Raw genomic sequence first — 138,052 nt, forward strand, 5'->3', positions numbered from 1 at the left:
CTCCAAGACACACACTGGTCCTCGCACCCCGCACTCAGTGCCTTCAAACCCCTTCCCCACCGCGGCCCTGGAAGCTGGCGCCCAGGGCCCAGCACCAGCAGGGAGAGAGCTGTCGGGCACCCCGCTTCCGTCCCGGGACAACCGTGCGCCCGCGCCCCAAGCCGGGAGCCCGGGAAGCACCGCTGTCAGAGAGTGCCCGGCCGGACGCGAGCTCCAAGGCGGCGCCCTCGGGGGCGGGGCATCTCTAGGCCCCGCCCCCCAGACGTCAGCCCCGCGGGCGCGGGCGGGGCGGCAGCTGGGTGTGAGTCCCAGTCCCGCGGAGCAGCGGCTGCAGGCGCGCAGCTCGGCTCCGGCTCCCGACGATGCGGCTCACCTAGGATGCTGCGGCGCCTGGTAGTGCCTCTGGCGGTGCTTCTCAGCCTGTGCCCAGGTCCCGGCGCGCACGGTAAGGCTCTGGCTCCCACCGTCCCCAGCCCGCTGGTAAAAGCTCTGTGTCCGTTGAAGAACCGCTTCGCGCTGGCCCCGATACCTCCCTGGTTCTCGGCTGGGGCTCCCAGGCTCTGGCAGGACTCGGGCTCGGGGTTGCCTGCTGTGGCAGTGGGAGAGCCAGGGTCTGATGGGGGTCGGCGCGGGTTGAAAAGTAGGTGCAAGGTCAGCAGCCTCCCCGCCTACCCCCCGCCAAAACTCATCATCCAGCCACTTCTCCCCGAACTATCAATGTAGCTCTGGCTTTTTACCTGCTCTGGTTCAGGCGGTGGGGGCTGCTTGTCGCCCAGGTAATGATTTGGATCCCCTGTGTAGTCTCCTTCCCCTTGGTCCTCCCTTCAGCCTCATTCTGCTCACCTCCCATCTCTCCTCCATCACCCCCGTCTGATGGTCTTTAGTCCTAACTCACTCCCACTGCCACCTGTCTCCCCTCCTCCTACGCCCCTACCTGTTAGGTCAGCTTCCTAACCCAGCCGCTGTCCTGGGAGGTTTCTGTAACTGAGAACAGTCAGTCCCTGAGAGAGAATGAAAAGGCAAGGGAGGTGGAAGGACCAAGTGCAGAGGCACAAGGAGCAGGGACCGAAACCACTTCTAGGTGACGTCAACACACAGAGTAAAACATGTAGTTGGCCATTCATGTGATGGAGAGCCGTGCAAGCAAACCCCAAAGTTCCCTTTCTGCCTAATGCTGGGCAGTCACTGCCCAGACTCAGGGACGGGTGTGCTTTCAGAGCCAGAGAGCTGAGCGGAGAGGTGACAAGGCAGGGGAGGGGCAGAGCTGCGGCCACATGGAGAGACCCTGGGGAGAGGGGAGGCAGCCACGCTTGCCTTGCGCACCCTGCTTCTGCCTGATGGCAAGGCTCCCCCGCTCCCCCCTAGGGAGGGTTCGGTGCATTCTTAGAAGTGAGAGAATCGGTTCAGCGAGGTCGAATCGCTGGCTAGTGCTGGCTTGAGGCTCCTGAGTGATGAGTGTCAGGGGCAAAGGAGAGGGGAGAGTGGACACGGCGTGGGTAGTTACCGTCTTACTGCCTGCTCTTTGTGGGGATGTTCACCCAGGACGATTCTTTCTGGCTGTCCTCACCTCCCCCTGAAGTTGGGCGTCTGGATTACAGGACCAGCCCTTCTAGAAGCTGGGGGATGAGGCTTGGGAGCCCAGGAGACGTGTGAAGAGATCAGACAGATGCCAGCAGGCAGGGTTTCCGGGACTCAGAGAACTCCAGAGGTGGCCTTGTGCTGGGGCCAGGATGGGGACCAGGTGTGGGACAGAGGGCAAGCCTCGGGATGGTGCTGGAGCAGCGCCTGGGATTGGGCAGAGCCAGGAACTGGCTCGACTGAGAGCTCACTGTCGCCCCCTGCCGTTCACACCCGGGTTGACTGCGGCTTCAGGGCAGGGCTCTGAGGATGCAGTCCCAGCTCTGCAGTCAGACACAGCTGCATTCAAGCCCCCTCTGCCCCTCGCTGGCCCCGTTGGCCTTGAACTAGCCAGTTCACCTCTCTGACTCTCCCTCCGCTTTTTCTTTGGTAAAATTGCAGTAATAAATGCCAACCGTTAGGACTATCATTGGTAATTCAAGAAACATCTCAGGAACTTCAGAACACCTGTAGCAAATAGAATCAAGATAAATTTATTTTGGGTGCCTATGAGGGATCCTCAAAAAGTATAAGGAAAGTGTGCATTTTGAAAAAAGCTATGCATGGAAGACAAAAAAAGTTGTGCACCAAAATGAACTTGCCTTTTAGTTCCGTTTTTTTCCATGAACTTTTGGTATTTCATCTTATATAAAGCACCCTCGTGAGGTACTCAGTAACTGGTACCCTGTCCGGGTCCCCCTCCCCTGGGGTGGGGAGCCGGGGCTGTGCTGGCTCGGGTACTGAGGCTCTTCTCCCCAGGGACAGATCTGCCCAGCCCTCCATCGGTGTGGTTTGAAGCAGAATTTTTCCACCACATCCTCCACTGGACACCTGCCCCAAATCAGTCTCACAGCAGCTACTATGAAGTGGAGATCCATAAGTAAGGAAGGGGAAGCGTGGGGGCGGGGCAGGGAGGGAGCAGGGTGGGGGGAGGTCCGGTCTTGCTTGAGCCCTGGCACAGGGTGTGCTGCTGCTTTGTTGTTGAGAGGAGGCGGGAGGGGCTGTGACACACATCCGCGCCCCCCCCCACACACACACACACACTGAGTGCTGCTAGGGTCTCGCTGTGTGCTGTGCAGAGCACCCGGAGCTGGGGGAGAACCAGGGCATCGCCCTTGCCCTCCAGCCTTTTCCATTTGCTGAAGAGCCTCCGCGGCATAGTTAGAAAACAAGAAAACGGGCCGGCGCCGTGGCTTAACAGGCTAATCCTCCGCCTTGCGGCGCCAGCACACTGGGTTCTAGTCCCGTTCGGGGCGCCAGATTCTATCCCGGTTGCCCCTCTTCCAGGCCAGCTCTCTGCTATGGCCTGGGAAGGCAGTGGAGGATGGCCCAAGTCCTTGGGCCCTGCACCCGCATGGGAGACCAGGAGAAGCACCTGGCTCCTGGCTTCGGATCAGCACCATGCACCGGCCACAGCGGCCATTGGAGGGTGAACCAACGGCAAAAGGAAGACCTTTCTCTCTGTCTCTCTCTCTCACTATCCACTCTGCCTGTCAAAAAAAAAAAAAGAAAGAAAGAAAACAAGAAAATGCCACCAGCAGCTGTCGCAGTTGGGAGAAGGGAGGAATGAGGCTGTGAGGGTACCAAAGCGTCCCCAGGCAACTGGGGCTTAAGCCACCCATTTTTCCATCCACAAGTCTTCCAGAACACAGGAGCATGGGTGCAGGGGCCCAGAACCAAGGGAGACCCCCTGCAGTTAGATGCCCTGGTCTAGAGGACACCCCCAATGGGCTGACCCAGCCTCTGCCACCGTGAGAGCTCTCTCCCTGGTGCCTTGATCCCGTCTTCAAGGAGGTAGACCTGCGCACAAGTTCCTCTCCCAGTGCCTACCCTGGTGTCTCCCCAGGTATGGACAGGGGCTCTGGGAGTCCGTCCCCAACTGCAACCTGAGCCTGGTGCCCTCCTGTGATGTCACCTTGGTGACCCTGGACCTGTACAACTGCAGCGGCTACCGGGCCAGAGTCCGGACAGTGGATGGTGGCCGGCACTCCCTCTGGACCAAGACCGAAACCCGCTTTACCAAGGATGATGGTGCTTTTCCGCCCCGGACTAGAACACAGCCCGTGGGGCCCTTTCCAGCCAGAAACTCTGCTTTAGAGCTGTGCTCTCTGCTCCCATAGTGCCCTGTTGTCAGCCAGGCTCCCGGCCAGCCTAGGGCTGCATCAGGACTTTAGGGAAAGTTAGAAGAAAACAGCTCGCGGGGTGTGAGGTTTAAAAGGGAACTGGAGTTGATTATCCTATAGAAGTCCTGGGATTACACAGCTGTAGCTGAGTCACCAGGGCCCCAGGCCTGCGAGCTCCTGGGGTTCGGGGACCGGAAGTGGATCCACAAGCTCTCGGCACAGGGCAGCATGTGCCCCCTCCCCTGAGGGCTGAGCTACTAGGGGTCAGCCGTGTGCAGCAGCAAGGAGCTGCTCGAGAGAAGCTGGGACTCTGTCTCTCCGGAGAGGGAAAGAGAGAGGATGAGCCCCCCGCACGAAGGGACTGGAGCATTCGGCCAGTTGGGGTGGAGCATGTTGTGTCTGGGCTTGCCCTGCAGAGTTAGGGCCCATGGCGGAGGAAGTCACTGGCTTCCACATGCCTGCTCCCGGGCCAGTGCTCAGCCCAGTGCAGCCACACCTCCTAGGGAGTGCATTTAAAACGCACAGTCCCAGGCCCAGCCTGAGACCTGCAGCTTCCTTGAGGGTCTCCAGTGGGCCCAGGGTAGCTGTGTCTTTAACCTGCTTCCCAGGAAGTCCTTTGTTCTGCTGGGTGAAGGATGCGTGGCCTAGGTTTTTGGGGGGAGGGTGCAGCTCTACCCGTAGGCAGAGTGAGGGTGGGCTCCCCAGGCTCTGACGTTGCACCGCCCCTCTGCCCTGCAGTGACTCTGACAGTTGGCAGCGTGAACCTCGAAATGCATGGTAGCTTCATCCTGGGGAAAATCCAGCCGCCCAGGCCCCTGCTGGCCCCTGCAGGCGACACTTACGAACAGGTCTTCCCATGCTTCCGGGAGTACGAGATTGCGATCCGCAAGGCACCGGGAAACTACACGGTATAAGGGTGTCCCGGGGGTGCGCTGACTTTGCTGGCAGAGCAGAGGGGCCCCCGGGGCAGGTGGTCCAGGCAGAGGAGGGAGTTGAAGTGACCTCAGCGCCCAACCTGTGGAGCTCCCTGGGATGGTGGGAGAGGCCCCGCCTGCTGGGCATCACGCACCACGTGAGACACACCGCAGCCATTGCTTCTGCGGGAATATCTGACTCATTTTATAGCCGAGAAATGAAGCTGCGAGAGGCCGTGTGGCTCTCCCAGGGTGCCTCTCTTCCGGGGGATACCTGCAGTCTGCAAAGACCACCGGCCCTGCCCTGCCCAGTGGAACCCAGCCCCTTCTGGGCAGAGCCTCGGCTTCTAGAGCGCTCCCTTCGCTGTCAGTGCACTGGTAGTTCCCTGCGCTGCACTGGGGGTCGCACGTTGTTATCTTGGGAGCAAGGAGGCTGCAGGGGGTGGGCGGCAGTCAGCTCCAGAGGGCCCTTCCCCTCCCCGCCCGCCCTGGTGGTGTTCATGGTCGTTATTGGCATTTCAGTTCACCAACAAGAAGGTCAAACAAGAGAACTTCAGCTTCCCGGTCTCCGGAGAGGAGGGCACGTTCTGCGTCAAAGTGAAGCCGTCCGTGGCCTCCCGCGTGAACAAGGGGATGTGGTCCAAGGAGCAATGCATCGTCCTCAGCAAGCAGTGTGAGTCAGGGGGCCACCGGCCTCAGGGTGGGCAGGGAGATGGGCAAGGCCCTGCGCTGTCCGAGAAGGACCTGTTCAGCACTGTGGGTGCCGGGCACTGCCCCTCACAACCCCCACCCCGACCCACTGCAGCCATCCACTCTCCTGCAACCTATGTGAGAGATCCTGCTGTCCCCATTTCAGAGATGGGGAGACTGAGGCTTGGGTAAGCAGCTTGTGGGTGTCCCATAGGAGACACAGTGGCAGAACCAGGCCCCCCCAGTTCCTTCCTCTTGAACACAGCTGTGCTTCCCAGGGCAGCCCCGCCCCTACCCTGGCCACCCTCCACCAGCTGGGCTAGTTCCTGTTTGTTACAGTGCTGTGCTGGTCTTTCTAAGAGCTGGGGGCACAAGGGCTTCCCCTTATCCTCCCTGCCTCCCAGAGGAAGCAGAGCAGAGCCGGCTCCTTGGCACAGCTGCTGAAGTCAGCACACTCCTCCCGCCTCTCAGAGGGGGGATGTACAACACAGAGGCCGTGGTCCTGCCCACCAGGCGCCTGCAGTCTGGCTGGGCAGACAGAATCCACAGAGGAAGCCATAGCTGGAACTCCAGCCAGCGTGTGTCAGGTGCCCCGGGACTCACGCCAACTGGGAGTGCCCATCCAATGTGGGCAAAGACAAAGTGACCCTTTCTAGATCTACAGTAAGTTTAGGTTTGTGAAGGACCTGGATAGCTCGCTGCTATTTCAATCCCACTGCAGAATGGGTGCCAGCTATGTCAGGCGGCAAAGCCGATTGTACGTTTGTGCGTCACCGGAGAAATGGTTTTGTTCAGATCTCAGCTTTACTGCTTCTAGGCTCTAGGACCCTGGGTGAAAGATGCCACCTCTCCTAGCCCTGGGACCCTAACCTGTAAAAACAGGCTGGGCTGTTCCTGGCTCCGGGGCTGCTGCCAGGGCCGGGTGGCACCAGGGAGCATGGCACATGAGAAACGCTGAGTGATTTATGCCATCGTCAGAGGCCGCTGCTGTCCTTTTCCCCATTGTATAGATGGACCAGCGGAGGTTCAGAGAGGCTCTGCACAGCCCCACAGCTAGGCAGTGGTGAAGCTGGCTGCCCCCAGAACCTCTGAGCCTGCCTGCTGTCTCATCCTGCCACCTCGCTCTGTTTGCTGCCGTGAGCGTTGGGGGCAGTCGGTGTCAAAGAAGGGAGCCCTCGGGACAGGGGTGGGAAGGCCAGGCAGGGATTTCCAGGACCCAGTGCTGTGGCCCGGAGATTGCCTGTGGAGGTGGCCAGGGGCCACTCACTCAAAGTGGCCGAGGAGTCCCTGGGGATTGTCCTTCCATGTCCACGGTGCTGGGTCACAAACGCATTTCTCTGGGCCAGCAGATTTCACCGCGACCAACCTCAGCATCTGCTTTGTCTTCGTCCTGCTGCTCTGCGGAGCCCTGGCCTACTGCCTGGCCCTCCAGCTGTACGTGCGGCGCCGGGGGAAGCTGCCCACCGTTCTGGTGAGTGTCCAGGGAGCCGGGGATCCACTCCCCTCCCCACCGTGCTCGGCCGTGACACTAGCAGCAGTCATCCTCAAAGGCTAGAAGTCAGCATCAAGCATAGGCCGGGGCACGCTGCCTCCTCGGAGCCCAGACAGCACGCATGCCGGTAGTCACCCACCTCAGTGGCCACACGCCCTTCTGGGGGCCCTGTTGTTCTCGCTCGCTGATAACCGGCCACAGACCAGCCCCTGGGCATGAGCTCCCTGAGACAGGCACGGTGATTACTCTCGTGCTCCCAGTGGGGATACTGAGGCATGGAGAGCTTGCAATGGAGCCTGTTTTCCCACTCCCAGTGGGGAGGAGTGTTCCACCAACAGGAAGAACCAAAGGCTGCTGTCAGAGCCGAGGGGAGGCGGGGCAGGACCCCCTGCTCGGCCTGGGGTGTCCTAGTGCAGGGTGCTGACGGGGCTCCAAGCTCAGCAGGCAAGCGCTGAGCCCTGCTTCTCAGGACTGCAGCTGGGCTCTGGCCTGCAGGTCAGGCCACCGCCAAGGTCGCCCACCTCCGCCCCACAAGGAGTGTTGCTGTGGGATTCCAGGGGTTCTGCTGAAGAAGACCTAGCCCAAGCAGGGTGCCAGGGACCCCCAGGAAGCTTAGAACCAGAAGGGGGACTCCAGAGGATCCTAGGGCCTCTAGGAAGAACAAGGAACGAGGCGAAGCCTCCGGAGTTACCCCGAGTAAGAACTCTGGGAAGTGTGGGGCGGAAGAGGCTGGGACCACCTGGCCTAGTTAGGGTCCTCGTCCAGGCCAAGAGGGGCGGTGTTCCCAGCTCCAGATTCCCGGGTAGAAAGATGAGGAAACGGAGGACACACGGCCCTAACAGACTTGGGAGCTATACAGCCCTCCCTGTGTCTGGACGCCCTGTCTGTGTGCTCCTGGGAGATCCCAGGTGATGCAGGGCCTGGCGCTGAGGGGTGGTGGTAACCCCAAAGCAGGGGAGAGTCCCAGTCGGTAAGCAGGAGCAGTAGCTAAAAAGTATGAGGTGCGTGGAGGTGCAGTGGCCAAGCACCTGCCGCGTGCAGAATGCTGGGCAAGAAGCTGACGGACGGCCCCGGCTGCCCAGGGCTTGGTCACGGGTGATAGGAAAACTTCACCAGGCGCAAAGCGGGGAAGGAGACTGCGATGGCAAACGCTGCGAGGCAGCAGAGCTGCGGCTGGTTTTCTGTGCCTTCCGGACCCTCGGCTCACAGAACTGAGCTGTCCGTGAGGGTTTTCCGTCCTCGGGACAAACGCTGCCCAGTTCCCTGCGTCCGCTGCTCAAAGTCCCTGACGGACTGCAGCACGGAGCGGGCACACACAGTAGTCTGCCACGAGCGTGGGTCACTCTCCTTCAGGGTCAGCGTGACTGGACAGCCAGGGGACTGCAGGACAATTGGGTACACATGATAGGTTGGTTCTTTGCTGCTGTGTGACATTGGGCAAGCCATGTAACTTCCCTGCTCTATGAAACAGAGATAATAAAATTCTCTATAGAATTGTTAAGGGGTAAGTTCAGTTGAGCATGTGGATATTGAGCCCCCTCTGTGTGCCACGCTGTGTTCCAAGCACTTTGTGCACTTTAAGCGTGATGTAAGGAGGCAGGTACTGTCGTTATTTCCATCTTACAGATAAAGCAGAGGGGGAGAGTAATTTGGCCAGGGTGATGAAGCTGGAGGGAGGCAGAGCTGGGGTTTGAACCTGTGAGGTCTGGCTCCAGAGCACAGGTCCCTAAACAGCAAGCGGTGTGACAGTAAGGGGGATTCAGCCAGTGACAGGTGCGCTGAGTCGTCATGGATGGAGGAAATGAGGGCACACACGCAAGGGTCGGTCAGTCAGTCAGTCAGCAACCCTCACAGGGGCCTGCTGTGTGCCAAGCAGTGAACAAGCCCGGACAGTTCCTGCTCTCACGGAGTTGGGGTTCTGTTGGAGAGTAGCTGAGGATGCGTATGGAGGGCGGCAGAAAGCAAACCTAGGAAATAGTGCTAGGGACTGAGCGCCAGGAAGAGGTCAGCAGGGCAATGCCCCGAGAGTTCCCGGAGCACGGCTTGGCCAGGCTGCTCAGGACGGGCTCTCTGGGCAGTGACAGCTGAGGCCTACGCCGTGAGTGCTGAGAGGAGAACATTACAGGCAGAAGAGGGGGCATAGCAAAGGCCCTGGGACAGCCCCGGGGGTGGAGTGTTCTGGCACTGGTGTGGCTGGAAGAGTGAAGGGAAAAGGGGTCCACTGACCTCTCTGGGGCGCTCCGCAATGAATGGGGAGCAGGTCCCCAGCTGCTGATTCCGTTCTGGGGAAATTAATTTGGTGTCTGACATCCAGAGTTTACAATATGAAATGGGTAGGATGAGACAGAATAGAACAGAACAGAATCGACAGTTGTGTGTTGTATACACAGGTTATTTTGCTTCACTTATTTCTTCTTTGCATCAGAATTCAAAAAAATCAAAAACCCGCTTCTAGACGGGTCAGGCTTGCTGCTGGTTTTGGAAATCCCTGAGAGCTGTCAGCATTGCTACAGGCCCCCGCTCCACCTGCTCTCCTCCGCCGGCTCCCAGACTGCCAGCTTTTCACCCAGTGTCCCACCCAGGCCTATCTGGCCATGGCTTTAGGAGGAAAGCTTGGTACCAAAGCGCCGTGTGGCCCAGTCTGTGCAGATGACCCCCACCTCACTCACTCCGCCCCCTTGTTCCCCAGGTCTTCCCGAAGCCCAGTCCCTTCAGCCTGGGCAGCCAGCTTCCCTGTCCAGACACCCTAGACACCATCCACCCCCTGGACGCGGAGGCCTTCCTGAAGGTGACCCCAGAACTGAGGAACTCGCGGCTGCATAGCAGCACCGACAGTGGCTTTGGCAGTGCCAAGCCGTCCCTGCAGACTGAAGAGCCCCCATTTCTGCTCCCGGCAGCCCAGCCACAGGAACACGGGCCTCTGGAGAAGGGGGAGCCCCCGGAGCTGCAGGACAGCTGCAGCCATGGGAGCAGTAACAGCACCGACAGTGGAATCTGCTTGCAAGAGCCCAGCCTGAGCCCTGGCACACGGCCCACTTGGGAACAGCCAGAGCGCAGTGCCGGCCAGGGACAAGATGACAGTGGCATTGGCCTAGTCCGGAATTCTGAGGGGCAGCCTGGGGACACACAGGGTGGCTCAGCCTTGGGCCACGTTAGTGCCCCAGGGCCTGAGGGGCCTGAGGAGGAAGACCCAGCCATGATGGCATTTCAGGGCTACCTGAAGCAGACCAGATGCATGGAGGAGAAGGCAACCAAAGCAGGCTGCCTGGAGGAAGAATACCCCTTGACTCCAAATTGCCTTGGCTCTAAGTTCAGGACCTGCCTGGATGCTGAGGCAGGCTGGCCTCTACCAGTCCTGGCAAAGGGTTATTTGAGACAGGATCCTGCAGGAACCACCCTGGCTCCCCCGGAGGCCCCAGCTGCACAGTGGAAGCAGCCAGTGGAGGAATGGCCACTGTCGGCCTTGACCACCTACGGTGACCTGGAAATACCTGACTGGAGTTGCACCCCCGATCGTGCCCCTCTGGATTGTGCCGCAGCCGCAGGCAGTCTCCTGGGCAGCTTTGACTCCGATCTGGTCACCCTGCCACTCATCTCTAGCCTGCATTCAAATGAGTGACCCAGGAGAAAGGGCTGCTTTGGATCCCAGTCCTGCCTGCTCCCCAGCCTGCACCCGAAGGAGGAACCCCAGGGTTCGGCAAAGCCAGTCTGGGCACTGCACAGCAAGCCCGCCCAGGCTAGCCGGGCCCCATAGGGCAGGAGGGGGCAGGGCTGCCCCAGCACCAGGTGCACGGGGCACTGCCTGACTACCGAGCGGGGCACTGCCGAGAAGGGCAGCATAGACCTCCCCGCTTGCAATTCTCATTCCATGCCCACTGGAGCCACGAGGTTTTCTGGGGTTGTGTTGGGGCTGCCAGTGTGTGGTCAGCTCACACCTGACGTGCCACATAGGCCAGCTAAGCATCTGGGCCAGCCGTAGGGCAGGTGCTGAGAGGATGGGAGCTTTCAGGCTTCATTGTGGAGGTCAGTTTTATAGGAAAAACGGGGAGAAAGTGGAGGGGTTTGGCCTCTGGGAAGGTCTGGTGGAGGCGCTCCCCCTTTGGCCGGCCTCCCAGGCGAGGAGGTCGCCCCTGGAAGACTCTAAGAACTCTAAGTCCTAGACATCAGTCAGTTGCTCTCTGTGTCAGGCAGAGCCACCTGGAGAACAGGGTGCTGGCTCAAAGCCTGGACGTCCCTCCGTCCACCCACAGGCGGCCCCCGTAGGGCCAAGCACTCACTCTCTGCACCTGCTGCCCCCCAGCCTGCCGCCCATTCCAGGGACCCTGGGGTGGTTTGTGTTGAGCTGGGCTTAGGGAGCAGCCAGAGTCGGCCCCAGGGACCTTCACTCCCATTTGCTGCTAACGTCCTGCTCCAGACCCAGAGCACAGGCCATGGGCCGGGGGGCCCTGCGCTCAGCGCTCAGCTGTGTGACCTTGGAAGGCCTCTGTTGTCCCATGTGTGGAATAAAGGCTGGCTCCTTGGGCTGGATGTCAGCCAAGCTGGCTTCCTGGGTGCCGTGATCCACCCTGCCAGACCCTGGGCTGGGAGCAAGTGGACTCCGGAACCTGTCTGCCCAGAGCCAGCTCCCATCTCAGGCCATGGGTCAGCCAGTCTAGCAGGAGTGCCCAGCAATGTGCCAGGACAGCTGCAGGTCACGGGGGCCCACCGAGGGGCAGCGCCTTGGCCGTGCCTTCCCACAGTGCCCTGGGAATCTGTCTTCAGACCACGACGGTCCACAGTCCCCAGGCAAAGAGGCTGGGGGGTCACCAGGCCTGCGGCTGCCCTCCGGAACCCTCTCCTGGCCTGCGTTTCTCTGCAGCGTTCTGAAAGCAGAGCGTCTGGCCCAGGGGACCCAGCCGTGACTCCTGCCACGCCACCAAGAACCTCTTAGTCTGACGACTGAACTCTCCCCAGAAACGGACTCCGGGGAAGGTCCCTCGGAAGCTTTATTTATTTATTTTGTTCAGTTATTTATTGATGGAGAAGGAGCCCTGACTCCGCGTTTGACTCACCGCATTTCTAGTTGCGTGACTCGGGACAGTCCCTGTTCCTGTCCGAGTCTCGGTGTCCTCATCTGTGGACCTGGAGCACCGCGCGAACCTGCTGAGTTCCCAGCGACGTGAGGTGCCATGGAGGAAATGCAACGTGCCATAAATGAATGGTGTGTGTGTTTGGTTGCAATAAATTGTGAGGACCGCAGGGATCTCGTGGAACCAGAATTCGGGTGACAGTGGCAGGTGCGGGACGCGGGTGCTGATGATTGGGGCTGACAGCTGAACTCAGATCAGCAGACCTGGGGTCAAGTCCTGCTCTGTGCGTTGCCTTGACCTCATGCTCCCCAGGTTTCTGTTTCCCCGCCTGTAACCAAGAGGAGGTGACAACTCCTTGAGGGAATGACGTGAGGTTTAAATGGGGCCACAATTAGAGAGCTCAACCCAGTGCCAGGCATGTGGCATCCTATGTGTTACTGCCCGTTATTGAGGGAAAGGTATATTTTTTCTTGGTAGCTGGTGAAAATGAAAGGGAGGAGGATGACCTGGGGGGGGGGGGGGAGGTGTGCAAAGGCAGGGGTACAGCTGTTTGTGGTGATGAGTTGGACAGGAGCACCTGTGGGCTGCGCCTTCAAGGAAGACAGCAAGCAGCCCTCCCTGGAGCCATCACCCGCTCCTCGCCTCGGGAGTGCCGAAGCCATCTAGTCTGAACACGGCCCGCTCCTTCCACGAAAAGCCACACGTGGTTTTGAATCACTCCCCAAGCCCAGCCCCGCAGGTGGAACAAACCCAGGCCCCCGCTTGGGTTTCCAGGGTGCTGTCCTCGCTGTCCCAGCCTGGATCCCCGAGGAGGTGCCTGGGACAGCTCATCTCCTCCCCTGCCCCTGTCGTCACCTCTTCCCCTCGGGTGATACAGCCCAGCCGTTCTGGAGAACTGATCCTATCACCTGCAGAGAACTTGATTCAGCTCATACCTCACACTGCAGCCCTGGGCCGCGACTGGAAGTAGAACAGGAGTGGGTGCTTCCTCCTGCAGGTGGGGCGTTGGGAGAGACCCCTGGGTGGGGGTGGATGGAGACGGACCGCGGGCCAGGTAGAATGAGAGGACGGTGGCTTTGGTTGGGGGAGGCAGGAGGAGGAGTCTGACGGCTGGAATGGAGTCGGAACAGGGGATCTGTGTCCTTCGGTGGTGTGGCCAGGAGTGGGGTCCCGTGTGCCCGTGCCTGGAGGCCGCGCTCTGCCCACCCAGCGTGGCCAAGGCCACGGCGGAAGTCCACAGAGTCCTCCCCGCCGTGTGACACTCCCCTGCTGTTCGGGAATTTGGAATAAAGTCCCCGGGGGGTTGCTGGGCTGAGATGCTTCCTTCCAGGGCCGTAGCAGGCTGAGGAAGGTGTGAGTGTGTGTTTCTGTGAGCTAACGGAACTTCCTGTTAGAAAGGAGAGGGGAACCCGGCCAGCCTCGACTGAGGAGGAAATCCTGTTGCACCGTGTTTCCCCAGCTGTGGACATAGCTGAAGTCACGGTGCGTCTTGGAAGCCCAGACCCTGCCGGGGCGTGGGCGTCTGCACCCTGCGTAGGAACAGCCGGGAGAGGGCAGCTGGAGACTCCCCACTGGGCCAGCAGACCAGCGGCCCGGGAGGCAGCTACAGCAGAGTTTATCAAGCCGTGGCCTGGAGGATGCGAGCTGCTGGGAAGGCTGACTCATTTACTTCCTGTAGTGCTCATGGGTTTGAGGGTTTCTTTTGAAGTCAACCCACAATCTTAAAATGAAGTGCATTTTTATTAATGACCCTTAGCACCTTTCCTCACCGTCAGCTCCATCTTGGCTTCAGTTGTCTTCCACCTCCATAGCAGGGCTGGGACGCCACAGGCGCTGTGGAGGAGGACGCCTTGGGCAGGGTGGAGATACGTGGCGAGCCGACGGGTGCACTGAGAAGGGTGTTACTACCCTTGGCGATAAGTGCGGGGCAACAAGCTAGTATTGTATCCCGAGGACGAGGTGAGAGGCATAGACACCACGGAAGAGGCTGTCTCAGTTCTGGCTCTTAAGCAAATACCATAGGCGGAGGGCGTGGACAAGAGACATTTGTTGGTGCTGGCCCTGGAGCCTGGGAAGCCCAGGATCACGGTCCCAGTGACTCTGCTCCCGCTGCAGGCTCTCTTCCTGGCTTGCCATCAGCCGCCACCTTGCTGTGTCTTTGCGCGGTGCAGAGAGAACTCTGGCTTCTCTTCTTCTTATAAGGACATTCGTTCTGTCAAGGGACCCCACCCTCAAGACCTCATCTAAGCCTAGTTACCTCCATCACACTGGGGGGCTCGGGCTTCAGCACAGGACCTGGGGGGTGGGTCACTCCACCCATAAAGAAGCTCATGCAACAGCCGACCAGAGACAATGTTGAGCAGGGGCAGTGGGAGTGGAGAGGAGGGGACAGATGCAAAGGGCATTGTAAAGGAAGTGTGGGACGGCAGGGCGACAGGCTGGAGCGAAAGCCGCAAAAGCAATCAGAGGCGCCAGTCACAGGCAAACCTGCTGAGAACCGTGGCACGGACACAGAAGCGATCTGTAGCCGGGGTCAGGGAGAAGGCTGCCGGCGGTTCTGCCTTCATAATGGCATCATCCAAAGAAGAGGTGTTCGAGCCCTTGGCAAAGCAGGCCAGGCGCTGGGCGAGGGCTGGGGCTGGGGAGCTGTGTACCAGCTCGGCGCTCTCTGACCCACTGCAGAGATGAGTGCATGGCCGTGGGCGTGCGGTGGAGGGCACAGGTCTGGTGAAGATCAGATCTGCAGTGCTAATGTTCACCAGATGACTTCCTGCCTTAAGGGAAAGCGGGCTGCCACCCATTGGGCCCAGGGCATCAGGAGCCGGGCCAGGGTTTGGCCCCTGTCATGCAGACCCCACCGAGGATGCTCATCGGGGCCCCTTAGCCAATCACAGCCCATTATTGACGGTGCAGCTGAGGGTTCCCTGTAGGAAATTATCCAGTCTGCGGAGCTCATGGGTTCTGCCGTGGGCCTGAGCCAGGTGCGTACAGACTGGCATGCGATCAGCAGAGGCCTGGGTGGAAGATGCCTCACCTCTGCCTGCACAGAGCAGGAGGGGGCGGTGGAGGCCTCACCATGGCCCTGGAGAGAACAGGAATACTTTCCAGGATTCTGCAACCTGGCCACCCAACCTTGGCACTCAGCTTCATCCTTGCCTTCCGCACGTCCCCTCTACCTGTCCCCCAGGGCGGTTTCTCCAAGTGTCACCTACATCCGGATCGGGGGGTACTTTGCTTCCTAAGCTTCTACCCAAGGCTCAGAAGGAACACCTGTCCCCAGGAGGGGACATGTTTAGGCCAGCAAGGTGCAGGTGGTTCTGACACACCAATGTGTGAGAGTCCCTTCTTCAGGGAATGGCTCGATAAATTAATGCTTTCTATTAGAACCGCTCCTTCTCGGCCCACTGCTCCCTAAGTGCCATCACCCATACCTCTAAGGGCCATCTGGATGCCAACGACTTTCAAATGGCCAAGCGGGATTTCTCCTCTGAACTCCAGACAGCTGCCTCTTGGGGGCTGTTCCATTTGAATGTCTGATATGCATCCCAAACCAGAGTCCACAGCAGCACACACGGACCTGTCTCTCCCTGAGTCTTCACCTGGGTGAGTGGCACCACCCTTACCCTACTTGTTCAGATCAAAAATCCAGGAGTCATCCCTTCCCAGCCCACGCTGATCCATCAGCTCAGTCCCATCACCTCTACCTTCCAGACGGAGGGTGAGTGCCATTGCTTGTCCCCACTCCCACCACCGTCACCCTGGTCAAGTCCATCAGCATCTCTGCCTTGGACCACTGGAGTCCATTCCTCTGCTCCTTTGGTCTGACCTCTGCACACAGCCAGCCTGACCTGGAGCACAGGGCTGCCTGCGCTCCTCCAGGACAAGAGCAGAAAGCAAATGGCCTGTGGTGGGCACTGAGCTGAGCTTTGCCAGAGAAAGTCAGAGCCCACTCAGAGCCGGATGTGCCAAGGGAGGCTGGAGCGGGAGGTGAGGCAGGAGGCAGTGGCGCATCCGCTGTACGTGCTATGAGGCGGGTGCGCTAGGGTCTGAGGAGTGTGCAGAGGGGCACTTGGTCCAGCTGGAATGTTCCAGGAGGGCTCCTCGATGAGGTCGAGCCCAGAGTTCTGGAAACCTCCTGGCCAGCGCTGCCTTCCTTGGCTCCCTTCACAATCAGCTCTTTGCAGGCCCTGTCTGCAGCGAGTCTCCACTCACCGACTCCACTTCCACTGCTTCTGCTGCACCAACTCCAGTGTTCTATGCAGACAGCGCCCCCTACAGTTGTTCAACCCAGGGGCTGTGCACTTGCCTGCCTCAGTGCACGGGGACCACACTTCCTCCCATGTGCTGGTAGCTGACAGCCCAGAATTCCCCAGTGTCTGGATTCGCGGTCCCTCCGTCGGCGCTGAACCCTCGTTTCTCCCTTTGGATTTTGTCTGAGCATCTCCCACCTGGCCGGTGCTGCTCCCACCCACAGTCATGGAAGCAGGTGGATCCTCCCTCCTGTTGCTATCGGAGTTGGGTGGGGGAGGGTGTTGCCTTCTTCAGCAGCTGTCCGAATACCCCATCTCCATTCCTGCCTCACCACCACTGTGGGTCTGTGTCATCCCTCACCAGGACTGTCTGCCACACCTCCTGGTCACCTCTTTTCCCCCTCCCAGGAATCCTTCCTACAACTCACTCACTTAAGGGTCAAAAACACTGATTTGAGCAGTATGTTCCACCATCCCTGGTCCCCATTGCCTGTAAGACAACACTCAAAGCCTTTGCTTAAGTCAGAGGGTCTGCAGGATGGCCCCTGCCTACTGTCCCACTCTGGATCTCCCCCATCACACCCTCTGCACCCCTCCCCTCTGGCCCCTGGGGCCCCCACCTCTCCCTAACATCCCATACTGCCCCATGCCTCTGAACCTCTGCGTGTGGCTCCTTGTCCCAAAATGCCCCTCCCCACCAAGGCAGCAAAGCCGCTCCGGGCCCTCAGACCCTGCACGTGTTTCTGACATAGAACCCATCACTGCCAGTGTTTCCCTGACCATTGGCCCTGCTGGAGGGAAAGAAAGGGCAAGAGTGACAGATTCCTCTTCGTACCCTCTGCGTCCCTCGTAAGTGTGGGATGCACGTTTGCTGGAGGAATTGAAAAGAGTCAGATACACGATCTATCAGATCAGGCCAAGTGGCGCTCGCAGACTCGGAAACTGACTCGCATTGCTGGTGTTGTAAGATGGGAGCCCACATTTCCAAGGGGGCCAAGAGACAGCAGGTAGAATAGAACAAGCACCATGCAGCGTGATGCGATGGAGGGGACGGAGTCCGACACTCGCTCAGTGACTGCCAGGGCCTGCTTGTTGCTCTGGAGATGCCCCAAGAGCAGACAGGAGGAAGCAATAGCCCCAGGGGGTGGAAAGATGTTGTACTGGCCCTGGGTTCCAGGCACCCCCAGTTCCATTCACCATCCATTCTCTCGGCACGACTGTCCTGTCAGCCCTGGGCCTCGCTCTTCTCTTCCGTCAAACGCAGAGAGCAATCTCCACCGTGATTTCTCTCCTGAGCGCCCTGGGCATCTGGCTCTCCCTGCGTGCACTACATTCAGTATTCATGTTACGTGCGTTCTCGTAGAGCAGAAATTCCTCTCGAGTTGTCTCTGGATCCTTTGCACACAGCAAATGTCTGATGTGTGCTCGGTGCGTGTTTGATGAATAAATGCATACATGAATGAACAGGTGCTCCCATGCTCACGAAGAAAGCTGAGACAGCAATATAATATCCAACACGAGACGGCACGAGTGGTGCTGGCAGCCTGAGGCTACGCACGTCCTTAGGAGACGTTAGGCTGGGCATGAAAGAGCAGGCTGTCCTCAGCTGTGATTTGTGGTTTTATTTTCGGACTTGTCAGCTTAGCTTAGTCATATGATACTATGATTATTCCCTTCACTGCTATCCTTACCTTATAACTCTTGAGTATTGTAGGGTCTCATGGCTACAGACCAAACAGGAAACCTACAGCAAGGGGATGTGGTCAGGGGACAAGACGAAGGGCCGTGAAAATATGCAGCATGCAGTCACTCACTCTCTGGGCAAAACATTCAATGAGCACCTGCCAGGGGTGGGCCCTCTGGGAACCAGAGGCAGCCAGATGTGCAGGCAGACATGATCCATCTCCCTGGCTCAGCTCTGCGGTACACACACACACACACATACACAGGGCTCTCTCCATCTCCCTCCTTGCATGCCCCCGCTCCCCGCCCAAGCTCTGCAGAGTTGAAGGTCCCCGGCTCTGAAATATCCTCACAGCTGGAAGAGGCCTCAGGATCCTCATGTCCAACGGCGGCCTTACAAAAAGGTGCCTTGGAGCCCATAGAGCGTGAGCCCACCAGCTAGAAGGGGAGGAACCGGGATGGGAAGAGGAGAGGCCACTTCCCACACTTTCCACCTGTCTCTCTCCCAGGGCCTCCCCGCTTCTGTATGGGAAGCGTCACCCAAGGCTTGGGGGCAGTGGGGCAGAAAGCTCGGCAGGTGAGAATCCAGGAAGCCAAGAGGCCATCAGGGCCGTGCCTCCGGAGCCGCCCCACCTGTTGTTTTCTTGGCCTGCACTACTCCAGGCAGGCAGAATGTTTTCACTTCTGGTCCCCGAGTGTGAAAATTTATCAGGCCACTGGCTTCCTGTTTTGTACCAGATCTACTCAAATATCACCGCATCTAGATTGGTTTTGATAACTAAGCAGTTTTTACAAATATAATAATGATTTTCCATCTGCTCTCTCTCCGAGTTTCTCATATCCGTGATGCAGAGAGTGGAGCACCAGGGGCTCATCACCAGGCCCCTCTCCTGCCACGGGCAGAGGGCCAAGGTCAGTAGGACCTGTCCAGCCTTGTCGGGGCTTGGATCGCCCCTTGGAAAAAGTCATCACTTGCGCGTGCTCCGTCGCTGGGACCTGATTGTCAGCGCAGGGTGACACGTGCTGGAGCAGGAAGGGGAGACCTGGGATTGGACCAGGATCACGGCAACACGCATGCTGCCTGATGAGACTGGGTTGTTTCTTCAGCATTCTTCCCTGAGGAGTGCGTGCCTCTGGCCAGAGCTGCACAAGATGCCGTAGAGACCGCAGCGGAGGTGTGACATCTGATTCTGCCAGACGGGAGAGCGCAAGGCTGATCTCAAGAGAAACCGGACCCCGCCCCCACACGATCCAGCACAGTCCCTGGCGAATTACAGTAGCTGTGTGAGTGGATGGATGGATGGATGGATGGAAGGAAGGGTGGATGGATGGATGGATGGAAGGATGGAAGGATGGATGTATGGATGGATGCAAAGAAATAATCAAGGATTAACTTTCAGGAGCCAGAGGCTGTAATCAAAGTCAGAAGAACTAGCCCCACAGGTCTTGAAGAAATCTCTTTAGGGAAGTGAGAGATGCGTTGGTGTGAAGAAAGGGCAGAATGTGACAACTTGTCAAGGGGGTATAGGAAATAAAAGCAAGAAGGAGAAGCAGTCAGTGAGAAGCCCCAGAGAGCTCTGTTTTCACGCCAGGGACCCAGGAAGAAGCCAGAGACTGAGTGGAGGGACAAGCTTGGCTTCTTGGGGGCAGCGGATCTCGGGTGAGCTGCTGGCTTGCACTGAGGCTGGCAGTGGACCACAAAGGATTATAAAGCAAGCAGATTCTCGCCTGGCCTCGCGCAGATCATTTCACTGTGCTCTGAGCCTTGTACCCTCAGCTGGGAGCCTGAGCAAGAGAGGTCCCTGCCCTGCGCTGATTGCGGCCGGCAAATGTTAGTGTTTGCCTTCCCAGAGAGAACGACTAGGCCGGTGATGGCCTGTCTTGGGTGTTGGCCGGGTACCTTCAGGATCCAGGCCAGGCTGAGCAGGACCTGGAATCCTAGACCACTGGAGTCCGGAAGGACAGCGGTGGCCACCTTCCTACTGCCACCTCCTAAGCTACGTGGTTCTAAGGACACCTTGTGCCTGCATCTTTGTTTATTGAGCACCCACTATGTGCCAAGTCACACGCTAAGTACTCAGAATACAGTGACTAAAAAGAAAAAAAGATGGGGCCAGTGCTGTGGCATAGCAGGTAAAGCCACTTATGATGCCAGCATCCCAAATGGGCTCTGATTTGAGACCTGGCTGCTCCACTTCCCATACAACTCCCTGCTAATGACCTGGGAAAGCAATGGAAGATGGCCCAAGTGCTTGGGCCCCTGCACCTGCTTTGGAGACCCAGAAGAAGCTCCTGGCTCCTGGCTTTGGATTGTCCCAGCGAACATTTGGGGAGTGAGCCAGCGGATGGAAGATCTCTCTCTTTCTCTCTCTCTCTCTCTCTCTCTCTCTCTCTCTCTCTCTCCTTTTGTAACTCTGCCTTTCAAATAAATAAAAAACAAATCTTAAAAAAAAGAACAGGCCGGTGCCGCGGCTCACTAGGCTAATCCTCCGCCTTGCGGCGCTGGCACCCCGGGTTCTAGTCCCGGTCAGGGCACCGATCCTGTCCCAGTTGCCCCTCTTCCAGGCCAGCTCTCTGCTGTGGCCAGGGAGTACAGTGGAGGATGGCCCAAGTGCTTGGGCCCTGCACCCCATGGGAGCCCAGGAGAAGCACCTGGCTCCTGCCATCGGATCAGCGCGGTGCGCTGGCCGCAGCGCGCCTACCGCGGCGGCCATTGGAGGGTGAACCAACGGCAAAAGGAAGACCTTTCTCTCTGTCTCTCTCTCTCACTGTCCACTCTGCCTGTCAAAAAAAAAAAAAAAATCATTACCCTTAAAAAAAAAGAACAGATAAAAGAACAGATTGTTCTCCTACAAGTGAGAGCCGGAAGGAGGCAATCTTCTGATTTCTAGATGCTAAAAGAGATGCCCAGAGAGGTGGAGTGGCTAGTCCAGAGCCACATAGCATGGCAGGGCAGGGTCAGAACCAGACCCCACTCTACCATTCTATAGCATCCAGACCCCACTCAGCTAAGCCCTAAGGTCAAGCTGCATCTGTGAGGACACAGACTCTGCTCAGGCCCCAGTGCGGCAAAGGCAAGTGGTAGAGCCTTGGGCAAAGCACGCAGCCTCTCACAGCCTCAGTCTCCCCATCTGTAAAGTGGGGCTAAAAACAACACACACATCTCAGAGCTGCTGCAGGATGCTCTGCCCCGGCTCCTCCAGCCACCCGAGCCTCTTCCAGGACCGAGCGGCCTTCTGTGGTCACACGGTCTCCCCACTCGGCAAGCACTCACTGCCGCTTCCCACATGCTCCTGGTCTGGGGATAACTAAAGACCTGGGGTTGCAACCTTGCTCACCCTGGACACTCGGCCTGGTCAGGGAACAGGCCACGTGGAGGAAATCCCACCTTCCACGCCAGGGATCCCACTGTGTGGAGTCACGCCTCGGGGCCTAAGGGAGCCACCGCATGGAGACCAGATGTGGCCCCGAGGGCAGCCCAGGCTAGAGGGCACCCACAGGACTGCTGGCTGGCATGCCTGAGCAGTGGTGGGAGAGGCCCTGGCATGGCCATGGCCACATTCCTAGGCCCCTGCTCCCTAGTCAGCACCGGGAGAAATCTGGGGTCCTGGGGTGAGGCCAGGCCGCAGGCTGAGGGAAGCTGTTCTAGCCAGTGCCTGTCTGCGGAAGTAAGGGAAGCAGGCGGAGGCAGAGGGGCCGGCGAGCGCGTCACAGGGCCCAAAAAGAGGAAGTGGCCCACTCTCAGTTCCCTTCTCAGGGATGGGAAATACCCTCCCTTCTCCCAGCCCTTGGCAATTGTCCCTGCCTCCTCACCGGGACCCCTGAGTCCCGGGCCCTATCCTCCCTTACAGCGACCCCAAGACTGCGGAGTTGGCTTCCAGGGGCCGAGCATGGCCCTGTGGGGACTGCACACCCAGGATCCATGCTGAGCTGAGCAGTAGTATTGTTACTGGGATGGACACCCCGTGGGTCAAAGAAGGGGGCCCAGCACATCAAAGCTGAAATCCAAGAAGAACGCCAAGGGTGATGCACCTCCGCTTTCTCTGTCTCTCCCAAGAAGAGAGCAGGGAAGAGAAGGATCGCAAACCATCCAGGGCTCTTCCTCACTCTTCCTACCCTGGGTCAGAAATGCAGTTAAAGGCCTTGCAACCCAGACGCTTGGTTTGAGCCAGAGCCTGGCTGTGCCGGGAGGATGGCCCAGGCCCTCACAGAAAGGAGAGGGTAAGAGCTGGTGAGGTTCCCTCTTGTTCCTCTACAAGCTGCTGGACCCCACAACCAGACCTCAGGCCAGGGAAGCTAGCAAGATGACTGACAACGTCCCTCCTCCCCCATGGCTGCCCTGGGCTCCTGCACCTGCTGGCCTCGCTGGGACACTGCGGGAGTCAGCAGTACCAGGGTCCTGTTCTCAGGCCCTGTGCCACCTGTAGCTGCCCATGGCCGGCTTTCTGTGTGGAACAGCTTTGAGTGGAGCCCCGCTGCGCTGGCAGGAGGAAGAGGACAGTCACGAGGCACGCCCTTGACCAGCCACCCCACTGCTGCGGCTTCTTGTTTCCCGTGCACTTTATGTGGTCTGTCCACCCTCAGCAGGAGTCTCCACTCGACTCCCACCATTTCTGGTCCACTCTCCACCTCCTAGGGCACATTTGGCCAGGAAATACAGATCACAGTGACATGGAGCCCCCACCCTGCCCCCTTCAACCACCCCTCCCCAGCAGGGGACCTGGTCAACTCCTTTCTAGACTGTTCTCAGTGCTGCCCGTCAGCCTGGGAGCTGACCCGTGTGGGAGACACTGCCATGAGAACAGGCCCAGGTGAGGGGTGGGGTGGGGGCGGGAGGAAGACAGCCGGGTCTTCCTGGTGTCAACTCCATGAAGACAAGTGACGTGGGATGCATGTGAAGAGCTCCCTTCTGGAGTCGGGAGCCCAGTGTCACCAGGACCGCACTGGGTGGGACATGGTGCTCCAGGACCTCTGTAACTCCTGCTGCAGGCTCAGGGCCTCCTGGGCTCCTATCCTGCTCCCCAGGGAAGGGCAGCCTCTTTCCTTGCCAGGTCAGAAGCCTGGTTCTCCCCACACATCTCCCTCTGCAGGCTGGTGGGACACCCAGAGAAGACCCCACATTCCCTATAGTCAGGGCCAGGCTGGACTGAGGATCTATGGCAGGGCGGGGGGCGAGGGGTAGGGAGAGGCAGCCACAGCCCAGGGGAGCCTGGGAAGGGCAGGTGCTGCACCAAAAGCCTCTTGCTACAGAAAAGCAAAATGGAGGGTGAATAAGGAGGAGGCGTAGGGGCAGGCGTAGGCCTAGGGGTCAAGCTGCCACTCGGGATGCCCGCGTCCAGTGTCCCAGTGCCTGGGTTCTGCTCCTGGCTCCATGCTCAACCCCAGCTCCCTGCTAATGCACACTCTGGGAGATAGCAGTTACGGCTCAAGTATTTGGGTCCTTGCCTCCCACGTGGGAGACCTGGCCTGGCCCAGACCCAACCATTGTGGGTATTTGCAAAGTGAATCAGTGAATAGGCACTCTCTCTCTCTGTCTGTCTCTCTCTCTCCCTGTCTCTCAAGTAAATAAAATAAACAAATTTTAAAAATACTTAAAGAACAGCCTGGAAGGATTACTCTAAACCATCTCTTCTGACCAGGTTTGTCCTGAGCAGGAGGGGGGCCAGAGGGAAAATTCCACAGAGCAGCTGGGCGTCCGGAGCAGATGGAGAGAAACCAAGGGGCATGTGGGAGGGGCAGTGTTTGGGTGGGGAAAGCACCCGAGATGTGGGGAAGGGCAGAGCTTGAAGGCCAGGGAGAGAAATGTGTGAGCAGAGGGCTGGCCGGAAGCAGGTGGGGAGCCCGGGCTTAGAAAGTTCAGGAGCTGAAGCCCCAGAGTGAGGTTTCTTGGAGAGCCTGGCCACCTGGAAGCTTCACTTCCAAGCAAAGGAACGGCACAGAAAGTTCTGCTCTGGAAACTTCTAGAACTTCCCAGGAAGGGGAGGCGGGGCATGGATCAGCTGGAAATGCGGCAGCCCCAGTGCTGGAAGCAGATGCAGACAACGTGGCCCGGGCCTTGTCCCTGGGATTGTCACTAGAAGGGAGGTGGGGGTCAAGTAACCTCTTTGGGTCCTGGGTGGTCCTTGGTGCCTGGACCCTTGGAGGACTTTTCTTGGACGTCAGCTTCACGCAGGAGATCTCCAGTTTTCTTCTTCACCTCCCCAGGGCTCCGGAAGCCAGATGCTTCCCCCATCAGACTGGCCCATTGGAGAACCTCATGTAGCCGCCGTCTGGACCACCGATGTGGCCGCTGATGGTGAACGGTGGTCCTGCCTCCAGATCCTTCAGGTTCCTGAGAGAGATCAGCCAATGCCGCTACTGGGGCAGGGAACCCAGCCTCTCCGGGCACCCACCTCCCTGGGCCAGAAGCTGGCGAGGCATTCCCGGCAGGGGACTTTCCCGGTCACTGCCTCACTGCCTGATCTTCCAGGGCAGACCCCACCCCATCTCCCAGCGCCCAGGGGAGCCGGCCTGCCCTGTGGCCAGCAGTGGACGGGAGGACTTGGGCCAGGGGGCCCCCTTACTGAGCGCTGCTCCCCGAGGGCCTGACTTTCTCCAGTTGCTCTGCTCCGCTCCGTGGTGCAGCGGAAGTTGCATTATTCCTGGCCGTCTGCGGCACAGACGGGGAAACGCTGGAGGACAGAGACTACCCCGTCACCTCTGCTCCCTCGGTATGAAGACGCCAACGCTGGCCACAGTAGAGCCTCACGGACTAAAGGACTGGGGGATGGACGGATGGATGGATGAGCAGATGTCCCCTGCCTGAGGGCGAATGTTACGAGAATCCCTGTCTTGGGGTCACACGTGGTCTTGTCCACACTCAGGCTGTTATCCTTGGTCTCTAACTGGATTCTTGGGCCCCTCTCTTATTTGCTTAGGCAAGGGGCAAGGAAGAGAAGCAGTAAGTTCTGGCTTTCTCCATCATAGCTAATCCCCCACCCAGCTCTTCCCTGAATCTACTCACCGGATTTGGTACAAGTTGAAGACAAAATTTGGCCCTAGGATAACAATCCAAAAAGAGAGAGTTAGTGTCCCCAGGGAAAGCCACCCATCCCACTGCTCCCTTCCCCTATCTGGAGGAGGAGGGTGGCTGGCTGGCCTCAGGCTGCTCTGTGGGGGTCCCAACCCCTTTAGGGTCTTCCTAGTCAGGGTCCTGATAGCACCAGGAAGGAGGTAGACCTAGCCTGGAACCCAAAAGAACCAGACCTAGAGCCCAATGTGGTTCCATCACTTTCCAACTCTGTGACTTCAGCCTCCCGTCCCCATCTATAAAACATGGAGGCTGTGACAACTTATTCCTCATGTGGGATTTTAAAGAAAATCCCATTGGGCAAAAGTGCATGGGCACACAGCAGGTGCCCAACAAATACTCGTGGAATAAATGTTATAGTTAATTGCATTTCTCAAAAATGTTTCTTCTTTCTCAGTATCCAGCATGTGTTTGTAGCTTCCCAGGGTTCTAGGAAAATACAGCTCTGTCTGGGAGTTGAGAACGCCACGGGGACTGGCAACAGACTCCCAATATTAGCATCAGCAAGCCCAAGAGCAGGCCCTGGCCTAAGACTGGGGCAAAGATGCATGGGAGCCAGCCTGGGACAACTTGGAGCTTGGACTAGCTAGTACATTCATTGCCCTTGGCCTTGGGGGTCTGCACAGGCCCCTGGGCTGGAAGCTGTCTGCCTGCTGGGCTGGGAGGAGCCCCTATTCATCTCATAAAGGTCCCACTGCTCCACCCCCACCACTGCTCAGCCACTGACTCAAATCTTCAATGGGGGCCACCACCACAGGAAGCTGTTTTGCATCTGCCATGCCCCGCCCAGCCTTGTCAAACTGCTGTGGCGGAGGAGGGGCTGGGCGGAGTTGGGGTGACAGGGTCCCAGGGCTCACTTACCCTCCCAGCAGTAGCCTTGCTGGTACCACTTGGCCAGGCTGTAGCCAAGGATGGACACGAGCAGCAGTGACAGCCCCACACCGAGGATCAGGCCCAAGGTGCTGATGGAGTCTTCACCTGCAGAGACACAGCATCCTTGAGCCACTCGCGGCCCCCTGCACCCACTAGCCTGCACTGTGCTCCCGCCCCATGCCCATCCCAGGGGTTAGCCAAGGGGTTAGTCCACGGTCTTAGTCCTCTGATAGGACGGGCATTGGGCACAGCTGCTAGAGAAGCCTGCATCTCACTCCGGAGTGCTGGGCTCAAGTCCTGACTTTGCTTCCTGCTAACGCACACCCTGGGAGGCAGCAGGTGATGGCTCAAGGATTCGAGTCCCTGCCACCCACATGGGAGACCTAGACTGAGTTCCAAGCTCCTGCTTTTGGCCTGGCCCAGCCCCTGCTGTTGTAGGCATTTGGAGAGTAAACCAGCAGATGGGAGCTCTCTATGTTTCTCCCCATCCCCCCACCCCCGCCACCCCACCTTTCAAGTAAATAAAAATAAGTTCTGTTTTACAAAAAAACAAAAAGTTCTTTTGAAAAAAAAAAAAAGGCCATCTGATAATATTAGGGTACTTTTACAAGTTCATGGAAAATGTAATTAAAAGATAAGTGTGGGGGTTGGGGTTGTGGTGCAGCGGGTTAGACCATCACTTGGAACACCCACATCCCATACCAGAGTCTCTGTCTGTCTGTCTCTCACTCTGCCTTTCAAATAAATAATCTTTTAAAAGATACATTTTGGGCCGGCGCTGTGGCATAGCGGGTAAAGCTGCTATCTATAGCACCAGCATCCCATATGGGCACCGGTTCTAGTCCCGGCTGATCCACTTCCGATGCAGCTCTCTGCTATGACCTGGGAAAGCAGTGAGCCCCTGCACCCACGTGGGAGACCCAGAAGAAGCTCCTGGCTCCTGGCTTGGATCGTCGAAGCTCCAGCTGTTGTGGCCAACTGGGGAGTGAACCAGAGGATTGGAAGACCTCTCTCTCTCTCTGCCTCTCTTTCTCTCTCTGTGTAACTCTGACTTTCAAATAAATCAATAAATATTTTTTAAAAAAATTATTTTATCAGGAAAAATTGAAATCCATGCGTAGCTTTTTCATAGACCATGCATTTTCCATGAGCTTTTTGCAGCCCCTCCCTAGGGTAGTTTGGCCTTGGGAAGAACTTCTGAAGCCACAGGCGTTACTTGGAAAAGCACTGCCTGCTTGGGCAAGAGGCCAGGAAGTCCAACCTCAGCATAGCGGTGTCTCCTCCCTTCGCAAAGCCTGAGCACCCACCCAGCAGGGTGCTAGCCTGGGCTCTTCTCTTACCACTTCTTCCCTTTTGTGGTATGAGCTCTTCGCTAAATTTATACTTTATTTATAAAGCCAAACCAAGGGGTGGGGGATGGGGGTTGGAAACCTCCAGGGAGATGAGAGACCAGAGCAGAAACAGAGGGCGACCAGGCTCCAGGAAGGTGGCAGAAGTGCCAAGGGGCAGCCCAGCTCTGCCGAGGCAGGGAAGGAAGAAGGATGGACCCACTGGTGCCCGGAGTGTGGACAAGATGAGTCCGGTCTCCATGGCCTGGTGTGTCCAGAGGCTCCTGGAGCGCCAGCCCCCGTTATATTTTTTAAGCTATTTCCCAACTCTCCCCACACAAGGCTTTTCCTCCCCTCCACCCTTGGTCTTTCTTTCCATCAAAGCAGCTGAGTTATGCTCTGCCCAGTGAAGAAAAGGCGACAGCCACACGCAGAGAACCGTGGTCAGAGGCCCTAGGAGAAAGTGACAGCAGATTCACCCTCCTTCCCACGCTGGGAGAAAGAGGTGGGAGGGAGGAAGAAAAAGCAGAGGTTCCACAGGTGTCAGCAGGTGCCAGAGAGGGGCCTTGCTCCCTGCTCCGAAGCCCAGGTAGCACTGTGGGTCCGAGAGGTGGGCGGAGCTCCGGTGGGCCCTGGGAGCTGGATGAGAACAGTTGCATGGCATGCCTTGGCGGCTGGAGTCTTCGAGAGTCGCTGTGCCCTGTCACAGTGTGGGAGCAGCCCAATGGCCCCGTCACCATGGGAACCAGTGTCAGGCCATGGACGCCTAGGACCAGGCACTCTGTCCTCACCCCTTAACTCCTCCAGAGAAGGGGGAGCAGGGGCGGGGATCTCCTGCGCTCCTAGAATTAAAATCCTGCCACCTTGACAAACTGAGACTGAAAAGAGACCTGACATTTCCAAAAAGACAAAGATGCCTTTCTTCCACACCTCCTGAGTTTCTCCACTGAGATTTATGCCTGCTGCTAAGACCAGGACAGTGAAGATGGCAAATACCGTGACGGCGTGGGGACAGCCAGCCGTCCACCCAGAGCCCTTCCCTCCCCTGCAGGGAGCTGCCAGCTGGGACGGCCGTGGTGGGGGTGGCGCTGGAAGCCCAGTGCTCAGATTGGAGGAGAGCAGCCTTGGCCATGCTCTGGGCCCAGAGGTGGCCAGGGTTCCATGGTGTCTCCACCAGGACTGGTTGGAATCTGTCCCAGCAGTGCTGTGGAATTACCAGCATATCTCCCTCCCTGAAGCGGCTGTTAGCTAGGGAGAAGCAGATGACACCATCCTGGGCTCTGGGGAGAGCGGCGGACCATCGGCCCCAGCCCTGGAGAACCGCACGGAGGAGAGCCACTGGCCCCGGACCCCAAAAGACAGCAGCGGCTTAGACCGCGGCTGCCATGCCCTGAACGAGTCCCCCAAGGCCATACGTTGCAACTTAGTCGTCAATGTGCCGACATTAAGGGGTGGGGCCTTTAGGAGGCGATGGGGAAGCAGCGGCCGGGCAGGTGGCTGCTGCAATCCTCAGGCGAGAGCTGTCTGTTGGAGGAAAGGAGAGCGAGGAGCGAGGCGTCCGAGGTCACAGGAAGCCATCTCTGCATCTCTGTGGACAGTAAGCCGAGAGCTCAGGTCATCAGGAAATAGTGGGTGGTGCCCGGGGCAGGGGTGGACAGGAGACTTGACACAGCGACTGGCGGCGGCGCTGCTGGTGTATGTGGAAGCTGGGGTTTTGAAGGGTTTCACTAAAATCTGTCTAGGGATAGAAAATGCCAACAGGAAGGCCCTGGCAGGGGACGCACAGGCCCTCCCCAGATGCAACGGTGAAAGAAGAGACGCCACGTTTGCTGCTCTGGTGCCCCTCCACCCCCTACCCCACAGGCCTTTCTGGCTCAGGCAGACCACAGAAGCACCCAGTGAATATATTCTACTCCTCCAGCTTTAAAAAAAAAAGTTTGCACTTTATTTGAAAGGCAGAAAAACAGACAGACAATCACAAAGAGATTTTTTTCCATCCATTGGTTCACTCCCCAAACACCCACTACAGCCAGGGCTGGGCCAGGCTGAAGCCAGAAACTAGAAACTCAGCTTGGGTCTCCCATGCAGGTGGCAGGGACACAAGGACTTGAGTCATCACCTGCTGCCTCCCAGGATGCACCTCGGCAGGAGTGGATCGGAAGGGGCGCAGCCAGCACTTAGCCCAGGCCTCCCAAGCAGCATCTAAGCTGCTCAGCCAAATGCCCACCCCTTCCCCTTCTCCATCTTTCTAGACTACTACTTCAATATCCTTTGCTTAGTCTGCCTTTTTATAGCTTTAGATTTTTGCTATAAAATACTTCTTGCGGGGCTGGCATCATGGCCCTCACCCAACACACCCATTACCTTCAGCTCACGAAGGGACTCAGAGTACCACTGAGTACAGCAGGGGCCACTCACCCACATTACCCAAAGGTAGAAAAGGGGAAGGGATGCACGCGAGACAACCCTGTGACAGCCCCTGTCCCCTGTCCCCTGCTCTCCTGGGATGACTGCTGGGCCGTGCACATGGGCGTTCCTCCTACTGCACGCCTGCTCCCATCCACTGTGGCAGTAGGGACCCAGCATGGACATCCTGCCCACTCCTCGCTGTCACCGTGACAGTGCCCGGCCCCTGCAGGCCTGGTACGCTCAGACCCAGGACTGGAGTTTGGGATAAGGAGCACAGAAGCGTAGCCCAAGGGTCTTCAGCTTTGGTCATTGTTCCAGCCAATAGGCCTGTGGGAACTTGGGATACAAATCCTAGGATACAATGTTGTTTCCCTTTCTTTGACTTTTTAAAAAGATTTATTTATTTATTCAAAAGGCAGAGTTACAGAGAGGCAGAGGCAGAGAGAGAGAAAGAGGGAGAGAGGTCTTCCATCCGCTGATTCACTCCCCAGATGGCCACAATGGTGGGAACTGTGCCAATCCAAAGCCAGGAGCCAGGAGCTTCTTCTGGGTCTCCCACACAGGTGCAGGGGCCCAGTGTTGTAGCCTAGCAGGTAAAGCCACTGCCTGCAGTGTTAGCATATCATATGGGTGCTGGTTCTAGTCTCGGCTGCTCCACTTCCAATCCAGCTCTCTGCTATGGCCTGGGAAAGCAGTAGAAGATGGCCCAAGTGCTTGGGCTCCTGTACCCAAGTGGGAGACCTGGAAGAAGCTCTTGGCTCCTGGCTTTGGATCGGCCCAGCTCTGGCCATTGTGGCCATTTGGGGAGTGAACCAGCGGATGGAAGACCTCTCTCTCTCTCTCTCTCTCTCTCTCTCCCCCTCTCTCTGCCTTTGCCTCTCTGTGACCCTTATGATGGTGAATACAAGTTCCGTCAGAAAGACAACAGATTATCCCAATGAAGTGGAAATGAAATGCGAAATTCAATGAAACGTGAAAAACAAATCAATACCATCAATATGTCAAATAGAGCGTCTGGACCTAAATCATCAGCCGAGCAGACACAGGAGCGCAGCGGCACCTCAAGCAAAACAGAGCCAGGGACACAAAGACCCTGACCTAGGATAAAATATTACTCAAGGAACAAAGGGAAATTTCTAAAAATTACCTTACTCCCTAGAGCCACTTAACTAAAAGTGCTCAGAAGGACAAGGCAAGGAGGTAAGGACTAAAAGCACATCACTATGGAGCTGCACTCAACAGAAGTTGTGACAAGCAGGGGAGAAAAGAGAACAGTCAGAGCTTCATTCCTGGCCGAAAAACAGCAGAGATGAGCGCAGGGGATGGGAAGGAGGAACTCAGAGGGACTAAAGCAACCAGGGAAAAATCTCCCGGCTGAAGCTCCCGGCTCCTGGCTTCAGCCTGGCATAGCGCTGGCCCTGTGGCCATCTGGAGAGTGAACCAATGGATGGAAGATTCTCTCCCTAACTCTGTCTTTCAAAATAAATTTTAAAATCTTTTTAAAAATTAAAGAGCGTGCCAGATTGTAAGGAAATTTGATTCAGAAAACTCAAGAGGATCAGAGAGCCTAGTAAACGTGTTCTGGTTATCGAATTGCTGTTTCTCAACCTCAAGTCCACTCTCTGTACTGGGGCTCTGAACCACTCCAGTTAGGATTCTGCGAAGAACTCCTTGCTGCCCCGGGGAAGCTCTGCCAGTAGGGGGCGGCAGAGGTGACTGCAAGGCTGGCAGAGGAAGGAGGGACTTCTGCCCGATGCTGCCTGTGGCATTCTGCGGATTTCATGATGCTGTCAGCGTCTCCCAAGGCTTCTGTTTTGCTTCCATAGTTTCTTCTGGGAGCACTTGGATCTACTTTTCAGTTTGTCCAAGTTCATAGACCCAGTCTTACTATCCTCTCCCTCGGCCTCAGAAACACAAGCATGAGACTGCCAAGGCCCCTCCTTCAGAGCTCTGAGGTCTCCTCCAGCTCTGTGTTTTGACAGAGTGTCCTCCAGCCCTAGGGCTAGCAGCTGCTTCCCGGAGGGACTGCCTCCGAAATCCTAGTGCTCCCCATCTGGTTGACGACCCTCTACAGTAACAAATGCTCCCTCTTGAAATAACTCCTGCGATTTCTGTTTCCTTACTAGACCCTAAGTTTTCTATTTCTGTCTGGGCAGAAATACAACAATGCCTTGGGCAGGAGGACACCACATAATTTAGGTTGGCCTCAGGCTTCCTCCCAGGACCTTGGTGCCGGGAGTGATGGAACAATGCCTACAAGACTCTAAGAGTAGAAGTGAAATGCCAACAGATTTTACCAAACTGAGATGCTGATCAGATGTCAAGACGACAGGCAGGCGTTCCCAAATAGGGGAGAATCTGAAGACCAGAATGGCCACATGTGCTTCTTGGGCCCGACAGCCATTGGTGGGCGGAGCAGCAGCATGGTGGCTCTGAGGAGGGCGTCCACGGAGCGGGTGCCAGAGCCCGAGCAGAGTGAGGAAGGGGTGGCTGGAGCGGTGTGGTCTGGCAAGCGGGGTCAGAACCTGAATGGGATGGGGAGGCGTCCACAGCAGAGGCTGGGGGGAGGGGGGGTAGCCCAGCAGGAGACCACACAGAGTGAAGAGGGGAGCCCTGATGCGGAGCCCAGCAGAGTGGGGTGGGTGGCAGCGCACATAGGACACTGACTGCATACAGGCGGTTAATCAAATAAGTAAACAGACTAAGAATGTTGGAAGCCAGATTTCATACCTTTGGGAAAAGGAGTTACAAATACAAAAAGAGAAACAAGACAGGGCTGGCGCTGTGAAGCAGTAGGTTAATCCTTCGCCTGCAGTGCCGGCATCCCATATGGGCTCCGGTTCATGTCCTGACTGCTCCTCTTCTGATCCAGCTCTCTGCTGTGGTCTGGGAAAGCAGTAGAAGATGGTCCAAGTCCTTGGGCCCCTGCACCTGCATGGGAGATTCGGAAGAAGCTCCTGGCTCCTGGCTTTGGATTGGTGCAGCTCCAGTCATTGCAGCCTTTGGGGGAGTGAACCAGCGGAAGGAAGATCTCTCTTTCTCTCTGTCTCTCCCTCTCTGTCTGTAGCTCTACCTCTCAAAATAAATAAATACAAATCTTCAAAAAAAAGAAGCTTGGTGCACAATGGAATATTTATATAGTTCTAAATTCTTCTACACAAACTATTAATTACAGAGAAAAACTTTGTGGAGGGGAAGCCTGGCAAACCTCAACTTAATCAAGAGATCCAGGTGCCCAATAGCAATGAGAGTCACAGAAACGAGGTGCAGCCTCAGAGGGCCAGAGCAGAACTCAGCATCCCTTCTGGAATATTCCTGCTGAAGAAGCATAGCCTGAGCTTCCTCGTGAACTGGCATCACGCAAACCCCGGCTGGGCGGCCAGCTTACACGACACCTGCCCACCATCTTCTAGTGTAAAATCATGCAAGTCAAGAGAAGCCTGTGGAAATGTTCACGCTGAAGCAGACTAAAAGCAAGTGGCAGTGGGGCAGGCGTGCAGCCTCACGGATAAGACAGCCACGCCCCGCCTCAGAGAGCCTGGGCTCAGTTCCCCACTCCGGCTCCTGCCGCCAGCTTCCTGCCAACAAGCGGCTTCAGCGGCAGTGATGAGCGCTCAAGTAATTGGGTTCCTGCCAGGCACATGGGAGACCCGGCTGGAGCTCTTGGCTCCCAGCTCTGGTCCTGGTCCAGCCAAGCTGTTCTGGGCACTTGGAAAATGAACCAGTGATGGCAGAGGGCTCTCCCTCTCTTTGTCTCTCCCCCTCTCAAATAAATAAATAAATAAAATTAAATACAACTTGGGACTTTGAACTGGATCCTTTGGCTACAAAAACCACTACTGGGGCAACTGACAACACTCGAATAATCTAAGGATTAGATAGAAGCAGTGTGGTGAGGGGCCGGCGCTGTGGCATAGCAGGCTAAGGCTCCACTAAGGCACCAGCAGCCCATATGGACCCAGGTTTGAGTCCTGGCTGCTCCTCTTCTGATCCCGCTGTCTGCTATGGCCTGGGAAAGCAGTAGAAGATGGCCCAAGTCCTTGGGCCCTGCACCCTTGTGGAAGACCAGGAAGAAGCTTCTGGCTCCTGGCTTCAGATCAGCCCAGCTCCGGCCATTACAGACATCTGGGGAGTGCACCAGTGGATGGAAGACCTTTCTCTGTCTCTCTCTCTCTGTCTTCTACCTCTCAAATAAATAAAATATTTAGAAAAAAAAAGAAGTAGAGTGTTGACATTCATGTTCTGATTTTGGTCACTGTATCATGGTGACGTAGGGAAATGTCACTGCAGGAACACATTCTAGAGGATTCAGCTGTGACGGGGCATCAGGTCAGGGACTTACAGCCAAATCATTCCCGAAAAAAATGGCTTTGGTTGTGTTTTATATGCTCCCAACTTTCTTTAGTTTGGAATAATTCCAAAATAAAAATAATGTTTACATGTAGATGACTCTATTTGCTGGGTTATAAAATCTCCAAAAACATTGTATTTAAAAAGAAAAGTGTAAGTGAACATAGTAAAAAAAAATTTCTGGGAGATGGACTGTGTAGTGGTGGGAAAGAGATTTAAAAAAAAAAAGGTTTTTTTTTAATTTATTTGACAGGTAGAGTTAGACAGTGAGAGAGAGAAACAGAGAAAGGTCTTCCTTCCATTGGTTCACCCCCCAAATGGCCACTACAGCCAGAGCTACGCCAATCCGAAGCTAGGAGCCAGGTGCTTCCTCCTGGTCTCCCATGTGGGTGCAAGGCCCAAGCACTTGGGCCATCCTCCACTGCACTCCCGGGCCACAGCAGAGAGCTGGACTGGAAGAGGAGCAACCAGGACAGAATCCGGCGCCACAACCAGGACTAGAACCCAGCACCCATATGGGATGCTGGTGCCGTAGGTGGAGGATTAACCAAGTGAGCCACGTTGCCAGCCCTTTATTTTTATTTTATATCTTCCTGCATGGGTTAAATCTTACTACCAGGTACGTGGATTACTGTAATTTTTTTTAACAAGACTTTTATGGAAAGTGGGATTATATGCTATTTTTGTTTACCTGATTTTTCTTCATGCACTAATAAATAACATTAAACACTTGCATGAATGCACATGATTTTCTCTGTTCTCTCTGTGATTAGGCTAAAAGGCAAACCAGGACCAGCTGTCATCAATGAAGGCAGGTTTTGAACAATCGTGATGACAGGAAGTCTTTCTGTGGTGTTTGGATTTGGGCATTGTAAGTTAAAGACACACGTGAGGGACCGTCTGGGGCTGCCACCCAGTAGAATGCACAGAGTCCAGGGCAGGCAGCTTGGGCCCACACGTCACCCCGGGGGATGTATTTGAAAATCTCCCTCCCCGTTTGGGTCGAAGTCCCTTGACAAACATTTCCCAGACGTGAACTCCACAAGATAGCAAACTTCAAGAGAATTTGAAGTTCCTAAAACCTCTGTGTGTCTCCTTCCCTGTTGCTTTGCACCCTGCCTGCTTGGTCTGGTCAGGCAGCTTGTTCTGTTGTTGTTGTTATTGTGACTTCCTGATAATGTTCTTGTAAAACCTGGAAAGTCAAGGGCAGGGCCCACAGCTAGTCAAACACGGACTGGCTACACAGACTTGGGTTGTCAATGATCTCTTGATAAGAGATGAACAGACAAGTGTCTCCCTTGAAGCTACTTCAAGAAGCAAGTTTCAAAAGGTACTTCTGAGGAAAGTGTCCGAGTTGCAGAATCCTGTCAGGCAGCCCGAAATCTCCCTGCCAGAAATGCTGGGAGCCCTCGGCAGCGTAGACCAGAGCTCCAGGGGGCGGGGACTGGGCTACACAGACATGACTGTGAACCCCAGCGTTGCCATTTATGCACAGGGCATCCGTGAGCAAGATACTCTCTCCGAGACTCCGTTCATTTAAGTGGGAACTTTAGATAATGAAAGTACCTGCCACCTGGGGTCACTGCACCTGTGTTTGAAATAGAGCATGTCTACCACAAGGAGCTTGCTTTATAAGTATTAGGCGTCACTGATTTCTTTTCTAAAAATCTTCACTGTCTCTGTCTATGCTCCCAACCTCATGGGCAGAATTATAGGTTAAAGTAAGAAGGAACTAGGTACTCTCTGTGTGCACCGAGACATTTATCACAGGAGTGACGGGTAGGAAGAGGGACCAAGACCACCACCCCAAGACCAGAGCTGTTGGTGGAGCTGCCCCTGGGACGTGTGTTCACCAAGCTGCCAGACAGGAAGGCCCTGCTGTGATTATGAACACCAGCAGTGAGCAGTTTTCTGGAACGTACACAACTCTTCCCCTGGTTGCACATGGACTCTAAGGAGAGCTTCAAGCCCCTTCCCCACATCCTCTCTCACTCTGTGCTCCAGAGAACAGCCATTCTTAGCAGCAGCAGTGTTTATAGGGCTCTTCCCACAAGCTGAGCCGTATGCTAGCCCTGGGGAGGAGCCCCGCACTCACAGGACTTGTTCCGTGGGGAGGGCCATTGGGCAATCATCACCCTAGTGGGCTGTTGCTCTGTGAAGCACTAGGGCTAGAATGTGATCAGCGCAGGGGACCTGTGGGACAGGCTCCCTGTGTCCGACACCCAGCAAGCCCTAAGCATGCTGGGAGCCAGAAGAGCAGCACAGAAGAGCATTTCAGGCAAGGAAAACAACCCGTGGGAGGAGAGGAGAGGGGGAGACCGGGGCGAGAACAATTGGAAAGGTTGGTGTGAGACTAGAGCGTATGAGAGTACTTCAAAAAGTCTGCAGGAGAAATGGAATTGGAAGATGACTGTCCGGTGCAAAGAACGACCTTCATGCCTAGTTTCTACATCATCTACATTTCCCATGAGCTTCTTAAAGACCCCTCATGTGGTGGTGGGGCTCGGGGGCGTGAGAAGAGGCAGAGGAGATAAACAGGGCCTTGTACACCATGTGAAGGATTTGGGGTTTTATTGTTAGAGCAGGGAACCCACTGGAGCGTTTCAGCAGAGTAATGTTATGATCAGGCACGCTCTTTCTAAAAACCACTCTGGCTGCGTGTGTTGAATAAATCAGAGCATGAGACATCAACCGGCAGGAACGAATTGAGCACATTACACAACCGAACAGTAAGGGGTGAAAGTCTCAAAAGTCTGACTTTCGACATTGGATATCATGAACAGAAGATTCACAAGGACGTGGAAGATTTGAATAATACTGTAATACTAACATACCTAATAGAACACCATAATCAGGAACAAAGAACTACACGTTCTCCCCAGATGTCCAAAGAACATCATGTGCTAGGCCGTTGAGCAAACCTCAGTAAAGTCCCAGGGACAGGGCAGGCGTTCAGCCTGGCAGCTAAGACGCCCGCATCCCACCTTGGACCCCTGGGTTCAACGCCCAGCTCTGCTTCCTGACGCCCCTGGGCTGCAGCCGTGGCTCAGGGCCCCGGGTGCCTGCCACCCACCTGGAGACCTGCACTCAGTCCCTGGATCCCAGGGCCGACTCCGGGCCCAACCCAAGGCTGCTGCAGGGAAAGAGAACCAGTGAAAAGTCTACTCTCACCCTACTTCTCAAGTAGAATTTTTTTTTTTTTTTCAAAAAATAACAAAGTATATCTTCTGACCACAGGATAATGAAATTAGAAATCAATAACCAAAAAGTTGAAAAACTCACAAATACGTGAAAATGAAACAGCACACTACTATGACCTATAACTAATGGTCAAAGAATACATTAAAATATTAATTTAAAAATGCATTGATATGAATGGAAATAAAGGCACAATCTACCAAAACTTATTGGGTGAAGCTAAAGTGCCAATCAGAGGGAAATGTGTACCTGTGAATGCTTCGTGAGGAAAGAAAGATCTCTAATCTTCCACTTGAGCACACTAGAAAAAAGGATAAAGCAAGCCTAGAGAAAGCAGGAGGAAAGAAGGACTAAGGACTGGAGTGGAAACTAGTGAAAGAGAGAAATAAGAACAATAGACAATAATTACTGAAACTAAAACTTGACTCTGAAAACACTCATACAGTTGAAAAGATTTTATCTAGATTAACCAAGAAAAAGAGGAGAACACTCAGCTTACTAGAATCAGGAATGAAAGGGGGGACATTACTACCAACTTTACAGAAATAAGGAGTATAAACAAGAGCTAGGAGCACGTTTACACCAACAAAATAAATAACATAGATGAAGGGGGCAGATCGCTAGGGACACAGACACCAAACTACCAAGCCTGACTCAAGCAGAGACAGGTGATCTGAGTAGACACTGGGAGTGTGTGCAGGACGGGGAGAATACCAACGCCAGCCGCTTCAGCCACGGGCTCACCGCGACTTGACACATGTCCCCGTGCAGGCGCCCAAGCAGGGCAACCCCGGGTTTGGATAGTGCTGGGCTGAGCAAGAGGCGCCGAGGAAGTAGAGAGGCACTAGGTGTGGGATCGGAGGTCCCACCTGCCCAGGGTCCACGGGCCAAGGGTGAACCTTGTATGGCGGGAACGGCAGCATCTGCTTCATGGGAATGTGGTGTGGATGACATGACAGGCGTGAAAACCTTGGCAAAGAGAAAAAAACCCTGAGACATGTGCAGTGGTCAAAGCATCCATGGGGGGTTAAGATGCCCACATTGGAGTGCCCGGGCTCCACTCCAGCCACACACAAGTCCAGCTTCCTGCTGGTGCACACTTTGGGAGGCAGCCGATGAAAGCTCGCATCCTTGGGTCCCTTCTGCCCACGGGGGAGACCTGGATTAAGTTCCCAGCTCTTGGTCTTCAGCCTGGTCGGCATTCAGAGTATTGGGACCATTCTATGCACACGCTCAGTATAAAGCATGAGTCGGGGCAGGCATTCGGCACAGCAGGTGGGACGGCCGTATCCCACATCAGAGTGCCTCAGTGGGCACCCCAGCTCTACTGGCTCCAGCTTCCTGTTAACACAGACCCCGTGAGGCAGTGGAGGATGGCCCAGTAGCTTGGTCCCTGGGAGAACTGGCCGGAGGTCCCAGCTCTCAGCTTCAGCCTGGCCCAGTCCTGCTGGTGCAGGCACCTGGGGAGTGAACCAGCAGATAGATGCTCGCGCTCTCTCTCGCGCTCTCTCTCTCTCTCAATAAATAAGTAAATATTTAAAAATTCAGCCCTTCTGCCCCGCCCCCAGCTGCACCCTGCCTCCCTGTCTCCAGAAGACACCCAGCCCGCGCTGCCCACCCTCAGCCTTCCCCAGCTGCTCATGGTGCCGGGACCCCAAGACAGGAGAGAGTCAGGAGCAGAGGAGAACGGGGAGCTGTTGAGGGCAGGACTGGGCCCTTGGAGGAAGCAGGGAGACTGTGCCCAGGCTGTCTCGCCATGGAGTTACTAAGTGTTAAGTGGCAGGCCCCCTACCTGACTGTCTATTGATGAGTCTGCTCTCTTGTTCTATGGAAGCCTCCAAAATTGCATGCGACAGGGCCTGCCCAGGCTCTCCCCTGAGATCAGCCCCACAGCCGGCACCCCAGGCCTCCCAGCCTCAGCCCGGACTCCAGCCTGGGCAGCCCCGTTGGTGGCCAGCCTCCGCCAGGGCAGCCAGGCAGGTTCCCGGCGCTGGGCCTTGGTTGATGGCGTTGTCCTGCCTGTCCTTTCCCTAACTCTCTGGCCTGGTGCATTCCTTTTCTCCCTGTAAGGCCCACAGCAAACATAGCCTCCTCCAGCTGGGAGCCAGGGGTCTGCTCCAAGACCCCCCATGGGGGCCAGAGACCACATAGTGCCAAGCCCTAAACACACAGTTGTTCCTGTAGTATGCATATACCAGGGGTCAAGTCTGATTAACAGCTGGGCATAGTCAGGGCCAGTGCTATAGCCTAGCGAGTTAAGCTGCCGCCTGCGACACCAGCATCCCATATGGGCACCAGATTCATGTCCCAGCTGCTCTACTCCTAATCCAGCTCCCTGCTAACGTGCCTACAAAAGCAGCAGCAGATGGCCCAAGCACTTGAGCCCCTGCCACTCACATGGGAGACCTGGGAGAAGCTCCTGGCTGCTGGCCCCTGGCTTTGGCCTGGCCCAGCCCTGGTCATTGCAGCCATCTGGGGAGTGAACCAGCAGATGGAAGACTTCTCTCTCTGTCTCTCCCATTCTCTCTGTAACTCTGACCTTCAAATGAATAAATAAAACTTCTAAAAAATTTTAAAATGAGCACAATAAAAGGTAAACAATAATAATAAATAGATTAAATGATAATATAGTAATAAAATAAGAATAGAAAATAAATACCAATAATAAAACTGCCAGAATCACCACTCTTGTGTTTTGGGGCCATTATTAAGTAAAATAAGGGTTAACTGTTGCCAAGCTGTGACACCACAGCAGAGGATCTGATAACGACAAGGTGGACAAGGTGACAAGGCGGCCAGTGACTAATGAGGGCTGGGGGTACCATACAGGGCATTGATACACTGAACCAGGGGATGCCTCATGCCCTGGGCAGGACCGACAGGGACAGTCCAAGATCTCACCCCGCCACTCAGAACAGCATGCAATTTAAAACTCATGAATTGCTTATTTCTGGAATTTTCCATCTGCTATCTTCAGGCCACAATTGACCGTCACTCAAACAGCAGAAAGTGAAACTGTGATAACGGGGGCTGACAGCAGGAGGCCTTCCCCAAGGCCCAGACAGAGTCAGCACTCCCTTCTGGGTCTCCCCGCAGCAGTCGGCATGTCCCCGCCTGTCCATCATTGCACACACGCACCAAAACCCTGCCCGGCACTGCAGGTTCCAGGGTTCGCCTCCCTGCCCAGGCTGCGGCTCCTCCAGAGCCCACCAGCTTGGACCCCGCTCTCCCAGGTGCAGGAGGCTGTCTGTAGTGTGTAAGGGTGACCCTGGAGAGTGATGACGGGTGCCTGGCCTTGGCCAGGGGCTTGGGGTGGGGCTATGATACAGAGCAGGCAGGCAGCAGAATTTGGTGCTCAGTTGGATGTGTGAGTTAAGGAACCAATGAATGGCGCTAGTGCTGTGGACAATGATAGAGAGAGTAGTTTTGGTGCCCCACTGGTCATGGCTCTCACAGCCTTGGCAACCTTCCTTGAGTTCTCCTCCAAGGGCCTGAAAAACCATTCCTGGAGCCCAGGCGCCCCCTAGTGGTTAAAACAGCACCTGCCCAAGAACTAGAGGCAATGGCAGGCCTGTTCCACGGGCCTCCTTCCTGCAGGGTTGCTTGACCCCTGCCCCGCACAGCAAGGTGTGTCTCAGGGTCTCATTCACTGGGAGGCTCAAGTCCTGTGATTCCTGTCGTCCCTGTCCTGGAGGGCTATCAGCGCTCCTCCTGACCACGGTCCCAAGGACCCCATCCCAGGCCCTGTTCCCCTAATGGTGGCGTGGTCTCCACCCCTGCTCTGATGTTCCTGCCCATGCCATCCAAGGCTGGCCTGGCACCCCCGAGTGGGCGCTCAGGTCTCCTGGAGAACCCGCCCCACCCTGGGTGGCTGTACTCCGAGTCACCACCCCAGCCTCGGGTTGGGGACAGCACTCTGTCCGACCCGTGTCTAGACATACTTGAATGTGTGTCCTAGACCTACTTGAATGTGAGGCCTGCTGGGGCTGTGCCTCCTGCTGGGGTCCCTCACCTCCTTGTGGACACCTCACGGTTTCCCACCATCTCCCCGGGAGCCTCAGAGCCCCCTGCTCTCAACAATTCCTTCATCCCCTCTTCTTCCTACCATTTCACATCTGCCTACAGAACACCAGCCTAACAACCACCTCTTCTAGGAAGCCCTCCTTGAGTATTTATCAAACAACCATCTACTGTTGTTTCGCCATACCAGCCAGGCGTGTGAAATGGAGCTACAGCCCCGGACCTCCAGCAGGGGAGCCGGCAGGACAGAGCCGCTCTTCCAGCAGGAGGCAACACACAGGAAACACACAGGGACCCACACGAGGGACGCACAGGTGGCGGGGGCAGCATCAAGGTTGCATTCCTGGGGCCAGTGCTGAGGCATAGCAGATAAAGCTACAGCCTGCAATGCCAGCATCCCATATGGGCGCTGGTTCAAGTCCCGGCTGCTCTACTTCTGACCCAGTTCCCTGCTAACACTCTTGGGAAAGCAGTAGAAGGTGGCCCAAGTGCTCGGGCCCCTGCACCCACGTGGGAGACCCAGAAGAAGCTCCTGGCTCCTGGATTTGAATCGGCTCAGCTCCAGCCGTTGCGGCCATTTGGGGAATGAACCAGTAGATGGAAGACCTCTCTCTCTCTCTCTCTCCCTCCTCCTCCCCATCTCTCTCCCTCCTCCTCCCCATCTCTCCCCCTGCCCCCCATCACTCTACCTGCCAAATAAATAAGTCATTAAAAAGATGGAGGGAGAGGAGGAGGAGGGGGAGGAGGAAGAAGAGGGAGAGGCAAGGTCTTTACTGGAAGATGGTGTTTGGGGGGGCTTCGCCTTGGGGGGCTGGGCAGCAGGGGCTGAAAGCAAAGGCAGGAGGGGGCTGGTGGCTGGGGAGAAACTGGGGGAGCTGAGATCCTTCAGGAGGCAAAGAGCGGGTGTGGTGAACCCAGGGGAAGGTGTGAGAGCACGCATGGAGGACAAGCCACTGCACACTGGGGTTTACGATGCTGAGAGGCAGTGTTTGTAGAATAACACGCAAAGAGCTTAAAAATAAGTAGTGACGTTCATCTTCAGTTCACCCAAGCCTGTAATGTGATACCTGGCCACGGGCAGGGCAACCGCAGGCAGAAGATTAAACTCCACAGGCCCTGTGACCTCGCCCTGGCGGGGTCAGTGTTACAGCCAAGTAGCTGTCCGACCTAATTAGAACAAGTGTGTGGCTGTCTGAGCCCCGGTGGCGGGTGGGGGAGGGGCTGTCGGAGCAGCCCGGGGAGCAAGGTCCTGGAGCAGGGGGAGCCGCCCTCCCGGGCACACCCTCAGGACTGCCCTGAAGCCCCCAGGCTGGCCCCTCTCTCTGCTGAGATCCCATCTCCGGGCAGGACTTGCCCCCAGGCCAGGCAGGTGGAGACCCGGAAGGGGCAGGGAGGCTGGGTGTGGGCGCAGCCCGGGTCTGCAGCGGCTACAACGCTGGCAAAGCAGGAGGGAAAGTCGGCATTCAAGGCCGCTTGGAACAGGGACCACACAAGAAAGCCCTTGCAGGAACAAGACAAAACTCGGATCTCAGGAAACTCGGCCAGTGGGTCCCTCGTCGTTGAAGTGTGGGGTGGCCAGACTCGCCCAGGCCAGGGGCTCCTCCCCACAGCCTCAATCCCATCCCCTGGGCACCCGCTTGGGGCAGTATTAGGCTGTACGAGAGGTTGGGGCGAGGTGGGGGGCGTTGGAAGATTCGTGAGACCCCCTGGACTGAGGCCGCGGGGAAAGCGGCCGCCTTTGCTGCCAAGGGACCTGAGCGCCCTCCCTCCCCGGGGGCAGTGAGCAGCCTGGCGAGAGCCACCTCGTGTGCCTCAGGGTCGAGTAAGAGGAAGCAGGAAACGCGTTGGCACTGACCCCAGCGTTAACAGGCACTGGGGCTCCGCCACCAAGGTAGGCAGCGTGGTGAAGCTTCCGCTGTCCTGGGGCCCGTCAGGGTCCCCTAAGCTGGGTAGGTCTTCAATTATTATTTTAAAAGATATATTTACTTGGCCGGCGCCGCGGCTCACTAGGTTAATCCTCCGCCTTGCGGCGCCGGCACACCGGGTTCTAGTCCTGGTCGGGGCACCGATCCTGTCCTGGTTGCCCCTCTTCCAGGACAGCTCTCTGCTGTGGCCAGGGAGTGCAGTGGAGGATGGCCCAAGTGCTTGGGCCCTGCACCCCATGGGAGACCAGGAGGAAGCACCTGGCTCCTGCCATCGGATCAGCGCAGTGCGCCGGCCGCAGTGCGCTACCGCGGCTGCCATTGGAGGGTGAACCAACGGCAAAAAGAAGACGTTTCTCTCTGTCTCTCACTGTCCACTCTACCTGTCAAAAATTTAAAAAAAAAAAAAGATATATTTACTTATTTTAAAGGCAGGGTAACAGAGAGAGAGAGAGAGAATCTTCCGCCCACTGGTTTATCCCAAATGACAGCATGCCCAGGCTAAAGCCAGGAGCCAGGAACTCCATCTGGTCTCCCATGTAGGTGACAGGGTTCCAAGCACTTGGGCTGTCGGGTGCTGCTTTCCCAGGTGCATTGTCAGGGAGCTGGAGGGGAAGTGGAGCAGCGGGGCCTGGAACCAGAGCTCTGGCATGAGATGCTGTGGGTAGGTCCTCTGATGAGGCTGCACCGGCTTTTGTGCCTCATCTAGCAAAGCAGGCGTCTGAACCCCTGCAGTGCCGTTGGGAACCCCCAGATCTGGGACGCTGGGGAGGTTCCTGCCTCTGCTGGATAAACGTGTACAGATGCGCAGGTCCCACCCAGGGCTGCAGGGCGCGCTGGGGATCAGAGGCAGGGAAAGTCAGAGCTCAAGCAAGCTGTGCACCTACTTGTTCTGTTTTATCTCAGATGAGCATTTTATCTCAGCCGCCTGCTGGGAGCAGTGGAGGGGCAGGCCCACCTGCGTGGGCCGGCTGGGAGCAGGAGTGTCTGGGTGTGGGGCTGGGTGGGGCCAGGAGGCCATCGACCTGACCCGATTCCCACACTCCGGGGGCTCTCACACCGCATCCATGCACTAATCTCTTCCCCGGGGGCCTGCCCAGAACGGAGTCCCTGGACTCTCCTGCAGCCCTGCTTTGCTCTGGCCAATGTGAGAAGTGCACGTGGCTTCCTAGGCTGCCGTGGAGGGCAGGATGGTGTGCAGGCAGCCTGGGAAGCGTCAGTGGTGGGAACTGGGAGGTGCATATATTTTTGTAGTAATAATCAAAATGATTCCAGGGTGTGGCCGGACCCTTCCTCGGGTTATCTTCTTCCTGGCATCAGTGTTTCAGGGAAGCCAGCAGTCACCAGGCTACCAGGTACACAAGCCAGATAAGAAGTAGGAGGGGCGGGGGAAGGCTCCGCCTGCGCCCTGGGAAAGGCCCCTGGATGCCCCTAGCCTGCACGGGGCTACCCTGGGAGAATGCTAGGGGCCCCGTGCCTGGCCCTACCTCTGCCCTGGCCTGAAGGATGCTCACTTACTCTCTCACTTGGAGCTAGGACGCTTGTGTCCTCTGCCTCCCCTACCCCGCTATGTTCTTCTGCAGACATGTGTGCGTGTTGCTGACTGTGCCAGAGTCAGGCTGAGTCCCAGGAGCCTCCACGAGGAGCTGTGGCTCTTGCACTATGAGTTGACTTCACAAAAGCCCCGCTCCCTGCTCAGGGAGTTCCCGCTTCTGCAGCCCGCAGCCGGCTGTTGACGTGCAAGTGACAGACCCGCTCAGCCACCCACGGCCGTGGCCAGGTTCATTTCCCCCTCTGAGCTGGAAGGTCCTTGACTTCCCCATCCAACAGCCTTCCAATTTTGTTGTGTCCCCGACAGAAGCAGGTGGGGAGAGGCAGCCCAGAGCTAATGCACCCAGCCAGGCACCCCCTTTGGCTCACAGCAGCCTTGGGTGCAGGCCGGCCTGGCTCTGGGGCCCCCTCCCCGCAGAAGCCAAGGTCATAGGTGCTGACCAATCTCTTCCCGATGCCCAGCTGAGGGTCTGCAGGCTCGTGCCTCTGGCTCCTTTGGTTTTGCTGTTGAGAACCAGGCATGTGGGTGGGAGGGGGGAGGGGGAACACAGGCTTCAGCCCCCTCCCAGCCTCCCTGCACGTGGCCAGCCTGCCACACCCCAGCCCTTGACCTCCGTGTCCACGACTCTGAGCTTCTGCCACTTCGTCACCTCCCTCTTTCTCCTCTGTCTGTGATCTCACTCTCCTGTCTTCTCTTTCGGCTGTTTTCTACCCCTCTCCCTGCCTCCAGTCCTCTTTGTCACTCTCTCATCTCCCTCTCTTTCTGGATCTTCATTTTGGCTCCCTCAGCTTGCCTATCCATAGCGCCCTGCCCTTCCAAGGAGACATTTTCAAATGGGAGAAAAGATAGCCACCATGTTCCCGCCGATGTCACAGCCCTGCCCCCATACACATAGATCCCCAAATCCTGCCGGAGGTTCAAGATGGTGGCTCCCGTGCCCTCCCCAGAGTCCTTACTGGGGGTGCACACTCTGCAGGTGCACACCTCAGAGCAGAGCAGCCCAGGAATCCCACCGCAGAGCCGACCAGATCAGGCCAGAAGGAAGCACCAGGGCCCTTCAACGGGTTCACGGACAATCGGGTGAAAAGATAAGTGTATCTGGGTGACAGAAACGTTTGAAATCCCCACACGCCAAAGGTCTCAGAACGTCCACAGGGATGCATACTCTGAAAACGCTCTGCATGGTTTCAGGAAACTTCTGCACTAAAATAAACTTCTCGTGAGCAGCATTTGTCAGGAACTTTCTGGGGTCTCCTCCTATTCCCGAACGAAAGCCCTTCCCTGCAGCCAAACCCCAGCCCTGCCCAGCCTCGGGCTGTGGGCCTCCCACACCTTCCTGCACCCCACCCACCTCCTCCTCTGCCTAGCTCGGCTCTGACGGCTCTGGTGACAGCAAGGGTGTTCCCGGCCGAAGTGGGGTTTCCCAGTGGAGCATGGGGGGTGGGGGTCAGGAGGGGGCCTGAACCGAGGATCGGGCCCAGAGGAGAAGGCAGACAACAGGTGCCTGATCCTTGGGGTTTCCCCAGAGTGAACACAGCGAGTGGCCAGGGTACACTCCCCGGGACAAGGCACCAGGGAGCTGGCTAGGAGCAGGAGCTCTGGCTAGAAGACACTGTGACCGCTCCGTCTGCCCCTCTGTGTCCTTCGAGAGCAGGTATCACGTGCCACACACCAGCCAGAGTCTGCAGAGGCCGTGTGAGAGGGCCCGCGGCACCCAGGGTTCTCCTGACCCCCGACACCCCTGCTCCGTGCAGGCTCTCCAGCTTCCTCCGCACCCCGCCCGGTCCTTGCTGACCACCTGGGTCAATCCAGTAGTCCCACTCTGTGCCGGGTCACAGAGGACAGGGAGTCACCCTGGATCTCCCACCCAGCCTTCTCAGGTCTGACTCCTGCCTGAGGTCCCCTCGCCTGGGCTCCAGCCCAGCTTCTCTCACTGGCCGCCCACCTGCCTCCTGCTGTCTCTCTACCCCAGGCTCCATTCCACACAGCTGCCTGCCGGCTGCTCTTGCAAAACAAACAAAAACCAGTCATCCTCCTACTTCTGCAACCGGCTCCTAGGGCCTGGTTCCCAAACTTCTTTGATCCCTGCTGATCATTCTTAGCTGTTAGCACACATCTCTAATGACTGCGTGTTTGTTTATGTATAGATTGTGTGGACGGGCACTGCCATCATTAGCCAATGTAGGAGTGTATCATACGCCTTTACGAATTACTCATATCAGATTTGAATCTATACCTTGATAACCTGGATTTCTCTCTGCCAACTCCTTTCAATGATGATTAGGTTGTTAGGATTTTCAACCGGAGATAGAAAGAAATGAAAAGCCCACTCTGAGAGTAGGGGGCAGCAGGCTCGCCGCCGTCTTACTGTTTGCTTGTGCCTGCATCGCTGGCCATCTCCCAGTGCCTTTTCTTGCTAAGGCCCCTTGTTCATTCCGCGAGGACCCACTAGCTAAGCTCGCGGATCCATCCCCCACTGACACGGGGAATGGCGTCGTGATATGCTGACGCGGGATGGAGGACCCTCTGACCCTGGCTGTGGGTCTCCCTGTGCCCTGCCTCCCCTGGACCCTGCAGGCCCTGTGCGGGCACCTGGCACAGGGGCTAACTGCGGCACCAGGGCCGGCCCCTGCATTCAGTAGTAGAAAAGTTTAATGCTGTCTGTACCTGTAGTTAGGGGATACAGGGAGGTTCCGGTATGTTTTCCTGCCTCGCAGTGGGTCATCTTGCATGATCCCTGTGTGTGGAGGCTGCTGGTCTGTATGAAAGGTCTGATTCCAGATGCATCCAAGTCCCTCAGAAGATGTGTCATAACCCAGCCACCCCACTTCTGGGAATACATAGCCAAAGGAAATCCAAGAGACACCTTGTTGTCCCAATAGCTGTGACATGGGCTCAGCCTGGGTGTCCGTCGGCAGCTGAATGGATGAGGCCAGTGAGGGCTGCGTACACAAGGGGACATCATCCAGTCATGAGGAGACTGATGTCCCACGTCTGCAGCAAGAAGAGTGGAACTAGAGGACATTGTGTCAAGGGCTACGTCAGACGCGGGAGCGCAAACGCTGAGTGCTCTCTTCCCTGTGTGGAGCCACGGAAAGCTCTGAACTTGGACTCCTGGAGCCTGGGAAGCGTGGTGGGGGGGAGAGGGCGGAGGCTGGAGACCAGGGACCAGAATGCACTGGGAGGGAAGCACTGGGTGCAGGTGCCGTGCAGCAAAGTCCTTCCTGGACGACCAGAGCTCAGTCTCCAGCGAGAAAGACGGAAATGCCAGTTGCCCTGCTTCTGTCAGCACACGTTGTATGCACGTAATAAAGTGTCACAGGGCACCCTCTAAGAATGTACAATTACAAAGGGTGGGGCCGGCCCTCGGCCTAGCAGTTAAGATTCCCGCCTCCCACGGCAGAGTGCTTGATTTTGAGTCCGGCTTCCTGCTAACGCAGACCCTGGGGGGCAGGGGTGATGGCTCACGTGACTGGGCTCCTGCCACCCACGTAGGGGACCTGGGTGAGTTCCCAGCTCCCGGCTTCAGCCCAGCCCAGCCCTGGTTGTTGAGGACACTGGGGAGTGAACCAGAGGGTGGAACAAAATAAACAACTAAATAAAGCAAACAAATAAGTAAAACAAATAAAAAGGAAGAGAGAGAAAGAGAGAAGGAGAGAGGGAGGGAGGGAGGGAGGCGAGAGGGAGGAAAAGACGTCTTCTGTCTCCCACTCGGGGCCACATAGGATTCCTTTCCCCAGGACTGGCACAAGGCCGGACTAGCGAGGGTGCCCAGGAAGCGTCTGTGGCATGGCCTGCAGCTCCCTAAGCACATGCAGCCTCCTCTCTGGTCCAGGGACGCTGTTCTCCCTGCAGCCTCCCCACGTCTCGCTAAAGCACAGCTCAGAAGCCACCTCCTGGGGAGGCCGCACCGCCCGCAGCTCTATGCCCAATTGGTCTGTGCGTCCTCAGAGCCCAGCCCACTGAGCGGTTCTCACAGGGCAGGGCTAAGGCCCGGGGACTTCAGCTTTGAGACTTGCTCCTCTGCAGGCAGCCTTGGCCACAGGCAGGGGAGTGAAAGAGGGACAAGGGAGTGTGGGGGCACCCAGGATGGTTCTGGAGAGGAAATTGACCTCAAAAGCAGGGGGCCAGGAGCTTCCACCACTGGGCGGCGTCTGCACGCCACACCCCAGGCAACCCCGACGCCAGTGGCCTCTTCCCAAGCTTCACTCGTGGCCAAAAGCACTCAGTCGAGCCCGACTGAGGCACCAGCCTCATCAATAAATCATCCTCCGTGGGGTTTGCCAAGGCCTGGACACAGACCATCTAAAAGCACTCTCGCTTCCAACGGGGTCAACCCAATGAGCTCAGCCGGTAATGCTTCGCCATCGACTCCATCGCCCGTAAAGAAACCTGAGTCATCTCCAGCTCCTGCCGCGGCCAGGCCCTAGGGCGCTGCGTCAGCAGCATCTCCACACTCCAGCGGCCCGGCCGTCTGCCCACAGCTTGTGTGCTGGATCTGCCGGCCAAGCGCAGCTTTGTGGTGTCGGCGGGGAGCCTAAGACGCAGATGCACAGTGATTGGGGCAAGGTTGGGCATAGCCTGTGGCACAGGGCACAGAGAGTAGAAAGTCCGAGCACATTTCCCTTCCTTTTCTCCTCCTCCATCCCTGGGGGTCAGGCTCCCATCAGATCTCCTCCAGGTTTCACCCAGAAACTCCACTGCCCCACCACCACTGGCCGCCCTCCCGAGCGCTCCCCACGCTGCAGCTGCCGACACCCACCTCTGTAGTGGGGCTGTGGCTTGTTTGTTTTTTTTTTTTTTTTTAAGATTTATTTTATTGGCCGGCGCCGTGGCTTAACAGGCTAATCCTCCGCCTTGCGGCGCCAGCACCCCGGGTTCTAGTCCCGGTTGGGGCACCAGATTCTATCCCGGTTGCCCCTCTTCCAGGCCAGCTCTCTGCTATGGCCCGGGAAGGCAGTGGAGGATGGCCCAAGTCCTTGGGCCCTGCACCCGCATGGGAGACCAGGAGAAGCACCTGGCTCCTGGCTTCGGATCAGCACAATGCGCCGGCCACAGCGGCCATTGGAGGGTGAACCAACGGCAAAAGGAAGACCTTTCTCTCTGTCTCTCTCTCTCACTATCCATTCTGCCTGTCAAAAAAAAAAAAAAAAAGATTTATTTTATTTATTTGAAAGGCAGAGTTATAGAGAGGGAGAAATAGGCAGAGAAAGAGAGAGAGAGAGAATCTTCCCATCTGCTGGTTCACTACCCACATGGCCGCCACAGCCAGGGCTGGGCCAGGCCAGAGCCAGGAGCCTGGGCCTCCATTCAGGCCTCCTACATGGGAGGCAGGGGTCCGAGCAAGCATTTGTCCGTGTTCTGCCGCTTTCAAGGTCATTAGCAGGGAGCTGGATCAGACGTGGAGCAGGCAGAACTGGAACCGACGCTCAAAGGGGACGCCAGTGGGTCAGCCTGCTGGGCTGTCCTGCCAGCCTCAGGAGCTGTGCTTAGAACAAAACTTGTTCAGCCATATTTGAGCACTTTTTATGGGCTGGGCACGGTGCTGGACTCTCCCAGGGAGCGCGGCCCAGGGGCCCCGTGGACGCTGAGAGACTGCGTTAGCTCCATTGCTGCCGTGGCTGGAGCACACCGCCAGAAAGTAACGGCCAGTGCGGTGTTGCTGGGAGGCGGCAGCTGTAAGAGGTCGTAAAGGCTGAGCAGAAGGATTAGGGCCGTTATCTCAAGAATGCATTCCTTGTAGAAGGTGCTTCCTTCAGAAGGAGAGATAGGAGAACCTGTCTCGCTCTCCTTCTCTCCCTCTCTCCTTCTCTCTCTCTCCCTTCTTCTTTCTCCCTTCTTCTTTCTCTTTCTCTCTCTCTCCTTCTCTCTCTCTCTCTCCCTCCCTCCCTCCTTCCACCTTGGGGTGATGCAGCACAAAGGCCCTCACCAGATGCCAGACCCCTCTACCTTGGTCTTCCCGGCTCCCAGAACCCTGAGCCCCCCATTTCTGCTCAGTAGACTTCACCCACTCTCAGGTGTCCTATTATGACAGCACAAAATGGACTGATTGTCTTGAGGCTGGCACTGGGACACGCTCACCTCCACACAACCCTTGCCTGCCTCCGTCCGTCCACACCCGGAACCACCTTGAGCAAATGGACAAGCAGCTGAGACCCGCCCCCAGCATAAAGAGACTGCCTGAGCCGGTGACAGAAATAAACAGGGAACAGGCAGGAAGTGTGGCTTGACCACCTGCAGACATACGGAGCCTTGGCTCCAGCAGAGAGAGGGCAGTGGGTGGGAGGGTTGCTCCATCCTCCACACCGCTCTTTGGGTGAGACCACCAACCCCAAGGAGATGGGCTGCTGCCCGGGCACAAGGGCCATGTCACCTCCTCCCTCCTTAACAGCTCCTACACCCCCTCCCCAACACACACACACACACACATACACGGCACACGCCTGCTGGATCAGAGGCAGGGAACGTGAGACTGAATTTAGAAGTCAAACAGAACTCAACAGGTGACTCTGCTGCCGTAAACATAGTCTCGACCCAGGACGTAAAGCCTGGTGTGCGCAGGCGGCCCAGGCTTTGGCTGCCCTGGCTGTCGAGGAAGGGGCAGGGCAGAGCTGCAGGGACGGGGAAAGTGGAGCCGCACAGAGGAGAATGAGACACAGCCCCCACGCTGGCACGGCCCTCGCCTCCCCCAAGGCTGCAGGAACAACACACTGCAAACAGGGCCGCGAACAGCAGAGATGAGTGGTCTCACTGTTCGCCAGAAGCCTGAAACCAGTGTTGAGGGCGCCATGCTTCCCCCAGAACCCACCTGCAGGGAAGATCTGCCTCCATTCAATTTGTGTCACTCTAACAGAATGCCTGCAAATGGGGGATTGGCAAACAATAGTTGGGGATGTAGAAATGTTTATTTATTTGAAAGACGGACAGAGAGAGAGAGAGAGAGAGAGAGAGAGAGAGAGAGAGACTCCCCACTCATTGGTTTACTTTCCAAACATCCACAACAACCAGGCCAAAGCTAGGAGCTGGGAACTCAGTTTGAGCAGCAGGCACCCAAGTTTGTGAGCCATCACCTGCTGCCTCCCAGGGCACACTTCAGCAGGAAGCTGGAATTAGGAGTGGAGCCAGGACTCAAACCCGGGCACTGTGATATGGGATGCAGGTATCTCAAGGGATGTCTTAAACCACTGCCCTAGGAAGATGGTTTGTGCCATGGTTTTGGAGGCTGGAAAGTCCAGAGCGTGGCCCTGGCACCTGGCATGGCCCACGAGCCACACTGCCACGCAGTGGAAGGACAAGCAACTTCTCCTTATCTGGAGCCCATTCTTGTGCTAACTTACCCACTCCCCCAGGGCCCTGCCTCTCACCACCACCACAGCTGCACTGAGGCAAGGCTGGGCCTCTGGCAGAGAAGCAGTCAGTGTGGGCCAAGCACACAGCTGGACAAAACTCCCCTGTGGCTCTGAGACGGCCCAGCCCTGCCCAGAGCAGGAGGGGGCCACCTCAGGCCCTTCTCAGTTTCCCTTAGTCACGGATCTGAAAGAAGCCAGTGTCTGACATGGACAGTGTAGGTGAGCCAAACCCTCAGGCCATACTGTGTGGCGGAGCAGGTAAAGCTGTTGTCTGCAGTGCCGGAATCCTATGTGGTCACCAGTTCCAGTCCCGGCTGCTCCACTTCCGATCCAGCTCTCTGCTATGGCCTGGGAAAGCAGTGGAAGATGGCCCAAGTCCTTGGGCCCCTGCACCCATGTGGGAGACCCGGAAGAAGCTCCTGGCTCCTGGCTTCAGATAAGGCCCAGCTTTGGCCATTGCAGCTATCTGGGGAATGAACCAGCGGATGGAAGACCTCTCTGTCTGGAACTCTGCCTAGAAAGGAAGGAAAGAAGGAAGGAAGGAAGGAAGGAAGGAAGGAAGGAAGGAAGGAAGGAAGGAAGGAAGGAAGGAAACAGAACAACAGAGAACAAGTGATGTGTGCAGACGACTCGGCTCTCGGTCATCAGAATAGCCGTGTGCAAGGGGGTGATTCATGATCTGGGGACTGAAATGTTCCTGTTCATTTCGCTGACAATGTTCACGTGGCACTGACCATGTGCCAGGCACTGTGGCCAGCACTTTACAGGTGCCACGTCACTCAACCCTCATAAGCGCCCGAGGGGGAAGTGAGGCACAGAGAGGTCACTCACGGGCCCAGGGCGACACAGCTGGCCGGTGACAGTCGTCACAGCCAAGACCGAAAGATGCGCAGGAAGATGTCCCACATGCCAGGGGACTTCAAAAAGTTCATGGGAAACGGAATTAAAAGATGAATTTATTTTTGGTGCAAAAAAAAAAAAAAAGGAAAGCCATGCATTTGAGGGGTCTTTAAAAAGCCTGTGGCTGCTGCGTGTTCTGCATGGGCTAGACAGGGGTTTCAACCGCAGAGTGCAGCGGCAAGGAGGGAGCCCCAGCAGGCCCGGCCCAGCACCCCACGAGGAGAGATTCTGTAACCACCCCGACCCCAGCACGGGGTGGGCCCGGAGGCTGTCGAGTGGAGCCTCAAATAGCCACACCAAACAAGGGCTGGGAAGGGGCCGGCTTTGCTGCAGCCCATAAGGCTGTGCTGGGGACGCCCGCATCCCACATTCTAGTGCCTGGGTTCAAGCCCTGGCTCCACTCCCTATTCCGGCTTCCTGCTAACATGCTCCCTGGGAGGCAGCAGTGATGGCTCAAGAACTTGGGTCCCTGCCACCCACATGGGAGACCCGGATGGAGTTCCAGGCACACGGCTTTAGCTTGGCCTGGCTCCGACTCTTGAAGGCATTTGCAGAGTCGGCCAATGGATGGGAGACTTCTGTCTGTCTGTTTCTGTCTCTCTCTTTCAAGGAAGTTATATAAACTTTAAATTAAAGAACCGAAAAAAAGAACTGAGAATCCTAAACTTGGGCTGGAGGCCCAGGCCCGCTGTGGGCTGGGCGCCAGCCTTTTTCTTATGACCCCCGGCGGGCTGGGCAGCTGCTCCCTTCCACACCTGTGTGACCTCAGCTGGGGCTGGCAGTGATTGACAGAATGGCAGGGCATGCTCAGTCCTGAGAAGCCACAAGCAGCAAAAAGCATGAACACGTGGCCCTCGCTCCGTGTGCCAGGCCCTCATGTCCGCGGGCAGAAGTCAGGTCTCCTTATTCGGTGCTCAAAGCCGCCATCCGATGCCTGGGATCCAGGACCGTGGAGCTGTGGGAGGCCAGGGCTTTTCTGCTACAAGGCACACACGTGGATCATGTGTGGACAGATGCGTGGATCATGCAGAGGACCTGTGTACGGCACTCTTGGGGCCTCTGCAAAGTCCCTCCGGCTGAAGATAAAGGGGTCTGGACGCAGGAACTGAGATCCATCCTTCTCATAGTCTGGGGGCAAGGACAGCCCAAGAGTCTCCTGCTGAGCTGGGTGCCCCTCAACATCCCCGCACGGCACACACTTCACACACACCGTGCCGCAGACCCCTGGCATGGCTGGCGCAGGCTCAGCCAGCTCCTGCATGCACCTTTCTCTACAGAGTATCTTTCAAGGGGCTTGGACCAAAGGCTCTGATGCTGAAACTGTCCTCAGACTCCTAAGATCCAAAAGGAAGAAGTTTAGGTTCTTGCTGGCTGGGAGCAACCTGGGGTTTTATCCGTGTCGAGCTCCGGTGTCTGAATTCAGCTTGCTCCAGAAATAACAGCCTCTACCCCACCCCTGCGCGTGGGAAGAGATCTGGAACAGCGTGTCTCTGACTGCAAGGTGCATGCCAGTCAGCTGGGGCCCCTGCCACGCTGACTGCCGCTGGGGCGGGGTGAGCGCTGGGACTCGGCTTTTCCAACAGGCTCCCGGGTGGTGTTGACGCTGTCTGTTCCAGGACACCGCTTGAGCAGGAGGAGTGAGGGGCCCTGTGTCTTCAGAGGCTCTGCAGGGGAAGAAGCGCGGGGCGGAGGCAGGCTGGGCACCTCAAGGCAGGAGCGGCCGGCTTTTCTCCCACCACCCTGTCTGAGGGCATCCCAGAACATACTTGTTGCCTGGGTGGATGGATGGGCAGGCGGGTGACTGCTTGCTGATATGCACATCAAATGCACAATCAGAAACAGCTAGCAATTAATACAGAGCCCTGTAAGTTATGTATCTAGGTGAAAATGTCCCAGGGGGAAAAACTGAAGGAAAAAAAAGGACAGAGGGAGGCGGGAGAAGGGTGGCAGATGACAGAGTCCCCGAGGTCCCCTGGAGTTTTCCTTTTATCTCAACTGGAACGTCTTTTAACGGCTGGGTCCTCTCTCCCCTGGCAGACTATGAGGTATGTATGCACAGCTGGCACAAGAATGGGCTCTAACAGTCACTCAGTGAACACACGGCCTGTGAGATGCACAGGGATAACAGCTCCGCTCACCGAGTGTCTTTTAAGTGGCAGACACAACACGTGGATTATCTCGTTCAGTGTTCATAACAACCTTATGAGGTCAGTACTATTAAATGAGGTCAGTACTCTGTAGACGAGGAAGGCAGGGTTCAGGAGGACTAACTAAAACACCCCAGTCATGCAGCTAATTGGGGGTTGAGACGAGGGCACAGGGCCCCAGGCTGTTGGAGCCCATGCTCTTGACCAAAGGTGACCCAGGTTGTGTGAGGACTAAAGTTCAGACGTTCTACAGCACTCTTTCAGGAAAGGAATGCCAAAAAAGGAAACTTATACAAAACTTACACAAAAATACAACTGCATGAATAAAAAAGGGTTCTTCAAGAAGTTCTTGGGAAAATGATATTAAAAGTTTATTTTGGTGCAAAACATTTATGAGATGCATGCACAGATTTTTTATAATACACATAGACTGGTTAAGGGCCTCGAGTTGCTAGGAGCCTCCCCAGAGCCTCGGGAGGGGTCATGCCAGGGAGGGGCTTTGAAGCTGCCTCTGACCTTGACACAGGCCAAGGGAAGGGAGAAGGAGGAGGAGACATTGCTGGGGAAAGAGAGAGAGAAAAGGAAGGAAAAGCAGGAGGGAGCTACGAGAGACCTGAGGCTGCCGCCCAGTGATGCAGTTTCACACCTGGCACCTGCGAGCTGCAGGCCACCTCCCCGCGGCGGCAGGCGTCACAGCGGCCCTGCCCAGACCTGCCCACATGCCTCCTTCTCAGGCCTCCCCCCAGGCTCAAGACCCAGCCTGGAGCTGGGGCCCTAGTTAGAGCCAGGAGGGCTGAGTCACCACACCCTCCCCCCCAAGCCGTGCCCAGCAGCCTTCCAGCCCAGGCAGCTACCTCGTGCCTGGCTCACCTGAGCACCAGGTGAGGCATTGCAAACCCCTGGAACCAAAGCAAGGGAAGGCCTGCTCCAGGGTGGCCCACTCACCTCTCCCCACCCCACCTCCCTTTCAGGGATGGCTCTGCCTGGATCTTCACAGCCCAGCACCTGAAACCACCTGTTCACAGGTCCCAGGCTCTCGTCTGCCTGAAACAAAGGCCGCTGCTCTAGAGTGGGCAGGGGCTTGGGGCCGTGTTGGCTCAAGAGGCCCTTGGAGGTCAGCCTCAAGTCCCTGCTGCTCGTGTGCCCAAGGCCATGTGGCTCACTGAGATCTGATCACCCGGGTCATCCCAAACCACATACCCAGGGCTTTCAGACATTGCTCACATGGCTGGCGGCGAGAGGCGACCCCAGTGCCACCCCAGCTCTGCCAAACACTGCTTCGTCTCCATGGACTATGGACCTCACAGGATTGTGAATAAAGAGGTGCCAGCCGGAACCATGTGCCCCACGGAGGGGCTCCTGGGAGGGGCACAGCTGGGAGGGGCTAGGATTTGCTCAGAAGCCCATTAACTGCCCTCCATAGAACACGAGAAGGTACCCAAGTCCTTTCCAACTCTATGGGCCCTGCTTCCAAGGTTTCCCCCTGCATACGCCCCAGCCAGGGAATCAGAAGTGACCCCATAGAGGAGAGGAGGCCTGGGCCATCGCTGCAGCACCACGGGGATCTTCACGGAGGTTAAGCCTGAGACCCTCGGGCAGGATGCTGGCTGTGGTCCTCTGCCTGTTAGCCCTGCACTGACAGTTCCACTCCTGGGAAAGAGATCATAGCTCACCTCCTCTTCCTCCCCCTGTGCCTCCTCCTCCTCCCCCTTCTAGATTTATTGGAAAAGTAGAGTTACAGAGAGAGAGAGAGAGAGAGAGAGATGAGAGATGAGAGAGGAGATGTTTGGTCCACTCCCCAAACAGCCACCATGGCAGGGGACCAGACCAGACCAAAGCCAGGAGCCTGAAACTCCATCGAGGTCTCCCGCGTGGGTGGCAGGGGCCCAAACACTTGAGCCATCTTCCTCTGCCTTTCCAAGCATTAGGTGCAGGAGCAGAAGCGGAGCACCTGGGACTTGAACCCATGCTCTGATATGGGATGCCTGGGTTGCAGGCAGTGGTTTAACCCGCTGTGCCACACGCTGGCTCCAATCCCGCCTTCTTAAGGGAAGAGGCTGCCTTCTCTGTGCACTTCCCAGGCTTGCTGCTCCGCGTGTGGCAGGCATCCCCTCCTACTCAGCAGAAAATTCCCTCAGCCCAGCCCCTGGGCCCCTCCACTTTGCACACAGCTCCAAACCAAAGCACCCACACAGACAGAAGTCGAGAGAGGAGAGAGGGAGAGAGAACTCAGCTCTGACATCACCCTCAGCCAACGCCCAGCTGGGTGGAAGCCATTCAGGCGGGAAGGCTTTTATGACATCTCAGGTGTGTCACCTGTTCTGAGGCCGAAGGGCTCCAGGAGCTGGTGAATGACTCCAGGTGTGGGTCCTGCCCCTAAGACGGGTGTCGGGTTACAAGACGCATAATCATTCCAGTTTGGCAACTTCACCTGTGGGGTTGATTTCATAGACCTGCCCGCAGTCCCCAAATCACTCACTCCTGGAATACAGCGGTGGGAGGTGGCCGGCTTGGCTGGCGAGGGGGACAGGGATGCTGGCCCTGAGGGACCAAGGCCTGCCCTGCACTTGGGCCTCCTCCAACCGGTGCTGACCGGGATTTCTGACCTGCCGGCCCTGGTCCTGAACCCCTCCTCCCACCCTGGGTCACAGATCTGGGCTCCAGGCTGCAGAGGACATTGCAAGATCACAAGATCACAGAGTCAGCATGGTGAGTGTGGGGGCCTTGGCTCCCAAGACTGGGGGTGGGGAGTGGGGGTGGGAGGGTCCCCCCATACAGAGCTCCTCAAGCAGTCCAAGAGGCCATCAGCTGAAATTCTGTAACACCTTGCAGGTTCAAAAAAGGGGTCACAAGCAAATCACCCCCATACCCAGCCCTTTACATGGCCTGTGCCCACCTGCCCTGCTCTCTCCCGCCACTGGCAGTGGCCGCCTTGGACCCGTGCACCAAGGGAGCTGCGGCCTGAGGCCAGGGCTGACCTTTCTCACCGTTGCCTGCCTGCTAGGTGCTCTCTGGCCCAGTGCCTAGCAGTCTGGCTGGAGACTGGCACTGTTTTGCCAAGGGCAGGGGCTCTTTGGACACCCCAGTGGCTCTCTGCCTCCCCTGGGAAACTGACTCCTTTACTTTGTAAAGGAAATGGTGCAGAGATCCCTCCACACAAGCCCGGTGTCTGTGGCCACTACCTGGTCTCTTCCCTCCTCGGAGCACCCAGGGCATCTCCGCTGCCTTAGGGCCAAGAGAACCCCACCCCCACCCCCGTCCACGGAGGACAGCAGGGCCAGCCGGGAACAGGCAGCAGCTGGGTCCAGAGATAGGCCCCATCCTCTCTCCCATCCTTGGCCAGGATGCAGCACCCAAGTGAAAGGGGAGGGGAAGAGACGGGAGGGGGAGCGGCTGCCCCGCTGCAGGGCCCCTGGGTGACCAGGTGAGCATCTCCCAACTCCCAGCCCCAGTGTTTCCCTTCACTCTTAGCACAGGCTGGCAAAGCACTGGCTCCAGGGCTGGGGGCAGGAAGCGGAGGGGCTTTGCCTGATTTACCTGGGCAGCGAGCCAGGACCAAAGCCCCAGCTTCCTGCTTCCCCGTCCAAGGCGGCACGGGGAGACAGCCTGTGTGCAGGGCAGCTGCGTCCCCGGGTTCTGGGCAGGTGAGGAGCTGCTGCAGGCTCTCTGAGCACACTGGGGCACCGCCTGGAGAGTGGCAGAGACAGGAGGAGCCTCCAGGGCGGATCACCTGAGCCCTAACTGCAGAACCGAAAGGGCAGGAGGCCAGCTCCCGCCTTAGTTGGGCGTTTGAGGTGTTTGTCCCTGGACACACATGGGCTCCCTCTGCAAAATGGGCAGAATAAGGCCCAAGGCACTGCAGGTGCGCACACAGGGTCGGTGGGGAGGCTGAGAGGGCAGGAGTGGTGCTGTGAACCAGGAAGCCCTGAACACACGTAAGAACCACGGGCTGAGAGGCAGCCTCTCTGGGAAACTGTGGCTGCGCAGGCGACCCTGAGCCTCTGCGCTCCAGGAAGGGAGGGTAGGTGGTGGCCCACAGGCTGCAGGGCTCAGGACTGGGGTTCCAGGGTGGGACAGAGGAGGCTTCTGGTGCCTGAACTACCATAAACCAGCTGTGCCCAATGACTCTGTGAGATCACTCGCACGAGCCCAGGACCACCACAGCTCCCAGCCCCGGGAGAGGACTGCCACCTTGCACTCCTCGAGCCTCCCCTCCCAGCCTCTCCAACACTCACAGGCCCCTCCTGGGGACAGCAGGGCAGAGTCCCTGCAGAGTGTTGTTAACAAGGCTTCTTCCCGGCACCATTCAGCTGGGAGTGCTGGAGCTGGGGACACAGCCAGGACAGAGAGCAGAGTTCCGTCTGTCCTGGAAGGGAAGGTGTCCCGGATGGCTCCTCTGTAGCCAAGGCCTGGGGAGAAGTCAGACATCCTATAACTGACCATCCTAGCCTTGACCTCTTCCCACCCCCGAGGCTACAAACACTCCTCAAGCCACAGCACAGGGGCATTAGTTAGCACCTGGTCTATCCAACCCTTCCAGCCACTCTGCTGAGAGCTCCCTAAGGCCCCTCCTTTCCTTGGCAGCCTGGTGCAGACCCAGCGGGCTGGCTGGGCTGCGCTGGGGCTCAGGAGTGAGGCAGCCAGGACCCGGGAGCACGTGCAGGGCCCTCCGCAGACTGAGCCCTGCTGGTGTCATCCTGGGTCAGGGGACAAACTGAAAGTCAGGCAGAGGCAAGACCCTAGTGGGCAAGAGAGCAGAGAGGCCGCTCTCCTGCCTGCTCTGCCAGGACCCTCCCTGCCTGGCTGAAGGGACCTCATGTCGCTGTGACCCCCAAAAGAAGCTGCAGGCAGCCAGGTACCTGCCACTGGCCAGCCTCTAAGTGAAAGGAGGGCCCACCCTGGAGGCACTGAGAAAGGAGAGTGTGACAAGGACAATGGGGAGGGGTCACAGCTACCCTTGGAGCAGAGGGGAGTCTCTCTAATGTGCTTGGGAAGTTGTCCCAGAAGAGAAAGTGTTTGCATGAGTTCTTGAGGTTGAGCTGACTTGCTCCAGTCAGAGGGAACTGCGTGCAGACAGCATGACAGTGTGGCAGTGTGGGGACAAGGGCCCAGGGCACACAGGTGTCACAGGCTGAGGTCCGGCCCCCCATGGAGCTCAGGTTCAGGGTCCCCACTGCACCCTGGAGGTCAGTGGAGCCCAGATGGGGAACTTGGTGCAGCCACCCCACCCCCAAAGCAGTCCAGCTCCGCTCATCCATTCCACGAAAGGGCAGTGGGCCTCACACGTGCTGGGCGCTAGACACATGATTGCTGGGGAGAGAAAGACCTGGCTCCTGCTCTCACAGAGCTCAGAGGCTAGAGGTCCGCAGGGTCAGGGTAGACATTCACCAGATGATCCCACAGACTCGTGGTGGCCCACGACAGAGGCCATGCTAAGGTGCAACAGGACCCCGGGCCTGAGGGCTGTATAGGAGCCAGGGGTGCAGGGGGAGCAAAGGAGAAGCAGCACACACTCCTGTCCCTGGGCTCTTCCCTCCTGGCCTGTGCCTGGTGCGGCCTGGAGAAGGGGGCGAGGAGTCAGGCCTCCTGCGTGTCCCAGGCCCCTCTCCTCCCCTGTGCCTCCCTTCAGCACACCCGCAGCAGAGCCCTGCGCTTGCCAGCCTAGCCCCTGGGGTTGCCTAAGAGATCTGGGGCACTGAACATGGCAAGTAAAGAGAGACCAGTCCAGGCAGGGAGATGAGAAGAAAAACAGACCTAAAACAGGGCTCAGGGACCCCAGACAGCAGCTCCCCAGAGTCCCGGGAACAGCCCAGGACAGCAGGCAGCAAGACTGACCTCAAGCTGAAGACACAAGTTTCCCAAGCACCTGTTGCGCCCTCCGCCCTCCCTCCTGCTCAGATAAAAACGTCAGCCCCAGTAAAACACTCCAGGTCCCCAAGCAGTGGTTCCCCAAGGCAGTGGACTCCCCCGGCATGAAAGGTGCAGGGTGCCACTGTGGTCATTAAACCTGCTGCCATCTGACAGTGAGCTTCTTGGCAACAGGGCAGATGGCGTCTCTGTGGTTTAGCTCAGGGCCTGGATGCAGCAGGCCCTTGGTAAATCTGTGAAGCTCCCATCACTGGATGGCAGATAAGTGATCAGAGCCTGAATCCCCTTCTACCAGCTTCTGATCTCTCTGACACTGGAAACAAAGTTCAGGTTCAACTGGAAACATACCAGACTAGACCAGCGATGTAACCAGGGTGTCTGGGGGTGAGGAGGGACAGGCCCCAGCCTGCCCGGACACCCAAGTAGGAGGGAAGAGGTGGGGAGGGCAGAGCCCAGGTGGCAATCCCCAGGGATGTGTTCAGCTCCATGTCCCCACCTGCCACTCCTGTCAACTTTCCCGATTACGAGAAATTTGCAAACAAGACTCAAAACCACAACCCCTGCCCCTCGCGCCCGGGACACCCATCGTCCAGCTTCCTGGCATAATCTACACGCAACCGGAAACCCTCCTCAGGCGGCAGACAAAAGGAACACTCACGGAAGAGGTGACAGAGTGAGCCGGCACCTGTCCAGGGGTGGCCGCGTGTCTTCCGTCACAAAATCTCTCGCACATCGGACTGGCTGGGCTTTGCCGCTGGCATGCTTTAGGCACTCCCTGCTGTCTCAGTTGCTTCTTCTATAATACTCATTTGTTCATTCATTCACTCACTCCTGTGTTGCCTGAGCCTCTACTACGTGCTGGGTACTAGCAAGACGCTGTTGGGAGATTCAGAGAAGAGTGTGCAGAATCCAGGCCCTCTGATCCGGGTACTGCCTGGGTGGAGCAGGAGCAGGCTAAGCCGCTGCCCCTTCCACGGGCAGATCAGGCACGCATCCACCTGAGGATGCCAGCCACTGGCCGGGGACCATCTGGGAATGCATGGCCACTGCCCAGGGAGGACCTCCCCTGACAACAAGGAGCCCCTGGGAGGCTTAGAGAGCACGAGCCACAGCGGTGGCGTCTCGTCTTCAGCCTAAGCATCGAGTGCCACATGGCTGGGGAAGCTCCGCCCCAACCTGACACAGGGTGTTCTCCAGTCTACCGACGAGGAAATCAAGGCACAGACAGGTTAGTGACTTGACAAAGGCCCCTCTCCGGAGTTCCTGCCAACCCCCCAAGAGGTGGACCCCCAACCACCGGCACCTGCAGAAACAGGACGCCCCACTTCCCTCCTGGAGGCCCGTGGCTCCTACCCAAGTATGCAGGGAGTGAAGACTGCGGTACAGCTGTTTGTGCCAGGAGACCCGTCCGCCGCTAACTACCGAAGCTCGCAGAGGGGGAAGCCGCGCCAGGTCAAAGGAAAACCAATGGGCAGAACCATCTCAGGCGTCATGATCTCAAGAGCTCCGCGGCTCACACCCAGTGCTGCTCAGGGGAGAAGCCCAAGTCAGTGCGAGACGGTGGAGGTCAGACAAGTGACTTACAGAGAGAAACTTATATGAACGGACCGGGCCTGGGGCAGACGTGAAGTCCCAGAAGAGCTCTTCAGGATCACAGACCCCAAGGAGAGACCCTCTGAGGCCTGCAAGGGGTGTGGCTCCCCCACTCTGCCCTCCTACTATCTGCTGTAGAAGCCAAGCCCGGAAAAGACCAGAGATGCCTGTTGGCAAGGCCTGCGGCCCCGCCTACTTCTGCCCGGTCTCTCCCCTGGCAGGCCCTGGCTCCCCCACCCCCACCCCTCAGAATCCCCCCAGGAGCCCTTGCTGGCTCTGCCCTTGTCTCTGCAGCAACCTGCAGCCCCCTGGCTTCTGCACACACATCGTCTGTTTCCAGGAAGCGCTGGCTGCTGGAAGCCGTGTACCCTGTGGCAGGGGAAGGCTTGGCCATGACTTGCCGCATGCGTCCTCGGGACGACCACACGGATTGGAAAGGAAGTGCTTGTCCTTGTCCTTAGAGCGCCTTTGCGTCTCTAACCTGCGTGTGCTCCCTCCCTGCAGGGAGCCTTCACAGAGGCGCCAGAACGTCCCTGTAGGTCCCCTTACTGCCCTGGTCACCCTCCCCAGAGGCACTTAGTTCACTCTCTTCCCACCCTGAAGTCAGGCCCTTCGGCCTGAGAAATCCCAGAAATAGCTAGCATTTGTTCCATTCACACCAGGTCCTCTCCAAGCTCCTGCCCATTAATAATGAATCATTTCTGAGCATCCTCTATGACAAGCCCTGACCAGGTTCTATTTTAATGTTACTATTATTAATTATTAATAAAAATAGTAGAATAGATGCTGCATGGGCACGAGGGTTTTGCCTCTTGCTCCTCACTGGATGATAGATGATTATTATTAATTATCATTATTACACAGCTAGTGCACTCCCACTGTGCACCGGGCAGTGTGCTATGTGCTATGCGTGTTTTAGGGAATCACGAGGAGTCTCTCTCTCTCCTTCACACACACACACCACGCTGAGGTACCCTGTGGATAAATCACTTGCCCACAGCATCTGCCTGGTGAGCAACAGAAGTGGGCTTCGGACTCAGAGTACAGGATCCAAGGCTTGTCCTCCGCAAAGCGCAGCCTCTTCTGGCCAAGGGCAGCCCAGCCAGGAAGGCCTTCCGGGAGCCCTCACAGTGGTCTGGGAGTGGGCAGGGAAGCGGTGAGAGCCCTCACTTTGGGTTATGCAACAGCACAGCAATGCGTACAGAGACGTCTCGCAAGCAGCACGGAGGCTGAGCTCAGAGCTCACGGGGCAGACATGGAGGCCTCACTTTGCCAGGAAAGCGGCCGCAGCAGCCACAGCAGGTGCCCAGAGGCCAGCTGTCGCCGGAGCACCCAGAACAAGTGAGACTGCTCCACCCTGTCCTCGTACGGAGCCACAATGCAGGCCCTCCTTGAACGCTGGGTGGAGTTTGGGGTGCCCAGAGTGGAGGGGACTCATTTCCACTTCCACTTACCAATCCCCCCACTATGCTTCAAGCACCGAGCACGGCACGCCACGTCCATCATTGTGTTTGGCCCTCACCAACAACCCTAAGACGTAGATTGCATCCTAGAAAAAATTCATCAACTTGCCCAGCACCACCTGCCTGGGAAGGAACTGAACTGGTCTGGGGCCACTGTGCCTGCTTAGGGGGAGCAAGACCAGAGGACAGCCCCCTTCTGACCAGAGCAGCTGAGACTCCCAGAACCACAAAGACAAACCAAGATGGCAGTGGGCCAGACGGGTGCCAGCAGCCTTGAAGAGGTGTGTTGTCCCTAGCAGGTGCAGCATCTCGCAGCCTTTCTCACTCTTGTCCTGTGAAGTTCATTTTCTCACACCCACGTTCCAGAGGATGAGGCCGGGTCCAGGAGACGTTGCTGGTTTACCCAAGGTTGCTCAGCAGGTCAGGAGAGGAGCCAGACCCTCTAACCCCAAGATCCTCCTTCCCTGCCGGCTAAAAGACAGTCTAGGGCATTGTAACATTGTTCCAGAGACAGGGGTGATTCCGAGGAATTCTTTTGTGAATTTCAGACCACAGCCTGGGTGGCAGCTCTTTGGCTCAGGTAAGTGGCAGTGCTTCAAGACCCCTTCTAAGCTTCAGTAGGATCCAGGGGTCTGCACCAGGCTGGAAGCCTGACCCCTGCGGTCTGACCCCTGCTGGTTCTTCCAGGTCCCCAACAATCACTGGCCAAGCACCGCCCTCAGGGGCACAAAGGCAGAGTCACCTTTCCCTCCCCTCCATTCAGATCCCACCGGGAGGGGAGGGTGAGCTCAGATGGGCCCACCACCCTAGGGCACAAGGAAAGCTGGACAAAGTAGAGCTGCTGAAAAGTCAGACAGGCGGGAGAGATTGGCCTGCTTCCCCTGAGAGGGACTTGCAAGTGCTCTGGCTCCCTGCAGTGTCCCCCGGAGCAAGGCCCTCCAACGGGGAGCCAGGGGGTCTGCAGAACTAGCACCGCACCTGCCCTGCACCTTGCCCTGCCATGTGATCTGTACCTCAGCTCCTCCATTTGTGAACCTGGCATTACCTGTCACCCTCCCTTTGGGCCGTACAGAAACACAAAGCTTGAACCTTCAGTGCTGGGAGCTGAACAGCAGGCTGGCAGCAGGATAATGGCAGCCACCTGACACCGCCTGTCCGCCCCAGGCCCTGCCCTAGAGCCATTATATGCTGGGATGGGGGCCGGGTTCTGGGCTCAGATTGCCAGCAGGTCAGCACCTATGTGGCTTAGAACAAGGCAAAATGAATTCTAATGTAGCAGCCGAGACTGAGGTTAGAGCTAAAGAAAAATGCGCCGTGTGCAAGGACGCCTCCACCGAAGACAGAGTGTGCAGGACGCCTCCCGCCTGACCCACATGTGAGAGCTTGGGGTCCACCTGTATGTGCCCCAGGCTGCCCTGGGGGTGGTCCTGCCTGGAGACAGGTCTGGAACCTTCCATGTGCTCTGGGCTACTGCCCACAGCCAGGCTCCCCTAGGAAACAGACACCAGTGCACCCCTCCGCTTCTGCTCTCATCACCTTACCTGTCATGGCTGAGGCTCTCCTTGCCAACCAGGTGAATGCATCCAACTGCCTGTCTCAGCTTCCGGGGGGTGGTCACAGCTGCTCACAGGTGGGGTGAGAGCAGTGGGAGACCCCTTCACAGGAGCACGGAGCCAGCCGAGGCTGAGACCCACTGCCGATCCGACTGTGAGCAGCCCTGGGTCCCTTGGCTCGCCCAGGGAGCTCTCCCCACCCCCTCCCCTGGGTTTCTCTCCCCACCAGCGCCAGCAACCTGGCTGCCACCTGCCAGAGCCTCAAGGGACCTGTTATCCACCTCCTAGCAACAGCAGCATCTCGGCCTCTGGGTTTTCCTCCCAGGAGACCCCGGGAAGTGCGGGCCTCGGCCCCCATGGGATCCTGGAGCTGGCATAGATGGCAGCAGGGCCAGAAAGCCCCCTTGGCTGTGCCCCTACTTTTCTCCCGGCTCCACCCCTACTGCCTTCTTCCAAAGTCGGCCTTGCATGGAGGAGGAGAGGCAAGGCCCAGGGCAGGCTGCCTGGCAAGGAAAGCAGAGAGAGGGGGTGGGTCTCTTCCTCAGCCCATGGCAGCCGGTGCAGCTCCTGCCCACTGCCTTGTGAGGGTGTTAACCCTTGCATCTGCTTCCCACTACCCAGAGGGCCCTCGTGATTAACAGAGGTTGTGAGGTGTGCTGGAGGCTGGCGGAGAACTCCTCCTTCCTAGACTGGTTGAACAGACTAGCACCAGGCTAGTCCATGCCCCATTTGCAAACAAGAGCTGACTGGGTGCGGCTCCGCCATCTCTGAGCTCGACGGGAAGCAGGCCCCTGAGACGTCTGCCTGCCATTCAGAGCGGAGCAGAGCTCAACCAGCTGCTTCTCTGGGGGGGTTGCGGGTCCCTGGAGGAGCACCCGGTGAGAGAGTTACAAACCTGAAGGGAGAGAGGGTACAGGGTGCTGGTTCCAGTAAAGCCCCCCCTGGGTGCCACGTCCTCTTGCTGAAATGCCCCAGGAGGGGGGTGGGTCTCCTGCCCGGTCCATGGATGGTTTTGCAAAGCCCGAGCTGCTCAGAGGCGCCCGTGCCTTCCCACCGGGCACAGCCATCTCTGCGTGTTGGGCACAGGCTAATTACATGCAACAAGGCCCTGTTGGAGGGGAGTGGTGAGTCAAAGGACCCAGCCCCACATAGTGGCGGTTAGCCAAGGAGTTCCTAAGACGGGGAGCAGCCCACTGAGACGGGGAGCAGCCCACTGAGACGGGGAGCAGCCCACTGGGCCCAGCAGCTTGGCCAGACACTGATTAACTCTGATGCCGTCTAGGGTTGGAGTCTTGGTTTGGGGGTAACTTTTTAGGGTTCTGAGAATTGAGGCAGTATTTATGACCAAAGGGCATTGTTCGCTTTATTAGGGCAGCTAGCACAGTGCTGCTCGGCCTGCACGTTGGGGTCCTGCTTTAACGTCTTTCTGCTGCCGATGATGGCTAAGAAGCCAGGAGGGAGAAGTCTGAGCCAATCACACAACAGCATACACACACACTTCTCCATGCCCCCTTGGCACCCACTCCCTCTGGCCTGGGCCCTCCTGGGCCCCAGGAGCTGGGCATCCCCACCCTGCCCCCGCACGGACTGCAGGCAGCAGGGCTTCCGTCCCAGGTGAGCTGCAGGTGGGGCGCAGGCTAGACCCGTGCGTCAGGGCTCTGCGGCAGACTGAATCAGCAGAGCCCACAGCCGCCCAGCCAGCAGTGCAGACGCAAACAGCAGGGCCCACGTCTGGGCTTGCACTTGCTGGGCTGGGCTGCCGCGCTTGTGGCCAGGGGCTGAGTTCAATCTGGGGATAAACAAAGATGTCACCAGCAAAGCAGGAGGCAGCTGATGGTCTTTGGTGGCCTCTCCATGTCCCCTTTCCCCCATCAATGCCAGGGCAAGACCCTCTCCCTCTCTGGCCTCAGTCTTCTCATCTGAAAATGGGCAGTTGCCTGGGGTGGTCTCAGGAGACCAGGGCAGGGACCTATCCTGGCAATGGGGGCCATTGAACCTGGCCCAGGGCCCCGCACCTCCCAGCCCCATTCTTCCCTTTCCCAGGACTGGCGGGAGGGAGGAAGAGAAAACCATTATGTTCTTAGAATTGTATCCACAAAGTACATGGAGCCTGGCCTGCATCTGGGCTGAGAGAGGACAGAGCTGCCCTAAGTCCCTGTTCCTGTCCTACAAGAACATCATTGACACGGAAGGACCCAGTGTTCTTGCACAGGCCTGAATGATACCTCTGCCCTGCCCACTAGCCCGACACCCATGACCTTCAGCCGCTCGCCTTCCTTGACCTCTGTGTGTCCAACACGTTTGTGCAGAAGCTTCACGAGAAGTCAAAGAAAAAGCCACTGAAAGGGAGCACTGAGGGCAGAACTGGGTGAGGACGACTGACCTCCTCAGGCCTCTCGGCACGCCCAGAGATGGTGGTGGTGAGGTTCGCTTATTTATGTATTTATGGGGAGAGACAGAGAGAGAGAGGTCTTCCATCTACTGGTTCACTCCCCAACAGCCAGGGCTGGGCCAGGCCAAAGCCAGCAGCCGGGAACTCCAGCCTGGTCTTGCATGCGGTGCCTCCTCAGGCGCGTTGTCTGGAAGGATGCTGGTTAGGAAGCAGAGTGGCCGGTACTCAGCCGCTCCAATACGGGATTCCAGCCTCCCGGCGGTGGCTTCACCGGCCGTAGGACGAAGCCCGCCCAGGCATGGCGCTTGTGTTTTCTGTTTGAATCTGGGGTGCACAGCAGTGGGTGACTCATAGCCTTTGATTCATTACTTTTCTTTATTCTCGAGGCAGACAGACAGACAGAAAGACAGACAGAGACTTCCTGTCTGCTCCTTCACTCCCCAGACGCCCACAATAGCTGAAGCAAGACCAACTGGGATCTCTCTTTTTAAAAATTTCAATTTTAATTTTTTTTTATTTTAATTTTTAATTAGTTTTTAACAGATTCAATGTGCTTTGTAGAAGCAATTCTTTTTTCCCCCAGAAAATTTTTATTTAAGAAATACAAACTTCATGCTTTCTATAAACACAACTTCAGGAATATAGTGATTCTACCCACCATACCCACACTACCACCCCTCTTCCTCCTCCCTCTCCTATTCCCATTTTTATTTTTCACTAAGATCTATTTTCAATTAACTTTATAGACGTACAATGACCTCTACACTAAGTAAATAGTTCAACAAATAGTATGGAAAAAAAAAAAAAAAAAACTGTTCCTCAACAGTCGAGACAAGTTCAAAGTCATTGCATCTTGAAGTATTAATTTCACTTCTATAGATTACTTTTAGGTGCTCCATTAGTTCTCACAGATCAGGGAGAACACATGGTATTTGTCCTTTTGAGACTGGCTTATTTCACTCAGTACGTTTTCCAGTTGTATCCATTTTGTTGCAAATGACAGGATTTCATTTTTTTAACATTTTTTAACCACTGTTAAAAAAAATGTAGTATTCCATGGTATATATGTATATATATATATATATATATATATCCCATAATTTCTTTATCCAGTCTTCAGTTGACAGGCATTTATGATGATTTTATATCTTAGCTGTTGTGAATTGAGCTGCAATAAACATGGGGGTACAGATAACTCTTTCATATGCTGATTTCATTTGCCTTGGGTAAATTTCCAGGAGTGGGATGGCTGGGTCATTATAGTAAGTCTATATTCAGATTTCTGAGGTATCTCTATACCATCTTACACAGTGGCTATACCAGTTTACATTCCTACCAATAGTGGATTAGGATACCTTTTTCCCCACATTCTTGCCAGCATTTGTTGTTTATTGATTTCTGTATGAAAGCCATTCTAACTGGGGTGAGGTAAAACTTCATTGTGGTTTTGATTTGCATTTCCCTGAAAGCTAATGACCCTGAGCATTTTTTCATGTATCTGTTGGCATTTGCTTTTCCTCTTTTGAAAAACACCTGTTTAAGTCCTTTGCCCATTTCTTTTTTTAAAATAAGTTATTTATTTACTTGAAAGTCAGAGTTACACAGAGAGAAGGAAAGGCAGGGAGAGAGAGAGGTCTTCCATCTGCTGGTTCACTCCCCAATTGACTGCAAAAGCTGGAGCTGCACTGATCCAAAGCCAGGAGCCAGGAGCTTCTTCTGGGTCTCCTATGCAGATGCAGGGGCTCGAGGACTTGGGGCCATCTTCCATTGATTTCCCAGGCCATAGTAGAGAGCTGGATTGGAAATAGAGCAGCCAGGACTCAAACCGGTGCCCATATGGGATGTTGGCACTAGAGGCAACAGCCTTATCCACTATGCCACAGCGCCAGCCTCTTTTGCCCATTTCTTAACTGGGTTGTTTTGTTGTTGAGTTTCTTTATATATTCTGGTTATTAGTCCTTTATCAACTGCATAGTTTGCAAATAATTTCTCTTTTTCTGTAGGTTGCCTCTTTGCTGAGGGTTTCTTTGGCAGTGCAGAGGCTTCTCTGTTTGATGTGATCCCATTTGTCCATTTTGTCTTTGATTGCCTGTGCCTCTGGGGTCTTTTCCAAGAACTCTTTGCCTATGCCGATGTCTTGCAGGGTTTTTCCAATGTTCTCTAATAATCTGGTGGTATCGGGTCGTAGATTTAAGTCTTTGATCCATTTTGAGTGGATTTTTGTGCAAGGTGTAAGGTAGGGTCTTGCTTCATACTTCTGCATGTGGAGATCCAGTTTTCCCAGCACCAGTTTTTCAAGAGACTGTCCTGCTCCAGAGAATGATTTTAGCTCCTTTGTCAAAGATAAGTTGGCTATAGATGTGTGGGTTGATTTCTGGCATTTCTATTCTGTTCCATTGATCTCTCCATCTGTTTTTGTACAAGTACCAGGATGTTTTGATTATAGTTGCCCTGTAGTATGTCTTGAAATCTGGTATTGTGGTGCTTCCAGCTTTGTTTTTGTTGTATAAGATGTCTTTAGTTATTCAGGATCTCCTGTTTCCATTGAATTTCAGCATCATTTTTTCTATATCTAAAAAGAATGTCCTGGGCCGGCGCCATGGCTCACTTGGTTAATCTTCCACCTACGGCACAAGCATCCCATATGGGCACCAGGTTCTAGTCCTGGTTGTTCCTCTTCCAGGCCAGCTCTCTGCTGTGGCCCAGGAAGGCAGTGGAGGATGACCCAAGCACTTGGGCCCTGCACCACATGGGAGACCAGGAAGAAGCACCTGGCTCCTGGCTTTGAATCGGCACAGCGCGCTGGCCATAACAGCCATTTGGGGGGTGAACCAATGGAAGGAAGACCTTTCTCTCTGTCTCTCTCTCTCTCTCTGTCTATAACTCTACCTGTCAAATAAAAAAAAGAATGTCCTTAGCATTTTGATTGGTATCATATTGAATCTGTAAATTTTTTTGGTAGTATGCACATTTTGATGATATTAATTCTTCCAAGCTGTGAACATGGAAGATTTTTCCATTTTTTGTGTCTTCTTCTATTCCTTTCTTTAATGTTTTGTAATTCTCATCGTAGAAATCTTTGACATCCTTGGTTAAATTTATTCCAAGATATTTGATTTTTTGTAGCTATTGTGAAAGGGATTGACCTTAGAAATTTTTTGTCAGCCATGGCATTGTCTGTGTAAACAAAGCTACTGACTTTTGTGTATTGATTTTATATCCTGCCACTTTATTGGAACTCTTCTATGAGTTCCAATAGTCTATAAGTGGAGATTTTTGGTTCCCCTATATATAGAATCATATCATCTGCAAATAGGGATAATTTGACTGCCTTCTTCCCAATTTATATCCCTTTGATTTCTTTTTCTGCTGGGGTCCTGAGTTGTACCCGTCCACACCCTCCACATAGGTCACAGTGACCCTCTAATTTGCATGGAGTTCCCTCTGCCGTTCTCTCCTTAACTCTTCCCTGAGGCTTATAGATATAATTCTAAGAACACATTGATATCCCCTCCCTCCCTCCCACTCAACTGGAATCTCAATCCTGTCTCCACATGGTTAGCAAGGACCCAATGACCTGAGCCACCATTGCTGTCTCCCAGGGTCTGTATCAGCAGGAAGCTGGAGCCAGAGGCAGGAAGCAAACCCAGGCGCTCTGATATGGAACACTGGCATCTTAGTCACTAGGCCAAATGCCCACCACTGATTCATGACATTTTTCACTCTTGGTCCATATCAGGACCATTGTAAGTTGCAAGCTGGTTAGTTGGTTTTAGCAATGTAGTAAGCTTCCATCAGCCCACCATCCCCAAGAAAAGCTAGAATTTAGTAACCTACCTCCAGCCAAGAGATCCCTTGATCTCACACATCCATCCCTGCCAGGGCCAGTGGACAAGTCTCTTTTATTTATTAATTCAACAGATACTGACCGTATGTCTTGGATAGGCTAGGAACTACTCTAGAAGCCACCCGCCAAGGTAAACTTCATCCCAAATGCCATGATCATCATTCCCTTGCTTTTTCATGAGATTCTGTGCTATATGTAGTCTTTGGGAACTTAACATTTTCCCCAGATACTCAACTGCTAATGCCATCCTACTGTCTTGTGTCTCTGTAGTTCGTTTGCCTTGACTACAGCTCGACATTCCACGGTGTGACTGCAGCACAGTCAGCTTCATGAAGGCTGACCCGAGACTGAGTCCTAAGCCCGAGACCTGTCCACTTCCTCTTTCAGCTCATGTGTGCTTATTCAAAACTCACCACTCACATGCACTCAGAAGACATCAGGGGTGCAGTGACTAACAGGAGAGTCACAGGGCCCACCATTCTGCTGACAGTCGTGACGGGTTTACGTTTTCTCCCTCTCTTGCTTGCAAACAGGAATGGAATGTTTTCCACAACCATGACTCAGTGGGTCGCAACTGGGAACAAGCGAGGGGTCACCACCATCGGTGCTGAATCATTGAGGTTCCAGAGTGGGGAATCCAGGGCCCAGAAAGTGCAGGCTCTAAGCCTCCTTTGTTGCTTTGTGCCTCAGCTTCCAGCACAATTCCAGGCCCATCAAAGGGGTACAATATTTGTTGAATATCTTGCTAACTTCAACTAACATTGGCACATGTGGGGTTACTGCATGGGGTGCATTTTGCCTAGTGGTTAGGACCCCACCTGAAACACCTGCACCCCACATTGGGGTGCCTGGCTCCACACCCAGTTCCAACTTCTTTGCTGGGCAGCAGCAGGTGATGACTCAAGTAGTTGAGTCCCTGCTGCAAGTAGACCTGGACTGAGTTCCCAGCTCCTGGCTTGGGCCTGGCCCAGTTGTTGTGAGCATTTGGGGAGTGAACCAGCAGATAGGAATTCTTTCTCTTTGTCTCTGTCTGCCTCTGCCTCTCAAATAAACAAAATAAAAATATTTTAAAGGTCATAGGAAAATGGATTTTCAAGATAAGTTTATTTTGGTGCACAAAATTCTGAAATCCATGTGTCGTTGTTATATAAAATGAATTTGCATGAGCTTTTCAAAGACTCCTCATAGGCACGGATTTCAAAAAAATTTTTGCACCAAAAGAAACATGCGTTGTTTTCCATGAACTTTTGGAAGCACCCTGATGCACACAAGTAGACGTGGTAAGAAGGATGACTGGTGGATGCTCTGAGTGCCCACCCCACCCTGGTCCCCTCCAACTTTCTGTGACTCAGCAGACAACCCACACAGCTTAGCAGACACCCCAAGAGTGCCCAATCATTGTCTCCCAAACACCTATGGAATCTTTCTTTTTCTATATTTATTTATCTATTTTATGTGAAAGCTAGAGAGACCAACAAAGAGTGATCCTCCCTCTGCTGGTTCACTCCTGAAATGCCAGCGACAGCCAGGGTCGGACCAGGCTGAGGCCAGGAGCCCAGAATTCAATCTGGGTCTCCTACATGGGTGAAAGGAACCCAAGTACTTGAGCCACTCCCTGCTTCCTCCCAGGGTATGCATTAGCAGGCAGCTGGATTGGACGCAGAGGAGCGGGGATTCGAACCAGGCACTCTTAATATGACACGCAGGCATCCAAAGTGGTGTCAAACACCACCCTGTTTGGAATCTCTCTGCCACCTGTCCACTCAGTTCCTCCAGGACCCCAGCTTCTTCCTGCTTGTTTGGCTTCTTCTTGTCATGCAAGGCCCAGCTCCGGTGTCACCTCCCCAGAGTGGCCCTGACCACCCTGACCCCTCCCCTCCACTCTCCCCACTCTGAGTCTGCCCCCGGGGAGCTGTCTCCTCTCACCCTGTTTACTCTCTGCGTAGCACCCATGCCTCTCTGGTTTCGATTTCTAGTTTAGCTGCTTGTGGCCTGTCCCCTCCCCATACCCTCACCCTTCTCTGGAATGCAACCCTCAACTGTCGTGGGGTAGAGGTGTTCTAGCCTGCCACAATGGTTTCTTATTTGTTTTCGAATCCATAGCTCCTGGAGCATTGTCTGGGACAATGTCACCACTGTATGGTTCCTTAGTTTAGTAACGATTTAACTTGACTTGACTTGACTTGACTACCGCTTGACTACCAGATGGTTACAGTGATCCTTTTTACCACTGACCTGACTGAATTAGGTGAAAGGACTTGATAAACGGCTGCCTCCTAACTGTGTAAGTCATGCTGGCTTGGCCATTACCTGAACGTGCAGTGCAAGGTCCAGTGTGTCCTCATCCGCAGCCCGGAGGTGGTCCCCTCTGTCCAGCCCTGGTGATGACGGCTGGGGGTGAACCTCGCGCAGTGCAGAGCCCAGGGTCCAGTTCAGTTCATTTGAATGCTTAGCAGGTAGAAACCCGATGCTCAACTCCGAGGATACAAAGGCACTAAGAAGAAAGAAGGACTAGAAATGAGGCTGCTGACATGAGCAGAGCTGTGAAAAAGACCTGAGCCAGGGAGCAGGCACTGTGGCGTAGCAGATAAAGACACTGCCTGCAGTGCCAGCATCCTGTATGGGCGCTGGTTTGAGTCCTGGCTGATCCACTTCCAATCCAGCTCTCTGCTATGGCCTGGGAAAGCAGTAGAAGATGGCCCAAGTGCTTGGGCCCCTGCACCCACATGGAAGACCTGAAAGAAGCTCCTGGCTCCTGGCTCCGGATCGGTGCAGCTCCGACTGTTGTAGCCATCTGGGGAGTGAACCAGCGGATGGGAGACCTCTCTCCCTCTATGCCAGACCCTGCAGACACACAGAAGATGCAAGGACAGCAGGGAGGGAGCACTCTGGGGAGCACTGGCTCTTTCCACTTTCCCTGGAGCCCTTAGGAGCAGGTGCGAGTTCCCTGCTTTCCAGAGGGTGCACCTGAAAGCTCAGAGGTTGAGGATCTCACCCAAAGGCACACAGTTAGCAGGACACAGAGCCCGTATCCCAGTCCAGCAGGCTCCAGCACCTGGCCAGACCTACTGTGAGCGTCCCCAGCAGACCGACTGGGGCCAGGGAAGAGAGGAAGGGGCACGTCCTCCTCCTACCAACTGCTGGGTCCACCGTGCTTAGTCATGCAGCAGGCAGCACCCAGGGACCCCCCCCCCAACCTGGAGTACCCGCCCAGTGGTTAGCAGAGGCCCTCTCACTCTGGGTGAGACTGGAAAACTTCCCACCAAGCAAAGTACAGGGTCGTGCGGCCCCTCCAGCCCCCGCCCAGGCCGTCCTGTCCTCAGCACAACCGGGCAGGCAAGTCCCTGGCTGCAGCCCTGCACGGTGAGCGGAGTGCAGGCACGCCAGAGCCTGGGCTAGCCCGGGAAAGGGGAGGAGCAGAGTTTCCTGGGAGGCACAGAGAGTGAGGGAAGGGTTCAGAAGCTGTGGACGTGGGTAGCTTCCTCCTTTAACCTTTGCCTGGCAGGAAAGGGGCTGTGCGTGTGAGCAGCTCCTGCAGGCGATCTGTGTGCCTGTGTGTGCCAGGCAGGGGTGTGAGAAGTCCAAGAAGTGCCTCTGTGTGCATTTGTGCTCAAGTGTCATGGCGGCCCAGCACCGCTCTCCCAGAAACATCGTCTTGTTCTGGCAGCTTCTTGGTGGTGCTTTTGCTTGTCTGTTTTATTGGTATAACGTGCATTGAGTAAAGCAGTCATATCTGAAGCACACCGCTCAGTGAGTGCCTGCACATACAAACACCCACAGTTCATGTAAAGTGGACGCTGTCCAGTATCCCAGAGGGCTCCATCCCATATTGGCCCCACCTCCCCGAGCAGTAACCACTGTTCCAACGTAACCTTAACTTTGCCTCTTAAAGTTCACAAACAGAATCATACGGAGCATCCTTTTCTGTGTCTAGTTTCTTTTCTTCCTTGTATCTATAGATTCATCCACACTATTGCATTTAGCATTGGTTTGTTCTTGTCTATAGATGAATTCTATTCAATTGTAAAGTATACCACGTTTGTTTCTGTACTGCACCAGTGACTGGCAGCTTTTCCAATGCTCAGCTATTTGAATAAGACTATCCTGCGGATCCGTGTACAGATCTCATATCAGACACATGTACTCATTCCTCATGGTTACATCTTGGTGCAGGATTCCTGGGTCATGGGATCACAGAGTAGTCACATGCTTGCCATTAGCAGAGTCCGTCGAACCACTCCCCAAGGTCTCTGCTGATTTCCATTCCAGCACCGAGGTCTGAGCGTCCCCGTGGCTTCACACCTGCACCAGCGCCTGCTATTGTTGGCGTCTCTAACTGTGGGCGTTCTGCTGTCTGTGCAGAGCTTTCCGCTGCGGCTGATGAGTATGCAATTGAGCATCTTCTGGCCAGCAGTAGCCACTTTGCATCCGCCTTTGTGAAGTGTCCAGGTAGTCACAGAAATACAATATCTGTAAAAACAGACAACCCTGGCGCCGCCCATGTTTATCTCAGACACATTCGCAGCTTTCATCAAATTTGTGTGGTGTTGGTTCATTGTGGTTTTGTTTGTTTGTTTTTGTTTTGTTTTGTTTTTGACAAGCAGAGTTAGACAGTGAGAGAGACAGAGATAAAGGTCTTCCTTCCACTGGTTCATCCCCCAAATAGCCGCTATGGCCAGTGCTGTATCGATCCGAAGCCAGGAGCCAGGTGCTTCCTCCTAGTCTCCCTCGTGGGTGCAGGGCCCAAGCACTTGGGCCATCCTCCACTGCATTCCCGGGCCACAGCAGAGAGCTGGCCTGGAAGAGGAGCAACCAGGACAGAACCGGCGCCCCGACCGGGACTAGAACCCGGAGTACCAGTGCCGCAGGCAGAGGATTAGCCTAGTGAGCCACAGCGCCGGCCTGGGCTCATTGTCTTAAGACACTTGAACTTTCTCCAGAAATAGGCATTACGATGACTTGGAGTTCCATCAGCTGTAAGGATGGCCACATCTAAGTGTTCACGTGCAGGCTGTCAGACAGACTGAATTGACTTCCACGAGAATCGTTTCAAAAGTTAACTTCCTTACAGGGCTAACATGGGGCACTTACTCTGACTCTGGTTCATAGTGTTTTTCATTATGTGCTGTGAATTTTGGCTCGTTTTAAAAACTGTCCCCTTTAGTTCCATTCTGGCCTGGTCATCCCTGCAACATTGTTTAAAAATCCCAAGCACTTTCTCCTTTATGATATCTGAGCCCCTGTGACCTATTCTCTGGATCACAATCCTTGTAAATAGTAATAAATGTTAGCACTGTGTGTCCAAAAAAAATAGACAATTTGACAAAAAACAGACAACCGAGCAGAATCATCTTGCGAAACCAGCAACACACACAACCCAGCCACCAGCTGTCTCCACAATGGCTAACTACAGTTGCCACAATTAGTGAACTAGCCAGACCAAGTCACATGGGTACCCGAGTGGATGTTTCATTTTGCACCAATTATTTAGATTTCGGACACACTCCTGACTTAGATTCCGCGGGATAAAGGGAATGCAAATGAGAGCCAGGAACCGCTAGCTCCAGCCCGAGAAGTGTGCTCACTCAACTCACCGTCTCTCCTTCCGTTACAGGATCCCGCCAGCGACCAACCCCTGAATGGCATCGGTAAGCTCAGGTCTGGCCTCCCATCATCCGCCTCAGCCTCCGAGCTGCGGTTACTCCATGGTCACTACACCGCTCTTGGGCGCCCCCATCACCACCACCAAAGTCGAAATGCTTAATGCTGTGGGTGCCATCCATCGATCTGTCCACCCATCCATCCATCCATCCATCCATCACTCCACAAACAAATACTAAGTCACTGAAAAGCCTGGGGTTCGTTCTAGAGGTAGGAGGCCCACTCTAGGGAAGCAGAACAAGCAAACCTAAAATTCCGAGAGCAATGATTCTCCCACTGAATCATTCAGCTATTCGTGGTCTTCTTCGTTCCATAAAACCGCGAGTGCCTGCAACACGCCAGGCCCAGGGCTGGATGCTGGGCGAGGGCAGTGGGAGAGATAGCCAAAGCCTCTGCCACCAAGGAGTTCACAGTCTGGCCACACTCAAGGAGCCATGGACAAAGGCATTGTTGCTGGGAGGAAAGAAAACAGCAGCGCTTTCCTGACTTGCAGGGGAAAAATAAGTTAGTATGATTATCTCATATTTAAGGGCTTGTTCCCTCCCCTTTTCTAAACCATTGATACCCACTCCTGATAGCTCTCTGGGTCAGCAGAACACATGAGCAAGGAACAAACTAATAGGAACAGATCCGTGAGAAAATGACAGCACCTGCTTCCTCTCCCAGCTTATATATAGCTAAGTCCAGGGTCCCAAGTTAACACTGATCACAAACATCCTTCCTGGCAAGTGGCATAGCACCTGGTTTGAACTCCGGATCCAGTATGTCGATAGATCGTGATGTCTCCAAAGAACACCAGGCTTCCCAGCGCTTCACCGTCTGAGAGCTCCCAAGCCAGAAAACCAGCCAAACGTGCAGCCAAATGCCCAAATGCAACCAAAGATCCAGGCTACCCAAGTGGTCAGGGAGGGTGCGTGGATCCGGCCCCGGCAATGAGGAAACAACCACCGAACACGGGAGGGGTGAGGGCCTCGGCGTGGCCGGGAAGAGCCCCTGCTCTCCAGACACAGGGCTGAGAGTGAAGTCAGGACCAGGGACGAGCCTGCCTGCGAGGGCTCAGGCGGGCCAGTGAGGCCCGGCAGCTGGATCCGCTTGGCTGCGCACGTGAGGCCAACTCCCGGAGAGAAGTGCAAGCCACGTGTGGGAGGCACAGGAAGCCTTCGCAGGGGGAGATGCCAGGGCAGGAGCAGTGTTTTGGGAAGCTCTGTCTAGCAGCAGTGGGCAGGACAGGCTGGAGGAAGGAGCGACGGTGGGCGGGCAGGCTGTTCATAGCTCAGTGGGTTCCGAACTTGAAGTTGGTAGGAAGCCCCTTCCCTTTCCACTGAGGATCCCTGGGGCCATGGGCACTGGGTCCCAGACACAGAGTCTCATGGCTCCCCATGGCTCATTTACTCTCAAAAACAAACCAACTCCAAAGCTGGGTGCTCACCAAGTAAGGCACGCACTCATGGAGGAACAAAGCCTCGTGGAGGCGGCGGCAGAGGAGAGAAGATGGCTCTGAAGGCGGCTGCTGGAGCTCTGAAAACAGGACCAGCCTGCGTCCCTGACAAGCAACGCTGGGCCAGGTCCCGCAGTCCACAGCCAGCACCACGTGCAGGCGTGCCCGGCGCCTGGCCTCCGGCTCTGAGGAAGACGCATTTCCCAAGCTTGCCTTTGCCAGGAGATGCATTCCTATCAGCATAGGTGCTCAGGAGAACAGAGTCCAGGCAATGCATTCGCTCACTCGGCGGCTATTTGTTGAGTGTCTGCAAGGAGCCGGGCCAGCCGTTGTAGGCAGCAGGGACCCCGCAGGGAACGAAACAGGTGGAAGTCCTATCGTCACGTCACGGAGTCTTCATTTTAGGAGAGGTGGGGGAGACAGCAAATACACAAAAGGTGTAAGACAGAGTGTGCTGCAGGCGGTCAGTGCTTTGGGGAAGAAAGAAAGCAGACCAGGAAATGTTGGATTGCATTGACTGGTGTATCTCTAAGACGACACTGAAGGGAGACTTGAGGGAGGCCAGGGACCAGAGAGCCGGCCTGTGGCTTTCCAGGGTCACTCCTTCTCCCACCTCCCTGGAGAAGTCCCCACAGCACCTCTGGAAAAAACCTTGCCCTGCCACTCACCAAGAACTCATCCGGCAAGGCTTCCCCCCGCCCCTTCGTCTTGGAGAGCCGTGTGAAATGGACACGTCGTCATTCTGACCTCCGCTTTAGGTTCCTCCCTGGTTCCCTAATCCCACTCTTGTGTCCTGGGAGTCGTCACTCATCATCCGATCATTTCTCTCCACCTTTGGCCCCAAAACTCCCGATGACTCCTCACGGCACCCGGGATAAAACCCACAGCCCTCAGTGCACTCTTCCAGTGTCTCCACCCATAGCCAGCCACGCACCTGCCCACATGCAGGCACCGCCTTCTGTTCATACTCGTGCTTCCACAGGTGCTAGTGCTGGTCCAGCCCCACTGCCCCTGCCGCTCCCCATCTCTCCCTACGTTAAATGTTTTCCCATCTGCCCTCGGTGGGTCTGTGTGTCAACACGCATCATCTTCCCCTGGGGGCCAGGCATCTGTGTCCCTGTTTACCTCTCCTGCCTGCCCCAGAGTATAGTCTCCTTAAAGACAGAGATCACGCTGGAGACCAGCTGTTGTGGGGCCCAGTTGGAGACGGATAGACTCATTTCCAAGTGTTTTTTAAGCCTCTGATACTGTGCCGGACACCCCTCCCCCCTGGAGCTCATAGTTGAATCAGACAGAAGTCAAGAAAACCAAATGAAAACATAATGAGCAGGTACCTGCCCAAGCACATGCCTAAGAGGCTCAGACCTCTCCCAGGGCAGGTGCAGGTCCCACTGCACAGGGCCAGCCATCCCCTGACGGGCTAAGGCAGACAAACAGGAGATGGCCTGGGCTGCAGGCTCCTCTGAGGGCACATGTGAAAGCTAAGCTAAGTCCCGTCTGCAGGACCAGCGTCCCCCAGAACCACGGCCCCGGCACTCCTGCTGCAGGCGGCAGGGAGCGAGGCCACGGGCCCGGCCTGCACAGGCACCGAGCGCTGACCACTGCCCCTTCCCTCTGACCCTTGTCTTCCTGCAGATGCTGCTCCCCTGCGCAAGCCCCGCACCTCGCTGGAGAACTTCAAAAGGGTGGGGGTCCCCATCATCGCGGCCCTGCTGAGCCTGGCAACCATCATCATTCTGGCTGTCCTCAGTAAGTGGCAGCCCCCACCCATAGCCACCTTCAGCTCCCACCCGCACAGGCGTGAGCGGGTGATCTGCCCGACGCCTTGCAGGAAAATCTTGTCCCTACCCCTGCTTTGAACGAAGCCTTCTTCTAAGAACAAGAGGGGGAGACAGTCCCAGCCCCGGCGCCCCCAGATGGCTTCTATCCCAGTTGAGTTCTGCAGGGAGAGCTGTACACCCAGTACAAACCCACACAGGCAATGGCGGGGCCACGCCCCCTGCCCCCTCCTCCCACCGCCTGGAGCATTTCTGCTTACAAGCAGGGCACCCGAGAAGCCCACCCTCAGCCTCCCCCTGCCAGCTCCCACACTCGGGAACTGGGTTCGCTGCTCAGAGCAGTTGCGGACCACAACTTCCCAGGCACTGGGGACCCAACCAAGAATCAGGGCACCTGGGACAGGGAGCCTGGCTCTGCCACTTGCTACAGCGGGACCACGAGCAAGTCCCTCCATCCCTCCTAACCTCAGCCTATGAGATGCCCTGCCTCCCTCAGAGCAGTCTCCTGAGCCCTGGAGGCCCAGGAAGGGTGACCATCAGGGACAGGGCTGGGACAGCCTCTCCACTGAGCAGGTGCATTTCTGTCTCAACTGGCAGCAGGGGAAACATGGACCCACAACCCAAACCCTGTCCGAGTCCCTGGGAGCCCTGGCTGCACATGAGATGCAATTAACCCCACATCACTTCCTGGCCTGGGCTGGTCCACACCGAGGATGGTTTGCCATGGGGTCGTGTTCAGAGCTTGCACTGCAGAGAGAGAGGGAGAGAGGGAGAGAGGGAGAGGCCATGGTGGTGCAGGGGAAGCCAGGCAGGCACAAAGGCAGAATTCAGCGCTGGACCCTCCCTGCCCTCCCAAATTCTGCAATCAAAGGTGGTCCCCCAGTCCTCCCTCCTGGGCTAGGTCCCTCCCGTCTTTTGGCTTCTGGGGTCTTGACTGGCAAGCCCCTCTCTCGGCTTTCTCCCTGGAGGCTGTGGTGACCCTGCCTTCCCCTGGGCTCCTAACAGTGACCCAGATTCCAACGATGTAGGAAAAATCCACCCCCTGCTGTTCTCCCTTGTGTCCCATGGCCTGGGCACACGGGAGCCAGCAGGTCACAGCTGGAGTCCTGGCTGGGTCATACAAGCACTGTGTGGCCTTGGGAGGGAATGCTGCCTCTTTCCTCCCCTTTCCCTGGTGTGAGATAATTGTGACACCTGCCACCTAAGGCGCTTGTGCGCGTGCCCGAGGAGCTGTGTGGGAAGCTCCTAGTGCGGTGATAACTGAGGCCCTGCTTAGATTTGGAGCAGCCTGCCTGGAGAAGGGGGCACCAGGCCGAGGGAGAGTCGGCCAGGGAGGAGGGCTCCTTCTCGCCAGTGGGGTTCGGCTGTGCATCCTCACCAAGCAAAAGGAGTTAAATGTCCACTAAACGCCTGAGGAGTTTCAAACCCTCAGTGCATCCCCATGGGGCAAAGAGCTTTGAATCTGAAGGCAGCAGTGCATGTTCAGGACGGCAGGCAGAAAACCACACAAGACACAACCCAGCCTCCTATGGGTGTTTCCACGCCGGGTTAGAAGACCCAACTCTAGAACTGTGCTTACTCATACGAGACGCTTGCGCGACGCCCAGCTCTCTGCGTGTTCCCAGGAGGCAGCGTATCATCCCATTGTGCTGATGAGGAAACTGAGGGCTAGGAAGGGGAAGGGATTGATGTAAAGTTGCACAACTGGTGCAGAGCCAGGACTCGGAACCCGGGTATGGGACTCCAGGACCCTGTTCTGGCTCCTCCTCCCTTAGCTGAGGGCCCTGAGCCAGCATTTGGGGGTCAGAGGATCGTAGAGCCTGTTCCTAAATTTACCCCCGACACACACACACACACACACACACACGCTCTCTTGATTCCTCAGCCATCTTGCAGGCCTGGGGCTGGGGTTCTTACCCCCACTTTGCCCACACGGCAGCTACAGCCTGCACCCAGTGTTCCTGCTGCTGACAGGCAGGATGGAGCCTGGAACCCATGCCTGGCACTGCTCTCAGGGCAACAGAGCCTCCCCCCCGCCAGAGGTGGCCGGCTTGACCCTCTGTGCCCCTCCCTGCTCTTGTCTTGCAGTCAAGGTGATTCTGGATAAATACTACTTCTTCTGCGGGCACCCCCTGCGCTTCATCCCCTTGGGACAAGTGTGTGACGGCCAGGCAAACTGTGCCATGGGAGAGGACGAGGAGCAGTGCGTCAAGGTCTTCCCTGAGCGACCCTCTGTGGCAGGTGAGTCTAGGGGCTGAAGGACTCCGGGAGCAGGCAGGAAGCTGTCCCGGGCACCCAGGCCCATTGCATAGCCTCTGACCACTGACCTGTGGGTTTCCACCCCGTCACTAGGATTCTTTTTTTATTATGATTTATGTGTTTGTTTATTTGAAAGGCAGAGTTACAGAAAGAAAGGGAGAGAGACAGAGAGAGAGAGAGAGGTCTTCCATCCACTGGTTCACTCCCCAAATGATCCCAACAGCTGGACTAGGCGAGGCTGAATCCCAGAGCCTGGAGCTCCATCCAGGTCTCCTACACAGGTAGCAGGGGCCCAAGTACTTGGGCCATCCATATAGGTGCCTGTTCCAGTCTTGGCTGCTCCACTTCTGATCCAGCTCCCTGCTAATGTGCCTGGGAAAGCAGCGGAAGGTGGCGCACATGCTTCGGCCCCTGCACCCACATAGAAAACCCAGACGAAGTTCTCCTGGCTCCTGGCTTCAGCCTGACCTAGTCCTGGCCATTGCAGCCATTTGGGGAATAAATCAGTGGATGGATCTCTCTCTCTCCCTTTCAAACAAAACAATTTTTTAAAAACATTTATTTTATTTATTTGAAAGGCAGTTACAGAGAGAGGTAGAGACTAAGACAGAGAGAGGTCTTCCATCCACTGGTTCACTCCCCAAGTGGCCACAATAACCAGAGATGGGCCAAGCCAAAGTTAGGAACCAAGAGCTTCATCCGGGTCTCCCACATGGACCAGGGGCCCAAGCACTTGGGCCATCCTCCACTGCTTTCAAAGGCGCATCAGCAGAGAGCTGGGTTGGAAGTGGAACAGCCGGGACGGCGCCTATATGGGATGCCAGCACTGCAGGCTGGGGCTTTAACCTGCTGCACCACAGTGCCAGTCCCCAGAATAAATTTTAACAAAACAAAACCAATGCCTATAAGAGAAAAAAGAGCACTATTCATCATCGTGCCAGGGCAACGGGTCAAAATGGAACCTGACCCCAGGACATTTGCTCATCCTAGCTAACATCTAAACAAGGCTCAGATGAAGCCACATACAGGAACTGCCACTGATGTTGAAGGCGTTGGGTTGGGTGCGCTTGGACCAGGGTCCCGATGAGCTGGACGGGAGCTGGATGACCCCTCGTTGACCCTCATTCCTCCCTCCTAGTCCGCCTCTCCAAGGACCGATCCAGCCTGCAGGTGCTGAACCTGGCCACGGGGAACTGGGCCTCTGTCTGCTTCGACAGCTTCTCGCCAGCTCTGGCAAAGGCAGCCTGCAGGAAGATGGGCTACAGCAGGTACCCACCCAAGCCCCCAGAGCTGACGCCTCGCCCCGAGAGCCCCCTCGTCTTCATGCCCTTCCTCCCCTCCGCCTGCTTTCTCTCTCTCCTCCTTTCCTAAAGATACAGGTGTCACCTAGGACTGTTTGGAGTCCCAGCACGTTTGCTCACCAGCAATGTGAAGTCACGTGAGCGCCAATTGCCTCAATATGTAATCAAGTGAGGTGATGCCAACCACACAGGATGATGGAGGGGCCGAGGGAGACTGCACGCGGCCCCGACACATAGATACACACACACTCACACACATGCACACACACTCACACACACTCATGTGTGTGTATACATGCTAACACACACGCTGACAACACACACTCACACATTCACAATATGTGCTCACACATATGCTCACATGGTCCGTCACACACGTACACACACGTGCTCACATGCATGATTTTTTTTTTATTTTTGACAGGCAGAGTGGACAGTGAGAGACAGAGAGAAAGGTCTTCCTTTTGCTGTTGGTTCACATATGTGCTCACATGCATGCTCACACATGCTCATACACACATTCACATATGTGCTCACACACAGTGCTCACCTGATTGGTCACACACATGTTCACACACATACTCACACATGCTCACATGCTCTCACACATGTGCTCACACAATGCTCTGCTCACATGATCAGTTCACACATGCTCACACACATGTTCATACACACACATTCACACACTCACACATGTGTGCTCACATGCTTGTTCTTACACATGTGCTCACACACACACATAGCTCCTTTGCAGTCCTCTCTCTCCCTCTATTCCTCAGGCCTTTGTCCTGACTTTGCAGACGGCCGTGCGTGCCCACTAACACAGAAGCCCAGCTTAACCTCCTGGGAATCCCATTGGCTAAAACGCAGTGGACGCGAGCCTGGGTTCACCGGGACCCCTCCACAGCTATCCCCGTGCTCACAGCAGTCCCACGTGGGGAGTAGACGCGCGGGGGTGTAATTATGGAAAGGGTAATTAGCATTTTACAGAGATGATTACATCCAGTTGACCTCGGCACAGAACCGAGAAGTTAGTGCTTACTACATCTGTTCCCTAATGGGCTCCGAGCGGACAAGGAAGCTGCGTGGGCAGCAGCTGGAGGGAGAAGCCTGGAGCGGGGCCCAAGACCCTGAATTCCTTTGCACTGTGCCTGCTCCCGGCTGGGGTAATTCCGTCTTCTCTCTGGCCAGTGAGTGAGGCGGTCACAGTCACGCCCAGGGCCTGCCTGCAGAGGGTGGGACAGAGCCTGTGAGTTCCAGAGCACAGTGGCAGGCCCCAGACTCCTTCAGGATTCCAGAAACTGGGCCCAGCCACTAGGCAGAAACAATGAGCACTAGGGGCAGACATCACCAATCCATTGCAGACCTCTCCTGGCTGGGGGATCCCTAGGCAACCTCAGCCTGCTGTGCTGGGTGCAGCTGATGCAGCCTCAAGGCCCCTGTTTCAACCAATGCTCCTGGCAGCCATCATAAATCACCCACCCGGCCCCACCCCACCCCACCCCCAGCCCTCTCTGCTGAGTGTTCAGGCTCCCTGGCTCTCTACCCTCCCTGGGGCAGAAAGGCCACCCTGCCCCTTCCTCCTGGAGGAGAGAGTGGGCTGCTCTCTGCGAGAGCAGGCTCCCGGATGTCTGTCCCCCAGGGGCCCACTAAAGCACCCAGGCCACTGCCCCCCTGCTTTCTGCACATCAAACTTCCTCCGAGTTCTTCATCAGTGCGCTTTGCTGGGAGCGGCCACTTCCTCCTCCTTTTTTTTTTTTTTTTTTTTTTTGACAGGCAGAGTGGATAGTGAGAGAGAGAGAGAGAGAAAGGTCTTCCTTTTTGCCGTTGGTTCACCCTCCAATGGCCGCCGTGGCCCGTGAACTGCGCTGATCTGATGGCAGGAGCCAGGTGCTTCTCCTGGTCTCCCCTGGGGTGCAGGGCCCAAGCACTTGGGCCATCCTCCACTGCACTCTCTGGCCACAGCAGAGAGCTGTCCTGGAAGAGGAGCAACCGGGACAGAATCCAGCGCCCTGCCCGGGACTAGAACCTGGTGTGCCGGCGCCGCAAGGCAGAGGATTAGCCTAGTGAGTCACGGCGCCGGCCCACTTCCTCCTTCTGAGGCCCGGCTTTCTTCACCTTCCTCCCCGCGGACTGGAGGCCACAGGTTGGCTCAAGGTGGGTTCTTACGGAGGGGAGCCAAGGCTGGGAGGAGCAGCGTGACCTCCTGAGCTCACATGTCAGACCGGTGTGAAAGCCATGACAAAAGTCTCTTACATCAGAGCTTGGTCCTCCCAGGCCCAGCACCTGGGCCCACCCAGGCAGTGCCGCTCAGAGGCACGGGCTGACCCCAGCCCTCCACGAAGAGCTTGGACAAGTTGCCAGGGTGGGGGGACTGGTGGAATATTTGGAAGAGGGAGATGCCATAAAGGTTCAGAGAGATGGAATTAATCAGGAAAGCCTTCCTGGAGGAGGAAGATTTAAACCAAAGATCTGAAAGAAGGCAACCTTGGATCAGTGAGAGGACAAGGGAGGGTGGTCCAGGTGAGGGATTCCCATGAAGACTGATCCAGGCTGGTCCCGTCTCCGAGGGAGCCATGCTTGTGCCCTCACTGTCAAAGCCAGACTGTATGCCTCGTTTGGAGCACAGACCATCCAGCTCAACTTCCCTCTTGGATAAGGGAGCCCGCCTGGGCCCCTGCATCTCCTTGTTCCCCCTTGTGTGAACCGAAGGGATCGCTGGGACATTGGAAATAGGGTCAGAGCCGGAAGTTAGGAAAGATCGCTAGCATTTTTCCAGGGCTCTGGGGTCTGGGCTTGGAGTCCTCAGGAAAGCAGGGCCGTGCCCATGCTGCACCTGCACTGAGTGCTGGGAGCCAAGGGGAAGTCCCTTGCTGTACAGCACAGCAGGCCCCTACCGCGCTGGCCAAGATCACCTGCCCTGCCCTGCCGCTCCCTCGGCCAGCCTGTCACCCTCTCCTGGGAGAGCCCCTCCCATCTCACTCCTGCCCGCCCACAGCTCCCCTTCTCTCCTGACAGGACCAGCAACCCCACGTTCAGAGCTGTGAAGATTGGCCCAGGCCAGCAGCTGGATGTTGTTGAAATCACACAAAACAGCCAGGAGCTGCAGGTGCAGAACTCAAGCAGGTGAGGGAGAGGTCACAAGGTGACCTGGAGCAGCCTGGCAGCAGGGGAGTGCACGCCCGTCAACAGGAGGAGCACCCAGGCAGGCCGACCAGTACGCACCTTGGCGGCCCACTTCTGCAAGGTGCCCTGGGGAGGAATGGATGAAGTGCCCATACCTTCATCCAAACATAAACCGGAGTGTTTGGGCCACTGCCTTAGGTTCCCTGATACACCCTCAACAGGCAAGATTCCACGGTCCCAGCCCAGAGCGAGACCTCCCCACAGGCCCAGCACTCCAAGCCGGAGACCCCATGGCCCATTCACACGCCCTGCCCCCATGCAATAGGACGCAGCCTTGAGACAGGATCTGCCACACGGCAGTGAGCTGGCTCCAAGGCGATGCGGCCCAGGGCTGCTCAATCAGCACAGCGCAAATCCTGAAGAGGACGGGGTGGACAGCACGACGATCGTGCACCTGGAATCCCATCCAAATCCCGCCCTCCCTCTGGGAAAGCCGGCACACTGTCCCAGGCTCTGCTCTCCTCTCGCTCAGGCTGCCACGTACCCAGGGGGCTTCAAAGCAGGCAGGGCCCAGCGCATAGTAGGTGCTCAGCAAGGAGTGGTGTGTTGAATCCAGTCCAACTCAACTGAGCATTGGTGCAATTTCTACCCAGTCCCCATTGGTGTCAGGATCTGGGTTTCCCAGGTGCAGGGACTCAACACTGCCAGAGGCCCCCTCTCCCAGCCCAGGCAGGAGCCAAATCCCTAGGGAGCGCCCTGTCTCTCTCTCTCTCTCTCTCTCTCTCTCTCTCTCTCTCTCTCTTGCAGGCCATGTCTCTCAGGCTCCCTGGTCTCCCTGACCTGCCTTGGTGAGTATGCCCTGTGTCTGAAGGTTTGGGGCTGCAGCCAGCAACAAGCAGTCGAGGGAACCTCCTCCTCTTCCTGAACCTCTCAGACCCCACGCTTTGCTCTGTCTTGCTCCGACCTTACGTCTGCAGTCATGGGTTTGTAGGTCCCTGCTCCTTCAGGGGGCGGATGGCATCAGGGTGCTTCCTCCATCGGCGCACAGCCCCAGGCCCTGAGCAGAGGAAGCTGGGAGGGCAAGAGGGGCCTCCACCCACTCGGCCAGCCCTGCTCAGAGCACACAGCCTCCTTGGTCGCCATAAGTTCAGGTGCTGAGAGCAACTCATCCACGTGGGTTGAGCAGTTTCTCACCCAGCAGTTGCCCACATATGAAGCAGGTGCACCATTAAGGAGCCTGACTCTACCTTGCCAACAGAGGGCGCCCAAGGGCCTTTGAGGGAGGGCCAGGCACTGCAGAGCAGCTGGCTTAACAGGGGTGGTATCCGAGAAGCCCCTACCCAGAGCAGTGCCTGTCACAGAGGAAAGGGTAGCAGCTCTACCCCCGCCCCCAGGAACGATCCCCGTGGCAGGGGTGAGGACTGGGGAGGCAGGGTGGGGCTGGAGGTCGGGGAAGACAGGATGTCAGGTTGACAGCCTCCCTTAGCAGGGGGAAGGAACTTGGGGAAAGGTGGGTTTGGGATGGGAAAACCCAGTTTCTAGAACTTTCCTTCCACTTCCGGGCCCCAAGGCAGCTCGTGGGCGTGTGTTTACTGCTACTCCGTGGGAGCGGCTGGGGACACTCCGCCTGGGCAGGGCTTTCATAGTTCTGCTGTTTGGCTCGAAGGTCATGAATTCCCGGCACACTGGGTGCGTCCGTGTTCACAGCCTAAGCTCCTCAACAATCCAAAGCCCCAAAGAGGAGAGAGGGAGGCTCGGGGAAAACCTGCGGTCTCCCCAGAAATGATTCAGAATCGGCCTGGTGCTCCCCGGCCAGGAGCCCTCGTGGGAAGCGGCCCCACCCCTTCAGGGCCTCACCTCCTGCTTTCCTCTCCTCCCTGCTGCCCCAGCCTGTGGGCAGAGCCCCAAGGCCCCTCGTGTGGTGGGCGGGCAGCAGGCCTCGGTGGATTCCTGGCCTTGGCAGGTCAGCATCCAGTACAAGAAGCAGCATGTCTGCGGAGGGAGCATCCTAGACCCCCACTGGATCCTCACGGCAGCCCACTGCTTCAGGTAAGACCTGGCTACAAGGTCACCCAAGGTCAAGGTCACAGAGGTGGTGACCCAGAGCCTGGAGCCTGGTCTCCTGGATTGTTTTCCAATCTGCTCCCCCGACCCCTGCCAACTGCATGCTCTCTCGGAGACCACCGCCAGGGGGTGGCCACTCCAGCAAGACCCTGGCCTTGGCACCCTTCGTTAGGAAGCAGGGCCCTGGTCACCCAGCTTGACCACTGTGCAGTGGGAAGCCATCAGACGCTCACCCCCGTGTCATTCACTCCCTCCTGCCAGTCTTCCAGGAAGCAGTGGCAGGGTCTGGAGCCACTGCCGCTCCCCCTCAGGTAAAAGGTTCCTTGAGCAGGTTTCATGAGGAAAAAGAACCAAGTCCTCCCCTGGAATCTGACGCCGCCCCTGCCCCACCGTCGTGTCACACCCGGCACCGACGTCATGGCACAGCCAGAACCACAGCCCTGGGCAGAGCCTCCCGAGGCTTGGCTCAGGCCCGAGCCCAGCGGTGTCTGTTCCCAGGAAGCACCTCGACCTGTACAGCTGGAAGGTGCGGGCTGGCTCAGAGAAAGTGGACGACTCCCCGTCCCTGCCTGTGGCTAAGATCTTCGTCTCCGAGTACAACAGCACGTACCCCAAGGAGAAGGACATCGCCCTGGTGAAGCTGCGGTTCCCGCTCACCTTCTCAGGTGAGAGCGGGGATCCAAGCCCGGCGGCTCAGCTCCAGGCACCCCTTGGCCTTGGGCTCACCACTCCTCCCCCACCGCCCAGACCATACCAGCCTGGCGTCACCCCTGCCCCCAGCTGTCAGCCGATGCCTCACACTGCCCCCTGCTGGAGATTTTCCCAAGGTCCCTTTTCTCCCTTTGGGGCCCCTCTGGTGAGAATCACAGATTCACTCCATCTTGGAACTGTGAGGGTCCTCTTTAAAAAGACCATCTAGTCCATTCCCTACCCCCGACCAGTGCCCAAGAGCCTGTGCAGCACCACTGCCTGCTCTGCTCCAAAAGCAGGGAGCTCGTTATCTTTGAAAAACGAATTTCTTTTTTACTTTTTTTAAATGAGGTATCCTCTTAAAAACTTTTTTTTTCTGTTCATTTTATTTGAAAACCAGTTTGCTCTCCAAATGCCTGCAGCAACCAGGGCCAGGCTAACCTGAAGCCAGGAGCCCACAACTCAACCCGGGCCTCCCCCATGGGTGGCAGGGACCCAAGTACTTGAGCTGTCACCTGCTGTCTCCCAGGGGGTACCTTAGCAGGAAACTGGACTGGAAGTGGAAGAACCTAGACCGGAAGTGGGCACGCCAATGTGGGATGTGGATGTTCCAAATGGCATCTTAACCACTGCACCACAGATCCTCCCCAGAATCCTCCCCAGAACATATTGCTCTTTTTTTTTTTTTGCATTTATTTATTTATTTGAAAGAGTTATACAGAGAGAGAGAGAAAGAGAGCGAGAGAGAGAGGTCTTCCATCTGCTGGTTCACTCCCCAGTTGGCCATAAAGGCCGGAGCTGCACAAATCCAAACCCAGGAGCCAGGAGTTTCTTCTGGGTCTCCCACGTGGGTGTAGGGGCCCAAGGACTTGGACCATCTTCCACTGCTTTCCCAGGCCATAGCAGAGAGCTGTATTGGAAGTAGAGCAGCCGGGATTCGAACCGGCGTCAGTATGGGATGCCAGCGCTGCAGGTGGTGGCTTTACCAACTACACCAGGGCGCCGGCCCCAAATCCATTACTCTTAAGACATCCTGCAAATCCTTGAATAGCTCTGTTAGCTTCCCCGTGGTTACACTGCGTAGTATTAAGGTGGGCGTTTCCCACTGTGGGTTCTATGGGACAATGGTCCCTTGGGGAAGAGAGGTTCCACTGGCAAATCACTTTGGGAAACACTTCCAAGCTGCAGCTCCCCTCTTGGAGTGCAGTAGCATACTTAAAGTGTGAAATGCCTTTCAAAAGCATCTTTTGCCGGCGCCGTGGCTCAACAAGCTAATCCTCTGCCTAGCGGCGCTGGCACACCGGGTTCTAGTCCAGGTCAGGGAGCCGGATTCTGTCCCGGTTGCCCCTCTTCCAGGCCAGCTCTCTGCTAGGGCCCGGGAGTGCAGTAGAGGATAGCCCAAGTGCTTGGGCCCTGCACCCCAGGGGAGACCAGGAGAAGCACCTGGCTCCTGCCTTCGGATCAGCGCAGTGTGCCGGCCGCAGCGCACTGGCCACGGCGGCCATTGGAGGGTGAACCAACGGCAAAAAGGAAAACCTTTCTCTCTGTCTCTCTCTCACTGTCCACTCTGTCTGTCAAAAAAAAAAAAAAAGCATCTGTTTGCTCGTGTTTACCCCATGCTTGCCGACCTTATCTGACCCCCGAGTCCTTTTTTCACGCCACCCGGTTGACATCCCACAGAACAGTGGTGTAGAAGCACAAGTGTGGACTTTTCCAGGGCATAGGTACCCGGCTCTCCTGAACCCTGGCCCTGGTTCTGGATTTGTGCCTGGGATTTGCTTTCATCAGGTATGGTAAGGCGACCAACACAGGGACACCTACCTTTAAAGGAGAGTTTCTTATTTGCAGTTCCTGAGAGAGGGGACGTCCTACACCACACCTGGACACGGGGTGGTGGCACGCAGTCACTCAGTCGTTACTGAGGTTTCCATGGAGAGGTGTGGGCAAGGCAGCCTGCGAGTATGAGCGAGCTTGGGGTTGCGCAGTGTGAAGAGCTGTCTGGGCTCTGGAGGTTGGTCTCCAGTTGTCCAGTCCCCAGCTCTGGGATGGTTTAGGGCAGGGGAAAGATTGACTTAGTGGGTGGGGTTCCAGACGGGGGTAGTTAGGCATATGGGCTTTGCACTGGTCAGTTTACACATTAAAGGCATTCCCAGGGCAGGTGCTTGCTACCTCCAGGACTTAACCAACCCAGTCCCTCCCAGACCAACGAGATCCCCACAATGTCAAAGCACAGTAACATACTGAAAACAAAGCTGTCATTAACACGGGGCCTCTCTCCTCTCTGCTCCTTGCAGACACAGTCAGGCCCATCTGCCTACCCTTCTTCGATGAGGAGCTCCCTCCAGCCACCCCGCTCTGGGTCGTGGGCTGGGGCTTTACAGAAGAGGGTGGAGGTAAGTCCTGGGCTCAGGGCCACAGGGCAGGGGATGCCCTTGGAAGAGGCAGTGGGAAAATGCATCCTGGAGGACCAAGCTCCAAGGTGCCAGGCCCAAGGCAGGGTGTTCTGGCAACCCAGAGAATGAAGTCAGGCTGGGGGTGAAGGGCAAGAACGGGACTGTGAGTGCATTTTCAATCTCCCAGGGAAGATGTCCGACACGTTGCTGCAGGCGTCCGTCCAGGTCATTGACCACACACGGTGCAATGCAGAAGATGCATACCAGGGTGAAGTCACCGAGACGATGTTGTGTGCGGGCATTCCGGGAGGTGGCGTGGACACTTGCCAGGTGGGGCCTCCAAGAGTCATGGGGAGTTCTGTGGGTAGGGAAGTAGGTCCAAGAGAGACGGAAAGGCCCAGAGGCTGAATGCCCCATGTGGGTCCTTGCGTACAATGGGCACTCAATGTGTGATGAAGGCAGAGAGAGATGAAGGGAGGGGAGGAAAGAATAGAGTCAGGTAAAGATCTAAGTATGGGAGGATGGATGGGTGGGTGGATGGATGGGTAGATAGATGGATGGGTGGATGGATAGGTGGGTGGATGGGTGGATGAGTGAATGGATAGATGGATGGGTAGGTGGTTGGATAGGTGGATGGAGGGATGGATGGGTGAGTGGGTGGATGGATGTGTGGGTAGGTGAATGGATAGATGGATGGATGGGTGGTTGGATAGGTGGGTGAATTGGTAGATGGGTGAATGGATGGATGGATGGATGGATGGATGGTTGGATAGGTGGGGTGGGTGCATGGTGGGTCTGTAGATGAGTGCCGATAAATAGAAAGACTTCAAGTGTCTAGTTCACACACAAAGATGACAAGACACTAGAAAACCCATCTCACACTGGATGAACCCTGGTGCATGTCCCCTCTCCACCTCACCAGCTGTCAGAACTGCTTAGCAATCCCCTGCATTTTTTCTCACTACCCCTCCCCACTTCCAGAGGAGTGCTGCCACCCCCATATCCAAATATCCAATTCCTTCATCCAAGAGGCATCTCTTGTGTGCCACAAACATGGTGCGCCTGCCCTAGGGAAGCTCATGGCTGGGAGGGTGGGTTGCACGGAAACAGGCTCTCGTGCTGCAGTGTTAACAGGTTTGGAGGAAACCAGTCAGACGGGCGCCAAGTACGAGCACTTTCCTCTATGTGATGTTTTCTTGTCTATTTGCTTGTCTGTTATTTCTGTCTTCCATTCTGTTAAAGATCTTTGGTTTTCTCATTAATTGAATCCCAATTGCCTAGAATAGTCCCTGGCACAGAAGAGGTACTCTGGAAGTGGGTAACTGAACTGGAGAACTCCTCTGTTAGACAAGGATAACCAGACTCCTGCAGGGCGCCGGGAGCCTCCGATGAGCTGGCGTGGGCTGTGGATCTCTGTGAGGGCTGACAGCACGCCCCAGCCAGCCTGACCTCACACAGGCTCCCGGAAAGTGGAGTGTTCCAGGTGTAGGCCCAGCGTGAGTGCAGGCAGCGAGGGAGCACAGAGGAACCATGGGCTGGTTCAGGATGCGGGGAGGAGAGCCCCAGCCCCTGGCCTGCCTCCACCAGCAGCCCCTGGTCTGGCCTCTCACAGGGCGACAGCGGTGGGCCCCTGATGTACCATGCTGGCCAGTGGCAGGTTGTGGGCATCGTGAGCTGGGGCCATGGCTGCGGGGGCCCGAGCACCCCAGGAGTGTACACCAAGGTTGCCGCCTATCTTGACTGGATCTACAATGTCAGGAAGGTGAGTGTCGCCCCCCCACCCCTTCCTCCACCCTGCGGCTGCCAAGGTGTCCTTTAGCGTGATGTCAGTGTCTCTGAGGTGGTTTCACATGCAAATCCCTGTCCCTCCCAGCAAGCAAGCCGTAGGAGAGTCCCCTACTAAAGGCAGAAATTCCACAGGGCACAGATTCCTGCCTGGAGCTCTATCCCGGCCGATTTTCTGCTAGAGTGAGACTCTCAGGACCTTCCCAGAGAGAAGATTCTGGGGTCTTCCTGGCCCCTTGAGGGGAGAGGGAAGCAAAGGCCGCCCGAGAAGAAAGAACACTCCTCAGTGGTCACCGCGCAGTCCCGTTTCCCGTCACCTTACACACTCTCTGTCACCCTCTCTCACCGCAGTCTGAGCTGTGACGCTGCCCCCCCGCTGCGGTGCTGGGAACTGCTTCTGTCTCCCCGACATACATGGGGATCCCGCAGAAGACAGACACAGCGGGAAGAGCCGGGTGGGACTCGCCTCGCTGCCACCTCAGCATTGCTTGGAGCAGCGCAGGGCCTCTGTGCCCGTGAGAGACCTCCAGAGCCCGGAGACAGCAGAAGGGAGATGGCCCACCTCCACCTGAGCTGCCAGCATCCCAGGGAGACAGGCAGCCCGCTGAACCGGCCAGCCTGGGGGCCACGGGCTCAGAGATGTCGCTGGACGGCAGCAGAACTTTCCACCGCACCGACTCACGTTTCCCCAGAGTGAGAGTCGGGACGGAGAGGGGCTGAGCCAGCCTCTGCCTCTCCACTCAGCCCCACGCCCCCCGGAGCAAGGCACAACGCACTGGCCCACTGTCGCCGTGCCTACTGTTGCCGCCTGCGAGACAGCCGCTTGTGTCTCTGTGGCACTATTATTAAACGGCTGTTGAAATGGTCGACGTGGAATGGCTGGGCTGCTGCGGAGGAAAAGGTCCTGGAGAAGGGATCGCTTCTCACAATCAAGGCCGGAGACACGAAGCAGCCTCCTTCCCACAGGGCCCCTCCAGGCCTCTGCCTCCCCCTGCAGGCAGAGAAGTTCCTGACTGGCTGGAAGGAGGTCTTGCCTGCAGAGAGCCTCCAGGGTGAAGAAGGGGAAGGGGAAGGAGCCGGGTCACCTCCAGGTCTGCGGTAGTCCCTAGGCTGAGGACAGAAGCACGAAGGGGTCTCTGCACGCAGAACTGAGCTACGTGGATGTCTCTGACAGCTCTGTGGGACCCCCTCCCTACCCATAGTTGAGTCAGATTCTAGATAAAATCTGCTCATTAATGCTTTATGGGTTCCTGGCCCAGCCCTGGCTGTTGTGAGCATCTGGGGAGTGAACCAGCAATGGAAGATATCTCTCTCTCTTCCCACCCCTGTCACTCTACCTTTCAAATCAATAAACAAAGAAACTGTCAGTCGAAACTAAGATGTTCTTCTAGGAACAATAAACCAAAATCTTGGGTTGCCCTGGGGACAGAGACCTGTAGGCTGAGATCAAAACTAAACCCGAAGTGGCTGGCTCTGTGGTGCAGTGGGTTAAAGCCATGGCCTGCAGTGCCGGCATCCCATATGGGCAATGGTTCAAGTCCTGGCTGCTCCACTTCCCATCTATCTCCCTGCTAATGGCCTAGGAAATCAGCAGAGGATGGCCTGAGAGCTTGGGCCCCTGCACCGGTGTAGCAGACTGGATGAAGCTCCTGGCTCGGCTTCAGCTTGGCCCAGCCCTGGCTGTTGCAGCCATTGGAGAAGTGAACCAGTGGATGGAAGATCTCTATCTCTCTATCTCTATCTCTATCTCTATCTCTATCATCTCTATCTCCTTCTCTCTCTCTCTCTCTCTCTCTCTCTGTAACTCTGCCTTTCAAATAAGTAAATCTTCAAAGAAGAAACTAAACCTGGGCCCCCTGCAGGCAAGGGTGTGGAGCCTGGGACTCCCACGTGGAGCAGAGACGGCTGAAGGGGGCTAATGTGTCCCAGCACAGACCCTCTGGAGGAAAGCATCTCCAATGCAGGATCCCAGCATTCCCAAAGATCCTCCTGATGTGAGTTCACATCAGGGTCAGAGAAGATGCCAAAAAGGAAACCTGGTGGGAATCGTGGGAAACTGCTGACTCAGGACTTCCGGTATGGAATGATCAGGTAAGAACACTCACGGAGTATCTCCTCGTGCCAGACACTGTCTAAGTGTTTCGTCATGTGCTGGTGCATTTAACACTCACACAGGCCCGAGAGAGAGGTACTCTCTCAGCTCATTTATGGATAAGGCACACTGAGATTCAATACCTTGCCCGAGGTTACAACCTTGTGAGTTGAACCTGAGGTCTGACTACAGAATCTGTGCCATGAGCCACCCCACTGCAGGGCCTCCAACATGATCATTCACAAAGTATTTAAATAGATTTTAAAATGGGTACTATTTCCACAATTTTAAAATTACTTGTGTGGTGAAATGCAAGTCACCATCCTCGCCATTTCACGCGTGGGGTCCAGTGCCACCAAGCACTCGCCCACTGTGCAGCCACTGGCGACATCCACCTCCAGAACTGGTCACCTTGTGGAACTGAAACTCTGCACCCGTTCAACACCTCCTGCTTTCCACTCCTTCCAAGTCTTGCAGCCACCATTCTGCTTTCTCTCTCTACAAGTTTGACTTCTCCAGGTACTTCCTCTAAGGGAAAACCATACAATATTTGTCTTCTGTGCCTGGCTTCTTTTCCTTAGCACTGTATCTTCAAGGTTCACCCCTGTTGTAGCATTGCCAGGCTGAACAGCAATGCATTGTTTATGTCACACTTTTGCTTGCCCAATCGTCTGTCAAGTGACATTTGAGTTGCTTTCATCTCCTGGCTGCTGTTGAATAATGCTACTATGAACTTGAGAGTACAAAAATATCTTTAAGACTTTGCTTTCAATTCTTTTGGATATATGCCCAGGAGTGCAATTGCTAGATCATATGGTAGGTTTATTTAATTTTTTGAGGAACCACACTGTTTTCCATAGAGGCTGCACAATTTATATTCCTATCAACAGTTCCAGTCTCCCCACATCCTCACCAACACTTGCTATTTCTATTTAAAAATTGATATATTGGGAGGAGGAGACTGGTGGTGTGGTACAGTGGGTTAAGTCACTGCCTGCAATGCGTACATCCCATTTGAGCACCAGTTCGAGTCCTGGCTGCCCCTCTTCTGATCCAGCTCCTTGCTGATGTGCCTGGGAAAGCAGTGGAATATGGATGGCCTGAGTACTTGGGCCCCTGCACCCCCATGGGAGATCCAAGCAGAGTTCCAGGCTCCTGGCTTCAGCTTGATGCAACTCCAGTCATTGTGACCATTTGGGAAGTGAACCAATGGATGAATGAGCATTCTGCCTCTCTGTCTCTCTGTCTCTCCCTCTCTCTATATATAAAACTCTGTCTTTCAAATAAATAAATAAACCTTTTTAATTGATGTTTTAATAATTAATCAAAATGACAAGTATATTTGAAAAATCAAATATAGTTATTAGAAGTAAAAACTTACATTATTAAAATGAAAAACCAAGTGGATGGGATAAATAGCTTTAAAGACACAAATTAAGAGAGATGAATAAGCTGGAAAATGGAAAAATTTACTAAGTTTATAGCAGAGAGAAGAGGAGGTAACTTTGAGCAATCAAGGCCAAATGTTGAAGTCTAATATATCCAGAGTCCCAGAGGGGGATAGAGACAATGCCCAAACAGCAGAGAATATCCCAGAACCAATCCACAGGTTCAGCAGACACCCATACAACCACGGCGGAAAAGTTAGGACAAATCCACACCTGGTTATGTTATAGTGAAGCTTCAGAACACCGAGGATGGAAAGAGACTTGAAAACAGCCGGAGAGAAAGCCAGGTCCACCACAATACCACGTTAGACGGACAGCAGACTTTCCCACAGCAACACAGGAGCTGGAAGGCAGTGGAACTGTTGACCATATCAACAGACAATAAATGTTGTGTGCTGACATTGTGGCACAGAAGGTTAAGCCTGTAATGCCAGCATCCCATTTGAGCAGCTACTCTGCTTCCAATCCAGTGCCCTGCTCATGCACCTGGGGAAACAGTGGAAGATAGCCCAAATACTTAAGCCCCAGTCATCCATTTGGGAGACCTGGATGGAGTTCCAGGATCTAGCTTCAGCCTTGCCCATCCCTGGCCATTGTGGTCATTTGGGGAGTAAATTAACAGATGGAAGATCTTTCTGTCTGTAACTCTGTCTTTCAAATAAATAAGTCTTAAAATTATTTTTAAAAAGATAACAGCAGTCAATCAAGAATTGCGAACCCTACAAAACTGTGCTTCAAAAATAAAGATTTTTCAGGAAAACAAAAACTGAAAGTTTACCACCAACAAATATCCTCTGGGAGCATCTAAATACTTCAGGAAGAAGGAAAATGATCCTCAAGGGAAAAACATGTGCCTGAGTCACAGAGTCAACGTGTGTGTAGACGATGGCACCAAGCACGTGAGAATTCAGAAGTACATGAAAACACATGTTGTGAGGAAACTATGCATGGATCTCAGATGTGCTTGCCCCGAAACAGACTTAGCTCTCCCTTCTCTGTTTCCACAGAACTCTTAGAGGGTGCTTGTGTGTAAAACCAAATCCTCAACACTTAAATAGATACCAGAACCCTTTTATAAAACCGACCACGCGCCAGTCCGTGAAGCCTCAATCTACTTCAAGAGTGTGGACCCCAGACGTCCAATTTCCACGAAGCCTGGCCTGAGTGCTCTGACTCCACTCACCTTCCTGGCTGCCTGCTCCGAGGCAACCCAGCTCCAGCCCCTCCCATTCCCACCACTGAAAAGCCCTGGCCAGCTCTGTCACCTCCTGTCCTAACATCACCACTGGTGTCCTCCTCCTCCCCTGGTGCCAGGACCAGGCTTTGGCTCGGTGGCCTTCATCACACACCCTCCGTGGCAAGAGCTCCAGTGGCTCCAGGCCCCAGAACCCATACTGTTCTGAGAGAGCTCAGGCTCCCCAGGGCTGCCTGGAGCAAAGGTATGATTGTCCAGGTTGTAAGTGGAAGGCAGCAGCCAGCAGGTCGATTGCTCGACCTTGCTCCCCAGGACAGAGGAGTCAGAGAAGTGCCGATCCCCAGGGACGGCCTTGTGCTTTAGCAGTGGGCTGTGCTGTGATGGAGCCGCGCTCAGCCAGTATCTCAGCTCCTCGAGGTGCTGTCTCCCAGTCCCGCCCACAGCCCTCCCCCCCCCCCCCCCCCCCCGCTTCCTCCTGCTTCCCTGGGACTGACCCCCTCCCCCACCCCAGACAGAGGAAGCCAGCCTGGGAGGAGACACTCAGATTAGGTTCTCACTGTATTGCCAAACTACAAGGCAATAGCAAATCACTTTCAGCCTACAAAATACATATGTGATTTAACAAATGCTCATAGAGGCAGGCGTGTGGCACCCTTAACCAGAGGGCCTGGTTTTCAGCTACTCTGCTTCCACGTCAGGGCCCCGTCAGTGTGCCCCTGGGGGCTCAGATGCCGGCTCAAGCACCTGGGTCCGTGGCACCCACGTGGTAGACAAAGAGGGGGGTCCCAGGCTCTGGCTTCTGCCCGACCCAGCTCTGGCTCTTGTAGGTATTGGCTACCAGCCAATGGAAGATCTCTCCCTCTCCTCCCTCTCTGTCATTCTGTTGCTCTGCCTTTCAAATAAATAAAACTTAAAAAAACATATAAATAGGTTAAAATTAAAGCACTTCTAAATAATAAGTCAGTGAAGAAGCTATAAAGAAAAATGTACTAAAATTGAATGATAATAATGTGGATGCTATGGTCCCATCCAGACAGACACCCGCGCAGCCACATGCATGGCATGATTTCAGGACTGGGTTGTGGGCAGGCCTGCCTTGGCGTGCTGTCCTCAGCACAGGTGATTTTGCCAGGAAAGCCAGCAGGGAGCGGGCAGAGGCTCTCGCTGCGCTGCTGGAGGAGAGCATGCGAGAGCAGGTTGGCGCAGAGGCACAATGCCCTCCCTGGTTTATTTTTTATGTTATTTTTTTTAAGAGGTGGAGAGAAAGAGCTCCCATCCTGTGGGTCACTCTCCAAAGGCCTTCGACAGCCTGTGCTGACCTGGGGCCAGAGCCAGGAGCTGGGAATACAGCTCGGGTCACCCACTGGGTGGCGGGAATCCAACTGCCTGAACCATCCAGGAGCCGGGAATGAGACCTGGGCGCGCCTGTGTGCTGTGTGGGCATCTTGGTTGGATCTTAACCACCAGGCCAGATGCTCACCCCAGACTCTCCCCTACTTCATAAGAAAGGAAGGGGACAGATCCCAGAGAGGCAAGTCCTCGCCAGGGTGACCCTGCCTCCCCAATTCCGGTCCACAGCCATCCTCATGACAAGGTACCTCTAACCTCATCTAAACACCAGGACTGTTGGGGGGGGGGGGGGCAAGGGGAGAACTTTAATGAGTGCCGCCATAGTGTGTGCAAGTGTCCTGGGGCAGCAATATCTGAAACAGAGTGGAAGACTAAATAGACACATCCCCAAGCCAGGGAGGCGACTCTAGCAGGAGGGAGCAGCAAGGACCACGGCCCAGACTTGAAGGGGCTCCACGAGGAACGGGGAAAGTGTCGGGTGAGAGAGAAGGCCGCATGGGAAGATGGGAGGAGAGATGTAAAGTGAAGCAGCCCGGCTTTAGATGCAAACAAACCTCGACTTAAAATCGTGTGTGTGTGTATGCATGTGTGCATGTGTGTACACAAGCGTGTGTGTGTACATGAGTGTGTGTGCATCTGTGTGTGTACGCACGCATTACAAAAATGTTACACATTTCAAGCATTCTGACGCAGAGATCTGAAGTCACCACTCCGTTCTGACCCGTCACCCTCCTCGGAGACCGCTGCTGAGCTATAGGAGCACTGAACGCCTCTTGGCCTCCGTTTCCTCTTCTCTAAGTTGGGGCTGATAATAACGGTTCCCACCCCGTGCCTGCCGCGAAGCCTGGGTGACAGCGGAGCAGGCAGGAAGCACCTGCGGGCGCTCGGTTCCTGTGTGCGGCCCCTCAGCACGGTCGCCATGCAGCCGGCCAGCAATGGGCTGCCTCCCTGCCTGCTTCACTGAATCAGGGCTGGGGCACATCGGCCACGGGAGGGACTCACGATCCAGGGATTCTATAGCAGGCTAATTTTTAAATTGATCATTTTTTTAAAAAGATTTATTTTTATTTGAAAGGCAGAGTTACAGAGAGGCAGAGGCAGAGAGGGGCACGTCTTCCATCTGCTGGTTCACTCCCCAGATGGCTGCAATGGCCGGAGCTGCACTGATCTGAAGCAGGAGCTTCTTCCAGGTCTCCCATGCAGGTGCAAGGGCTCAAGGACTTGGACATCTTCCACTGCTATCCCAGGCGCATTAGCAGGGAGCTGGCTCAGAAGTGGAGCCACCAACATCCGTGTGGGATGCCGGCACTGCAGGCAGCGGCTTTACCGCTATGCCACAGCGCCGGCCCCTAGGGGACATCTGTAAGCTGTCTCTGTGCTTTGGTTTTATCCAGGATAAAATGGGGATCATTGAAGGGACCTTCCAAGGTGGCATGGGATGTGATGTGAGGCTGATGAGCCCCTCCGGGAATTTAACCCTTCCTCTGCAGAGTCGTTGCTCCCAGAAGACTTCATACTTATTGTCTGGGTCACCTTGTAGATGAGAAGAGCAGAGGCCAGGGAAACCCCGGCTTTCCCACCCTCCTGCCCGCCGTGCTCAGGGCAAGAACTGGGTTTGGGTCAGGGACTCAGGTCCATAGCTTCAGGCTGGCGCTTCTCAAACATGCACACAAATCACCGGAGACCTGGCTACAAAGCAAGCTCTCTGTCTGTCCACTAGGGGAGGGGCCTGAATTCTTTTTCCAGGTAGAGTTAGACAGTGAGAGAGAGACACACACACACACAGAGAGAGAGAGTTATAGACAGTGAGAGAGAGACAGAGAGAAAGGTCTTCCTTCTGTCGGTTCACCCCCACATGGCCACCATGGCCGGCGCTTCGCCAATCCGAAGCCAGGAGCCAGGTGCTTCCTCCTGATCTCCCATACAGGTGCAGGGCCCAAGCACTTGGGCCATCCTCCACAGCAGAGAGCTGGACTGGAAGAGGAGCAACCGGGACAGAATCTGGCACCCAGACCGGGACTAGAACCTGGGGTGCCGGCATTGCAGGCAGAGGATTAGCCTAGTGAGCCGCAGCGCCGGCCGAAATTCTGCATTTCTGATGAGGTCTCAGCTGAGACTCACTCTTCCAGTCTGTGATGTGTGTGTGCATCTGTGTGTGTGTCTGTGTGTGTGTCTCTGTGTGTATCTGTGTGTGTGTGCAGCCAGGGCCCAAGACTCTTGAGGCTCCCATGACTCGCTGGGAAGCCACGTGATGCAGCTCTGCCTTGCACCCACCAGGCAGCTGACTTCCGCATCCGCTCTGTTCCCAAGGGGCTGCCCTCTCTTGGGGTGGGCCAGGCGCCTCTCAAGGGACCCAGGTCCCTGAGGACTCCACCTATTCAAGGAGATTAGCAAAGGTCTAGGGCCCCTCCCCCCTAGAGAACAGACCCAGCCCCTGATCCCATGGGGTTTATATTCTAGTTAGAGGAGGTGCACAACAAACAAGGGAGCACATATTCGCCTGGTGGAGATGGGTGCATTTTAAAAAAATTCATTTATATGAAAGGCAGAGTCACAAAGAAACAGAGGCAGAGAAAGAGAGAGAGAGAGAGATCTTCCATCCACTGGTTCACTCCCCACGTGGCCACAATAGCTGGAGCTGAGCCCATCTGAAGCCAGGAGCTCCTGGTCCCCAACGTGGGTGCAGGGGCCCAAGCACTTGGCTTCTACTGCTTTCCCAGGCACATTAGCAGGGAGCTGGATCTGAAGTGGAGCAGCCAGGACTCAAATCAGTGCCCATACAGGATGCTGGCACTGCAGGTGGCGGCTTTACTCACTATGCCACGGCACCAGCCTAGAGATGAGTGGTTTGAAGAAAACACAGCCAGAGAAGGAGAAAGTAGCCGACTGGGTGGAGGACATTGTTGCAGATAAGGTGACCAAGGAAATCTCCAAGGAGATGGCATTGGGGCCGACTGAAACAGGAAAATGAATCCTGTGGCTCTGTAGCAGAGCACGCCAGTAGGGGACAGCACGTGCAAAGGTCCTGAGACAGAAGGAGACTGATGCTCGGAGGAGCAAGCAGGAGAGTAATGAGGCCGCAGTGCCATGAGCCAGCAGGAGAGTAGCAGAGAAAAACAACACCAACGAGGTGGTGGGTGCCTGCCGGGCCACCGTGGGGCACGTGTTCCCGCTCCCAGGCAGGTCATGCTTCAGACGCACGCAGACTGAAGCTCAGAAAAGGTGCGCGTCCCCTCATCACAGATGGCAAGAAACAAAACTAGAACCGCCCCTCAGTTAGCCCCAGATGAGAACCTCCAAAGCCCTTATTATTAAACATAACTTTTTATTTCATCCAAGGCAAAGCGAAATACAATTCTACAATGCAAAACACGTTGTAGAGGCAAGACCGTCTGATCACCTCCCTGCCGTGCGTGAACACAAGTCAGTGCTGGGTGTGTGCTCCTCTGGGCCCCCCCCCCCCCGAGGCCCCCAAGGCCACTGCTGCAGCCTCTGATCTACAGTTATAGAGGGAAACTGATATGGGTGTTGTTGTCATCCAAGCCTGAGGCATATACCATGCATAAGATAGCCAGAAGCACTGCGGATCAGGGCGAGGGGGGCGCGGGAGGGCCAGGCAGGGACTCCAACTTGGCACAAAGCAAATTGAAGCAAGCGGCAGGCTTCTCCCGAGCAGCCCTTCCTCCTGGCGCACCCTCCCGCCAGCCCTCCCACCAGAGCCATCTGCAATAATGAGATGGAGTCCGGGAGTGATGGGGTCAGGAGCATGGCTGGTCTTCCTCTTGGTCCTCTTGTCCGCTCTCAGCTTGCAGATCCCCAACAGCCACGCTCAGGAGGGGAGAGAAGGCTCCTGAGAAGACCAGTCTTGCCCATCATGCACCACCCACCCGCTCCACACACCTGCACCGCCTGTACGGGCACGCACTTCCACATGCACACGCCACCCCCTCACCCCCTCCCTGAACCACCTGAGCCCCACAGGCCGCCCCCGCCCCACCCCCGGGCCTCTCTGGCATCACAAGTTCACGCTGGCTGCCTTCTGCTCAGTTCCAACACCAGGGGAAACTGAGGTCTGGAGTGCCAGGGTCCCATTTTGAGGTCAAGGATGGGGTGCTCAGAGCAGTGTCTTTGGGTCCTTGACGTCACCATCAGCGCAGGTGCGTGCATCTGCCATCAACTTGGTGAACACGGTCCCGCAACAACCTCCATCAGAGACGTGCAGGCACGGAGGCCCTGCTTGGGAAGACGGCTCTGCCCACGTATGTCCTGCCACCAGGCCACGTCCGTGTTTCTCCGTGGGCATCCCGCTGGCTTCTAACACTGTCAGTCCCCCCTCACTGAGTGCATGTAGCGTCTCCTCGGACAGTCCCAGGCACCTCTGCTGAGAACCAGCCAACAGAGCCACGGACAAGAAGCTGGAAGCGTCAGGGTCAAGGTCTCCAATGGTACAAAGACTAAGTAACTCCACGGGGGAGTGGCGGTGAGCGGGAGCCAAGGGCTGGGACACAGAGATGTGGTCAGGACAGACTTGGAGCAATCCCACCACTCCTAAACCTGCCTTCCAGACTCCTTTCCAAGCCTCACAACAGCCCTGTGAGGTAGGTAAGTATGATTCCGCCCATCTGATGGTGGGTTCCATGACCCACCTCTAAGCCAGCAGGAGACCCGGGAGAGGGGAGGGAGGATGCTACCCAGGTGCACGCCGCTGCCTCATCAAACATCGGCATTGGACGGGAGAAGGGAGGTTCACACGAAGGCAGCCAGAAGTCTTCTGAGTGGTCGACAGCTCTGGTCTGCCTGTTCCCAAAGCCGAGAACATCTGATCCCCCTCCCCAGGACGGGTTCTGGGTGGAGAAGGACGGGAGTGGCAGGGGCAGAGCATCAGGGGAGCCTGTAAGCGGCGAGCGAGGGCGAGGGGCCCAGACCACAGCCGTGAGCACCCCGCAGATGTGGCTGTGCCCCCGTCTCTCTGCACCTGCACCCTCAGGGGAGCGTGCAGTGCTTCCTGGCAGAGAGCGCCATGAGGGGTCCCTACATCCTCTGCAAAAGGGACCTGGGGGACATGGGGCCAGGAATGCAATCAGGGGAGAGGGATAGGAGCACGTGGGGGAGACCCCTGTTATCACATCTACCATCTCCGCCCCACAGGGACTCACACAGAGGGACCCACCAGGTGGCCCCAATTCCAACACCACCCTGGAAGCACCTGGCAGATGTCTCCATCTCAGTTGCCGGCCAACGGGTTGCAGGTGACACAACCCCAGCTTCGCGCCCCCGCCACGTGACCCTGGGGGTGGGGTGCGGTGATGCCAGGACCCACGGGCTGCAGGCAGAGACGAGTAAGAGCTGGACTTGGGGAGCTAAGGCACAGTCTAGCCCCATATACAGGGGTGTGCAAACTGGTTCTGAAAGTGCAGAGGGCACATGTGGGCAGCCTCTCCCTGCTCCCCCACCTCAGGTGGGAGACGGGGTGGCCCAGCTGAGCAGGAAGCATCTGGAAAAGCCAAGGGCCCTCATCCAAACAAGAGGGTCCCTGAGACACAGGCAAGCCCTTGACCCCGGGCTGGCGGACGAACAGCCCTGGGGACAGGGGAGAAGCAGTGACAGGGGCACAGGTGGAGCAAGCCAGCGGGACGGCAGGTCCCAGGGTGTGACCCCACAAGCAAGGTGACAGCACCTGCCATCTGGGGGCAGGGGAGGAGGGGGGAGAACAGGGCTCTGGAGTGCCCAGGTGGCGATGGTCCTGCCATGCCAAGGACAGGGCTGCCAGCAGTGGGGCTGGGGTGGGCATTGCTCCCGGGGCTCCGGTCCCCTCTGCACGTCCCTTAGTAAGCAGAGGGCAGAGACCAGGTTAAATAGAGGCCCAGACAAGCAGGGTTTAGAAACCGGAGCAGGAAGTGGGACAGGGAGCTGGGATGAGGCAGACGGGCACCCTCGAGCGGGGGATGGCGAGGGGGGAACTCTGCACTTGAGGGACTGAGGGGAACAGGGATGGCCCACAGCCAAGGCTGGCCTCTCACTGCGGCCCCAACTCCAGCAGCCCCCCCCCCCGCACCGCCCACTCCCACCACCCAAAGGGTCAGTCCTCCAGATGGGGGTCTCCCCCAGGCCCAGCTCCTGGGTCGCCTTCACTGTTCCCCCCAGTCCCTCTTGACGAGAAATCAGGAGGAAAACCAAGGTCCAGGGAGACAGAAGGAGACCTCTTCTCCCCAGGTGTCGGGGAGGGCCAGCCCATCCATCCAGGCCCAACCCCTCCTTCCCCTCTGCCGTGGCCGGCCGCTGTCCCTGGGTGGCCTGGCTGGCCGCTGTCCCTGGGTGCCTTGGCTGGGAAGCAGGCGGGGCGGGCCAGGCACATCCGGCGCCTCCCTGCCTAGAAAGTCTACAATTGGAGGCAAGCAGCAGGTGTCTCAGGCACGTGGGTTCTACAGACGGGCGGGGCTCGAGGATTAGTCTCATCACCGGAAGCCGTGGCTCTCTGCAGCTGCCCGGCCTGCCACACTGCTCACACTTTCGTGGGCGGTTTCTCCTCGGCCTTGGAGCCGGGCAGCCCATTCTCCGTATTGTCATTCCCGGAGGAGCTCACGAGACACTCCTTCCTGGAGAGGGAGAGACGGGGGATGCTGTGAGTAGGGATGCCACGGCCCCCTGCATGCAACCCTGCGCCCTCTCCTCTCCTCCTGCCATCCACCAAGCAAGAGACCGAGCGGCTAAGGGATCTGTAGCTCCATTTGCCCATCTATAAAATAGGTGCATCCACGGGGCCTTCATAGCGGGCTTGGGGCAAGGAGCAGAAGCACTAGGAAGGCTGCCTGGCCCACAGAGGATTCTCACGGACCAGGCCTGGGTGTCTCCACACAGCCAGAGGCCTGGGGCCAGGCCGTGTGCTGAGGACACAGGGATGTCCCCCCCCCCCCCCCCCCCCCGCTCCCTGAACTGTCTGTGGCCACAAGTGAGACAGCAAGGGCCATAGAGGGACAGCGCAGGCAGGGGTTCAGGCTCAAGGGTGGCAGGTCTGGGCGGAGGCAGCAGGAAAGAGGTGGTCAGATGGGGGAGACACTTCCGGCGAGCCACGCCACCCTCAGTGCTCTGAGCTGGTCCTGCCCCGACCCTGGTTTGTCCTGGCGGTGCCCAGGCTGGGTGGACAGAGCTCATGGAAAACATCCCTGACCATTCCCCGTCCGCAGGCTTACCCCAGGCCTGCCCGCCCCAGCCCCCTGCCCACGGTGGCCAGACCCTCCCTTCTGGAGCTCCATGACTGTGACGGGGCCTGGGGGCCCTGGCCCGCCCCCCACCTCCCGCAGGCAGAAGGGAAGCCCATCTCAGCCTGCACCTCCAGCTCCCTAAGGCTCGCTCTCAACCCCTGGTGGGCTTTTCAGGTCTCCCAGGGTGCCTCCATCTGAACACCCTCCCCTCCACTCTCCCAGCCCACCACAAACACCCACGTGGCCAGAAAGTGCCCCTGGAAGTCTGCCCACCTCCGCACCCCGGGGCTGTGTCTCAGCGGCCCTGTCTCTGCACGGCCCTCGACCTTGCATTGCCTTTCTCTGCACTCAACCTCATCTCGGAAGGCAGGATTCTCTACAGCACCCCAGAGGGAGGAATGAATGAATGAACAAACTCTCAATCAGCTCAGTGAGCAGGATGTGGTGGCGATGGTTTAAGCTTTGACGCCAGATAGGTTGGAGTTCAGATCCCAGCTCCATCACTAGCTGTGTGGCCGTGGGCAAGTCACTTAACCTCACCGAGCCTCTGCTCAGCTGTCCAAGAAACCTGGCAGGCGCTGTGTGCGAATGCCTGGGGGCGGGCCTGACCCACGGCAGGTGCGCAGTGGACACCGGCAAGCGCACCCAGTGCAAACTGTTAGCCTTGCTTTGGGGGGCTCCAATGGGTCACTGTGGGTTTTCTAAGTGCCTTTAGGCCATATGCTGAAAAACTCGTTCTCCATGTTTGCTTGCCATCGCTGGAAAGACTGGTTCTTAAAAACAGGGCCTGTTATAGCTGCATACCTCTGGCTCCTCCCTACCCCCACCCCGGATACAGCAGAACGTTGTAAGGTAACAATAGCCCTCCCGCCTGCAGCTTCCCTCCCCTCTGCCAACAGGGCAGAGTGGTGCTCCCTTCTCTCTGGCTTCCCGTGACTGTCGCCCTCTCCAACGAGAGGCCTGCCTCCTCTCACCTGTCCTGCTCAGAGAGCATCTTTGGATGTCTTCTCCCTGCTCTGGATTTACAAGATGCACCACCTGCTACCTTGGGCCCTGCCAGACCCTGTTCCAGAAATGCCAGGCCTTGGGCTTACCCCTCTGCCCCTCCCCCTCCGCCCTCTCCCCTCCCACGTGAATGTTCAGGGCTTCACATCAAAGGCTCCCATCTCCCTGGAAGGGTCCCCAGCTCCGAGCTGCACGTAGAATTTTGTCCTTTGGTAGGGCTTTGGGTTGAGTGATACAAATGGAAAGAAAGAAGCTCACGGATGGGAAGGGAGCCAGTGGGAGGGGGAGGAGCTAGAGGATTGCACACCTGTGCTCACCGGATTGTCTGATTGACTGATTAACGGTTTCAATAAATTCATATGGGAGGGGGAGGAAGTGGGAGGGGGCTAGAACTCAGGGACTGGCCAGAGAGTGCTGTGATTAGGAAGGGGGAGGAGGAGCGGGGGTGGTGTGAGGGGAAGAAGGGGACTGCAGGCTGACAGAGGAGGTAGAACCAGGCAGGGTGGAGGGAGATGGGAGTTGGTGGGAGGAGACTGGTGGGGAGGGGAGGGAAGGGAGGAGAGGGGGGCTGGTGGGAGGGGGATGGTGGGGGAGGAGATGGGGGCTGGTGGGAGGGGGGATGGCAGGGGAGGGAAAGGAGGGGAGAAGAGAGAAACTGGTGGGAGGGGGGCAGCAGGGGAGGGAGGGGAGGAGACAGGGGCTGGCGGGAGGGGATGACAGGGGCAGGGGGAGGAGATGGGGTGGGGGAGGCAGGGGGGAGGAGGGGAGGAGATGGGGGCTGGTGGGGAGGGGAGGGAAGAGAGGAGATGGGGGCTGGTGGGGGGAACGGTGGGGGGGCTCACTTCTTCTCCTGGGTCTTCTTGATGATGAAGGCGATGAACTTCTTGAGCAGCAGGATGAAGACGAGGAGCCCGATGACCCCCCCCACGACGGCCAGGATGATGAGCGTCACGGTGTTGTCCACTTCCTCCACTGCAGGGCACGGCGGGAGGGGCAGGGTCACCGGGGCCCAGCCCCTGACAGGCCAGCCAGCAGCTGTGCACCCTCCACAGCCTGGGCCCCAGCCCTCCCCAGGCCTGCGGCAGGAAGCAGGGGAGGCAGGAACGCGGCACCCACCAGGCTAAGGCCCCACCCTCAGAGGCCCTCTCCCCCTCCGCCTCTGCACCCGTGTCCTCCCGCACACACCCAAGACTGCCACAAACCAGAACCAGGTCCCGCAACACCCAGGTTTGAGTCAGGACCCCAGCCCCAAGTGCCGGGTGAGAATTTCATTCTTCTTCCTAAGTCTCTCTGCCCACGGAGGAAAGATGAAGCTGTCTCCACGGCGTCTCATAGGTGATGGGAAAACTTCAGAGTCGGGTTGTCTGGATTTTAACCGTCACTAACTCAGGTAGCACTGGGCAGGTCCCGACACCGTGCAGCCTCGACTTCCCCATCTGAAACCTGACCTCCCTCCCTCCTTCCTCCCAGACCTGCTGCACCCACTGTCTCCCCAGTCCCACTGAGAGCACCTTGGGCCTTCCAACAGAGCGGCTCAAGGCCCCTGGACTCCTCCCTGGCTCCTCTCTTCTTCTCAAGCCTCTTACCCAGCCCACCTGGGAATCCTGACGGAGAATCCTAACTTCAGAAAAACTTCAGGGAGCAGGCGATTTGGCCTAGCAATTAAGACGTCTGTGTCACCAGCTGGAGTTCCTGGGTTCAAGTCCCAGCCCCACTCCAGGCTCCGGCTTTCTGCTACCATGCACCCTGGAAGGTAGCGGTGATGGCTCCAGTTGGACCCCTGGCACCCACGTGGGAGACTCGAATTGAATTCCCAGCCCCTGGCTACAGTCCCAGCCCAGCTCCAGGTACTGGGGATTGGACCAGTGAACAGCAGCCCTCTCTTTTTGTGTCTCTCTCTCTCTTGCTCTCCATTTTTTAAAAGATTTATTTCATTTCTTTAAAAGGCAGAGTGATAGAGAAGGTGAGAGAGAGAGAGAGAGAGAGATCTTCCACTTGTCAGTTCACTGCCCAAATGGCTGCAACAGCCAGGGCTGAGCCAGGCTGAAGCCAGGAGCCCGGAGCTCCACCCGGCTTCCCAGGCGAGTAGCAGGGCTCTGAGCACAGGAGCCATCTTCTGCTGCCTTCCCAGGCACATGAGCAGGAAGCTGGACCAGAAGAGGAGCAGCCAGGATATGAACCAGCGCTCTGCTTCAACATGGGATGCTGGTGCTGCAAGTAGCAGCTGACCTACTGCACCACAACACTGCCATAAAGTTTTTGGTTTCTGTTTTAGTTCCAGAATCCAATCAACCACAGCCACCCTGGCCCGCACCTGGGTGTCTGCCGTGACTGGAGAGCCATTTTCCATGTGCTTCCCTCCCCCTCGGAGTCCTTCAGTGGCTCCATGTCACTCACACGTGCAGAGCCCCACACAATCTGGCTCAGTCTGAGCCACTTCTTAATACTAGTCCTACCCCAGCCACCCTCACACCTCACAATCTTGGGGCAGATTCTTCTCTTTGAGAATCTGCCCCAGGGCCTTTGCACAGGACCTGCCATCCCAAAGGCAGCTTCCCAGCTTCTTCTCTTGCCTTCTTCAAAGGTCACAACTTCACCTTTGTCCAGGGAGGCCTTGCCAAGCCACCCCACTAACGCCCCATCTCCCTCCCCTGCTCCATTTGTTTCTCCGTAACACTAATCATGCCTCATGTCTGGTATAGTTCTCTTCTTGCTGTTTTATGGTCTGTCTTTCCAGGTCGGGGGAAGTCAGCACATGCAGGAGAGCAGGAAGGTGCCCTCGGCACCCTGGACCAGGGCCATGCGGGGCCGGTCCCCGGCACGTGTGTGCTGCTGACTTCTACGGATGAACACCTACAACCACGGAGTGGGAGGCTCCTCCCAGGGACTGTGCACAAAGCAGAGGCGCTGAGGGAAAGGAGACCACCAGCGCCCTACATGTCAGTTCTTGTCCCTCCTACAGGGCCGGGCACAAAGCAGGGTGGCAGGAGCCCAGACAGGGAGCAGAGGGGCCACCACACATAGAGCTGATTCAGGAGAAGTTGCCCCGCTGGCCTCTGGCCCTGCCCTTGGCACAGGCAAAGCTTCTCTCTCTGCAGGTGCGCCCCATTGCCCAGCAGGTGTGAAGGCCCAGGGGCACACGAGGCCTCGGACTGGGGTTCCCGCCCAGGTTTCCCTCCCTTCCCCTCTGCTCCCTCACTTCCCGGGGCTTTGCAAGGCCCCGCCCAGCTTCTCCAGCACTGGCCAAGCAGACTGGAACCCCTCACAGCAGGACAGACATCTGGAGGGGCGGGCAGCGTGTCTGATTCCACCCCTGCTGTCTCTGCCTCGACTGACCGGTGGGCCTGTCCTGCTCTGGCCCTGCTGCAGTCCCCACTGTACCTGTCTCCCACCCCTCGCGTCATTCCTAGAACTTTCTAGCACAATCCCTGGCCTTCAACCCACCTTTGCTAACAGAAGCCACAGGAGTAGCAATGACCGCCATCGAGAGAGACAGGGAGCTTTGCTAGTCACAAAACACATCCAGGTGGCTTCCTAACCCTCGCAGCCACCCCAGGGGATTGCAGCCATGTTCCCATTTCAGCAGTGGGGTAAGCGTTCACACGGAATGCTAGCGTCCAGGTGCAACGGCAGTAATTCGTGATAGTGCAAAGAGAAGGAGAAGCAGCCACGGGTGCACCTGCCCCGGCCCAGCCCCTGGCCTACGTTTATCGACGACTTGGAGGAAGATGGTGGCCTGGTGCTCGAGGTCCTTCTCCTTGGGGTTCTTCACGTGGCAGGTGTACTTGCCCGTGTCGCTGAACTCCAGGCTCCGCAGCAGGATGGAGATGTTGTTCATCTTCTCCTTGGTGGTGCCCTCCAGGGAGACACGGTCGTTGTCCCGCAGCTTCACCTTGGGGTCTGACTTCTCATTCTTCACAATCCCTTCGATGAGCTGAGGGGGAGGGGCGAGCAGGGCAGAGAAGATGCCCCACAAAAGACTCAGGGTGACTTCATCCCGGTCTCCCGGCACCGCCCTTGTCCACGTGCAGGAAGCACCTGCCGGCCCAGGTGCTCCTCCCACCTGCAGGCTGCAGGGAACCTGAACTTGGCACATTTCACTCTCGGGCCATTTCCTTTTTTAAAATTTTTTTTAATTTTTTTTTTTGACAGACAGAGTAGACAGTGAGAGAGAGAGAGAGAGAGAGAAAGTCTTCCTTTTCCATTGGTTCACCCCCCAAATGGCCGCTACGGTTGGCACGCTGTGGCCGGCGCACCACGCTGATCCAAAGCCAGGAGCCCGGTGCTTCCTTTGGTCTCCCATGCGGGTGCAGGGCCCAAGCACTTGGGCCATCCTCCACTGCCTTCCCGGGCCACAGCAGAGAGCTGGACTGGAAGAGGAGCAACCGGGACAGAACTGGCACCCCAATCGGGACTAGAACCCAGGGTGTCAGCGCCACAGGCGGGGGATTAGCCAAGTGAGCCACGGCACTGGCTGGCCATTTCCTTTTGTGAGATGTTCCTGAAACGTGGAGACCCCACTGCTGTCTTTCTGTGAGCCTTTTACATCAGGACAGCTGGGTCACTCCCACGGCTCTGAGGTCAGCGTTTAGTGATGCCCAGGGGCAGCCGCTGTGGCTCCCTGACCAGGGCCCCAGTACCACCTGCTGGCCCGCCCATCCCCCACACACCCGCCCCTGTCAGGGCAGACCTGCCCTCCACCACCAGCTCTCCTCCTGGCCCCTAGCCCCCAGCACTTGCCCCATCAGGACCCTCCCCAAGACTTCCAAAGGCCTTTCTCGCTGGCGTTTGTGAAATTAGACTACTAATTTTGACCTAAGCATCCCGATTTCCAGGGACTGCTTAGGACCCTAGGACTCCAGCCAAGAATCCCAACAGATCCCAAATCCCCACAAGACGATCCAAGCACCCCTCCCACTCTGGCCGGTCCTGACTCTGGAGAAAAGGGGGCAGGAGGCGTGGCCCTCACCGCGGGGAGGCAGCTGGTGGGGGCGGGCCGCCCTGTCCTCCTTACCTTCTTGTAGGTGTCACTGGTGTTGTAGGACCACCAGAAGCGGAGGTTCTCAAAGCCAAAGCAGCTGGAGAAGGTGCAAGGCAGCAGGATCTCCGTGCCGTTGACGGCGTAAATGGTGGTGGCCTTCCCCACGGACACCTCCAGTGACAGGGCCACGGGCAGCAGGAGGAGACCTGTGCCGGGGCGCAGCTTCCCTTAGTAAGGCCACCAGGACCCCCACGCCGGAGCTCCAGATGGGGAAGATCGCCGGCGAGTGTGGCACTCGGCACGACCACCAGGGGGCACCCCAGCCCAAGGAAAGCGGTCCCCTCACCTGCAGGCTCACCCCACAACGTGCGCGGGGCTCCCCGCTGTCCAAGTGGGAACCTCCCGGAAGGTTTGCGGGATTTGTGCACTGGGGAAGCCGGCAACTGCAAGGCCCCGCAAAGTGACGAACAGCCGCAGCATCCCCGCACTGCCCGGGAGCCCCTGGCCGAGGGGGCCTGGAGGCTCCTGCGCGGCTCCGGAGAGCCCCATCGCGTGGGCCTGGGTGGTCCATGTGAGTCCGACGCCCTCTGGACACCCAGCGGGACCCCGAGAGCAGAAGGAAGTCGGCGCCGCGGTGGAATTGGGCTCGGCGGGGAGGCGGGTGGGCAGAGGGTCTCAGGAGGCGACGTCTGCACCGGGCCCCCAACCACTCCCCCCCACCACCACCACCACCACCACCCCGCACGCGTGCAGGGGCGGGCCCGGAAGGCGCCGGCCCGCAGCCCGGGAAGCCGCTGCCACGGCGCCCCTTGTCCGGGAACGTCCAGAGCTCCCGCGTGCTCTCCCAGGCACGGCAGCACGCGGCGCTTCCACCCACGGCTCCCAGGCCCTCCTCGTGTCCTGCAGACGCCTCAAGGAAACCCCAGTCTATGAAGGTCATTGGCCGGCGGGGCTGAGGGACGACCTCTCCTTGCTCGCCCACTTGCCCTGCTCTGGCCTTCTGTTGTCTAACTGAATTCCCTAGTGACCCAAGTATGACCCATGCCACCGGCGACCATCACAGCAATAACTCTATTGGTTGAGCATTTACTATATGCCAGGCCTAGCTCACCCTCACATCTGTCCTGTAAGCCCGCACTGTTATAGCTCCATACTGTGGATGGAACAACTGAGCCCAGAGAAGTTAGGTCAACCAGAGACTTTTCCAGCACCCGGTAGTCCCAAAGCAAGAAAATATCGCCCCTCCCCCTTACATCCTAAAATAGCCAGATTTGTCCAGCAGGGCTCTGGTGAGTGCCAGGATGGGATTTCAGAGAGCCCTCCCATGCCCCGGGAACTGTTTGTTCTACGGGCTGGTTTTCAAGCCTGCATCAAAATCCAGAGGGCAGCACGGCCTCTCCAGCCGGGGCCCAGGGCAGCAGTCCCCTGGGGCTGCTGGGGCCCAGGGCTGGCGCGGTGGAGTAGCTGGTTAAGCCTGCCTCCTGCGGTGCCAGCATCTCACATGGGCGCTGGTTCGAGTCCTGGCTGCTCCACTTCCGATCCAGCCCCCTGCTAATGTGCCTGGGAAAGCAGCAGAGAATGGCCCAAGTGCTTGGGCCCCTACACCCACATGGGACACTCAGAAGAAACTTTGGGTTCCTGGCTTTGGATGGTCTCAGCTCTGGCCATTGCAGCCATTTGGGGAGTGAACCAGCAGATGGAAGACTATGCTTGGACAGCTTGGGCACGGGATAGCCCAGGGGCCTGCCACCCACATCACGTCTCACCTGTGAGGCTGTGCTAGGGGCGAGAAGTGAGCGATGGCAGGTGCTGACCCATGGTGGCCTTGGCAGGCTGCTCCGGCAGGATGCTGAGCCAGGAGAGGACTGGTCAGCAGGTGCAAGGTGGCCCCGCTCTGCCCGCTGGCCTCTAGAAAGCCAGAAGTGCCCCATCCAGCAAGTCCCTCCCCAGCCAGGGCAAGGATGGCTGGAAAACACAAGAGCTTCTGTGGTGGGCACCCTGCGGGCGGAGGAGGGCGGTGTTGGGAAGGGGGGGAGGGGCCAGGGCTGTGCCACCGCAGGTCCGCCTGTAAGCAGGGCGCCCCTCCCTTCCCTTAATGACCAGTGTCAGCCCAGAATGTCTGCAGGCCACTCCTGCAATGATTTATCTTCTCCCGGCCCTGTGATGTAGCTTGGGTCACTTCCCTGTGGCTACTTCCCTGGAGTAAAGGACTTTCCTTGTGTTGTCCTAAACTTAACTCCTTAGAAAGCCAAGGAGTACAGGTGTGTGTGTTCATGTGGGTGTGTGCACATATGTGCCTTGCATGTGTGTGTGCATGTGTGCGTGCACATTGCAGCCTGTGTGTGCTCATGCGTGTGTGTGCACATTGCAGCCTGTGTGTGCTCATGTGTGTGTTCATGTGTGTGTGCACATTGCAGCCTGTGTGTGCTCATGTGTGTGTTCATACATGTGTGTGCACATTGCAACATGTGTGTGCTCATGTGTGTGGTCATGTGTGTGCACATTGCAACATGTGTGTGCTCGTGTGTGCTCATGTGTGTGCGCATTGCAGCCTGTGTGTGCTCATGTGTGTGTTCATGTGTGTGCACATTGCAGCCTGTGTGTGCTCATGTGTGTGTTCACGTGTGTGTACACATTGCAGCCTTGTGTGCTCGTGTGTGTGCATGTGTGTGCACATTGCAGCCTGTGTGTGCCCATGTGTGTGTTCATGCGTGTGCGTGCACATTGCAGCCTGTGTGTGCCCATGTGTGTGTCCATGTGTGTGTGTGCACATTGCAACATGTGTGTGCATGTGTGTCTGTGCATGTGTGCACATTGCAGTCTGGGAGCGGGGGCTCTTCCTGGCACCGTGGAGTTGACGCACAGGTCCTCCTGGTCACCATCATGTGGACTTCTAAGCCCCAAATTGTTGCCTTTGCTCACTCAGCGGCCCTGATCACTTAGCCACTCTCACAGCAGCAGTTTCCTGGGCCGTTCTCTGAAGTCCTCAGGCCCCTGCTATCCTCACTGGGTGCTGGGGCTTATCTGAGGATTCACTCAGGATTCCCAAGTATCCATCACATGCAAACGTCGCTATTCCACATTCATACCTGCAGCCATCTGATGGCACCCAGGCAAACATTCCATCACCTTCCCACACACAGGGATCAGTCTCTCTCTCTCTCTCTCTCTCTCTCTCTCTCTGTCACACACACACACACACACACACACCAGGGCGGGGGAGGCTGCCCATCCCCCATGAGCTCGCACCTGGCTTCAGCGCCCAGCCTCAGCATTGTGGCCCCCAGGGAGGCAGAGAGGCTCCAAGGCTCCAAGTTAGAGCTGGGAGACGGAAAGTGGGCCGAGGCCGGCAGGACTGGACCCCTCCTGGGGTGCAGGCCCAGGAGGCTGTGGGAGGCAGGGCTGGGCCATGCTGGGCCCCTGAGCCCAGCGACAGAGGAAAGATTTCAGCTCCCTCTCCCTAGGCAACCCGCCTGCTTCCTGCCAGCCCCCAGGAGCTTTGCCAGATAGCAGCGTGCCCCTGAGACAGCACTGCCTGCTCAAGGAAGCCAGCTTTACAAACAAGGCCAAGCAGCGTGCCTGGGGCTCCCGCAGACCACAGAGCAGGTGTGCCGGCATGGCCTGACCGTGGCTTATGCGGCCATCCCAGTGCCCCTGGAGGGCCCGCCCCAGGGCCGGGTGGGTGGCTCCCTGTGCCTGAGTCTGCGCAGCACCCTCATCCTCATCCCACCAGGAGGTGGCCGGTCCCAAGTGCTGGGGGCCTTCTCTCTTGGGTGTCCCCATGGGCCTGCACCTCCCGCAAATTCAGAAAGAAAATGAACCATCATCTCCAGACTTCAACGCGGGCTCTCCCTCTGCTTCTCCCCGTCCCTCTCCTCTTCTCCAGGAACTCCTCTTCCTCTGAGTGGGACACCCTCCCCTTAATTGCATCCTCATTAAACAAGCTCTTAATAAATACACACCAAGGGAAAGAGGGTTGTGCAACACAGCACTCTTACAAGTGGTAATTAAACATGGAGCACAGCAATTAAGCAAATCAGGGAACAACGCAGGGGTGGGCAGGACAGCTCCACTGCCAGAGCCATGCTTAGGAAGAGCCTGGAACCCACAGCAGCCTCAGAGGCGACGACACAGCCTTGAAAACTGCTCCTTCATCTAAGAAAAGGGTATCTCGTTGGGTTATCAAAAATCACATTGGGAGACTGGCACTACAGCGTAGCAGGTTAAGCTGTTGCCCGTGATGCCAGCATCCCATACGGCTGCCAGTTTGAGTCCCAGCTGCTCCACTTCCAATCCAGCTCCCTGCAAAGGCACCTGAGAAAGCAGCGGAAGATGGCCCAAGTGCTTAGGCCCCTGCACCCATGTGGGAAACCCCGATGAAGCTCCCAGCTCCTGGCTTCAGCCTGGCCCAGCTCTGGCCATTGCAGCTATTTGAGGAATGAACCAGTGGATGGAAGAGCTCTCTGCCTCTCCCTTTCTCTCTGTAACTCTGACCTTTTTTTTAACAGGCAGAGTTAGACAGTGAGAGAGAGAGACAGAGAGCAAGGTCTTCCTTCTGTTGGTTCACCCCCCTAAATGGCCGCCAAGGCCGGCGTGCTGTGCTGATCCCAAGGCAGGAGCCAGGTGCTTCCTCCTGGTCTCCCATGGGGTGCAGGGCTCAAGCACCTGGGCCATCCTCCACTGCCTTCCTGGGCCACAGCAGAGAGCTGGACTGGAAGAGCAGCAACCGGGACAGAACCGGCGCCCCCACTGGGACTAGAACCCAGGGTGCCAGCGCCGCAGGTGGAGGATTAGCCTAGTGAGCCGTGGCACCAGCAATGTAACTCTGACTTTCAAATAAACATTCTCCCCAAAAAATTGCATTGGGCTCAGTCTGTGAGATATGAGGAGAGGGACGGGGGGCTGGGGATTTCCTGCTGTCCACAGTCTCCACAGCCATGAAAGCAGCAGCTCCGGGGGCCCCCAAGCCTTCATGCATCCGTGCTGTGGCCCAGAAAACCTCACCCCTTCTCCTGCCCTGAACTTAAATCCTGCTGACCTTGCCCCTCACCATCCTTGGATCAGCTAGGAGGCAGCTTGGTGCACCCGAGCCCAAGAGGCCTGCATTCCGTCCCACCTGACCCCCACTTTAACCATGCACCCCTGGGAGAGCCACTGTCCCTCTCAGGACCACAGCCCCCTCTCCTTAGCAGCACTCTGGGCTTTAGTTTCCAAAGCCCCTGCGCACCCTAAGGCCCCCAGAGAACATCTCCAGGCATCTCCACACCTGCCCATGGGCTCACAGCGAGGATGTGATCTGTGACCCAAGCTCAGAGCAAGGCCCAAGGACACCCCAGTCCCTCTGCAGCCCAGTGGGGCCAGCTCTGTGGCTGCAGAACTCCCACCTACAAGTGGCTCTGCTCTCTCCTGGGCTCCCAGAGGGCGGCTCAGGGATTCATTCTGATGGGCCCCCTGGTCTGCCCCACTGAACGGTCCTTGCAGGAGGCAGGAGCTTGCCCCTGGAGAAATGGATCAAGACTCTGGCCACAGTCCCCCTACACACAGAGGCACACAGACACAGTTTTCAGGGCCCTCTCCGTTGCCCACAGAGGCCTAGAACATTCTATGAATAGTTTAACAGCCCAGGGACTGGTGGCAGCAGGAGGCAGGCAAGCTCAGAACTGGAATGACTGTATGACCCTGAATTCCTAGGCGACCTCTTGCCCCTGGCACGGCCAGATGTGGGGGGAGGCTGGGCTGGTCTGAGAGGGGCCGGAGGGAATGAGCAGACTGGCCCTGGGTGCACTCGGGCTCAGCTTGGCGTGCATGCCAGCAGCAGAGGGGCAGCGCGGGTCTTCTATGTAACTGCAGAGCTGTGAGCCGCGCAGCGGCTCCCAATTAAAGAGATGCTGTCCCCTCGGCCACCAGGCACCCAGGGGATAGGTCTGCATGCAATGGCCATTTGCAAAGCAGTAGCACTAATACCTCCACCGCGTGCCTCACCCAGGCGGGGAGCTGCCGGAAGTCAAATCTGACAAATATAAACAGAAGAGGCACAGGTGCCAACGACGGAGTCGGCTTACATGGAAGTCGGGCTACAATTTGTGATGAAATTACATTCCGGATTAATAAATCTCATTCCATAACCTCTTGGAGTCCAGCACTCAAAACTATCATGTGCATATTAATAGATGTGAATAATACCCGGTTCCTCTGTGGCCTCAGGACAGGTCTCCTGGGGTCTTCATATTCACCCCCAAATCCAAGAGCCAGGAGGATGCCAGTCAGATCCTCCCCATGGAATCTTTGTAGAAGAGAGACAGGCCCTGGCCCCAAAGGGAGCTTACGACAGGTTCCCCAAGCCCTTCCAGCCCTGGCCAGTTTTTAGTATGGAGCTGCAGGGAAGGCAGTGAGAGCATGAGCAAACAAGGTCCCAGGGGAGGAAGGGGAGCCCCCCACCCCCACCTACCGGTGCACGCCTGACGCCTGGGAATCCAGCAGCTCCACGGGGGGGGGGGGGTGCAAACTAGCACCATCCCAAAGAGCGCATGTGCAACCCCTACACCCACGGCACAGACCCTCACCCCGGAGGCTCATGCTGCAGTCCCAGGTCCCAGCCTCAGACGCCTGGAGCTGAAGGCACCCGCGCCAGCCAAAAACTCATCGGGAGGCTGGCCGGCTGATGGGGTGCGGGGACGCGCACCGTCTCCAGGGAATACAGCCTGGGCAGGGCGTCCAGCGGGAAGCCAGTGGCCACCATGCTGTTCCGTGTCGCCTTCCAAGGCCCACCCGGCCAAGGCACCCCTCTTTCCGCGTGTCCCTTCTGGGGACAGGGGGGAGTTGTGGGGTTTGGGGGGGGTGGCGGGCATGAGAAGAGACTAAGCTGGGGCTGCCTTACCCAATAGCCCAGGGCCCAGCCATCTCGCCGGGGCTTGGCCTCGGTCCCCAGCCCCGGACATCGTCCTGTCCTGTCCTCTCCGGAGCGCGCCCGGGGCGCGGGGATGGGATAGCCCGCACAGCCGCGCTCTCCGCCCCCGGTCGGGAGTCGGCCCCTAGGCTGCTGGGGAGCTCTGCGCCGCCGGTCGGGGCTCGGGAAAGTTAGCAGGGAGAGAGCGAGGGGAGAGGGAGCGAGAGGAGGGGGAGGCGCTCTCCCTCTGCCGCCAGGAGCCGCCTGCGGGAGCCGCGGCTGGCGGGGAGGAGGAGGAGGAGGAGGAGCGGAGCCGCGGGGAGGACGCTGAGCGCGCGCAGCGGCGAGCGAGCCTGCGCCTCTGCTCTGGAAGCGCTCCAGCCGCAGGAGGGGCGGTGGCCGCAGCCGAACCCGGGCGCCCCCGCCCGCGTGGCCCACCTCGTGGTCCCGGAGCCCCGGGGCCGGGCGGGGGCCCGCCCTCCCGTTCCAGGCGGGCTGGGCTGGGCTGCTGCGGCTTGGCACTGCGGAGCCGGCCCGCACCCGCCCGCATCCTCCCAGGCGCGGGGCTGCCAGTTAGGATAGTTTCGCGGGAGAGCGGAGGTGGAGCTTTTCGGGTGTTGGAAGGCTGCTGTGTTCTGCTTAGGGGGACACGGGTAGGTGGGGGCTCCCTCTCTCGGGACCGCCCGGGCACCGAGCGAAGAACCGCAGCCTGTGCCGCCGCAGCCGATGGGCGTGCGCGGGTTTGCCCGCTGCGCGCGTGCGGCCGCGGAACTGCGGTAGTTCGGGAGCAGAGCGCCGGCTGCCCGCCGCCCAATGCACGCCCCCGTACTTAGTAAACTCCTTGGAAATCATCTCTCCGGGACTGGTCTGCGGCCTGCGCCCCGCTTTACCCATCCTCAGCACCCCTGCGCTTCCGTTCGCCCATTTAGGCCGCACCCTCAGACTCCGCCCTTCACCCTGCTCCCCCTCCCGCAAACCCCGTGTGCCTCGCTTTCCGGCCCTGGATGGAGGAGCCCAGGGTCACAACCAGGACAGAGGGCTGAGGGGAGCCCGTGAACCCACCGGCCCTTCCCCAGATACTCTGGACTCAAAAGTGAGCGCCTACCAGAGCTGGCGCAACAGCTATGGCCCAGCGGGTTAAGTCGCCTCTTGGGACAACCATCAGAGTGCCCCTTGCTTGTGCAACTTCTTGTTAGCACACCCTGGAAGGCAGCAAATAATGGCTCCAGTGTTTGGGCCCCTGCCACTGGACCAGCCCTGGCTGCTGCTGGCATTTAGGGAGTGAACCCCGGAAGTGGAGGGTGGGGGCACTGCTCTCATGGAGAAGAAAATAAACAAGTCAGTGTTTTATTTTGGGGAGTGGTTGCATTCCCCTCCAGCTCCCCTGGTTCGCAACCACTCAAGCTGCAGCCTTGCTGTCTGGGGACTGGTGCAGACCTGGAACCTACCCCCCACTTCTTGGCCTGGCTGCTGCCCACACACAAAGGCACCCTCCCCACTCACCATTCTTACTTGGGGTCCCTTGGGCGGGTCTCAGAGCCATCCCAGCTCCTCTGAGATTGCATGTGAAATGCTGAATGTCTGATTTTCCCGGGGTGGGAGGTGTGTGGAGGCTGCGTGCAGCGGCCCAGGCTGCTCTGCCGATTCCTAGCGCGTGACTTTGAGTAGGTTACACAACTTTCTGCAGATGCTCCCCAGCTGTACCATGGTGAACGTAGCAATATCTACCTTGGAAGATGGCCTTGGAACTGAGCATTGGCCTTCAAAGACCTGGGAAATCATTTGGTGCGGTCCTGCCAAGGCAACCCAGGTGGGACTCGACATTCAATACATCTACAGCAGGCTCGTGTTTAAGTTGAGGTCATCATGAAAGGAAATTAATCCAAGGCGCAGGATAAAAGATGTAGTTTAACACTTTGTTGGTCCTGTGTATAGCTTGTGTGTAATTTGCATTTGTGTGCTTGCTGCAGGCCCGGCAAGCATCAAACATGCACTCGGCCGTGAAGACGGAGATATCGTGGCAGTGTTTAGCTGAATGCCAGGTGCAGGATCCTCACACAGCTCTTTACTGTGGCCCGCAAGGGCTAAGCCTCGCCCTTGTCCCCTGCGTTCCTATACCACGCCCTCAGGGCCAGCCCTCCGCACTGCAGGACCAAGTCTGCCCAAGCAGTGGGCTGAGATGAGGGAGGAGGGGAGACAAAAGGAAGGAGAGTGACCGCTGCCCAGAGGAGGGGCAGGTGACAGCACAGCTCAGAGTGGCAGGGTTCCTGGTACTGGGAAGGCTGGCCTCACCCCACCTCCCTGCAGCCCCACTGTCCACCCATTCTGAATCTTAGAGCTGGAAGAAAGGAAGGAAGCCCCGCCCCTCGCAGATGAAGAAGCAGGCCCCAGGCTACAGTACGAGGCCCCGGGGTTGCACCGGGAGCTCCTGTTAGAGCCAGGCTTGGGGCCACCACCTTGGTTTCGCCACTCACGCTGCACCTGCAGCTCTCCTCCGAAGAACACAGGGGGACTCGGCAGCCGGGCAGAAGCTGTGCTTGGGAAGTGCATTCATGGCCAGAGGATGCTGACAGCGGTGGAGCACTGGCCCGAAAACCCCCAGCACACGGTCCCTTGCTCTAGCTCAGCAGCTCCTCAGGGATGCTGCCCCGGGGTAGGGCTGGGGTGGGCAGAAGGGCAGAGCTCCTATCTCCCACTGTTGCACACATGAAGTCGGGTTGAGCTCCTGTTCCCCTGTCACTGGGTGGGGATGGGAAGAAACCATCAGCTCGCAGCCTCCTCCCCCTCCATCTGATGCAGCAAGTCCCCCGGAAGAAGAGGGCAGGACTGGCAAATGGTGGAACCAAACCCCCGCTGTGGCCCCGACAGGCCTGATTCCTGGTGACGGGGTGTTGTGCACTCTGGGCTTGGAAATACCTGGAAGAGCAAGTTTTCAGGGATGCAAAGATGGCCAGGGCCCTGCGCCAAGGAGCTGTCAGAGAACGGTCTCTTCTCCGGCTGGAGGAGATGAGACAGGCAGAAGGCTATTTTCTTGGGGACTGGGGTAGGCCCACAGACTGCCTCAGTTGGCCCCTCCCCTGCCCCTGCAGTCCTGGGGAGCTGGGACAGAGCCAGGTGGGAGAGAAGGTGCCTCTTTTCCAGTAGGGGCCACGAGGTGGGGGTGGGGGGCAGTAATGGGGGCAGAGCTGCTAATGCCCGCCTCTGGGAGCTGCTCACCCCTGCGAGCAGCAGATCACCTTCTACAGGTGCCCGGGACTAGCAGGGGTGGATGGAAGTGCTCCGTCCCCTCTCGGGTCTCAGAAAACCGCGGAGACCCTGGGCAGGGGAGGAAGGGAACCGGAGAGCTCTGACAAGGTCTCCAGAGCTATTTTGAGAGGAGTTCGTCCTAAGCAGCGGGAGCCTGGCAGGCGGCCGCCTCCCCCTGCCTCCCCTATTGCCCTTGCTGCCGCCTCCCTCTCCCTCCTCCTCCCCCATAAGCCCTCTCGCTCCTGTCAGGGCACTGCAGGTAAAGGAGGGAGCTCAGTGCAGCAGGACTCAGGCTCAGCTGTGGGAGTCAGAGGACACTGGGCTCTGCAGGGAGTCCCCCTGCCCTCCCCCCAGCTCCCCTCAGATCAGCACCTCCGCCCTTCACCTTCCCCGAGCCACCCTCTGGTTGTAGCCCTGAGATTCTCCGATTCTCCACATGCACAACTCAAAACGCCCACAAATCCTCCTGCTGCTGCTGCCTCGGGTTGGGGTTGGGAGGAGGCTACCAGGGACCCCCTTTCGGAACCCTCCTCCCAGTGCACTGAGGTCTGTTTGCTGCCCTCCCCTACTCACCCCACCCCGCAGCTCAGAGCACCGGCGCACCCCCAGCCTAACTCTCAGCAGCCACTGACTTTGGGCTGCACCGAAGGAGTTAACCTGCAGGCGTGCACCAAAGGACCTGCAGGCCAGCACGTGGCTGTTGTAGCAGTAGCAGGAACCAGCCCTGCCGCCCCAGCCTGCTGGCTCCCAGCGCCCATGTGCAGTGAGTGAGCTGGGGGAAAGAGAAGTCTTTCTGAACCCTCCTCCCAGGGACGGCTTCTCACCCATCTCCACTTTCCAAGGGCTCTGGGTGCAGGCAGGTAGCCAGCCTCCTCTCCCTCCCCTCCCCCCCCCCACTCTGCCTTCCTCTCTGTTTTCTATGGGGCTCTATCCAAATATCCTTTTCTCAGGCCAAGGGGGATGGGGAGCCCCAGACAGATGAGCTCATTGGAAGGAGGAGGGCAGAGGGAGGAGGGAGCCGCAGCATCCTGACCAGAGAGGCTCAGCGGACTGTCCCAAGCTGGAGAGGGCTTGTTGCCCCTTCCAGGACCCGGCCTGTGCCTCCCTTGCGGCAGCTCAGAGATGGGGTGAGTCCCGGGCATCCCTTTATTCCCGGCCACATCGGGGTGGGATTTGAAGCACCCCAGGGAAGGGTCTCAGGCACCTTACCCAGACCCCCTGCCCTGAGCTGTGTTGACCTCTCTGCTTTAGGGGTCACACAGGCCCCCTGCCCTGCTATCCCGGGAGGACAGGAGCTAGGGGCTGGAGGCATCGGGCAGGTTTGTCGTCGGTCGCAGCCTGCTGCCTATGGGGCTGCCTTGTCAGCTGGACAGCCAGCTGTCCCCCAGGGCCCTGGTGCTGACCCTGAGATGGTCAGCGGAGACAGAATGGCCAAACCGGAAGCGCAAAATGGCATGGAGCCCCAGGCAGGATCCCCAAGGGTTGTGGTCTCAGCCCTTAGGAGCATTTCAGTGTGGGTGTTGCCAAGTGAGGGGGCCGGGCGTGGACAGCAGAGGAGGTGTGGGGGCAGAGGTGCATCTTCCTGGGGGCAGGGCGGCTTCAGGAAGTGGCTGGGTGAGGAGGAGGGCTAGGAGCAGGGAGGAACCCGGCCAGCAGGTGCAGCAGGGGATTCGCATGCCTGCAGGGAGGAGAGCAGAAGGGGGCAGCACACGGCCCTCGGTCAAGGGCCAGGCAGTGCCAGGATGGGCTGTGAGGAGTGCACCACGAGAGCTTCACTCTCTGCCCCAGACTCTTTGCACTCTTAGGTGGGGGTCTGTGATCATTCTGAGGCTGACTCCAAGTGGCTCTTCCCCAACCACCCCTAGATCTAGGCTGCAGGGAGCCAGCACACGGACATTTCTCAAGCTTTGGCCTCAGGCGGCCCTGGCTTGGAATCCGGCGCTGCCATTTCGCAGTCCCGTGACCTTCTTTGTGCGTGAGTGCAGCACAACCTGGGCATCCGTAGCTGAACAGGACGCACCTCCAGGGGCCGCCCTGAGGATGGAGGGAGCTCACAGAGGCAGAGCAGCCCACGAGGGGCCGGCACAAACGTAAACAGTGTGGCTATGGCCTACCAGCCTTGTCAGGACACGAGGACCGCTGCCCCCACACCCGCCCGCCCGGTCCAGGAGGACAGCACAGGCGCGTGCTATGGAACCAGGATGGGGCACAGCCGGGAGGGCTCAGGGAGGAGGAGGCGGACAGGACTTTTGTGTTTGGCAGGAGGGCAAGGAGGGCAAGTGAAGGGAGAATTTTGATCTTTGGGGAGAAGTTCCCGAGGCAACCTGGCTTCAAATTTCCCATCCTCTCCCTGCACACACATCGGGGCTTGCCAACACATCTCACCCCACCCCCAGTGACACATCACGTGAGAGGAATTAGGTGAAGGGGGTGCCGAGGTGACCTGGAGCCGGCTGCGGCTGAGTGAGGTGGCCAAGGGCCAGGGCTGGTCGTGGCGTGCACCGTGTTTACCTCCAGGCACGCGAGAGTGAATCCCACTTCCATCATTGGAGCCCTGAAATGAGGGCTGCAGAGAGCCATGGGCAGTAGCCATGAAGGCCGCCTAGAACCACGGCCCCATGTACAGATCCTCAGGCTGTGTTTGAATACCTTCCGGGACGCGGATCTCATTACCTCAAGAAACTCAACACTCCGTATAGCTCTGACCTACACGGGATGGGTATCTGCCCCTGCCCACCAGTCCTAATGTTTGGCCACGGGACGGAATGGGACGAGTCTACTCACTGTCCCCCATGGCCGCAAGCGGCCACTGCTCCGGCCAACAGCTGTGACGCACGCACACTTCCCCTCCTGGCTGGACTCACCGTCTCCTCCCCTTTGTCCACAGGAGGGGCCCTTGGGCTGTTGGGGCCAACAGTTCCCCGTCCCTTGGCCACCTGCTTACAGGCACTGTGTCCCAGCTGAGAAGCAGAGGCAGCTGTGCTTGGGATAAAGGTGACTTTGCCTTCCAAGTCGCCCAGCTGAGCGTTCGCTGTCTGCCTGCACCCTGGACTCTCAAGGTCATTATCGCCAGAAATGCAGCTGTACCAGACCACCTGCTCCACCACCCCGACTCCCAATCCATCTGTCCCTACCACCTCCCCTCCCCCGAGGCCTTTCTCCTGTTCTGCCCCAAGGCCCCTTCAGTACTGCAGGGGAACCCCCTAAGCTGGACCCCCTGACCTCCTCCCAACCCAGCCCATGTGCCATGTTGCAATGCCAGCATATGGTTCCCCAGCTGGGCCCTTATCTGCTGGAAGCCTGACCCGAGCGGTGGTTGGCACTCTGGCCGTCAGCATGGTGGCAGGAACCCAGGAGTGCCAGGAGCCTGGTGGGCCTCAGGGGGAGGGTCTAGGAAGATGGCGGGAGAGGGGGACAGGTGCCCAGGGCTCTCCAAGAGGAGTTCCTGCAGGTCCCTCCAGCGTGCCCTGTAGCACCAGTGTGCCAGTGGGGGAGGCCAGGAGACCTGGTAGGGGCTCATCCTCCTGCTCTGTGTGCCGCTGCCCAGCCTGCCCTGCCCCGGGCTCCCGTCACCTGGAGTAGTTGGATACTACCTCCTATGTTTGCAAGGGCTGGAGACAAGTGGCCTAAGAGAACCCATATACAAACTAGCAAGGGCAAGTCACGCTCCCAGAGTGTGGGAACCGGGGCTAAAGGACAGGAGTCGTCTCAGGTCAGCCTGGGGGCGGCCTTCACCTGGGGAGAGACTTGGGCCGCAGCTGCGGCTCCCCCTCTGGCCGCCGGCGAGACTTTGGGTGGATTGCTTTTCCTCTTTAGCTGAGCCCTACGGAAGTGTGAGTGCCTTTCCAGATCAGCCCGGCTGCGGAGGGGCAGGGAGCCTGGACTGCTGTGTGCTGCTGGGCCCTGCGCTAGGTGTGGGCCGTGGGAAGGAGGCAGAGCGGCAGCCTGATGAGGCCCTGTGTTCCTCCTTCAGGGCAGTGACGCGCTTGGCCAGCTGTCCCTTGGGGCCTCCCACCCCTGATGTTTAAAGGTCTGCTCTCTCGTCTCCCTGCTTATGGCCCAGATCTCGTTCCTGGCAGTGGGCAGCCCTGGCTGGCCGATCGGGATGGGGAGGAACAGTGGGAACTGCTCTTGTCCAGGTACCTGCGCCTCAACTCAGGGGCGCAGGTAACTGGTGACCAGCTCTGAGTCCCAGGGTGGGAGCTGGTCCTGAGCCCACAAGGCAGCTCACTGTGCATTCCAAATGACCCCACCTGGCCCCACGCAGGCTGGGCCAAAGCCAAGTCCGCCTCCCAGAAGCCAGAGCAGCCGCGTGTCCTCTAAGTGTTCTTGGAGAACCCAAGGAGGAAGAGGCTGCCGGCCTCGTTGAATCTCGGGGCCTGTGTCCATCCCGGAAGGAGCCAGGCAGGACCCTGGCGCCTCCTGCAGTCCGACCCGCCCCCTGCTCCATTCCCTTCCTGCAGCCTTGCTTTTCTGACATCCATCAAGAGGGCCCCGGGGCTCTGAGGCACAGACACCCTCTTCAGCCAGAGGGGCTGTGGTTCTAGGAAACACCAGCCGCTCTGTTCCATGCTGTCGCCTCCTTTCTGGCCTCTCTCAGGCAGCGGCTGTAATCCCTGCAGGTGTTCACCCCACCGGGTCAAGATCCACTCTCCCCCCGCCACAGGCTTCCCCACCCCGGACCACTGTGGAGGGACTCTGGGTCAGCAGGGAGCAGACAGAGGGAGAGACAAGCCGGCAGCAAAGTAGGAACAATTGTTCCTCAAGCATTTCCTGGGCATCCTGCAAGTTGTAGCTTCTCTTGGCTGGCAAGCCTGCTGGTCACGTGTGCGTGTGTGCATGTGTGTGTGGTGTGGGGGGGAGCTTGTGCACACTTGCGTGTGTGCACGTGCATGGTTGTGCGTGTCCATGTGAGAGAGAGAGATGCAATGAGACAGAGGAACAGGGGACAGGGGGCAAAAAGACCAGGGTCGGCCTGGGACAGTGGAGCCCCCAGCCAGGGGGTGGCCTTTGGTCATGAACTTCTTAGAGCTGACTCAGCAGTACATAAATAGGACACAGCAGCACGCAGATGGGACGAGAGCAACCTGACTCCTTCCACCACTGTGAAGTGACGCGAGGGCAAGCTCTGCTCAGCTGTCCCCTGTTTCCCCTGAGCGCAGGGCAGGCTCAGAGCAGGTTAGACGTCCATCTAACCAGGCAGTGCCGGGAAGCCGGGGGCAGGAAGCGTGGCCCATCTGCCCACAGAAAGAAGAGGCCTCATCCACGTAACAGTGTGGGACGCTCAGAGGTTGTCCTCATCCCAGAAATAACCAAGAACCCGCCCCGCCCCGCCCCCGCGTGCGTATTCCACGCTGCCTGTCCCAGGATAAAACATCTGTCAATCAGAGAGGAGCAGCAAGCATTCTTATGCCTGGGAGGCAAGGGCGTAGGAGTCCCCAGAGGATAGAGACCTGGCCGTGTCGTGGGGCTACCTGGAGAGGCGCACTGCAGGACTGACTCAGGATCCTCAACCCACTGGCATCCCTGAAAAAATGCCACACTCACAGGGTGTTCTGGGGAGACGATCTGTTTATTGTAACAGACAAGCTGCCAAAGAACCCAGTCTGCTCCCAAACTCAGATCCCTCGAGCAGTCGGGGCACACAGGATCCCCACAGCCTCCCTCCCCTCCCCAGCCCCGTGCCCACCACCCAGCTCCAGCGAGAACCTAGAAAGTGCATAAGTAGTTGGGTTTTCCCCTCCAAGTGCGCAAAGAGCAATAGAACATTCCATCATTTGCCTTTGGTGAATCAACTCAAAACATTGAGAAGCCATCACACCCTCCCCGCACAGTGTAACTTTTGGGGTGAGTGCTGTGAGATGTTTCATAGTTGAATATATAATATATCTATGCCTATAGAGAGACTATTTACAAATGCATCAGCAAGCTTCAGTAAAGGAAGACATGAGCAAGCGACACAGGCTGCCTGTCCTTGAGACATAAGCAGGAAGGAAAAGTCCTCTATTCCTCGCCCATCCCAACTGCACCAAGCCATTCCTACGGCCTGGGATGATCTCCGTGGACTTGGTCAGTATTTGCATCCTTCTGCCTGCTTCCCCTGACCTTGGAGTCCCCCCCAAGGAGACTCGCAGAAAAAAAGATGGATCCAATCGGCCCCTCCTTTGTATAAATTGCAGCTAACCGTGACGAGGCCCTAGTTAGGGTCCCGAGAGCTATTGCCAAAGCCAGTTCCAAGGCACCTCAAGGCATTTCAGTCCTGAAAGATTGTGCTTTGTTCTTATAAGCTACACCCACGGGTTAGCCAGCCAGCCCGTCTCTCTTTACAGTGACCCTTCGGGGGGAAGAGGGGGTTCTGGGAGCACCGGAGAGGCAGGGGCAGTGACAAGAGCCAGCAGCCCCGATGCACTGGTGGCAGCATGCAGCCGAAAGTGGGGCTCAAGCCCACGGCGCGGGAAGGGGCACAGCTCGCTGGCTGGGACAAGCTGGCAAGCAGGGTAGCGAAAGGACCGCGGAGGCAACATCTCACCCGTGTCCCCACCTCGACTCACACGAGCTCCGTTTTGCTCCCAACACCGCCCCTGGTTGAGGCAACCCCATGAACCCTCAGGAGGAGGGGCCGAGAGATGTGAGAAGGACATACACAGGAGGGCGAGCGCCTGGGGCAGGCATGGCTCCCGGCCCACCCCGTGGCTCGGGCCCCTGAGCCCCATGGAGATGCCCATGGCTTTCCCTAGCCTCCACTTGGCTGGGGCAGACACTTGGCTCCTGGGCCTCCTGATAAAGCGTTAGGGTTTCTTAGAAGGAACCTAGGGAGCCCTGCACATAATTCTTCCAAGTGTTAGGAGTCCTGGAAAAAGAAAATTGCCCACATCAGCACAGGTCGTCACGCTTGGGACAGGAGGGCACTTCTGAGGTGGCCGAGCAATGGCATCTGAGAGCTGCAGAAATCCATCCCCTACCCCAGGTCTTGGCCGGCCTGAGGCGCCTGCCGCCCACTCCTCTGCTCCCAGCTGGCTGGCTCCAAGGATGGGCAGTGTCCACCTGCTCTGGGCGTCCTGGTGGCTTAGCCCGCCCCCGTTGGCAGTGTGTTGATTGGCAGTTAGGTCCCGAGCCAAGAAGCTGGACTCACCTCACCCAGCAGCTGTCTGACAAGTTGTCCGTCACCCACTCTGTGCCACTCTGCCTGGCTTCTGTGCCCACATCCTTGTGGCATCTTCCTCCTTCCCTGACCCCAGCCCTGGCGGCAGTGGCTGCACAGGTGGGATTAGATGCACCAAAAGCAGACTCTTGGTCCCTCCCCGCTGTCCTGGCAGCCACAGCTCTGTTATGGCTTTGAGCGCATCCCCAGCACCCAGCACTGGGCCTGGCACACAGCAGACGCTCAGTCAATGGTTGTTGGGTAGAAGTGAGCTCAGCTCAGTCTCTCACGTGCTATTGTTCTCGCTCTCTCTCCAGATGGGCCAGCTGTTGTCAGAGGCTGGGACTGGTCCCTGAGACTGTCACAGACCTGTCTCCATGCCCTCTCCCCAGGCTCATTCCCTGCCCGGACACCTAACTCCCTGAGCCAGGGCGGGGGCTGAGTGCTTGGGGGAGGGCCAGGGGCCAGGAGCCCCACACCCTTCACCTCACTTCCCTCATGCCCCAAGCCCCAGAGGCCTCTGCCGCAGGGAAATCTACGGCTCTGTCATGCAGGCTGGAGGCTGGGGAGCCAGAGAGGAGTGCAGGGCCCTGGGGTGGTGGCCCCTGGAGCCTCAGTTTCCCCATCTGTGATAAGAGGGACTCGGTTGGCTGGTCTCTGAGAGCCTTCCAGATGGTGCTCTCTGAGTCAGCAGTTTTGCTCTCTGAGTCAGCAGTTTCTGCCTGTCTCAGCTTGAACAGTTCCCTTTAGATGGGAGTGAATGGCAGTGAGAGTCGGCTCCCTGTGGACACCACGTTCTGCCCCACAGAGGGAGCCGTGGGGTAAGAAGAGCAGGTAACGTGGATCCGGATGGAATGGGGCAGCCACGGGCAGTGGGGGCACTCGGGCCTCCTGAACTCTCGCTCACCCAAACCCTCCTGAGGGCAGCCAGGAAAGTCCAGCCTGCAGCCAGGGTGGGAGCTGCCCCACCGCACACCCCGCCTCCTCGCGTCTGGGCCTCAGCTGCTCCAGGCCCAGGCCAGGGGTCGCCTGGTCGGACACAGAGTCTGCAGCCACCTCTGCCTCCACGGAGCCATCAGCCCTTGGTCCCTCCCTAACCGTGATGGCAGCCTCCCATGGGTGGGGATCTGTGGCAGAGCACAGGCCCCCACCCCAGAGCTGCTCTTCCAGGTCTGTCCCCACCAGTGTTCCCAAGGCATCCGTGGTGCAGCTGGCAGCAGAGATGAGGGCCCCGCAGAACTCCCTGAGCCAAGGCTCGTATCCAGGTTGGCTGCCGGCCCTGGCTTCCCTTCAGTGCCCGGCGAATGCACAGTCATCCTTTCACACGCTCCCCCCGCCCCCAAAATGATAAGAACCCGTCGTCACCTCCAAGCCTGATGGAGCTGTCAGGGCTGGGAGCAGCCGGAGGGGGCAGGCCCCGCAGCCCCCGCCCCAGCCTCTCCTCGGGAGCCTCCTACATGCAGGTCGGAGCCCCTCTGTCGTCTCCCCAGGGCCCACACATCCCAGATGCCACGGCAGGTTTCTCGGATGGAAGAGAGGTGGTCACTCTTGGGGCAGGGTGGGGGATAGGAAGTGAGGGGTTCGGGAGGCCCCAGGTCAGCCCTGTGGCCTAGTTCACACCAAGAGAGGGCAGGCAAGGTCACACGGTACAGGGCAGAGAGTGGCAGGGGCGGGACACGGGGAAGGGCTGCCGGCCGGCCGCCTGTTACTTGGTGCCATCGTCCGCATTGGCCTCGCCGTCCGTCTTGGCCTCTTCCTCTGTTTTCAGGTCATCCGTGCTCAGTTTCTGCTCTTTTTTCCTCCTCACGCACTTGACGACCATCAGCACCAAGATGACCACAGCCAGGAAGCCCCCCACGGAGGCCCCCACGATCACGGCCACCGTGGAGTCCCGCTCAGGGGGCTCTGCGGGAGGACAGGAAGCAGACCCGCTGAGCACCAGGGCCGCCCCCCCCCCCAGCAGTGGGTGCAGAGGGCCCTGACTGTGCACCCCCTCCACGGCCAGGGCTGTCATCAAAGCCGAAAGTCCAGCCAGGCACGTGTGTGACAGGGGCTGTAGGAACATGGTCTTTGAGGTCAGGCAGACTGGAACCCGCACCCGGCCTCCCTAACCTCGCTTTCCTTATCTGGAAGCCAGAGAGCAAAACCTCCCCGTGCTCCTAAGGTTGCTTGTGAGGATGGAACGAGAGAGCGACACAGGGACTAACCCACAAGTGAGATGGCATGAGTGTCCAGTGAATGAGAGTGGCCATTGTTAGATCATGGTCAAGGTCACTACAAGGACGCTCTGAGGCAGGCCACAGGGGAAGAGAACAGACGCCTCCCCCCCCCCCGGCGCCCCCAGCTGCTCCGCCCCCCAGCCACCTCACCTTCCATGAGGACCCTCAGGCTGATCTTGCCGTGGCCACGGTGGCGGTCGGGCGGGTTCATCACGTAGCAGTTGTAGGTGCCCTCGTCCTCCGGCTGCACGTTCCTGAGCATCACGGACACGTCGTACTTGCTGGGGTTGCCGGAGAACTCCACGCGGTCCCGGAACCGCTCCAGCCTCAGGTTGATGATCTTCATGCGAAACTGCAGGAACTGGGGGCAGAGGACAAGGGGGCACTGGACAGTGAGCCAGGAGCCCCAAGGAGAGCCCGCCCGAGCTCCTGGGAAGACAGGAAGCTCCCTCCAGGAGGGCCACCCGGGTGTGCCCAACGCCTGGTGGCAAAGCCCCCTGGAGAAACAGCACCCCCACCTCCAGCCCACCTGCAGTGCCCTCAGGGGAGGGCAGCGGGGAGGCTCCCAGGACTCACCATCTCCTCGGAGCAGTTGCCACACTCCTGGTAGGTCCAGTTCAGGGAGAACTGCTTGTGGTTCACTGTGTAGCAGGAGTTGAAGGTGCAGGACAGGCGGGCATCAGAGCCATTGAGCACGTTCAGGATGGTGGGGACCGACACCTCCATGCTCCGCCCTGGTGGCACTGCAGACAAAGCCACCAGCTGTGAGGCAGGGCCAGCTGGGTTCCTGACAGCTGCCCTTCTCAGGGGGTGGGGAGACAAGCAAAGCATCAAGGGCAGCAGATGCAGTGTTGGGGGAGGGAGAGAAGTGGGTGGGACTGGTCTGTCATTTCAGAGCAACCAACAGCCGCGCACCTTGACCGGGACCACCGTGGGGCCACCCCTCCACCTGCCCCAGTCCTGCCAGCACCACTGGCCAGCTGAGGACCACCGACACTGTGCCTGCCTCAGTCTCCCCCTTCTCCTCCACCACTGACTGCCACCAGCCACCTTTGCCGGGCAAAGCCCTTCCAGCTGAGGCTGCAGGCAGCCAAGGCCTTGCCCTCCACATCCCAGAGCCTGAACAAAGCAGGGGTCCCAGCCCAGCCCCTCATCCTCTCTGGGCAGGACGAGGGAAGCGCCACCATCCAGGCACCAGGCACAGGAGTCCCTGTGGGAGGCGTCCGGCCCGCAGCCAGCTCAGCAAGGAGCAGGTCCAGGCTGCTGCGAGGGCAGGAAGCAGGTGGGCAGTGCAGTCTGTGGCGTCCAGGTGTCCGACTTGGGCCAGGAGACCTGAGTTCCGGGGCTGGGTGAGGCCTTGTGAGCCGGGCGGTCTGCGATGAGGGCCTGAGGGGAGGGGGAGCCGCCATTCTCAGGATGGCGTAACGGCTCCTGATGTGCGGTGGCCTTCAGCGCCCCTAGTCTGCCAGTGCTGAAAAACGTGCTCCCCAGGAGTCTCTGTCTACAGAGGACAGGCTCCGTGCAGCTCCGAGCACTCGCCCGCTCGCCTCCCCAGTGAGTCTAGGTCCTGGGGGCACCGCTGTGAGCAGGCCAGGCAGGGTCACGGCGCTGGGCAGTGAGCAGGCCAGGCAGGGTCACGGCACCAGGCAGCGGGCAGTGAGCGGGCCGGGCAGGGTCACGGCACCAGGCAGCGGGCAGTGAGCAGGCCGGGCAGGGTCATGGCACCAGGCAGCAGGCAGTGGGCAGGCCGGGCAGGGTCACGGCGCTGGGCAGCGGGCAGTGAGCAGGCCGGGCAGGGTCATGGCACCAGGCAGTGGGCAGTGGGCAGGCCGGGCAGCAGGCAGTGAGCAGGCTGGGCAGGGTCATGGCATCAGGTAGCGGGCAGTGGGCAGGCCGGGCAGGGTCATGGCACCAGGCAGTGGGCAGTGAGCAGGCCGGGCAGGGTCACAGTGCCGGGCAGTGGGCAGTGAGCAGTGAGCAGGGTGGACAGGGTCATGGCACCAGGCAGCGGGCAGTGAGCAGGACAGGGTCACGGAGCCGGGCAGTGGGCAGTGAGCAGGACAGGGTCACAGAGCCGGGCAGTGGGCAGACATGGTGTCGTCGCAGGCAGTGCACAGCATGGGCCCTGCACGGCAAACCCAGGCAGCCCCTGACAGCAGTCAAGGTGCCAGACCGTTACAGCAAGCCCATTTCCAGGACATCAGCATTGAGGGCTGGAATACGCTTTGCACGTGTGCAGCAGGTGCAGAAAAGGGCTCATTTGGGGCCAGCGGGGAGGCCTGCAGGTGCGGGAGAGGGGTTGGTCTCCCCCCTCACCGCCCTGCCCAGTCCTCTGATAGGCCTGGGCTGGGGGAGGGGCTGACAAGAAGCTGTCGAGTCAACATCAGAGCTGCTGATGTGGGAAGCACCTGGGGATCCGATGAGACTGGGGTTCACTCCCAGCCCCAGCCGTGCCGGGCGGGGCGAGCGTGGGCACGCAGCTTTTACCTCTCCAGGTCCCGGACACCCACCTCCCAGCTGTGCGATGCTAACGACAGCTGACATAAGCAGTAAGGGCTCTGCAAAGTGAGCTGTCGTTACCCCACATCCTCCTCATAAGCAGCAAGGGCTCCTGGGGGAGTCTCCCTGGCCCTTCCAGTCAGCCCCTCGGGATTCCCCCGGAGCTGTCCATCCTCTCCTCCTCACCACCATTTTGATGCACAAAGGCGCTGAGCCCCACCTGGAAGCAGCAGCCCCGCAGCTCGCAAGCATGGAAGGAAACAGGGGTCTGCCCCAAGCATGAGCGTCCTTCGGCCCTGTCCATCCTCTGCTGGGTGACCAGGGCAGGTGCAGGACTTAAGAACAAAGGACGCTCAGCACTGCTGGCCCAGAGCTCCAGCCCTGTGCATCTCAGCTGCGGGCTCAGGGATGCCAGGTGTGCCTGCCAGTGCTCCTGGGGGGAGTGGCACCCGGGGAGGCTGGGTGATCCCCTGCCTGGGAGAACAGAGCCTGCACTTCTAGATCCGTGCCGAACACCAGGGCCCAGCGCCAGGCAAGGGGGAGGTGTGCACGAGTGCCTGCACTGCCCCCACTCTGCAGAGGCAGAGAAATCTGAGGCGAGGAGCTGCGGGGAGCCTGTCCCCAATTTACCTCCTACCCCACCGTCTGCCACCTACCAGAGTCCCTGACCACCAAGTAAGTGCCCTCTCACCCCAGCCCCGGGCTGCACTCGGGATTAGAATCTGGGCCCCTCCCACCCTGAAGGAGCCAGCACCTGCCGAGTGGGAGGGCAGAGTAGCAGGGGCGGGGTGGGTGGGGGAGCTTTTCTGGCTGGCGGGAGGGGCAGACGGAAAGGCGTATTGCAGGCTGCGCGCACATCGCAACCGACAGCAGGGCCTCTGCAGAAGCACCGAGCGGAACCGTGCGCCCTCTAGTGGTCACAGAGCTCAATCGTCGGGTACCAAGCGCCGAGAGAGAAAGGGGCAAAGGTGGTCACTCCATCGGGGCAAGCCAGAGCTGGCGGAAATCTCAGGAGGTGTCCACTTAGTCCCCATCGTTTTACCAGTGCGGAAGGAGAGGCCGCGAGAAAGATACACAGAGAACAAGGGCAAGGTGAGGCCACGATCGTGGCTCCAGGCCCCCCGATCCAAGCCTGCACTTCAGCTGGGCCTCTGCCAACTCCCAGAGGCTCTAGGCTGAAGGGCCCAGGGCCTCCTGCCAGCTGAGAACCTCATTAAAGACAAAACCAAAGGCTCAAGGTCAGACCTGGGAAGGAAATCCTGATATCTGGATGACCTCTGCTGCTTGGGGCAAAGTAGCCACACGTACAACCAGGGCTGCAGAAGACTCCAAGGCAAGGCCGGCGCCCACGTGGGGTTGCCAGCGTGCCAGGTGCTGGTGAGGTGCCCCACGCTTGCCACCTCCTCTGTACACCTGTGGTCACTTTCTGGATGAAAGTGCAGGAAGCAGTCCAGGTTCACCGCTTGAAAGAGCCACATGTAGGGTTTGAGCCCAGGCTGCCTGGCTCAGACAAGGGTCAGGGCTGGATGGGGATGAGGCTGCCCTTCCAAGGCGCCCCAGAGAACCAGTCTCCTTCCATCTACAAGGCAGGTGCAGCCCTGTAACTTCCAGCTGCGGGCAGCTTGGCCAGCAGGGAGTGGTCCTGTTTAAAGGACCCTCCATCCAGAGACCCTACCCTCCTCACAGCTGTCCTACTCCGGACCACAGCTCATCCCCGGCTCTGCTACCACAGCTCCCAGAAAGGAAGTGACGATCAACCGGGGCAGTGAGGAAGCAGCTTCTGCTCTTAGATCCTGAACAAACATCACCATGCCTGGGCCCCTCCAGGCACATCAGGCCTCCCAGGCCCCACATCATCTATGGTTCTAACTGACCCATCTCACAGACATCATGAAAATGTGTTCATCGGGCAAATGCTATCTCCTGCAGGTGCTCAAAGGCAATTCTCACCGTGCCTCTGTCCAACCCTGCAGTAGCAACTCAGGAGCTAGGTTTGTTTTCACCTTGGTGGCAGACCATATCTAAGCAGAGACCCAGTACAGGTGAGTGGGATGTGCTGTCCCACCTGTGCCGCCTTCCCATTCAGACCACCTCTGTCCAGGGTCTCCCTGCCCAGTCCAGTCTATCCTCCACACAGCCCGGAGCAACCTGGCCTTGTCATTCCTCCCCTGCAAACCCCTCCCCATGGCTCCCTGTTGCAGTCAGACCCAAGTCCAGCTCCTGCACACAGCTTCCAAGCCCTTGGCCAGATGGGGCCAAGCTGCAGACTCATCACCTGCCAGCTCCCATCCTGTCTTTCACATGCCTTGGAGGCAGAATGGTATGGTATGGTATGGTATGGTATGGTATGGTATGGTATGGTGGCCAAGACCAGGGATCCAGAGCCCTGATCTGATCTTAGGCAAGACAATCAACTTTCTGGCACCTCAGTTTCCTCATCTGTAACATGGGGACCATGACAGACCCCCCTCACAAGGCCGTTGTGAGGATTAAAGCTCAGTAGTTAGCTGCTATTGGCATTGGCATTGCTCCTGTTATCACAGCGCGTGCACCTGCTGCACTGGTTTTTGTATCTGAGTCCTTCAAGAGGCTCTGGGGAACGGATTCTTACTCATCTTGGTG

At 57.2% G+C, this 138,052-nt stretch overlaps 5 protein-coding genes across 5 annotated transcripts in view; 2 read left to right on the forward strand and 3 right to left on the reverse strand.

Annotated features, from left to right (window-relative positions):
• The first annotated feature begins 363 nt into the window (after nucleotides 1-363).
• Nucleotides 364-12,071, forward strand: IL10RA (interleukin 10 receptor subunit alpha). Its single transcript, XM_062197113.1, has 7 exons — nucleotides 364-445; nucleotides 2,377-2,497; nucleotides 3,464-3,648; nucleotides 4,479-4,648; nucleotides 5,177-5,327; nucleotides 6,694-6,815; nucleotides 9,526-12,071. Exons 1-7 carry the CDS (start codon nucleotides 379-381, stop codon nucleotides 10,453-10,455), a joined length of 1,746 nt encoding a protein of 581 aa, XP_062053097.1. The 5' UTR covers nucleotides 364-378; the 3' UTR covers nucleotides 10,456-12,071.
• Nucleotides 12,072-24,069: 11,998 nt separating this feature from the next.
• SMIM35 (small integral membrane protein 35) lies at nucleotides 24,070-28,521 on the reverse strand. Its single transcript, XM_062197609.1, has 4 exons — nucleotides 28,407-28,521; nucleotides 25,769-25,885; nucleotides 24,842-24,875; nucleotides 24,070-24,169 (listed from the first exon to the last, which is right to left on the reverse strand). Exons 1-4 carry the CDS (start codon nucleotides 28,519-28,521, stop codon nucleotides 24,070-24,072), a joined length of 366 nt encoding a protein of 121 aa, XP_062053593.1.
• Nucleotides 28,522-56,179: 27,658 nt separating this feature from the next.
• Nucleotides 56,180-94,605, forward strand: TMPRSS4 (transmembrane serine protease 4). Its single transcript, XM_062197610.1, has 13 exons — nucleotides 56,180-56,278; nucleotides 77,286-77,319; nucleotides 80,406-80,519; nucleotides 82,637-82,789; nucleotides 83,946-84,075; nucleotides 87,133-87,234; nucleotides 88,042-88,082; nucleotides 89,124-89,283; nucleotides 89,797-89,963; nucleotides 92,283-92,381; nucleotides 92,569-92,711; nucleotides 93,994-94,143; nucleotides 94,518-94,605. The coding sequence occupies exons 1-13, from the start codon at nucleotides 56,180-56,182 to the stop codon at nucleotides 94,527-94,529; spliced, it is 1,404 nt and encodes a 467-aa protein (XP_062053594.1). The 3' UTR covers nucleotides 94,530-94,605.
• A 12,148-nt stretch (nucleotides 94,606-106,753) lies between these two features.
• Nucleotides 106,754-120,377, reverse strand: SCN4B (sodium voltage-gated channel beta subunit 4). Its single transcript, XM_062198381.1, has 5 exons — nucleotides 120,317-120,377; nucleotides 113,473-113,645; nucleotides 112,164-112,392; nucleotides 109,301-109,430; nucleotides 106,754-106,847 (listed from the first exon to the last, which is right to left on the reverse strand). The coding sequence occupies exons 1-5, from the start codon at nucleotides 120,375-120,377 to the stop codon at nucleotides 106,754-106,756; spliced, it is 687 nt and encodes a 228-aa protein (XP_062054365.1).
• Nucleotides 120,378-132,417: 12,040 nt separating this feature from the next.
• Nucleotides 132,418-138,052, reverse strand: part of SCN2B (sodium voltage-gated channel beta subunit 2) — a 7,122-nt gene continuing 1,487 nt past the window's right edge. Inside the window, exons 2-4 of the mRNA XM_062198382.1 lie at nucleotides 133,508-133,674; nucleotides 133,082-133,292; nucleotides 132,418-132,617 (exon numbers count right to left, since the gene is read on the reverse strand). Of these exons, the coding sequence (XP_062054366.1) occupies nucleotides 132,418-132,617; nucleotides 133,082-133,292; nucleotides 133,508-133,674 (578 nt within the window). The remainder of the gene's footprint in view (nucleotides 132,618-133,081; nucleotides 133,293-133,507; nucleotides 133,675-138,052) is intronic.

Source organism: Lepus europaeus, chromosome 7, assembly GCF_033115175.1.
Source record: "Lepus europaeus isolate LE1 chromosome 7, mLepTim1.pri, whole genome shotgun sequence".
NCBI classification, from domain to species: Eukaryota; Metazoa; Chordata; class Mammalia; order Lagomorpha; family Leporidae; genus Lepus; species Lepus europaeus.

What these genes read in the sequence shown, in the direction of transcription:
- IL10RA (XM_062197113.1), top strand. Translation starts at nt 379, where the DNA reads ATGCTGCGGCGCCTGGTAGTGCCTCTGGCGGTGCTTCTCAGCCTGTGC. An exon ending in TATGAAGTGGAGATCCATAA is followed by an intron (nt 2,498 to 3,463) that starts GTAAGGAAGGGG and finishes GTGTCTCCCCAG; the next exon opens with GTATGGACAGGGGCTCTGGG. An exon ending in CATCGTCCTCAGCAAGCAGT is followed by an intron (nt 5,328 to 6,693) that starts GTGAGTCAGGGG and finishes CTGGGCCAGCAG; the next exon opens with ATTTCACCGCGACCAACCTC.
- SMIM35 (XM_062197609.1), bottom strand. Translation starts at nt 28,521, where the DNA reads ATGGCCTTGGGGGACTCGTTCAGGGCATGGCAGCCGCGGTCTAAGCCG. An exon ending in GCAAGGCTACTGCTGGGAGG is followed by an intron (nt 24,876 to 25,768) that starts GTAAGTGAGCCC and finishes TTGTTATCCTAG; the next exon opens with GGCCAAATTTTGTCTTCAAC. An exon ending in TTCAACTTGTACCAAATCCG is followed by an intron (nt 24,170 to 24,841) that starts GTGAGTAGATTC and finishes GATCTCTCTCAG; the next exon opens with GAACCTGAAGGATCTGGAGG.
- TMPRSS4 (XM_062197610.1), top strand. Translation starts at nt 56,180, where the DNA reads ATGGCTGGCGGCGAGAGGCGACCCCAGTGCCACCCCAGCTCTGCCAAA. An exon ending in TGAGCGACCCTCTGTGGCAG is followed by an intron (nt 82,790 to 83,945) that starts GTGAGTCTAGGG and finishes CCTCCCTCCTAG; the next exon opens with TCCGCCTCTCCAAGGACCGA. An exon ending in GGTCTCCCTGACCTGCCTTG is followed by an intron (nt 88,083 to 89,123) that starts GTGAGTATGCCC and finishes CTGCTGCCCCAG; the next exon opens with CCTGTGGGCAGAGCCCCAAG.
- SCN4B (XM_062198381.1), bottom strand. Translation starts at nt 120,377, where the DNA reads ATGTCCGGGGCTGGGGACCGAGGCCAAGCCCCGGCGAGATGGCTGGGC. An exon ending in CCAGTGACACCTACAAGAAG is followed by an intron (nt 112,393 to 113,472) that starts GTAAGGAGGACA and finishes CCTCCCCCTCAG; the next exon opens with CTCATCGAAGGGATTGTGAA. An exon ending in CCTCCAAGTCGTCGATAAAC is followed by an intron (nt 109,431 to 112,163) that starts GTAGGCCAGGGG and finishes CGTGCCCTGCAG; the next exon opens with TGGAGGAAGTGGACAACACC.